Source organism: Vulpes lagopus, chromosome 8 (genome assembly GCF_018345385.1).
Source record: "Vulpes lagopus strain Blue_001 chromosome 8, ASM1834538v1, whole genome shotgun sequence".
NCBI lineage: Eukaryota > Metazoa > Chordata > Mammalia > Carnivora > Canidae > Vulpes > Vulpes lagopus.
In genome coordinates, this window is record NC_054831.1 from 129,997,002 (window position 1) to 130,109,237 (window position 112,236).

The 112,236-nt window shown below is 55.7% G+C and overlaps 4 protein-coding genes across 6 annotated transcripts; 1 reads left to right on the plus strand and 3 right to left on the minus strand.

Annotated features, from left to right (window-relative positions):
* Window positions 1-17,650: 17,650 nt before the first annotated feature.
* Window positions 17,651-42,127, plus strand: RCC2 (regulator of chromosome condensation 2). 3 transcript variants are annotated; one of them, XM_041766925.1, is made up of 13 exons: window positions 17,651-17,750; window positions 19,007-19,298; window positions 24,443-24,536; window positions 27,504-27,647; window positions 30,442-30,573; window positions 30,973-31,061; window positions 32,264-32,378; window positions 34,278-34,444; window positions 36,077-36,257; window positions 36,498-36,603; window positions 37,339-37,411; window positions 39,049-39,126; window positions 39,772-42,127. In XM_041766925.1, the coding sequence occupies exons 2-13, from the start codon at window positions 19,014-19,016 to the stop codon at window positions 39,874-39,876; spliced, it is 1,569 nt and encodes a 522-aa protein (XP_041622859.1). In that variant the 5' UTR covers window positions 17,651-17,750; window positions 19,007-19,013; the 3' UTR covers window positions 39,877-42,127. The 3 variants fall into 3 exon arrangements, with proteins under 3 accessions (XP_041622859.1, XP_041622858.1, XP_041622860.1); XM_041766924.1 differs by lacking the exon at window positions 17,651-17,750 and adding an exon at window positions 17,758-17,880; XM_041766926.1 differs by lacking the exon at window positions 17,651-17,750 and adding an exon at window positions 18,341-18,357.
* Window positions 42,128-43,455: 1,328 nt separating this feature from the next.
* On the minus strand, window positions 43,456-64,230 carry PADI6 (peptidyl arginine deiminase 6). Its single transcript, XM_041765194.1, has 16 exons — window positions 64,121-64,230; window positions 63,171-63,354; window positions 61,412-61,484; window positions 58,687-58,754; window positions 58,108-58,222; window positions 57,213-57,338; window positions 52,904-53,082; window positions 52,684-52,787; window positions 49,549-49,660; window positions 48,177-48,284; window positions 47,817-47,971; window positions 47,119-47,275; window positions 46,878-47,001; window positions 45,705-45,775; window positions 44,569-44,730; window positions 43,456-43,701 (listed from the first exon to the last, which is right to left on the minus strand). Exons 1-16 carry the CDS (start codon window positions 64,210-64,212, stop codon window positions 43,456-43,458), a joined length of 2,076 nt encoding a protein of 691 aa, XP_041621128.1. The 5' UTR covers window positions 64,213-64,230.
* Window positions 64,231-69,571: 5,341 nt separating this feature from the next.
* PADI4 (peptidyl arginine deiminase 4) lies at window positions 69,572-100,137 on the minus strand. Its single transcript, XM_041767051.1, has 16 exons — window positions 100,007-100,137; window positions 91,624-91,804; window positions 89,846-89,912; window positions 88,265-88,332; window positions 86,771-86,888; window positions 84,829-84,954; window positions 83,257-83,435; window positions 83,027-83,130; window positions 81,952-82,063; window positions 80,523-80,630; window positions 75,023-75,177; window positions 73,951-74,092; window positions 73,635-73,737; window positions 72,416-72,483; window positions 71,696-71,836; window positions 69,572-70,029 (listed from the first exon to the last, which is right to left on the minus strand). The coding sequence occupies exons 1-16, from the start codon at window positions 100,096-100,098 to the stop codon at window positions 69,796-69,798; spliced, it is 1,998 nt and encodes a 665-aa protein (XP_041622985.1). The 5' UTR covers window positions 100,099-100,137; the 3' UTR covers window positions 69,572-69,795.
* An 11,122-nt stretch (window positions 100,138-111,259) lies between these two features.
* LOC121497867 (histone H2A.Z-like) lies at window positions 111,260-111,741 on the minus strand. Its single transcript, XM_041767601.1, has one exon. It carries the CDS (start codon window positions 111,644-111,646, stop codon window positions 111,260-111,262), a length of 387 nt encoding a protein of 128 aa, XP_041623535.1. The 5' UTR covers window positions 111,647-111,741.
* Window positions 111,742-112,236: the final 495 nt, after the last annotated feature.

Genomic DNA, 112,236 nt, shown 5'->3' on the forward strand with positions numbered 1-112,236 from the left:
CGCCCCCCGCCCCCCAGATGAGATGGCATCATTTCAAACCCCAGCCCCCAAGTCTGCACATAATGAAATCGCTAGCGTCATTCGCGTACAAGGCAGCTATGAGTCCGCAAGCCAGTCGGCAGATTGGGGCAGGGGGCAGGTGAGCTGAGGGTTAACGACAGGTGGTGTGAAAGACCTGGGTTCAAGTCCTGATTCCCCCACGGACTGGCTAGGCTGCTGGGAGAGAGAATGTTACTCAGTTTCCTCATCTGTAAAATGGGGGTGATCTTGAAAGTAGCCCCTACCTCCTAACGCTATGAGAAGTATATAAAATTATACATACTCAGAACGCATAAATCTTCGCCAGCACCCACTAAGTGCTCAATACATGCCAGCTATAATTCTTGTTAATAATAATAATAATAATAGTAATAAACTGGCATTATCAAGGCTTTACCAGTTACCAGCTGTGGGAGGTCAGGCTAATCCATTCACTTCTGTGAGCTTCCCTAGCCGGTGAGAGGTAACAATGCCCACTCCCAAGAAGGAATAAAATAATGCATGTTAAGTACCCAATTGTCCCTAGAAAAAGCATAAGAAATGGTAGCTCTAATTATGATGATTTCTCCAAACTGGTCTTTGTATGCCAGCTTTCTTTCTGGCTAAAAAAAATGGCCTGCATTTAGTTTTTAGATTCCTTGGGGGCAGGGACTAAATTGTTTGCCAAGGGCCCAGCCCCAGAGCCACGGTAATACCAGAAGATCCCCACCAAAGCTGAATCCTCCAAAATGGTAACTGGTTGTGTTCAAAAATAAATGAATAAAGGCCACTGGGGGGAGAAAACATTGCCTGGCTGAGTGTCTAACCGGGAGGCCAGGGCAGCAGAGAAACACTCCGAGGGGGCCCTGGGGGCAGACTGGGGGCGGGTGTCAGCACCGGGAAGGGATGCTCGGGGTTGTGCGGATGGCACCCTTAAACCGGCGCCCTGGAGAGGCACATGAGGCCCTAGGTCTGTACTTGGACACGAGCCCCAAAGTTCACGGGCCAGGAAACTGGCTTCAGTAGGTCTAGTTAGGGCCCGGGCCCTCGTTAGCAGCCAGGTTCCTGGTGATCGTTTATCAGCTTCATCTCGCTAGAGGCCCTGGCCGAGAAACAAACCCAGCCTTTGGCTTCGATGGCTCCCAGAAAGTTCTGCTATAAATGGGGGACAGGAGTGTTTTTAACAAAGTGCTACGTTGTCGGACAGTCTTTCCCCTCCTTTCCTGTATTTCTTCTCTACTTTTCTTTCGGTGACCCTCTGTAGTGTTTTCAGGTTCTAAAAAGACATCGGGGAAACATCCCCATGCCCACTTCCCTAGCTGCTTAAAGTCCTCAAACTCATGGGAGGGAGCAGGGTGGCCACGGGGGGTTGGGGGAAGCAGGAGGCGATGTTGGTGGGTTTTGAGTGTCCCTTCGGGAGCGGGACAGAGCTCTGGAGGCGGACGGTGGCCACGGCCGCACAGCAAGGCCCATGTCTTTAATGCCACTGCATGATACGCCTAAAAATGGTTTAAGTGCTGGGGCGCCTGGATGGCTCAGGTGGATAAGCATCCGACTCTTGATTTCGGCTCAGATCATGATCTCAGGGTGGTGAGATCGAGCCCTGCATCGGGCTCCATGCTCAGCAGGGAGTCTGCTTATGATTCTCTCTCTCCCTCTGCCCCTGCCTCTCCCCACACTTGCACTCTCTGACTCTAAATAAATTAATTTAATGAAACTGCGTTAAAATGGCTTAAGTGGTATAGTTTATGTTCTGTATATTTCACTGCAATTTAAAACTTTTAGTGAAAAAATAAATAAATAAAAATAAAACTTTTAGTGAAAAAAAAATCAGCCAACAAGGTGACATGGCTGTGGGGGAGTAATTGGTACCACCGTACGAGCCCCCACCGTAAGCAACCATAATATCGAACAAAATACCCTAAAGCCATGGTTTTCGGGCATCGAACCACCAGCAGCACATGCCTGTGGTCCCCAGATCCAGGGGAGGGACCCGCACGGGCAAGCCCTGCCCTTTGCCACCTGCCACCTTCTCCCTGGGGCAGCTCCCCAAACACCAGCCAGCAGCTGGAACCCACTGCCAAGCACAGAGGTCCTGCGGAGCAGAGATCAGCCTCTGGGGGGCAGCAGAAATGGTTGGACGTGGTGGGGCAGGGTGCCCCGGATGCGCGCCCCTGACCAAGACTCTCAGCCCCTGTGCCTCAGTTTCCTGATCTGTAAGCGAGGACAACAGTACCCACCTCGTAGGATCATTGCGGGGCTTAAGTAAGTTAAAATACGCAAAGTGTCAAAACCTTGATAGGGCACGTGCTGAGGCCACATAGCTCCCCTCCCCGTGTTCCATAAAGATGTGCCGAGTGTAGTCACATGTGGGAATAGGAATCGAAAATGCATCCGCCCAAGCCAGGTGAGCGGGGCCGTGGTGCGCATGGTCCCGACAGGGTCCCCGACACCCGCGTTCTTGTCCTGTGCAGTGTGCGCGTCCCCAGCCTCCGCGACTCTGCTACGGGAAAGCAGCCTGAATAAAACCCTCCTCGCTTACAAACGGTGCCTCGATGTGTTCAGACCTTGACTCAGAAACTGCGTTTGATACGCGCATGAAATGGTTTGGAAAGGGGCCATTCTCCCAGGCAAGGTGTAGGATGGACCCGTGGCCAGGTGGCAGGACGTCAGCGTTTCAGGTTGAGGCTCATGTTTCAAGATGAACACTGGGACAGAGAGATTTTTCAGCCTCCTCCGAGCAGAGCAGCTGGCGGAAGAAGAGCCCTCAGGTCCCCACCCTCCAGTGGGTGCCTTTCCCAAGCCACCTGAGCGAGCCTCTCTCGTGCGAGGGTTTTGCCTGAAGCATCCTCCTTTGGCCCTGGCAAGGCCAGGCTGAAGCCGGAAAGCCGGGGCCGCCCATCGGAGGTCACGCCAGGCAAAGCAGGTGTGAACTTGGTGCCTCTCCAAAGGCCCCTCCCTTCCACTCTCAAAGCCACACGGCCCACGCATCTCTCAGGGGCCAGCACCCAGGGTGTCCTGGGCTGAGCTGGGCAGGAGGAAGGCGGAGCTCCAGGGGAGCCAATAGGCTGCAGAGCATGTGGTCACCCCAGAAGCCACCGTGTGGGTGGTGGGGGACTCCAGGGGGCCACATTACACTAGAGGACTCTCCCAGTGAGGTTTCACGGGGTCCCCAGAAGAAGCTGTGACACGGGGCAGAAAGAACTCTGGGATCGGAGTTGCCTGAGTGACTTCTGAGAATCTCACTCCTTGCTTTATCCAGATGCCCTCCCATCACCCTCAACGCTTGCAGTGAGCTCCCACTTCTCTCCTTCCAGAGCGGGGGGTCGGCAACTGTTCTCTGCAAAGGCCCAGACAGTCACTATTTCGGGCTCTGTGAGCCAAGAGGCACGCTTGCAGGTACCATGTGGCTACTTACATAACAAGGTGTAAAATGAATTTTCACAAACGCTTCCTGATTTGTTGTCAAACCCTACATTTATAATCAAGGAGAATTTTCTTGTGCCGCAGAACGAAGCTCCTCCAGGGAGAGGATGACACTTCTGCTTAACTCGCAGGCTGGATCTGGCCTCTCGGTGCCTCTCTCTTTTTCGGAAGGTCTTGGACCAGACACTCCTTCCTGTCGTTTGTTGTGATTTGCTAGATCTTGCTGCAAAAAGAGAATTGCGGGGACTGTGTGCCTAAGCTCTGCTGCCTGTTACTGTGCTCGCCTGCAGAGTGTTTACTGAGCAACTACTAGATTCTGGAAGCCGTGCTGAGAGCTGGGGAGGGAGCAGTAAACAAGCCAAACCTCAGCTGTCCCTCCAAGCTTACAGCCTAGTGGAGGGAGACAGAAAAGTGAACCTGGAAGTCACTTGACCTTTCCTAGGCCTCAAGCTCCCCAGGTATAAAATGGGCATAATAATCTGGGTCCCGTGACCTCACCGGCGCAGCGGTTGGGAGGCCCAAGACGGAAGACAACCGTGTGTGCTAACTTAAAGCACCACACTGATCAGAGAAGGGACCTTCCGCATGCTACTATTTTTAGCTGCCTTTTCTTGTCTAAAATAAGAGATTTTTGACAAGTGGCCTTCAGGTCTCATCGCAGTCGGTAGGATGGCAGAGCGAGGAGAGAGACGCCAGTGGATCAAGGAGTCTGGGGCGTTCCTGCGTGCGAGGTGTGCTGGGGGTGGGGGACAGGAGGCGCATTCCTCGTGCCCCCGCGGCCCTCTGCAGCTTCTCCTGCCACGTCTGGGGGAGTCCTCCGGCCTCAGAGCTGCAAGGAGAGGCAAGGATTGAAAACTGCCGTGCGAAGTCACCCTTCCAAGGCCTCAAGGCGGGTCTCCCCTTGCGCCTTCTTCGCCTTCCGTGCCAGCTCCAGGCCGCCTGCCTCTCTGCAGGCTCATGCCCCCCTGCAAGCTCATGCCCCCTGGCCAGGGATGTCACCGGTCCAGCTAATGAGCCTGCAGGCCCCTGACCACTCCTTCTGTGGTGAGAGGCCCCATCTGGGGAGGAGAGCCCAGATGGTGACAGAGGGCCCGGGAGGGGCCTGGCGCTGAGGCTGGAACCCAGGAGTCCCTTCTGGGTGGAGGGGGGGCTTTCAAGCCGGCTGCTGGGCTCCATCATCACCCCAGGGTTTAGAAGATATTAGATAAGATACTAGAACCAGGAGAATGTCTGCATCTTCTCATTCAGCAGTTTTCAAACTATTTCAGCTGCAACATTTTTTCTTCAAACAAAATCCTGCAGGAATCTCGAATACATAGAGCATCGGGGTGGCCAAGTGTCCTGGTCACAGGTCCGCGTTTGAAAGAGGAAGGATGGCTTTTTGAACAATGGTGTCAGAGTGATTGGATATCCAGAGGCCAAAGCAGGAAATCGACTTCACCTCCTATCTCCTACAAAAATCAACTCCAAATGGATCACAGGCTTAAAAAGTAAAACATAGGAATGCCCCGAGTTCGAGCCCCGTGTTGGGTGTAGAGATTACTTGAATAAGTAAATATTAAAAAAGAAAAGAAAAGAAATGTATTTGGTTTTCCTCTGGTTCAAGCAAAGAGACCCTAAAACCCTTGCACTTTCTTATATAAGAGCCATGGTGGTGGGGGCACCTGGGTGGCTCAGCGGTTCAGCGTCTGCCATTGGCTCAGGGCGTGATCCAGGGTCCTGGGATCGAGTCTTGCATTGGGCTCCCTGCAGGGAGCCTGCTTCTCCCTCTGACTGCGTCTCTCATGAATAAATAAATAAATAATCTTAAAAAAAAAAAAGTAAAACAGAAAACTATCAAACATTTAGAAGAAAATGTAGAAGACTGTCTTGGGGCCCTAGGGCTAGGATTGTCTTCTTCCCTCCCTCTCCCCCTCCTCCTTCTTCTCCTTCTGCTCCTCCCCTTCAAAAAAAAAAAAGAAAAAAGGAAAAAAAAAGGATATAACTCAGAAACAGCCAGATGGAAGGAGAGATGCACGTGGTTTCTCTGCCCTCTCTCAGACCTCCCATTCTCTCCAAATTTCCACTTTTTCATTCACCCCGAAGCTCCAAGCTAGGAACACGATTCCAAAGCACGATCCACAAAAGAGAAAAATCGATAAACTGGACTTCCTCAAAATTAGGAAATTTTGCTCTATGGAAAAAAAAGCCTGTCAAGAGGATGGAAAGATGAGCTACAAATGGGAGAAAATATTTTTAACCCACACGCTTGACACAGGACTCGTATCTAAAATATATAAAGCACTCGCAAACCCCAACAGTTAAAAAAAAAAAATGCAATTAGAAAATGGGCCAAAGGCATGAGATATTTCAGGGAGGAGGATCTACAGATGCCAAATAGGTCCATGAAAAGAGAGTCACCATCACCAGTCACTAGGGAAATGAGAATCAAGACCCCAGCGAGCCACCCTGGCGTAACTATTAGGACAGTTAATACTAAAAAGACAGTGGCCATGCCAGGTGCTGGCGAGAAGCTGGATGCCTCGGACACGGCCGCTGGGAATGCTACGGCCACTATTGGACAGAGTTTGGCAGTTTCTTTAACAAAACTAAGTATACACTTCCCCTTTGACCCAGCGATTACACACTTGGGCATTTATCCCAGAGAAACAAAAACTTAGGTCCACACACAAAGCGATCCACGAATATTCACAGCAAGTTTGCTTGTAATAGCCCAAACCTAGAAATCACCGAAAGGTCCTCTAACTGGACGAATGGGGAAGGAGGCTGTGACGCGTCACAGCATGGAACACGACACAATACGGAGAAGGAGCAAACCACTGATAACCCACAGCAGGGCGCACAGATCACGGGGGATTAGGTGAGCGTGAAAGTCGACCTGAGAAGTGTCCGATTCCATCTGCAAAACAATTCTCGAGGTGACAAAATTACAGAGATGGAGAACAGGCTAGTGGTGGCCGAGAGTCAGGGATGGGGGGGGCGCTACGAGGGACAGCCCCCAGGGGAGATCTTTGCAATGAGGGAGCGGCTGGGGGTGTTCACGGTGGCGGGGGTCACGCAGCTCTGCACAAGCACGTAAAATGGAAGAGGACGACGTGCCACATGGAGACACATCGTACCCTTGGTATTGGCCTGTGGTTGTGTAACATGTAACGATTGTGGGAAACCGGGTGGAGGGTGGTACGAACCACACCGTACTACGGACGCAATCTCCTGGGCATCTGTAATGATTTCCAAAATTAAAGGATAAATAAATAAGTAACTGTCCAGGCTCGGGAGCCACTCAGAATCGGGTACAAGTCCCAGCTCCATGGCGAGCTTGCTGTGTGGCCTTAGGCAGACTGCGTCACCGCTCCGGGCTTCATGTCCCCTTCTGCAGCATGTGCCCACCTGAGGGGTTTGCAAGGGTTAACTGAGATAATGCACGCGTGCGTATAAAGTACCTGGTAGGTGGCAAGGGTGCAACAGATGTGTTATTATTTTAAAAATCTGATGGAAGTGGGTTGGGGGAGCTTAGGCAGTGGCACCTCCAAGGAAGCCTCACTGGAAGACCACTAATGAGGTTCCGCTCCTCTCTGTAGGCTTGCTGCAGCCGTGGCCCTGGAAGTGGGCAGGGGGTGGGGGTGGGGGGGTCTCTGCCCGGCGTCATCCGGTGCCCACGGCACTGGGAGACTCAGACCCAGTGTTCTCGGCTCCTCGCCCTGGGCCCTTTTCACTCTGCTCCTCTGCTGCCCCCTCCCCACCCAAGCGGTCACAGGCATCCACTCCTGTGGGTCCATCCGAGTACTCCCCGTGTGAGGTGACAAGGCCCCAATGATAGGTGGACAGGAGTCTCAGCTAATGCAAGTTCCTCTTTCTCCAGGGCTCCCTCTGCGCCAGGCTGTGGGATTGTGTCCTGGCCTGCTCCTACCTCCCACCAGGTAATCTCCGTCATCACCCTGATTTCACACGAGGTAACACGAGGTCCAGAGGAGTGCAGGAGCGGCCCAAAGTCCCGGCGTGAGCACAGTTGCAGCTGTGGCCTGACCAGGGTCTTGGATCTAAGATCTGAGATATTAGCAACACATCTCACTACAAGCTGGGCGTCATTCTAAGACCAGCTCGCTTGGGCCACAGAATGAGGCCCTAAGGTAGATTTTTACTGTTAAAAGGTTTCATTTGTTTATTCATGAGACACACAGAGAGAGGCAGGGACATAGGTAGAGGGAGAAGCAGGCTTCGTGCAGGGAGCCCGATGCAGGACTTGATCCCGGAACCTGGGATCACGACCTGAGCCGAAGGCAGACGCTCAACCGCTGAGCCACCCAGGCACCCCTTTAAGGTAGATTTTTATTGTTAAAATTCTGACTTTCAAAAAAAGAAAGAAAATTCTGACTTTCAGAGGAGGGAAGTGAAGCCCAGAGAGGCTCTTTAACTTGTCTGTGATCACACAGCAAGCGACAGAGCTGGGATGCAAACCTGGGCAGGCCAGTTCCAGAGTCTGTGCTTCCCATCTCCCCCTTTCTCTCACTGGGGTCCACCCTTTTCTGCCTCCCCAGAAGGGCCCTGCCTACATTCCTGGGGTCACCTGTGCTCGCAGCTGCCCCGTGAGTCATCTGGAAACCCCCTCCCTGTCAGACTGGTTGCCCAGAGATTCCCTAGCACCCTGTTTGGGACACAGAGCATTAGGTAATCGTGTAGGAAGGGAATGCTTCTGTGTCCAGCCAAATTCCTTCCTTCCTTCCCTCCGAGGCTGGGATGGGGAACCAGCTCGAGACACAGGCAATTTAATGAGGTTTGGTAATAAACACACTCTTTTGAAAAAAACGTGTGCATAATAATAGTTATTTAAACCATCCAGAAGATAAAATATAATGAGTGGTTTAGCTGTCAAGGTGGCTCCTGGCCGAGTGGTGGGGAGACAACACATGGCCCTGCTTCTTTCGGCTCAGGCTGGGTGACAGCTCGCCTTGTCTGGCTTTCCGTTTTCTCATCTCTTAAAGGAGGGGACTGGCTTCCAGCTAGAAAATAATACTTTCCAGCGCAACCTAATAGGCATAGAAATGACTATATATCACACATACACACTAGATACGACACGCCAAGATCAGGTCCCCACCTGCAAGGCTCATCCTCCTTGGGTGCCAGCTTCCTGCTTCCTAAGCCCCATAATCAGGCCGGTGTTTGATGATGGGTTGCACACCTGGTCACACATGCAAAGCCAAGAAGTCTTCCGTGGATCAGGTCCAGACCTGCGTGATTCAGTATGTACATTTAAATAGGCTTGCTTTCTCAGCCACTACCCAATTTTTCTAGATCGTCCGAGTCCACGGTTCATCACAGACCGAAGAACCCCAGATGTGGGAGAGGGGTCGGAGAGCAGGGAATCCTGATGTCTCAAGACAAAGCTGTTGGGGAACCACTTGCCTCAAGATCTACATAATACCTGATTCAGTATCTTGCTTTATTATTTTTTTAAGATTTTATTTATTTACTCATGAGAGACACACAGAGAGAGGCAGAGATACAGGCAGAGGGAGAAGCAGGCCCCCTGCAGGGAGCACGATGCTGGACTCAGTTCCAAGACCCCGGGATCATGCCCTGAGCCGAAGGTAGACGCTCAACCGCTAAGCTACCCAGGTGTCCCAGAGTATCTTGCTTTAAATAAACACCCATTTTCGGATCTCTGGGTGGCTGAGCAGTTTAAAAGAGAACTCCATAATATTCATTATTGAAAGCATGGATTTGATTGCTCATTATACACACACACACACACACACACACGTATTTCTAACATGCACTGAAATAAATTTGTAGCAATAGGAATTTTTAAAATGTTCATCTGTGTACTTGCCAAAACCACCACCAGGTGCATAGCCACGGTGCATACCCAACGATGCATGCCCACGAAGCGTGTCGAAGCATGCCAATGGTGCATGTCCACAGTGCACATCCATGGCTCCCGACTATGATGCGCGTCCGTGGAGCACATCCATGGGGCATGTCTATGATGTGTGTCTACAGAGCACATCTGTGGAGCTTGTCTCTCCATGGAGTGTGTCCATGGAGCATAGCCATGGAGCGTGCCAATGGTGTGCATCTACAGTGCACACCTGCAGTGCCTGTCTGTGGTGTTCATCCACAGAGCATATTCAAGGGCGTGTCCACGGTGCATGTCCAAGGGGCACATCCTTGGAGCTCAGGCCCATCCTCTTCATTTTTCAGGGAGGATCCCTGGCGGTCCAGGCTTACAGCCTAAACCCAATCTCGTTGAGGGGGGCCCCGGGTCTCAGAGTTGAGGAGCAGTGTCGTGTGGCATAAAGAGTGTGGGTTTCTAAATCACAGAGTCCCAATTATCACCTTGGAAGGTACCAGTTGAGCATCCTTGACCCTCAGTACCTCTCTGAGCCTCCGTTCCCCCCTGTCCATTACGAATTAACTGCTATCTCCACACACCACACAGCTCATAGGGCTGGCACCTACTTGGTCTACAATCGTCCTCTTCCTCCTTCTCCACTTTGCCCAAGAGAACAGAATGTGTTCTCACCTCAGGGTCTTTGCTCATGCTGTTCCTACTGCCTGATCTGCTGCACGAAGAAAGGAAGCTGAGGCTTGCGGGTATCACACGTCGGTGCTGTCGAGGGGCCTAATCTAAGGCCGTGATGGGTGGGTGACAGGCCTGGCTGCAGGAGGGTTCTGCACACAGCGGGGCTCAGCCCATAGTGCAGACTTGCCAGCTCACACGGTCTGCTCCCAGAGTCGCGGGACCTGGATAGAAGTCGGGCCCTGGCCCTACCCGGGTCCATGCCCAGCACCACCGTTGCCCAGCGTGGACATTGTCTTTTAAGACGGTGCCTCTTCCTGAGACTCAAAGCCTGAAGAAACACACACACGATTGCTGCCTTCCACCTGCTGTTTCCAGCTTTGGAACTGAACCAAGACTCCTATAGGGAAAGCAAGAGAAGGCATAAAAAGAAGGGGTCCGGGATCCCTGGGTGGTGCAGCGGTTTGGCGCCTGCCTTTGGCCCAGGGCGCGATCCTGGAGACCCGGGATCGAATCCCACATCAGGCTCCCGGTGCATGGAGCCTGCTTCTCCCTCTGCCTATGTCTCTGCCTCTCTCTCTCTCTCTCTGTGACTATCATAAATAAATAAAAATTAAAAAAAAAAAAAAAGAATCCTTTAAAAAAAAAAAAAAAAGAAGGGGTCCTAGGGCAGCCCAGGTGGCTCAGCGGTTTAGCACCGCCTTCAGCCCAGGGTGTGATCCTGGAGACCCAGGATCGAGTCCCACGTCAGGTTCCCTGCATGGAGCCTGCTTCTCCCTCTGCCTGTGTCTCTGCCTCTCTCTCTTTCTCTGTGTATCTCATGAATAAATAAATAAAATCTTAAAAAAAAAAAAGAAGGGGTCCTAGGAAGAGGGGGATTTAAGAAAATGAAGGAGGGCACAGGGCAGGGGGCAGAGCAAGGAAAGAGAGCTAGTGGGTGACAACGGAGTAAGTCCACGAATGGCTTGGGTGGGGCCCCTGAGGTCAGCAACAATTCATTTTGGTCTCTGAAAATAGGCAAAACTTATTTAAATATTATATCGTCACGTTATTATATTTTACCTTCACGTTGTTACATCTCATGTTGAGCTCTAGTGAACAATAGGACATCGAGTCATTGTACGAGTTAAGGTGTATTAAATATTGCGTGACAGGAAACTGAGACACAAACAGGTGCGCTCCGCCAGGCTTGGACCTTGTGGAGTCCCCCCAGAGAGGGTCAAGGAGGAGGAGACGCAGACCGTGCGGCATGGACCTAAAGCCACACCGACCCTGTTTCCAAGGCTCTCTGTCTTGGGACAGCACTTGACAGTTTAGGGAATGCTTCAATGCACTGGCCCTGGGAGCAGGCCCGGCAGGAAGCGCTGCCCCCCGCCCCCCTCCTCACCTAGAGGTGAGGAGCCTACACCCTGGAGAGGATGAAATGAGCCCCACTGCCCGCCCTCTCTGTGCGCCAGCGAGCATGCTGCCTGCTGGGCCACAGTCCTTCGTGGAACTCTGGCTCCTTCCACCAGGTGGCTGTGCCTGCCCCGCCACTGGGGCCCGGGATTCACAGACCTGAGGCCCCATGCTGGATCTGTCTGACACACAAGAAGGAATGGATTGGGAGTCAGCACTTCGGGGAAGTCGTGGCCTCACCATGTTCCCCTGTGAGACCTTGACCGACAGTCCAGGTGTTTGGCACTGCGGGGGCTCACACCGGTTGGGTTTGTTCACGTTGCCGAGGGTTGTTATCGTTCTGCATGACATGACATGGCCTGAAATGCAGTGGTGCCCGGCCGCCAGGGCCACCTGACACATGAAACAGGCTGCCCTCCTTGCCTTATCACTAGCCACCCAGGCACATGATCAATTCTGTGCCGGAGCCCAAAGCCTTGGTTTTTCTTGTCTATTCAGACCTTGTGTCTTGACCTCACCAGAAAACTCCCTGGCTTCTTGGCTCCATTACACAGTGGGTGCTGGGCAAGCGTCTCGTTGGCCTGCGACTCATGTGTCCTCTCTCTCTCTCTCTCTGCCCTAAACCTTCCATCCATACTGCCCACTGCCAGGGGGAATGGTATCTCTGCAGAGTGTGGCTTTTATTGGCGAGCGTGGATGAGGGATAGTCTGAAAAAAGTGACTGGAGAGCTATGGATTAGAGAGTCCAATTCTATATACTGTGGTTCTATCCCAGGTGGGAAACACAATGTGAGTGCAAGCACCTGGCACAGGACGGAGGGTCTGGTGGTTACAAACTCACATGCAGACATCCATGAAACCCATTTCGATCCCATTGGTCCGGGGTCCGAAAAGTCAAACTCCCAAGGCGTGTCTGTTTTCATTTCACATTTCTTCTGGACTCTTGTATAAAAGTAGGAACACTGGGACCGGTAGGAGGAAAATCATGAAGGGGCCGCTTGTTCCCCAAGGTGTAGGTGACGGGGGCTACAAAGCGTAAGCCCTGCAAACCCTCAGGAAGAGAAGCAGGGGCACCGGCTCCAGGTGCCAGGCAAGACAGACATTCAGTAAATATTTGTTGAATTTCCTTAAATCTTGTTCTTCATCAGCCAGCATGTGAGGCTTGGTGTCCGGCATCCTATGTCTTCTCTCCCTGGAACTAGGCTCAGAATAACTCCCACGGGGACGGTGAGGCTTCCCTTGAGAAAAGGTGTATGACTTTTCATACTTTAGGACACATAAATATTACCTATGGGATTTAAGATTTTATTTATTTATTTGAGATAGAGCGAGCGTGAATAGGGGTGAGGGGCAGAGGTGGAGGGACAAGCAGACTCACCTCTGAGCAGGGAGCCATACACAGGGCTCCATCCCAGGACCCAGAGACTATGACCTGAAGGCAGATGCTTCACCAACTGAACCATCCAGGTGCCCCAACCTGTGGGATCCTGATAAAAACACAGATTCAGATTCAATAGATCTGGGGCTCAGCCTGAGATTCTGTATTTTTAATGAACATCCAAATGATGCAGCTGCTGCTGCTCCAGGGACCACACCAAGGGTTCCTAGAATGAGCTCACCAGGCAGCCACTGTGTGGCCTTATTGGTCGCAGAGCCTCTCTGGGCTTCAATTCTTCATCTGGATATTACATAGGCCAACAAACGTGAATTGACAGCATACTCATGTCAGGTTGCCCTGGGTGCTTGCTGGGAAAACAAAGATGAATAAACCACAAGCCTGGGAGGGCTTTGCAGCCTGGGTTGCTTAAAAGTCCAATGATAATATTTAAGGATCCTTTGGATTCTCTAAAACTTCATGGCTGACTGGCAGAAATGGAATTATAAGAGTTTCCTCTCCTAGAAAACATGTTTCCCGACACTATGGTAAGGATCCTTCCCCCACCAACTATGGTTCTCCGAATCAGGGAATATTCTTCTAGATGCAACCCCAAAAGAAATCTAGTACAAACTCTATTTTGCCATTTAACCGGCGAGAACCCTCAAGAACAGAGGCAGAGAGTGTTGGGTCCAGAGCCGATTACTGGTTTTCCAGCTATGCTTTCGAAGGCAGGTCGTCCAATAGAAATAAAATGTGAACCACAAAATTTTAAGTAAGTAATTTTAAATTTTGTGGTAGCCACGTTGGATAGAGTAGAAAGAAACAGGTGATGTTAATTTTAATACTCCTTTAACCTAATGCCAGAAATATGACCATTTCAACATGCAATCAGGATGATAAAATTATTGGGATATTTCAGATTCTTTTGTTGTCGTACTACGATTTTGAAATTTGGTGTCCTTCTGCCTCCAGCACGTCATAATTTGTATTAGCCACATTTCCAGTGCTCACTAGTCCGTGGCTAGCATGCTGGACGGTGAAGGTGGAGATCCAAGTTAGAGCATCCTACCCTAACCCGGCCGTACAAACACTGACCATCGGGATCGGTTGTCCATGCGTCATTAACATCTTTCTCATGACCAGTGATTTTTTTTTTAAAGATTTAATTTATTTATTCGTGAGAGACACACACAGAGAGAGAAAAAGAGAGGCAGAGGGAGAAGCAGGCTCCCTGCATGGAGCCCAATGCGGGACTCGATCCCAGGACCCCAGGGTCACGCCCTGAGCCAAAGGCAGCCGCTCAACCACTGAACCACCCAGGCTCCCCGATCGTTCTTTAATAGACTCTGGAGTTACAGCTTTCTGCGGCCAAGGTGAAAGGCATTCCACTTCTGGGGCGGGGGGGCCTTCAATACCTCTGATCTAACCTGACATAGGACTTCACCGAACACCAGGAGAGGCCAAGCAGCCTGTCGTGGGGTTCAGTGGCAGCGGGCTGGCGGCTGGAACCCACATTTCCAGAGTCCCTTGTGTGAAGTGCTTGTAACCCAGTGCCGGCCGCCTAGGAAGTGCCCGAGAAACCTCAGCCACCGTCTTCAATTCTCCTCTCCCAGTTTTGCACAGAACCAGTCTGTCCCCAGAGACGCTGCTCGATTAAAGTGAGATACAATTCAGGGCGCGCTCTGGAGGAGGAAGTGTCACTTCCAGCCGGCCCGGTGGGTGCACCTCCCTAGGTAGCGCATCCATTACATAAGCGGCAGCGCGACACGCCTACCTGATGACTGTCCCCAGCACGCCCGGTTCAGCCCGGAAAGCCACACCGCCTTTCCTTAGGAGAACAGTGGTGTGGAACCGAGGCATGTACATGCAAAAATTACTCCTGCCATCTGACGAGTAGGGCCAGTTCTTGGGTGTTATCTCCAGAGTGCTTTTCTAGGCAGCACAACCTCCAGAAAAACCAGTTTCAGGAGCACCACACCTAGGATCACATGACGCAATCCGATATTAGCGTCTCGTTGCATCAGTGTTCCTGACGCATGTGTCTTCTGCGCTGGCAAAAAGCCTTATCATGGGGAAGGAGAGAGGGAAAAAAAAAAAAAGGAAAAATACTCACGGGCTGAAATCTAAAAGTACTATCAGTACTTCTCCTAATTGGCCACACAGGGTGTTTGAGGAGGATAAACACCCAACCAACCACGGAGGCCTGGCAAGCGCCAGCATGCCGTTTCCTGAAGGGGACTTGATGGCATACTTAGGCAAAATTCTTTTCTGGTTGGTTCTACTTATGTTTTATATGCAAGCATCAAGGTTGAATCTCCTAAATCTCTTTCTTAAATGCAGACCTATTAAGAAGAGGCTTTCAAAGGGTGTCTCTATTCCCTGTCTTGACCTATCTGAAAAATCTCTGGAAAGTACCAGTTGATTTCTCGTTTCTAAAGTTCTCTTACATAAGCGCTCTTGGCTCCCTGGACACACAGACTTTGGACTGATCAAATACCTTAGATTTGGGTCCCTTGGTGTCTCTGTCTTCCTCTAGACATTTGTTGCCTCCTGAATCTTGCTTCTTGCTATAATGATTAAAGAATGAATGAATTGCAAAAAAAAGCCTAGAACTCTATCCTAATCTTTGGGAATTTGTCTAAAGAAGGAGCTTCCTTGGGGCAGTAAGTCTAAGACAAAGGGAAGCGGGTAAAAATCTTCGGTAGGAGCACAGGCTGGGCAGCCCAGATGGCTCAGCGGTTTAGGGCCGCCTTCGGCCCAGGGTGTGATCCCGGAGACCCGGGATCGAGTCCCACGTCAGGCTCCCTGCGTGGAGCCTGCTTCTCCCTCTGCCTGTGTCTCTGCCTCTGTGTGTGTGTGTGTGTGTGTCTCTCATGAATAAAATCTTTAAAAAAAAAAAAAAGTAGAGACCACAGGCTATTCAGGCCGTAAAGTGGGAGGGAAGACCCGCCCCCCACCCCCCACGTGGGTGGTAAGTCATCCACCTCCCAGGATGAGCAAACAGACCTTCTAAGAAAAATCAATCCTTTATATGGTTCACTAGGCGCTAGGTGATCTAGCTCTTGCTACATCCGGGCTCCAGCCACACTGCTCTTCTCCACCGGCCCCATGGGATGCTTCTCCTCCACATGGCATGTCTCTCTCAAAGTTCCCGGGCTTTTGTGTTTACTCTTCCTCCACGTGCCCTGGAAGAGTCTTATACGCTGTTCATCTCGTGGGTCTTATCCATCCTGAAAGTCACTCGGTTTAACTTTCCAAAGGAGGGGAGGCTTTCCCTGAACCCAGAACAGGATGAGCTCCCTTGCCTCAAAGGTCCGACACGGGGATGACTTTGCTACACCTGTGTAGGAGAGGTGAAAGCTTTCCTCGACCCTTTTTAGGGTTCCTGGCTGGGTCTGCAAAATCATGCTGACAAAGATTAACAGGAGAAAAGCATATGAGTTTATTAGAAGTTTTATGTGGCATGGGAGCCCTCATAAGGCGATGAAGACCAAAATAAACAGACCCAGGCATTTTTCTGTCACTTTTGATGGAGAGTGGATGGTGCTGGAGGACAAGTGAAGGTCAAAGAGTAAGAGGTAGGTGTAGGAGACTGGGGACACTTAGGGAAGGTCCTGTATTAGGATTCTTCTGGGTATTCCTTTGTTTTTGGAGAGGATGTGCCCTTCCTCCTGGGATGAGGAGGGCATCTCTTACCTGAGGGTTTGGTTTTTTTTTAAAGATTTTATTTATTTACTCATGAGAGACACAGAGAGAGAGAGAAAGAGAGAGGCAGAGATATAGGCAGAGGGAGAAGCAGGCTCCCCTTGGGGAGCCTGATGTGGAACTTGATCCCAGGACCTCAGGATCATGACCTGAGCCGAAGTAGATGCTCAACCACTGAGCCCCCCAGGTGCCCCTTACCTGAGGGTTTTATGACCTGTTCATTCTAGGGGAAGAAGGGTTGGGAGCGAAGGGGTGTAGGTGGGGGCAAGGGAGTTTATCAGTGACCTTCCAGCTTCTGCAGGCTTTCTCAAAACGCCTTCAGCTTACAATATTCCTACACCAAGGTGCCCTGTTTTGAGGTGGTGCGTCCTGAACCCCATCACCTATCGCACCTGTGACTACTTGTTTAATGATCTGTCTCCCGTCAGACAGTGTGTTTCACCAAGACAGGAATCTCACCCTCTGGCTTTGAACCGCCAGCACCTAAGTAAGCGCTGTGTGTCTCGCAGGTACTGGGGGGTGGGGGTGGGGGGCCCAGGCACTATTTAGGAGAACTTTCCACCAGAACCAGCTTCTAAGTGCATCCTTGGCCTGCGTATTCATCGCTAGCCAGTTCCCGAACACAGGCACACAGGCACACAGGCAATCTCTTCCTGCAAGTCTACCAGTGGAGGAGGAGGGTTGAGGGGGGTGGGGGGGGGTGGAGGAGAGAGTAGCAGCAGCACCTTGCTGCATCCTGGGGCCGACACTACATCCTCTACATCCTCGGTCGGTGCAGATAAAGAGCAGCTTCCCTCCGCACGAGAGGGTAAAAAAAAAAAAAAAAAAAAATCATTCAAACTGTATTCATCGTTCATTCCAATCGCTCAATTAGGTCGGGCACGTCCCCGGTCGGCGGATGCGTGAGCAAAGTAACTATTTTCCAGCGAGTGTCCTCAGGTGACCTGTCTAGACATGCCCGGGGAGGGGGGGGGGTAAAAAAAAGCAATCTAATGTTCTCCGTAACCCCAAAGGACCCCGTGGCGCGCGGGACTCGGCGGGGCCCGAGGGTGGCCGCGTGGCGCCCGGGGCGGGCTCGGGTGGGCCGGCTGGCCCGGGGGCGGGGGGGGCGTGGCCTCGGGGCGGGGGCGTGGCCGGGGGCGTGGCCGCCGCGGGGTCCGCCGGCCGGCAGGGGGCGCGCGCTCCCCGGGCCCCGCGCCGCCCGCGCCGCCGCGCGCCAGCTTGCCGCCCGGCAGCACATGTGTTTCTGTTTTGTGTTGTAGCATCTGTCCTGGAAGCTCGTATTTACATCTTAAGTGTCTGGTGAGTGGGCCGGAGCCCTGGTCGCGGCCCGGGCGGGGGGGCGGGCGGGGCGGCGGGCGCGCGCCCTCCGGCTCCTCTCCGAGTTGCTCCTCTTCCGTTCTCTCTCCCGGTTTCCCATCGCTCCGGCCAGGTAGGGACCGAAACATCAGAAACCGACAATGTGCAGTTCGCGGGATCTGGGGGGGGGGGGAGGAAAAAAAAGTTGCTTTTTTTTTTGTTTTGTTTTGTTTGAACCCCTCTTTTTTTTTTTTTTTTTTTTTTTTGGTAGGAGAAAAGGTTAAAAAAAAAAAAAAGACCTTAGGAAGGAGGGAAGGAGGACACGGGGTGGGGGGGGGAGTTGGGGGATTGAATGAATTAAAGAAAAAAAAAAAGGGGGGGAAGGAAGGCGGATCCACGTGGTTTAATCGGAGACAGACAGAGATCCCATTGTTCAAAATCAATAAAAAAAAAAAAAAAAAAAAAAAAAAAAGGAGCCGACGCAGGGCGAGCGCGCAGGGGAGCCCCGGGAAAGTAGCGGCGGCGCGGGGCGCCCGGCGGCCGGGGGCGGCGGGGCCGGCGCACTGGGGCAGGATCAAAGTTTTTGTTTTTCGCGTGTGTGTGCGAGCAGGTGTCGGGGGCGGGGGGCCGGCCCGCCCCGAGGTCGGAGCCCGGCGGCCGGCGCGGACCCGGGGAGGGGGCGGGGCGCGAGGGCGGGGGCGGGGGCGGCGGGGAGGGGGCGCGCGGACAAAGCAGCAGGTGGGGCGGCCCGGGGCGGGGCGGGGGCGCGCGGGGGGTCCCCGGGGTGTCCCGGAGCCTCCTGTCTAATTAGCGCCTGGGCCCTCGGAGGCTCCTTTTTCCTTCCCTTTACTTTTTTTGGGGGGGGGGTGGGGGGGGGGGAGGCACCGGGCTGCAACGGTGATGCGACGTGGGCGAACCTAACTTGAGGATGGGCCGGGGGCGACGTGGTGCCGGTGCCGGAGGTGCTGGTGCCGGTGCTGGGGGTGGGGGGTGGGGGGGTGTCTCCTTTTCTTTCTTTTTTTCCTTTCTTTCCTTTCCCCCCTGCCCCGGCGGTCGGGGGGCCCGGGCCGCCGTGCGGGATTCCCCGGGGGGGGCGCGGCTTCCTCCCGGCTCGCCCCTCTCCGCCCACCCCGCGGCCGCCACTTCGGGGAGGGCCGGGGCCGGGGAGGAAGTGGAGGCCGGTGGCTCGGCCGCGCTCCCCTCCCCCCGCGCAGTTTATAACCCGTCCATTGTGCGCCGCGGCCCCGTGTCTCCTCCAGCGCGACCATGCCCAGGAAGAAGGCGGCGGCGGCGGCGGCCTGGGAGGAGCCGAGCTCGGGCAACGGCACGGCCCGCGCGGGGCCCAGGAAGCGCGGCGGCCCGGCCGGCAGGAAGCGCGAGCGGCCCGAGCGCTGCAGCAGCAGCAGCGGCGGCGGCAGCAGCGGCGACGAGGACGGCCTGGAGCTCGACGGGGCCCCCGGCGGGGGCAAGCGCGCGGCGCGGCCGGCGGCGGCCAAGGCGGGCGGCGCGGCCGTGGTCATCACGGAGCCCGAGCACACCAAGGAGCGCGTGGTGAGCGCGGGCCCGGGGCGCCGGGGGTCGGGGGGCGGCGGCGCGTCACGGCGCGTCCTGCCGGGGGCGGCGGGGCGGGCGCCACCAGGCCGCGGGCTGAATCATCGCCGCCGCCGCACAACAAAAGGGCGCGGGGCGCGGGGCGCTGGGCGCGGGCGGGCGCGGGGCGGGCGCGGGCGCGGGTGCGGGGCGAGGCCTACCCGCCTGCGCGGCCGCCGGCCGTTGGGGCGCGCGCCCCGGGCCCCGCCGGGGGAGGGGCGGCCGGAGCCCGCCCGCGCGAGGGGGTCAAGGCCCCGCCCCCGGCGCCGCGCGAGCCGCCTCCCTCCTCCCCCTTCCCCCCCCCCTCCCCCGCCCGCCCCGGGAGGGGAGACTTTTGCAAGTTGTCTCGGGCCGGAGGAGGGGACGCGCGCGCGGGGTGCGGGCTGCGGGCTGCGGCGGCGACCCCCCGGCGCCCCCAGCCCGCGCCCCCGCCCCCCGCCCCCGCGGCCGCCGCTCCGCCGGGACGCGGCCGCCGGGGCGCTGCGGGGAGCGGCGGTTCGCGCCGGGGCTTTGAGGTTCCCGCCGCCTCGGCTCCGGCGCTCCGGGGGGGCGGGGCCTGGCGGCCGCCGCGCATGCCCCGTGCGGCCCTGCGCCGTCTCGCGCCGCCGGGGAGGCGGGGGCGGGGGCGCCGGGCGGGGTGCGAGGGCGCATGCTCCGAGGGGGCCCTCCCCGCCGCGGCCGAGGCCGGGAAGCCCCCGGGGCCGAGACCCGGCTTGGCGCTTTGTTCGGCGCGCGCGGGCTGCACCCCCGGGAAGAGGCATCCCCCGGTGCCCCCCGGTCCCCCCGACCTCCCCCACAGCTGCTTCCACTTGGGCCTGCACAGGTTCCGTGAGGTCATGACCGAGGCAACTCCGGGGGCCTGCAGAGCCCTGCGGGGCCGGAGGTCGCAGCCCGGGGTCCGCGGTCCTCTGCACCTCTTGAGCCGAGGATCCCGGCCTGGACCGGATTGCAGCCAGCCCCGGCAGAGGAGGAACTTGCACTCAGGGTGTAGACGTTGGAGAAGCCTATTTCTGTCCGTGGTCCCCCCCGCCCACCCCCGCAAAGGGGTGTGAGAGCAGTGCCGGGGCTCTTCACCCCCAGAGGTGCTCAGCTTAAATGGTTAAAAGGAACCGTATGTCTTCGTCTGCCTTACAGATGAGGAAACCGAGGCACAGCGTTTCAGGGCCTGTCCCAACAGCCCATCGCAGTAGATTTCCCCATGGGCTGCGTGTGTTCTGCCGATGTCCCTCACCCCTGTGCAGGGTGTTCACGTGAAAATGCTTTATAACTGCCCTCCCGTCCGGAGGAGTCTGCCCATCAGAGTGGGGAGGAGAGCCCCTGTCACTGAAATGTCTCCACCCAGGGTCTGGGACCAGGACCGTGTCCGTGGCAGTCTGAGAAACTGGAGCACAGGGAACGGTTTTCCTTTGACAGACGGACGTCTCTGTGCAGGCCCCTAGCCGGTTGGCCTTCCAGTCCCGGTGTGTTAGCAGGGAAACGGACCAGAACGGCCAGCAGGGCTCTGCCTCTGGTGGGTTGTGTGTGCGGGAGCCCCCGTCAGATGCAGGGCCCTCGCCAGCCCATCAGAGCCAGGCATTTTCTTGTCCCGAAGTGAAAGGAGAGCTCCTTACCCCCACGCTGAAAGTTCACCCAGAACGTAGTCCCGGAGAGAGTGTGCAGAGGGACCCCGGCCGGCCTGTCTGCTGGAAAGGGCGTTTTCTTAGTCTCACCAAGAGATTCCTGCCCCCAGAAGCAGACACAGCCGAGCCTTGCAGTTCACGCTTGCTTTGTGTTTACGGATCACGTATCTCCTACATCCTTGCTACGTGTAGACAAACCCGTACGTACCTTCCCCCACCCCATTAAAAAACAAGGAGGCCTCTGAAGCAGTTGAGCGGTTTTCCCTTGGACGACTCAGTACATCAGGAGACGGAGCGATCAGATGCCTCATGGAAGGTGCGCATCCCAAGTTTAGGTTCTTACTAGCGTCTTTGGAGTTTGGTCCAGGGTCAAGGCCAGGCCCGTGCTGCCCCTCTGCTTCCCACAGGCCTGGACCTCGGGTAGATCTCCTGCCTGGCCCAGGTTCCTGCCTGCTTAGGGAAGCATCAGTCCTGCCCCAGGCCACCACCAGCTGTCCCCAGCTTGTTTCCGGAGAAGCTTTTTGAGGGAGAATTTTGCAAACCTCACCACGGTTGGGGACCTCCCCTGGGGTGTGTGTGTGTGTGTGTGTGTGTGTGTGTGATAGCAGCTGCCAGGGGTTGTCTGGAACTCGAAGCCGCAGGAGTCGGGCTTGTGAAAGGGGAACCCGGAGATGGTTGAGGGGCAAGGTTGCCCTGAGTTAAGGTGTGTGTTTCTGGAAAACATTCTGAGGATTTCGGTCTCAGGAAGTGCTCTCTCCCAGGCTTAACGTGTAGTGCTGTCAGGTGAGCATTTTATGATGGTCTAGGGTGGATGACGCGTGAGCTCCAGGACCCTGTAGTTCATGCAGGCCGCATTGGCCGAGTCCTGGAAAACGGGAGTGTGGCCAGCCATCCGGTCTTCATGGTTTCTTCAGTGTTGGGTCGCTCAGGTCTTGTGGACCCTGAGACAAGTGTGTCCCATCTGCAAGGGCCAAACAAATACCACTGAAAAGCGAGTTTGACGTCTGTTCCAGTTGATAGCCCCTTCGGGAGTTTGTCGTTGCTGGCAGGTCTCTGAACGGCCTCCCCTCTGCCAAGGATAGTGGTTTTCTAAGAGGATATATGTTAAAAGGTGGATTCAGCCTCATAAACATGCTCCTTGCACTTGGGCAATAATTCAAAAATCGCTTTGAACCAGAAACCCCATTTTGTTGATTGAAGAAGCTCAGTGCATTTTTCTGCAGTGGCCATTCATCTCGGCCCCGCTTCTGTGACCGGGCTGTCGGGAGGCAGCAGGTGTAATGAAATTCACGCATCCTATTGGGGAGACTATTGGACCGGCTCCGCTGCCACGTGGTCCTTACTCACAAAAAGCAATCTCTTGGCCCAATCAGGGAAGGCTGGATTATACCTCCAAGGGTCACTCAGCTTCTGGCCCTCGGCCCTGACGGCCATCCCTGGGGTTCCTCTGGGGGGAGCCCAGCAGATATCGGGGTCTTTCCCACCTGACGGGCCAGCTCAGATCTGGCCAAGAGGGACATGGGCTGTGATTTAAAGGGTATCAGGAGTTCCGTCCCTTACTTGAATTTTTTATTTCCTAGAAGGTAGAGGGAAGAATTACATTAGGGAGAAATAACGTAGGTGTCTTATGGCAAACGACGGTGCAGAGGTCAGCAATGAAGTCCAGCCAGTTACTTTCATCCGATGTGTGAGGACGTAAGGCCCAGGACATGAAAACCCGAGAAAGAGAACAGTCTCTTTGGAGGAATCTGACTGGAGTAGACTCCACTGGCGGAGGCTTTCCCCAAGCCTTGTAGCACTAAGGTTGGAGTTGTGTAGAAGCGCTCAGCCGGCTTGAGGAGCCAGTGTCCACAGGCCCTTGCTCCCTTGCGCTGTCGCTGGCACCTCTGGGTCACAGAGGAAACCTGCTCCTGCCTGGGACCATTGTGGAGGTTCTGACGGTGCACTGGAGTGGTGGGCTCGTGGTGGGCCTGCGGGGGCCACCTGCGAGCCGCGGCTCTAGCAGGTGCCCCTCGGGGTTGTGGTCCAGTGGTCACGTCGCCCCCGGAGGGCTGGCTGCTGACATGGGCAGAGACCCAGGGCCGCTCCTTCCTTGGGGAGCCTGACAGAAACCGCTGGCCGCTGGTCCTCCTCTGTTGTCGATCTGTAGAATGTTCCAGCCAGGCTCGCCAGCTGAACAAAGAAGGGGAGATAACCGAGGGAAACTAGGCTCCCATTCAAGTAATCCGAGTCTGTGGGTGCTGTGGGGTGGGACTGCCCTCCGATTAAGGTCGTTCTCTGAATAATTGAAGCATGGCAAAGTCCTCCACCCTGGCTGTTCGCTCCCTCTCTGCACGCTGCCTGCAGCCGTGCCCTGTAGGTGGACAGTCTTCCTCCAGCCACGTAAACATGGGCGAGTGTGATGGGCCTGTCCCGTGGGGTGCTCGTGGCCTCCGGCTTGAGTCACGCAGTGTCCCCGTGAAGATGTGTTCCTCTTGAAAATGCATGCCCTGTGTTGTCGAGCATCCCGCCAGGGCAGGCACCTCCTGGAGGTTAGCATGACTGGGGCCGGGTGGCTTTTTTTCACCAGGCCTTCCAAGAACAGTTCTGGAAGCAGCAGGAAGCCGTTCTCAGTGTCCTGGGGTGGTGAGGTAAAGGATGAAGGCAGAGAGGGAAGTGTGTCCGTTTCCCCCCCCCCGCCCCCCACCCCCCGCAGGAACTGGGTCCCTGGGTCAGGAGTGAGTCTCTGCCTGATGGTTGACTTTAAGAAGTGTGTTTGGGCATTTCAGAAATACAGCCAACTGCTGAGAATATTCTAATGCGTGCCACCCCGTGGGACGGTGGCTGTTCTGAGGGGTGCATGCTCCCGTTGACGAGGGCGCCTCTGCGTTGGGAGGCTGAGGGTCTGAACTCTGGGGTCCTGGGGCCCCGGGGCAGGGAACACAGCCTCTCCCTCCCAGGCCCCGGCCCCACCACAGCTGGGCTTCACCGTGTCACCGGCGCTCTGGTGACGTCCCCATGGGCAGCACACGGAGGGATGGTCCAGAATCACAGGTGACGCGGGGCTCCCGAGGCTTGGAGGCGTGTGCGGCACTGTGTTGGCCGTGGGCAAGGCAGACCCGGCCCCGAGGTCAGCCGTAGTAATGCTCTCCATGTGCCACCTCGTGTGCCGCGCCAGGCCGCTCGCACACCCCTCCGTAGGCAGCGTGCAGGGTGGAGGGCGACGCTGGCTGGCCGATATTGTCAGTGTTCTCCAAGATCTCTTCAAGAGAAATCCATGAATAAAAATGAGCCTGGGCCTAACAAACGAGCTGCTCTGGGCAGGTTTGGGATCATGCACGCTGATGAGGGGGTGATGAGGGGGTGCCCACCTCTGGCCTCGCGGTGCAAGCCGCCGGGGAGGGCGTGAATGACGATTTTTCTTTGGTTTCTGGCTGTCATGGGACAGACCACGAAAGCTGGAAGCAACATCGCAAGCTAATCCTTTCTCTCTTTCTGTCTCTGTAGAAACTTGAAGGGTCTAAGTGCAAAGGGCAGCTTTTGATTTTTGGGGCAACCAACTGGGACTTGATTGGTCGAAAAGAAGTGCCTAAACAGCAAGGTATGAGACCCAGTTTCTAAAACTGTACGAAGCTACTGTTTGTCGCGTGCTTCCTGTGTGCTAGGTGTCCGTGTGCTTCCGGCCAGCCCCACCAGGTAGGTAACCTCTGCCTCGACAGAAGTGTTCAGAGAGGCCAAGCAACTTGCCCGAGGCTGCACAGCCCCCGTAGTGACGGGCAGGACTTGAACCCTGGTTCCTGTGCCAGTTTCTCGCTTCACCAGTCTGTGTTTGAAAAATCCAGGTTCCGTTTAGGATTAAATGGGAAAAGCGTAAGCAGTCACCACAGATAACGTGGACACCTTCCTCCCACCGTCCTCCTCCCGTCAATTACTTTCACAAAAACAAAGAGGCTCCTCCTGCGTGATGTCCGAATGTCTGAGATATTTGTCACGTGTCACAGGTCCAACTTGTTAGACGTCACAGAAGAGTCCACGGCTCTTTGCAAGCGGCCAGATTGTGGCAGGAACTGGTCGGTGGGAGCAAGTAACAGTGAGTGGAGTGGGGGGTGCAGAGAGAAGTCCCGAGAAGTCGCTTTTGGTTTCCAGTGGCTTTTAGAGAATCGGTATCTTTCCTCAGGAGGGTACCAGCCCATCCAAGAGAAGAGAAGCTGGCACGTCGCCACATTTTATGGCTTCTTGATTTCATTTGGAAAGATTCCCAAAGTACTTTCCAACATTGCCCAGCGAACAAATATTTGCTCACTGACACTCCCTGGTGCCTCAGGACGGGCAGAGGATCATCTTATTCCATGAGGATCATCTTATTCCATGAATGCGGCAGGAGTTCGGCAGCTCCTGGGGTCCGGCCGAGCGCTCGGCCCCCGGGGCTGGTGTCCTGGAAGCCCCTCCCGGCGGCGTGCGATGGCCGCGGGCTCCCTGGCAGCCCTGTGCACCTGCCGCCTCAATTCCCCAGCTGCTGGTCCAGTGGGCCCGTCCCAGTTACGCACGCTCGGGCCCAGCGTGGGGGAGTCCATTCCCGAGGAGAGCAAGTGGCGGAGCTTGAGCTATCGCCTGCGGATGGAGGGTGGGTGGCACCGCCAGGCTGGGCCAGGCTCCCCCCCACCCGTGAAGGAACAGGAGGAAGGAAAACCATCTTGTGGTTTAAGATCCATTTACACGCCCTGGTTGGAGGCCTTCTGGGCGCGTTTTCAGAGGGCCTTTCTGTCTTCTCCCTCTCCGACCCTGGCTTCCCTGATTGGTCTCCCCACAAATGAAGGTTTTTTTTTTTTTTATGCAATTAAAAAAGGTTCTTTGTAAGGATTTTAAAGTGACTTTTGGCCCTCCGTGACCTTGCCAAGAGACTACAGGAAAAGGAGGGGGATTTGTCCTACTGCCACGGCTCGCATGGAATCAGCATGACGCCTGCTTGGTGGACAGGTTGACACGGTGACTCGTGCTCCGTGCCCTGACCACCGGCCTGGTGGGAGTTGGGACTGCTGCCGGCCACTGAATTTGAGGATCACTCTGACCGGCTGCCTCGGTGGTGGCGGCACCGGCGGGGACAGGTCCGCCCCTCAGGCTCCCGGTGTCCTGGGCGTTGATTGATCCTCCTGGCGCTGCCTTAGGGAAGAGGCTTTGGCGAGCCCGGGGCATCTGGCCACCCGAGTCAGGTCCACTTTGTCACAGCACCATGTGCTGTTCCCAGAGATGACCAGCGTCAGTGATGCCACCGATTGTGTCGCCTTCACAATGAAGACTTGGGACAGAAGCTGCAAAGGCCGTCAGTTTTGGTCTCCTCTTTGGCAAGGAGTTGTTGGGTCGTCTTCAACGTTGGGGTACAGTGTCGAGTGGAGCAGCTCTGGGTTGCTGGTGCCAGGGCGGCCGCGCAGCCCAGTAATGACGTGCCTGGCGCCCTCTGCTGGGGGGGCACAGGCAGGACTGGCCTCCAGCAGTTCCACCTGCTTAACCCCTGGAGCTGGGTCACCGGCAGCCTCGTAATCAGCTCTCGCATCCAGATCGACCGGACGAGGTGGACGTGGCAGTGGCTAGCATTTCACAATGATCCCCACGGGCCTAGAAACGTGGCTTGTGTCTCTGTTGAGAGCCCCAGGTTGAAAATGCAAAGCAAAAAAATTGGCCATGCTCTGTCCCTGAGTGGAGGGGAGAGGGTTTTGAAGGACGCAGCTGTGTTCTTCCGACCCACAGGCCCTTCAGTGTTTGAAGTGCTTCCTGGGTGCCAGGCATTGGCGAGGCCCTCGGGTTGGTAGGGTCTGGAAGGCACCTGAGTTCAGGAGGCTGAGTGCTGTGGTCGGCCTCGGTGTGAGGGGAGCAATGAGCTGAAGGGGGATGTGGGCATGGAGGGCTTCCCAGAGGCGGCGATGCTTGACATGAGCTTTGAAGAACAAGTAGGTGACAGGGAGGGGCCTTCTGTGGGAGGGAATACATGGCAAAGGCATGGGGCCATGACCTGACCATGACAGCAGGGCCCCTGATTAAGAAGGAAGCGGTGTGGCAGGAGAGGGGTGTCAGCTGCCTCCCCACCCGCACCCCCCCGCCCCAGGGCCTGGTGGATGTGCAAGGAGGGCAGGTTGTTCAGAGGAGGGTGGAGACACTCAGACTCCTCTCCTCAGGATCCTCTGGCTGCAGGGGCGAGGCCAAGGTGGGTGGAGGGCAGGCAGGGGAATGTGAGAAGGGGTGTAGGGAGCAAGGAGGACGGGGAGGGAGATAATGGGTCCACTGCCAGCTTTCCTGGGTTGGGCTCCCAACAAGAGGGAGAGCACCCTGCCTCTTTGGCCACTTGCATGTGGGTGTGCTCAGTAGCCAGGGGTCTGAGGTCCCCGAGGGAGGGCTGGGGCCAGAGGCAGAGGTGAAGCAACCCCAGTTGCTGGGTGGGCTCCTTTTTCCTGGGGCAGCCTCCCGATGCCAGGCTGCTGCAGCTCCCCAGGGCTCCCGTGTCCTGGGAGAGCGGGACCCCTCGCGGCCGGCCCCTCAATCACTGGGTGTTTGATTTGCACTCTTCCCTCTGCAGCTGCCTACCGCAACCTCGGTCAGAATTTGTGGGGGCCCCATAGATACGGCTGCCTGTCGGGGGTCCGGGTGCGGACAGTGGTCTCGGGATCCTGTGCTGCCCACAGCCTCCTCATCACCACGGAAGGGAAGCTGTGGAGCTGGGGTAAGTCCGGGCCTGGTGGGACCGGGTGACTCATGGAGGTGGCCCCCGTGGGGCTGACTTCCTCCTCTGGCTTCCGGGAGGGGCGGCCCTTTGCAGCCTCGATTCTTCTCCCTGATTTCCAGCTGGTCTCGCCTGTTCCCCACAAGCGCATCCTTTTCCTCCCCTCCCCTTTGCTCGTACATACACCGGACTCTTTGAATTCTCTCCACTTTTGGGAAAATTTTATTTATTTATTAGAGAACATGTATGCACATGAGCGGGGGGAGGGGCAGAGGGAGAAGCAGGCTCCTCCCCGGGAGCCCCCACCCCCCACACACACTGGGATCCATCCCAGGATCCCGGGATCATGACCTGAGCCGAAGTGACTGAGCCACCCAGGCGCCCCTGAAGGGTCTCTTTGAAGCAACCTTTCCCTGAACATTCTGACTGAATCTGGATCTTTCTGATCTTGAGGTGCCTAGAATTGAATTTCTATTTTAGACACGCAGTCCCCCGGGCAGACAGTACTCCCCCCCCCTTGCTTTGTGGCACAGCATTGACGTGAGACCTGTGTTCTTGCCACTGTAAATGCCGCCGGGCACGTCATGGCATCGGCCACTGTGTCTCCGTGCTCCTGTCCCTCTGTTTCCGGGGATCCCGCCCGCCTGCAGGTTGGGTTGCTCAGTGCCTATGATTAGACTTCCCGACAGCTGAGTTTACTTTTTTCTGAGTTGAGTTGCTTTCCTGCCACTGGAGCCCCTCGCCCGGGTCCCTGGCGGTGGTGGCCTTGGCCTGAGGCCCCTCCGCGGGGCTGCACGCACTGCTGCCCGTTCCCTCTTCCAGATTGTTGATCGAGGTGCTGACCGAGGCTCAGGTTAGCCCCGCGCCCTCTCGTAGCTCCTGGACTCTTCCTCCAGCTGGGTACGTTGGCAGTCGTCCCCGCCCTTTGTTTCTGGTCCTTTGGCTAGCTTTTAGCCCATATGACTGCTTTTTTATTTCAGTCTGTTTGAACCGTTTTTTGCAATTTCATGAGCTGCTGTACTAAAGTCCAAATATATTAACATCTGTTGTCTTTGCTGCACTCTGCTAATTTTGTAATTCTGTTGGAAAAAAAAAAAAAGAGCTAACAAGTGTGTCTGGCCCACATTTAAACTTTGTCGTCTCTTGATGACTCGCTGACATTGCCACGGCTGTCGTTTCCCCCCATCAGTGCAGGGGTCCGGGCTCCTCCCAGGGCGCCCCTCCCCGCAGTGTCCCAGCACTGAACACGGCAGCGTCACAGCTCCGAACTTGACATCTCTTCCTTCTGATCTCTTTACTGAATTTCCCTTACGTGGTGCTTCTGAAAACATGCCCTGTGCTGACACTGGGCAGAGAGGGGAGCTGGAGGCCATGCGCCCAGGCTGGCCCCAGAGTGAGGACTCGTGTCCCTGTGAGTGGACTTGGTGCTATGGCGGGGGGAGTGGGGGGGACATGCCCGTGGGGACATCACCATTCCACGGTTAGCTGCGTGAAACGGCAAGGGGTGTCGTCTGGGGTCTAGAAGCTTCGTGCACCTGTTAGAGCCACTCGGGCCTCTCGAGGGGCCGAGAGACCATGCCCGACACTCGTCCTGTGTAACCTACCTTTGCCGGTGAACCCAGACCGCTCGCTCCCGGCGGAAGCCAGTGTGTGCCGCTCCTGCCAGAGGGCTGGAATCCGTGCGGGCTGGAGGACGGTTCTTCTCTCTCGCATTTGGCAGTTCCCTTCCTTCCTCAGGTCTCAGGATGCTTGGCCCTGCTCTTTGTGGCTCTGTCCTCCGTGTTTCTCATGAAGAAAGGTCAGAAGTTCATTGTCAGGGGAGGGCGTGAACTGCTCACCCCCGACCCCTCGGTGCCCTGACTCTTTGGCCCCAAGAAATCTCCCAGATTTGTTTGGTTACCACCATGTGGTTCTTCTCTTGGCCAGGGGGACCTGTGAGGCCGCAGAGCTGTTTGGTTTGGGAACTGTGGTAGCTGGAGTTGGAAAGCAGGGGAAGTGTGGGGGCTCCTCCCGGCCCACCGGGATCCCCATGTCTGCTATGCAGCCAGAGGGCCTGTGCCTTGTGGAGGGTTCTGGCAGAGGCCGGCCTCCTCGGGCCTTTCTGCCTCCCCAGCTCACAGCCTGCGCGGCCCCGTTGGCAGGAAGGGCTTGTGGTCCACCCCTGGGGGTCCCGTGGCTGAGGGTCTTGTGGAGGGCCCCCGCCAGGAGGTGGGCTTGGCACTGCTCTGCGGGCAGCGTTTCCAGGGCAGGTGAAAGGTGAACGATGGGCAGAAATGAACCAAATGGTCCATGGAAGATGCCCAGGGCACTGAGGTAATTAAACTCCGTGAGGCAGGCGTCCAAAATAGTTCCCCTCTTAAAATCCATCTCGGAGAGAAGGGAGCGAGGGAATTGTCTGGCAGGTGGAGTGAGAACTGGGAGTTTCCATGAGCTCATCTGCTTGTGCGGGACACCCGGGGCGAACCGAGCACTCCGTCTCCCCGGTAGCAGAGCTACAGAAAGGGCTCCCAGGTGGGTCCCAGCCGCTGCCCCAGAAAAGCGGGTCAGAGGTGAGGCAAGTGGCCACAGCCCGCAGACACGTCTCTGGGGATGGCACTGTATATCCTCCCCTGGTCACCCGGCCCCGCTCAGGCCAACCTCGAGAGGTTGGCCACTGACAGGGGAGCCAGGGCTTTTTGCCTCTTGTTCTCGGCAGGAGGGCACCCTCTGGGGGGACCCAGGTGCGTTGGCCTTTCCCGGGACGCTGTCCTGGCTGCTCTCTCCCTTCCCACTGTATCTTGCTCTTGATCTGCAGGTCGAAATGAGAAGGGGCAGCTGGGACACGGTGACACCAAGAGGGTGGAAGCCCCCAAACTCATTGAGGGTCTCAGCCACGAAGTGATTGTGTCTGCGGCGTGTGGACGGAACCACACCCTGGCGTTGACAGGTAAGGAATGGCTGGCTTCTGCTGCGTTGGGCAGAAGGCCGCATGGTCCACCTTGGGCATTGGAGTGGAGTCGTCTCTGGGGCTCTGAGTCAGGATCAGAGGGGCGCCCAGAGACCCCAGTGGATGCTTCTCGGAGCCACGGCTGGCCTCCCCACCCGCTGGCATCAGAAGGTGGTCGGGAGGCAGAGGCCGGGCCCCTAGACCCTCCCTGCGTCCTCAGCCTCGGCTCTGAAGGGCCCGTGCCCCGAGCTGCCCGTCCCACCTCTGTTTGCGGTACGGTCTCACTGGCGCTCTTCCTGGCACACGAGCTGTTTTTATTATCTTGGAGCCTTTGATCCAGATCAAGTTCCACACCCTCCGTGTTCTTTTACCTTTTGTGATCCTGTCTTTTCCTTCCAGAAACGGGCTCCGTGCTTGCGTTTGGAGAGAACAAGATGGGGCAGCTCGGCCTCGGCAACCAGACAGACGCTGTCCCGAGCCCTGCTCAGGTGCCACTCCTCTCTCCTGGCTCCGAGGCCTTTGTCTCTCTCTGCTTTCGCTCTCAATTTTCTGCGGCGAGACCCAGCACTGCTCCCTGTAGTTCAGTTGATGCCTTGTGGAAACAGTCTCGATTCTTAGAGCAGAATTCATGTCCTGTCGTCTTTAAAGCACACTTACTAGGTGCCCAGCATCGAGAAATATCCTGAGAACAGTTCTCTCATTGAAAGAATTTTCCCAGGGGCCTTGTCATAAGCCTGCTCTGTTCCAAAGAAAGGGAGAAATGTTAGATGTGATTCGTGTTTCTCTGCAGAAACCTTTTGAGTTGGGACCTTATGGGACGTCACCTGCCAGGGGCTTAGTGCACAGACAGGAGTTAGGCAGGTGGGGATCGTGCTGAGAGTGACCATGAATGCAGGGCAGCCATGTGCCAGCAGGTATCTGATTAGTGGCTTAAAGATGGGGGGGGGGGGGGGACTCCGCATTTTTGGTCTGAAAAAGAGACAGTTGGCAAGTTTACCTGTAGTTTGAAAGAGTTTTGAAATGTCCCCATTGCATCTGCCATTTGCTCTAAGGAGGAAGTGACCGTTTGCAGAGGAGGCCAGGAGCGACAGGCATGGCCCAGGGCGCAGGCTAGATGGCAAGGGCTCTCCCAGACTGAGGGGCGCCGTGGCACAGTTTCTAAGTCCCGGCTGACACGTGCTTCCAGAGCCCACGCTGAGTCCCTTGGGGCCTTGGCGGTCTTATTTCCTGAATTTGAACCCTTCTGTTTCTTGCCCACGCCTTCAGTGAAGACTAGCTAGGCTGGTATCTGCAGAGGGCAAGGAGAAAGGGAGAAAGCTGCTCTTTCCAAGTTGAGGCCGACATGCTAGTGACGGGGTGAGGTTTGGGGGTTACGTGCGGGCAAGTTTCTGTCCCTGTCCCAGCTGGGGTTTGCACTGACCCGGCCACGGTGTTGGGCATCTTGAGGGATGCGGGGGTGGGCGCACCGTGGGCCCCGTCTTGGGGTTTGACTCTGCTGGGAAGGTGGGGAAGGGGGGTCACGAGGCTGTTTCTTCACGGATATTCTAGGCTTTGGCCTTCAGAATGCTGGGTCCGTTCAGTTTCTTTTGTAATCGAATAATTGTTTCACACCGATCTGCCGGGGGCGGGGGGAAGGCTTTTTATCAGTCTTTTGAAAAATGTCTGAGAGTCTACTGTCTTGTCTTTTCAGATAATGTACAACGGCCAGCCAATTACCAAAATGGCCTGTGGGGCTGAATTCAGTATGATAATGGACTGCAAAGGGAACCTCTATTCCTTTGGGTGCCCTGAATATGGTCAGCTGGGTATGGAAACATTTTTTAAAAGCCCTGTAATCTAACTGCATATCTGGGACCAGAAGTCAGTGTGGGCCTGCACACACGTGCTGGAGATGTGGGTAATTGATCGCAGATAATAGCCTTGATCCATTAAGTGGATCTCCCGTTTACCGGGACAGCGCGTCCTAACCCACGGCTGTGGAGCATTACAATGGCCTGGCCCTAATGAGTAAGTCGGCCTCCTGTCTGACAAGGGAATCTTTTTTTCTTGAGAGGGGAATTCGTTCATGCAGAAAAGGATTTCGAAGTTGTAAGGAAATAACCAAGCCCCCTTCATTCGGTTTCGTATTTAAAGATTTGCCTTTCTTGGAAGTGAGAACATCACTCGAGGTAAAGGTGGTTGTGCAAACCCTGGTCTGGGCGACTCCCCTCCAGTGCCCACCTAGGCCCCACTCCCCGTGACCGGGGCCCGTCCCGGTGCCGCCCCGAACAGGACGCGCTCCTCCAGAAACACGTTCCCGTCTGGCTCATGGAGTAGGAAGGGAAAGCTCAGAGAGCAGTGCTCCGAAAGTGGAAGATGTCTCGATCCTGATTTTACAAGGTCTCCATTTTCTTTTCCCATCTGACACCAAAGTGTTTTTTTCCCCTCCTGGCGCCTTCCCATGGCCCAGCCCCTGGCGAGTGGGAGGTGAGGAGTGGGCGCCCCCTGCTGGCGCCTCAGCCGCAAGCCACTCCGGATCCCCGCGGCCTCCGTATCTGGGTTGCCGGGTCCCCACGTCATTAAGAGCCGCAGATGGAAGAGGGTATAAATAGAACAAGGAGCATCGCGCTGGCCTTAGACTTCAGGGAACAGTGACTTTGTGAAACTAAATATACCTCAAGTCAGAAGTGAATAAGAACGAGCAGCCCCTTACGCACATGCAGTGTCGGTTGCCAGGGAGTTGCCGGAGACTGTTGGAGAAACTGTTTCCATGGCCACAGGCCCTGGTGCCATCGCCAACCCCGGGCAAAACACCGGAAGTGTGTTTCCAGTCTACTTCCGGAAACGTGTGGCTCCCCTGCTGCCTGTGGCCGTCCCGGATTTGCAGACCAGCAGGTGGATTTTCCTTCCGGGAGAACTGCGTGACCTTGGCAGTGACGAGGAGGCCGGTCCTTGAGCCCTGACTGTGCCGGGTACTCGGGGCTTCGTACAGGCCCGGGGGGGCCCCGCGTACACTTTTATTTGGAGGCAGTTTGAGATCCTGGCTTTAGGGGTGTCTGGTCAGTCATGCTCCTCTGCTCTCTTGGAAACCCTCTGCACCTCACTGTCCAAATCCAGGGAGATCCCTGTTAGAATGTAGACATGTAACCTTGGAGAAGTGTTTCCCGGCACGTGCGCTCGCCCCCACCCTCTCTCTCTCTCTCATGACGCATTTTACTGGGTCAGGCAAGGCAAAGAGGAGAATGTGCCATTAACTGTATTTTAACACCCGTAGCGATATATTTAGGTTACTAGTAAGTCCTAAAAACTCTAGTCTTGGGATTGTGTGTTGAACTTTTTCTGTCCTTTCTTGGCCCCTCCGGGGGCCGAGTGGGGCACAGACTACCCTGTAGGCCATTCCTTTGAATTTGTGGTTTCTGACTCTGACCACAGTTCACAGTGAGAAATGTGCGTGTCACGGCCGGATCCAGATGTTCGAGGCCCGTACAAAGAATTTCTACGAAACAGCAGCCTCATTACAGACAATGATGCCCTTGGGTGTTTCCTATCCTGCCCCATTCATTAATTGGTTTCAGCCCCCAAAATCGATCTCCTGGATTGGGGTGTGCCCCAGATGGGAAGGCATTGTGTTGGGACAGAAGTGTCGCTCGAGGCCCCGAGGGGCTCAGTCGGGGCAGGGGCACGTGCTCTCGACTGCTGCCGACTGCTGGCTCTGGTCCCCGCAGGACACAACTCCGACGGGAAGTTCATCGCCAGGGCACAGCGGATAGAATATGACTGTGAGCTGGTCCCCCGGCGAGTGGCCATCTTCATCGAGAAGACGAAAGATGGACAGATTTTGCCGGTCCCCAACGTGGTCGTACGAGATGTGGCCTGCGGCGCTAACCACACGGTGAGGTTTGAAGGTTTCTGGCTTGTCCCCTGCAGGGGGGCGGGGGGAGGGCTGTGTGTCTGCTCGGGTGTCCCAGCACTTGGCTCTGGCCAGGCTGGTCCTGGAGACCCAGGACCTCCCGCCGTCCTCCCACGGCCGTGCACCAGGCGGTTCACTGTTTACCTTAATAGTGTCTGTGTAACTTCTGTAGACGTAACTAAAGGACGGGCGTGTGGGGTAGGAATCCTATGGTGACTTTCTGGTTTTGGCTTTTATCCAGCAGAGCACCAGAGGCCTCGTCCTAGGTCCGTAGACAATGTCCCATACAGGCAGGGTGCTGAATGGTGAACTGTGAAGGCTGTTTCCTTAGAGATGGCTTTGGTTAGACGGCAGTAGTTTTTGTGTATGTGTGTTGTTTCGATTTTTAATAAGATTTTTTTTCTTAAACATTTTTATTTATTCATGATGGACACAGAGAGACAGAGACACAGGCAGAGGGAGAAGCAGGCTCCTTGAGGGGAACCCAATGTGGGACTCGATCCCAGGACCCTGGGATCATGACCTGAGCCAAAGGCAGACGCTCAACCACTGAGCCCCCCAGGCGCCCCGTTAAGATTTCCATTTTCAAGTAGTCTCTATACGCAGTGTGGGGCTTGGACTCCCAACCCTGAGGTCGAGTTGCGAGCTGCACCCACTGAGCCCGGCAGACACACCAGTACTGGGGCTTTATCTTTGTTGCCTTCTTGGAGTTACCTTGCCCAGGGATGCCTGTGAGTCAAGGTTGGCTCGCTTTTCTGTTGAAAGAGCACTGGGCTGGGAGTCCAGACACCACGCTGGTGTGGTGTGCAGCTGACTGGCGAGAAATGTCAGGCGTGACTTCTTCCCTGGAATATTCCCTGTTTAGTGCTCAGTGACGAGAACTAGATTTCCATCCCGTGGAGTCTAAAATCTGTGGTTCTCTTCTGTCCGGTGTAGCCCAGGGAACAGAGGTGGATCCCGCGCAGGCCTCTTAGTCACGTCGTTTAATGAGTCGTATGTTCACACAGTTCAGATGCTGAACGTTGGAAGACGTCCTGAAGGAAAAGGGTTTTTGTTGTTCTTGTTTTCCAAGCAGGCTCCACACCCACTGTGGGGCTTGAACTCCAGACCCTGAGATCCAGACCTGAGCTGAGATCAAGAGTCTGACGCTTACCTGCCTGAGCCCCTGCAGGTGCCCTGAAGATCCACTTTAGGTTATGTTCAGTCCACGTGACCAGATGGAGGTTCCCCGTGAATGGGGTGTGGTGGGGGTGGCGCCTAAGAGTCCCAGGCAGGCAGGCCTTCCCTCGGGTCTTTCTGCTGTTCCGTCTACACTGTGATGAGGGAAGCCAGTGCCTTGACCTGCCCTCTAGAGACTCCTGCTCTTGCTTGTGATGAGGAACCAGGGAGAGACTTGTGACTTAGTCGTGATTCAGGATGGAAAGTAGCGTCCCCAACAGAGGGAAGAGGAAATGCCCTGTCGCCTCCCGCACCTCGGGGTGGGGGCAGGTTCGGCCTATCTGCAGCGTTTCTGCCTTTTACCATCAGCTGCTGCAGCAGTTCTCTGGACCACAGTGTGACCCTCTCGTCCCCTCCCGTCAGGAGCCCATCCCAACACTGTTTCTCCTCCCGCAGCTGGTCCTGGACTCTCAGAAGCGCGTCTTCTCCTGGGGCTTTGGTGGCTATGGCCGCCTGGGCCACGCCGAGCAGAAGGACGAGATGGTCCCTCGCCTGGTGAAGCTGTTTGACTTCCCTGGGCGCGGGGCGTCCCAGATCTACGCTGGCTACACCTGCTCCTTTGCTGTCAGTGAAGTGGGTTAGTGATTTCCCCCCATCTGGGCCTCCGGAGGTGGGGTGTGCAGATGAGCACTCTGGTGGGCGAGGGAGCCGCAGAGTCCTCCACGTTCCCCGACCAGAGCCCCAGTGTTCTTTTGGACAGAATGTTCCTCTTGTCACCAGCGTGCAGCATCTTGCCTTTCTTGTTGATGGTGCTGGAGAGGAGAATTCAGTTCTTGGCATGTGTGGTTAGAGTGGGAACGTGTTTATCTTTCCCCAGGTGGCCTGTTCTTCTGGGGGGCCACCAACACGTCCCGCGAGTCCACCATGTACCCGAAGGCCGTGCAGGACCTCTGTGGCTGGAGAATCCGGAGCCTGGCTTGTGGGTATGTGGCAACGTCTCCTGGTGGGCAGGATGCCTGGGCCCGGCGGACACACTGGGGCGGGGGCCTCTTCCCTTGTGAGGCGCCAGCAGCCCCCATCAGGGCATCAGATGCACCGGAGTTCTAGGACCTAGAACAGGTGGCTTGTCCTCTCACCTTCGCAGGAAGAAAGTCCTCCTGAAGGTTTCTGTTCTTCAAAGGCTCGGTGGGCTCTGCCCGTCTTGCAGCTTAAAATGACTTTAGCTGGATGATAGGATTTTAGTTCCCCTGACCTGCTGGAAGCAGGTGCTCCTCAGTTTATTTTGAGGACACCTGTTGAGCTCTCTCGCACTTCTTGGTGAGGAGTTCGATTGCTGGGGAGGGTGGGGGCAACGTCTCGGGGTTGGGGTGCTTCAGCTTTAGTCGGCCAGAATGTCCAGGCCCGTCCGGGTTATTGTGTGTTGTGTTCCAGCCCCTTTGGAATGAGTCCTCCGTCATCCTGATCTGATGACGCCTTTCCCTGGTGTGTTTACCCCCAGCCCTAGAACCAGGCCGGGGCGAGGCGGGAGGGTCCGGGCCTCTGGTTCCTGGCGCTGCCTCGGGGCCTGCCCAGGACACCCTGTGCGTGTTGTGGGAAATGAGCACCTTGGAGAGTTTTTAATGGGACAGACTGGATGGATTTTAATGCAAGTAAGTCACACGCTGCCTGCAGGAAGCGCCCGTGGTGGCCGCCCTATGACGGCCTCTCCCTGTTTGCAGGAAGAGCAGTATCATCGTGGCCGCCGATGAGAGCACCATCAGCTGGGGCCCGTCGCCGACCTTCGGGGAGCTGGTAGGCGGGGGCCTGTGTGTGCGGGGTCAGGGAGCAGGTGGGGGGGCCGTGGGGGGTCAAGGAGCCAGTAGGGGGAGGTCAGGGAGCAGGTGGGGGGCCTGTGTGTGGGGGGGGTCAGGGAGCCAGTAGGTGGGGGCCTGTGTAGGGGGAGGCAAGACCCACAGAGGATTCTGTGCCCATCAGGCCGTGGTGAACGTCCTTTGATCACGTTGTAAATACGGAACCAGGGAGGGTTCAGATCCCATTTCCCTCAGTGGTGTGAGCCGAGGTGGCGGTGTGCCCCTGAGGCGGAAGGGGGTGCTTTCTCCGGATCTCTCCGGGAGGGCTTAGGTCAGCAGGGACAGCGGGTCGCTGGCACCACGTGGCCGGAGGTGCGCAGGCATCCGTCCCCCTGGTTTCCTCCTGCGGCCCCACAGAGCGGTGCCCCACAGGGCCAGCCTCTGGGTCACCTGGGGACGCTGCTCCCTCATTTTCCTCAGTAAGTCCAAGCCTGTGTTGCTGCTTCCCTAACCTCCGCCGCCTGCCTGATGAGAACCGACGGCCCTCGATTTCTCGCACATACTTGGCCTTCCCCAGCCGTCTGATTCTTCGGGGCTGGTGCCCACGGTGCCTGATGAGTCTTTAACTTTTAATTCCTTCGTCGAGAACAGCTTGGCTGCGGACGCGGCTGGCGGTGCGCCCGTTCGAGTTGCGATTTGATCCTCAGCCTCTTTGTTATTTCCTGCGGGGAAGGCGGTCTGTTTCCCTTCCCGCCTTGCTTCGTGGGTGGGAGCTGAGGGGTGATGCAGAGGAGGGAAGAAAGGGCTCCTTGGCCCCTGGAGCCATGTCTGGGCCTTGGTGGCCTCGTCCTCGGTGTTCTGCACACACTTTGGGGCCCCACGGGGCTCCTGGGCGGCGGACACCCCGGCTCCTCAGCGGCAGCCCCGGGTGCAGCCTTGAAATCAAGACACCGAACCTGGCCCGGCTTTTATGGATTATTCTTGGAGAAGGGCAGGTGTTTCTAGGGCCGGTCAGAGATTCCGAATTCCCATTTAGAAACCAGAAGGGAGTGAGGGGGCCTTTGGGGCAGCGTCTGGGGGGTGAGGCGATGGCGTGGCGCTGGGAGGAGGCACTTCTCATACGGGAACGTGCACGGTGGCCTCTGGCGACCGATGGTGCTGGGAAGGGAGACCCTGCGTTTCTGCCGAGGGTGTGCCGGCCCTGAAACCCCCCGTGCCCACCCCCTCGATGCGATGCCCTCTGGGCAGTCCTCGAGCAGACTCCGAAGTCTCTGGTGTCCCCGAGTCATTCAGGACCCAGCCCGCAGGGCAAGTGTTGGGCGGCCGGTGTTCTTAGCGATGGTGTCACGTCCCCAGTGACGACCCCAGAAGGTGCCCGTTAGTACACAAACTACCACAGGTGACTGTTCGGCATCAGGGTCCTCGAGTTGAGACTCAGGCCCATGTCAGCAGCACCTTCCGCGGGTAGGTGCTGCGTCCTCGGCCTGGCCCTCGTGTCCAGCGTGCCGGGGCTGTCACCAAGCCAGCAGGGTCGGCTCTGGCTCGCGGGCAGCGGGCTCCCTGTGCACGTCACCAGCGGTCCCTTTTCCGGACTGTGCCACTGTGACCCCGGGTCTGTGTCTCTGTTCACTTTGCCAGGGCTACGGGGACCACAAACCCAAGTCCTCCACCGCGGCTCAAGAGGTGAAGACGCTGGACGGCATTTTCACAGAGCAGGTGAGCCAGGGCCCTGGGCCAGCAGCAGAGCCAAGAGGTGCCTGCCCGCGCCTGCCTTCCCCTGCTCCTGGGCTCGTGAGCCCGCTGCAGGCTGGTCTCCCCAGGTCTCCCCTGCTGCGTCTCACTGGGGGTGTTGGTGGTGACGGCCATCAGAAGGCGCAGCACAGGGCAAGCCAGCCAGACTCGGTAGCCGTTCTCACCCCAGGTGACACTGGCCACCGTCCAGCTCCCAAGGATTTGTCATGGGGACAAAGGCTTCACTCACATCTGCTCCGAACCTTCAGCTGAGACGACACACTGTTAGGCTGTGGGGCGGGTGGGGGGGAAGTGGGGTGAGGCCCCTGCTTCTCTGTCCACTGGGTGCCCCGCCCTGCCTGCCTTTGTCTGCTGACGCACAGCTGGGCCCTGGGCCCTCACACCAGGTGGGGTGGTCTGGGGAGGCCCAGGCAGCAGGATCCCCACGGCCCTGCTGCTCTCTGCTGACAGCGTTGAATCCCTGCTTGGTGGCAGCCTGGGACACTCCAGCTCATAGGGCGCGGGGTCCAGGGTCACGGTGACCCTAGCACCGCCTCGGCGGTCCTGCCTGGGCCGACCGGTGGCTTGTTGTCCACTCCTGGCACCTCCAGCGCTGGTTCCCCCCCGCAGGTGGCCATGGGCTACGCACACTCTCTGGTGATAGCCCGGGACGAAAGCGAGACCGAGAAGGAGAAGATCAAGAAACTGCCAGAGTACAACCCCCGGACCCTCTGATGGCCCTGGAGCCCCCCGCGGCTCCACACCCCCCGCGGCAGCTGTCAGTTCCACGCGCACTGGGACGGGACGTCGGACAAGGAATTGAAGAAAACAAAAGTTGACCGAAGGTGCATTTTCGTTAGACTCCCTGAGGTTCCGTTTTATAAGTGATTCAACATCAACTACCTTTTCTGTATGCTTTCCAAAGTGGTTTTTTTTCCCTCCTAACGTTTAATTAAAGTGTTTGCTCATAGTTGACTTAACCATTCCTACAAAGAGGCAGAAACTTTGAGCAACCCAGGTGTTTTTTGTTTTTTTTTTTCCTTCAAGTCATTTTTCTTTTTTCTTCCTGCTCCTAAATACACTTCTCAGAACAGCCCTTTCCAGTCGTGACTAGCGTTGTGATCCGAGCGGGCGCTCCCTGGGAGAGGAGTCCCCGTGGACTCAGAAGGTTCTGTCCCTTCTGGGAACCGGCAGCAGCCGGACAGAGACAGTCGTGGTGGCGGATCTCCATCCAAAATCACGCCCGCCTGCTTCGGGAGCATCTGGGTCACTTTCTTTCCCGCTTCTGCAGCCCAGCTGAGGCTGGCCTTCTGTTTCTCCCCCTGGCTGCTTAGACGCCCCACCGCCTTTTGGCTGCAACATTACTAGAATCTGTCGTGTCCCCCCTGGTGGGGGCTCTGGGGTCTGTGTTTAGCCATTTTTATCTACTTTAGCTGTAAACGAAGTCCAAATGAAAATCAGGTGACTGTGGACCCGTTGGGGACTTGGGGGGCGGGCAGACGTGGGGACAATGTGTCTGGGTCAGGGGCAGCTCTGGGGCTCCTCTGAGGAGCAGGGGCCGCCCCGCCCGCACTCGCCATTAGAGATTGATCAGCCAGCAGCTTAAAAAAAAAAAAAAAAGTGCATTCTGGAGTCCTTGCAAGGAAGGCTCAGCCCTTTCCGTACCAGCCTTTATCACCTCTGTGCTTCTGTCTGTACCCCCGCCGGATCCTGCTGGAACGGGCCCTGGTTCCGAGACGCGGGGTCCGGCTCTGCTCACCCAGCTCTCTGGTCGCATCGCTTGGCTGTGGTACCAAATAGTTGGGATTGCTGAAGCAGCCCCCCTTCCCCGCGCCAGCGCACATCTGTGACTGCCACCCGATGCCCGCCACCTGCCCTCTGCCCGAGCTCGTCACCGGCGTTGCGCTGCTCTGCGTGAGTTACGAGGTGCCTTTCCCGGACCCCTCCGCTCACTAGGACCCAGGAGAGGCGACAGCTCTGGCTGGGGCTCTTGGTTTCGAGAGGGTCTGGACTGGTTTGGGTGCTTTAAAATAGATTTTTTAGTTCCGTGGTGCTTCTGGGGGAGATGGGGTTAGAACTTCGTGTGATACTTGGGTGGATGGGAAAGTTCAATATTGGTCTCTTTTTTATTCTTTGCTTTGCTGTTGTTACCACTTGTCATTGTCTCGATGTTAAAATGCCAAAAATGATCTAGTTGTTGTTGCTTTTTTCCCTGCCCGCCCCCCCTCCCCCGTCACGCCTTCCAAGGCACGTGACAGGATCTGTCCTGGCCGGTCCCAAGGCCGTGCGAGGAGGGCGGCCCACGTCTTCTAAGGTTTAGTCTGACTCCACACTCGTCTTTGCTGTCCTGTGTCTAGTCCAGGGGAGGAGCTTCTGCTAAACTAACCTGATTTGTCCAAATCACCCCCAAAGCCACCCTCTGGGGCTCTCACTTCCGTGCAGGGATCCCATCCGTTCTCCTGGACGCAAGCCTCTTTCCTGGAACGGGGCTTCGGCGCACGCACCCCTTGTCCCCTGGAGCTGCCCTTGGTTGCGTGGGGCTCTGACCCTCCAGGGGACTAGCCTGAAACCCGCCACCAGCCTAGGTCGGGGCAGGCCCCTCGCCCGGAGACTAGAGCAGCATAGGCACGGGGCTCCCACGTGAAGACGGCCCTCTTCTCTGCCACAATCACTCCTTTTGGCTTAGAATTTTAAAATGAACTTCCTAAAGGGGAAAGGTCCTCCAGGACAAGGAATTGGGGGGTGGTCCCGCACTCCAAGAGAAGACAGGGGGCCCGGGCCCAGGCTGAGCGAGTACTTGGCGCCGACCCTTCGGGCACTGGACTCCCCTTCCAGCTCTGGAAGAGGGGTTCAGGGCAAAGGGGAGAACACAGAAGAGGTTGTGATTTGGTTGAAGGTGCCTGGTTTAGTGCTGTAATTGTCTTTTTTTTATATATATATTTCTTGGAGTAAACATTTTAAATAAACGACATCATTGTTTACTCTGTTTTGGCTTTTGTGCTTCTTTTTCAGTAGAACCAGCATAAGACATAAAAACAGCAATTCCCATTTTTCCCAGCTCCCTGCAGGCGCCTCCCACCTGCTGCCCACGCCGAGGCTCCCCCGGGAAAACCGGGCTTCAGGGGAGCCCAGATCAGTGTCTGGGGTTGAAGGTGAGTGGAGCTCCAACTCCCTCTGAAACCTGTGACCCGCAGGAGGGCTCCTCCTTCCCAGGCCCAACTCAGAAAGGGGGTTGGGTTTGCGACACTGAGGCTTCAAGGGTAGACGGTCAGGCACGGAAAAGCACTGAACGGTGGTAGGTCTCGGGTGCCCAGGAAGCCCGTACCCTCATCTCCACCTTTTCCCACCAACCCTTCCAAGGGGAGCCTAAGCCCTCAGGTCACTTAAGCCCTGGTCACAGGTGCTCCGGGCCCACTGCAGAGCCAGTCCCAGGTGTTCAGAAGCCCCAGGCACCAGGCCCAGTCGGTCAGGGATGACCCACTGCCTTTGCTCCCAGGCCGCTGCTCCTCCCTAGCATCCAGCAGCCGTCATGGTGGTGCCTCTGGGGTGCTGGCTGTCCCAGGTCCTCAGACCAGCACCCTCTTCAGTGGAGCTCCCCAGCAGCAGCAGGAGGGGCACGGTGGGAGCAGCAGGGAGCAGGGCTTGTTAACCTCAGAGGCACTCCAGCAACACCCTGTCCCATCAGCTTGGGTTGGCAGGCACGTGGAAGTGGGCAGTTTCTCTCCTGGAGACTTGAGAGACCTTCACAAAAGTCTAGCCCATCCCTCCCAGCCCAGCTTGCCCCTGCTGAGTCTTGTCCCTCAGACCGCAGAGCTTCCAGAGCCTCCCCCCGACATGGTGCAAGGCTTCCCCCACCGCAGCTCCCAACAGGCCAACAGTGAGCCCTCCTTCCCCTCAAGCCTGGACACCATCACCCTCAGCTCAAGGAGGTGTAGACCCAGATCCAGCACGTTCTAGGGGCTTGAACTAGGGAAAACCTGAAATGCTCCGAGGCCAGCCACGTCCCACTACAGAGACGGATGAGGGAGGGAGGGAGGGCAGCCTGACTGCAGGAGTCAGCTGGAGTTTAGCTAGTACCCACCCCACCCCCACCCTCCAAGCAAGGCAGCTGCTGCCAAAATGCATTCAGAACAGCTCGAACTTTAATGGACACTCGGTAACCCCTTCTTGGCTGAAGGCCATTTGAGGAGGTTCCCACGGGCAGCATTTGCCACCCTCAGGACACAGGGACAGGTACACAGGGTGAGGCAGGGAACCCAAACGCTGTGGAGTGGCGATCAGTGTGCCGCTCGCGCCGGGCCAGGACTGGCGGCACTAGGCCTGGGGCTCGGGCACCATCCTCCACCATTTGAAGGCAAAGGGCACCCGGCGGATGTTGGCACACGCACAGAAATCCCCGATTTCGGTCAGGTAGCAGTCAAAGTCATCGATGAAGGTGCACTTGAAGCCCAGGGGCTCGAGCAACTGGCAGATTTTTTCTTCCAGGCAGCAGGTACCCTTGATCTGGGGCCCAAAAGGCTTGGGGATGCCCAGATTCTTGCCCATCACGATCATCTGCAGCTGGCACACAGGATGGGCAAGGCCGAGGTAGGGGTCAGAGCCATGGAAGACAGCCTCCTCACCCCACCCGTCCCCCCTCTCGGTGCCATTGGGTCCGACCCAAGGGGAAGCGCAGCTGCCTGTGTTCAGGCTTGGCCGCAAGCAGTTTCTCTAGACTGTCCCTGCAGACACCACCAGTCAACCGCAGCAAGATCCAGCTCACTTTTGCTTAACCTTCCCCTGGCTCGGACCTGTTTCAGCAACACCGAAATCCTGTTGGGCCAAGGTCTGGCTCTGCAGACCTCCGGGGTCCCTTGTTCTACTGCTCTTCTCTTGCTCTGGACAGGAAGTTTCTTTTACACTGTAACCCAGGTGCCTCTACTGGGATGCCCCCCGCGCCCCCCCCCCCCCCAAGCTGTCGGTTGATCTCCATCCATTTCTCAATTCCAGCCTCTACTTCCTCAAAGACGTTTCCCCTACTGCTACGCACGCGGGCTCCCAGGGCCTGTGTCGTGCCCAGAGGGCCCTCTGGCCTCCTAGAATTAAAAGCCACCCATATGTGACCAATGCTGCAGGGCCTGTGTCCCTGGGACTCAGAAGAGGGTAAGCAGCACCCCCATCCATGAGGTGGGCCCATAGCATTCCCTCTAGGTTGGGATGAGCCCAGGGCCTGGCTAGTCACCCAGCCTGGCACCTGCTGGCCTGTGCCCTGTAGCAGTGTTTCCCCCGCCCCCCCCCCCCCCCCCCGGGAGGGAGAGAAGCTTCCATCTCCCTTCCACCCAGGCACTCCTGCCTGCTATGCCTGAGCCTTGAGCCCAGCATCACGGAGGTCCGGAGACCAGCCAGGGTTGGCACAGCAGCCCCCCACGCCACCCCTGCGCGCCTCACCAGGTCAGGGAAGTAGGGCCTCGCGAAGAACTTGCCGGTCTGCTCGCTGGAGGGCACGTTGGTCAGCTGCTCCAGGCAGAAGAGCTGCGGGATGTCGATGATGTCCCTCTCAACCAGGCCCAGCTCCTTCTTCAGGATGTCGCGGTTCAGGTTGATGCACTTCTGCGGGGCGGGGAGACGGGAGTTGGTGGGGCAAGGCGGGGGGGGGCGACCGCCTCCATCACTCCCCGCAGACGGGCAGCCCACCCTCTGATAAAGCACAAACGGTCTGTCCAGGGGGAGCGGGGCTCAGGAGAGGCCGGGACCTCACAGCTGGTCTGTGCGGGGCAGCAGCCAGTTTGATGCCGCTGCAGCGTGGGCGTCGTTTGGCCCTTGAGCCTGGCCAGGGTGGAGGACCCGGGTGAGGGCAGGGTGGGAGGAGTCCTCAGGAGGCACCCTGCTTCCTTCCTTCGGGACAGGAGCAGTTGCCCCCCACACCTTGGGGCACGCTCCTGAGGTGCTATATTGACCCCATACCTGGCCAGCACCCACCCAGAGGCCATCCCTGTTCAGCAAAGGTCGGCACCCTGACACCAAGGCACAGCACACCCCCCCCCCCCCCCCCCCGCTCAGCTTGGAGCCCTAAGGTCCCCGTCAGCAAAGTTGTTTGTGCTGACCCCGTGACCTTGGACAAGTCCTTGCCCTTTTCCAGACTTCTGCTTCTTCCCTGGAAGTTGGAGGATCTCTTCTGGGAACAACTCTGCTCCCAGCCAGTGGTTCACGGCGTGAGGCCCAAGGTGCTGGCTGGCCCCGAACACAGCTCGTGGGCCACTTCAGGAAGCATCTGGACGATGCTCGCACTTGGAGCTTCTTGGGGGGAGTGGCGGGGAGAGGGACCCTCTGTTTTCTGGTCCAACACCAGGCAACTTGAGGGACACAGAGCACCTGTCTTTAGGGGTCAGCTTGGGATCACACCCAGTTCTCCCCACGGACAGTTAGTCTCACACCTGGGCGCTAAGCCTCACTATCCTCCTGTGCTTCGGGGGCTGAGCTCGGGGATCACGGAGCTGTCATGATGCCTGGGCTAGAGCCCTTGCCAATTAGGACCTCCTCCCCGCACTCCTTTGGGGCAGGTCCCTCACACCCTTGGCCCCTACCTCTACGTAGTCGTTCTGCTTTCTCATGTTTTCGTCAGCCAGAAGCTGATTGATGGTGTTGGCCTCTCGCCCTGTAGGGAGAAGGAGAGGGTGGGAGGGCAGTAAGGCCAGGGAGTGGGGCCGCCTGGGGCCAGGCTGACCCCCCAGGGCACAGCCCACTGGGTGTATTGTTGCTCCTCTGTCTGACGGGCAACCTGGCCAGTCTCCAGTGACCTACTCAGGTCACCTGTCACATCTGGGGACTGACATACATCAGGGCCCTTATTAGACCCCAGGGAAGACTTTCACTGCCACCCGCCTCTCTGACCCTGGTAGGAGGGGAAGCAGCCTGGAACGAGTCAGCAGGTGCCTCCCACCTGCACTCACGTCTCCCCTGGGCAGCGCTGTGCATCATTTGACCCAAACAACCCAGCCACCTTCTACGGGGGACCTTGACTAGATTATTTATTCCTCCAGTTGCTCCATCTTTGAGACAGGGGCCAGCTCAGGCCCCAGCTGACGTCACACAGTCTTTGGCATGTGGGGTGTGATACTTGGTTCGTGCTCAGTAAATGTCACCTTCTGGAAGTGCTTCTGGGACCCATGTGGTTCCTGGGCCCCGCCCCAAAGGTTGATTCACCAGGTCTGGCGTGGGGCTGAAATATTGTGTTTCCAACAAGCTTCCCAGAGACGCTGAAGCTGCACTTTGTGTAGCATGGGTCTAGAGAACTTCCCAGCAGCCCCTCTCTGGGGACCCACGGAGTTTCAAACAAAATGACTGTGCCCCAGCAGAACAGCCGTACAATCTTTGCCTGTCCACCTAGGTTTTCCACGTGGGTGACCTGGGGACCCCTGAAGTCCCAAAGCCCAGGCACCGGACTCCACATTTCCTGAGTGGACAGACGTGAGTGTTGGTAGCACCTGGTTTTGTCGCAACACCCCCCCCTGCCCACCACGGAGCCTCCTTCTCATACACTCTCTGCCACCCCAGAACTTCTGATTGCCCTGGGCGGCCCTAGCGCTGCTGGAATAGCCCCGAACCAGAACAAGCTGTGCTCATGTGCTACACGTTAGGCTTTGATGCTTCCCTGGGATTCTTTGAACCAGGAGGAACAAAGGAGAAGCGGCCCTCTAGCAAGGACACCCTGGAAAGGAGGCGCTGGCCTCTGCTCCAGCGCCGGGGGCTTTCCTCACCGTTAGAAAGGAGCTGGTCCTCCCGGACCTCTTCAAACAGAGCCATGTCCCCATAGCCCTCCTTCTGTTTCTCCTCGAACAGTCTGTAGCAGGAGCTGGGGCTGGCCAGTAGCAGCCGGAAGCCCTGGGGAACAGCTCCGGTCAGGTGCAAGCTTCTTCTCCAGAAGCTTCTAAGGAGTTTGAAAGGGTGGGAGACCCCCTCCCTCTCCCCCACCCCCCCACCCCCTCACCCCCTCCAGACCTTTTCACCCTCACTCTTGTCCTGTGTGGGGATGAAGCACATGAACTCATCCATGTGGCCCACCATCAGCCAGTCCGAGAAGAGCTCCACCGGGGCCTGGACTCGCTGGGCGTAGAGGAAGTCCCGGAGGGCCTTGCTCATGTCTCGGCCCTCCTTGCTAAGGGGAAGACGAACAAACAGCCCTCGAGCCGACATGGTGTGTGTTGGCGGCCACCTGCTCGGGGGTCAGGCTCCCTTCAGCTAACCGGCTGCTCTAACCCTTGGGCCCAGGTGCCCGGTCCATAAAGGAGGGGGTGGCTAAGAATCTCTTCCCCTGGTCCAACTCAGGGCCAAGCCAAGGGGTTCTAGCTAGATCAGTGCTGAGCCCTGGGATGCAAGGAGCTCTTGGCTTTGGATTAACGACCACCCAGAAGTCCACACGCCTCGTAGAAATAAGCTCCTGCTGGCCACTAGGCCGCTCCCCTTTAACATCCCTCCGATCTAAACCCTGGAATTGCCACTCAACAGGATGAGCCGTTGTCTGCTTTTTCTATCTATAATCTCCCACGACAAAGACTCAAAAATCCTTTCTTGGCAGTTTAGAGAATGATCCAGAGCAGATGACCTGCTGAGTCATGTGCAAGTCAGGCGGAGCCAGAGGAGTTACCAGGTCCCTTTAGTGTTAGGGCAGCTGGCCACCACCTGGCCTCTTGCCTCACCTGGGGTAAAAGCAGCTGCCAATGAGGATCCTGCCTAGGGGGTACTCTTTCCCTTCCACCTTGACAGGTGGGGACACCATCAGGTTCCCAATGGAATCCATGCTGGCCACCCTGTGGTCCTTGGTGCACTGGATCACGTAGCCAACCCCGGGGCTCTGGAAGACGACGCAGTGGGGTGGGCGGGGGGGGGGGGGGTAGGTTAGGAAGGATGGGCGTTCAGCCCCAGGCTCATCGCTAATCCAGACTCTCATAGTCCCACACCCCCTGCCCCCAGAGGCCCCTCAGGCCCTCCCCCGCTTGGCACCCCATCCCTTCTGGGCAGGTGGGATGGGGTCTGATCGGCCACACTGAGCCCCACACCAGTGAGTATTTCATGGGGAAGTCTTCCAGCGTGAGGACCCGAGGGGTGTCCAGGACCAAGGAGAGCGTCTTGTGGGGCGCCTGGGTGTAACAGAAGGCCATCTCGTCCTGGAGGAGACAGGAGGAGGAGTTGAGTCCCCTTGCTCTACCGGCTGCTTTCCTGCCCGGGTCTGGCTTGCCAGTCCCAACACTCCCTGCACACAGGCCGTCTCCAAGGGACGGGGGGCACCAGGAACCCCCATCTGCCAACTCCTGCTTGGGCCTTGAACCTCAGCTGGACATCCCCCCCCTTCTTTGGGGGCTTTTCCAGACCCTTCTCTGCATCACGTTTAAAACCTGGGTCACCTAGATCCTCCCCGCTCTTCGCGTCTGCACCCCGTCCACACACAAGCCTCAGCGTCTTCAGGTGGCAGGTGGACTCCTCCCTGAAGCCAGCCTGGGCCTTCCCCAGATGCTGCGGGGCCCCTACAAGCAGTTCACTCGGACTCTTGCCCCTTCCTAAGGCCACTTCTCTAGTTCTCAGCCAGAGGGGGCTCTTTAAAAACCGAAGTCAGAACATTTCACTCTGAATTCTCACCTTTTGACTGTCATCCCACCTTGTGAACTCGTGTCTAGTCCTTACCTTGACTTACAAAGGTCTCTAGTATAGGATCTGGCTCTTTCCTACCTCTGGCCTTTCTGCTCTGACCTGGCCACACAGCCCTTCCGTTCTCCTGATCCTCCGAGCACACTCCCACCCCCTCACCCCATCGGGGTCTTCCCATCCGCCGCACTCCTACCCGAAGAGCTCTAATATCTCATGTAGCACCTACCCCCAATCTTCGCGTGGCCAGCTGGGTTTCCTGAAGTTGAAGGTTTTCCTGACCACCCAAAACTGCCTAGTCTGGGCTAGAGACTCACTAGGCATCTTGCTTTCCCAGTGCTTAGAGCCCTGTGTCCTTGCTAGTATAGGAGCACGATCTGTCCCATGGTCCTCTACCTCCAGGACGTAGAATGGTGGCCAGTGTACAGTCCTCACTCAGCCACCGGGGGAGAGGGGAGCACCAGACCTCAGGGCTCCAAGCAGTCAGGCTGGACACTGGAGGGGTAGCCCTGCTCTGACGGCCCGGGGGTGAAGGGACCAGACTGTTAGCGCCTACGTGTTCTGTGGTCTCGAACACACACATCGTGGAATGGAAGGAAGTTGGACCCTAAGCTACCCCTTAGGGGCTAGGACTTGGGCACGTCATTCCATCTGAGTCCTTGCTAAAGTCCTAGGAACAGACCCCCTCTAGTTAGTCTGAGCTTTGCTGGGCAGGTGGAGTGGTCACATGAAGCTGGTCTGAGGTGCCACATGCAAGTCTCCCAGCCCCTCCCCAACAGGTGGGTTTACCTGGAGCCACCTGCCCAGGCGGTTGGGGTCCTCATAGACAGATGCCACCTGGCTGTTACTCTTCTCGCTCAGCTCCATCACCGTGTTCACAAAACCCTGGACCTGCAGCTCTCTGCCACAGGAGAGACGCCAACTGTGGGGAGGCCCTCGAGGCTCCCTCCACCCCGTCATGGCCTCACTCTCCCAGGGGCAGGAGGGACACCACCTTCTGGGCAAGAGAGATTATGCCCCCAGCCCCGAGGTAAGCAGAGCTGCTGTCCCCCGACTCTTGGAACACAAGCTGGTTCCTCGATTAGGTCTCACTCAGCGGCACCCAGCTCATGCAGTCAGGTCAAGGGTTACCAGTATCCATCCCCAAGAGCTTGCTTTGTCCCTGTCCTGCTGTCCCTCCCCATGTGCGCCTCCCAGCCCCGCCCCAGGCTCTTCCACACCTCAGTCTACCCAGAGGGCGGACTTCTACCGGGAAGGAGCTAGTTTTCTCCCAAGAAGTCAAGCAGCCAAGCACCCCCCGCCATGGGAGGCCAACAAGGTTGCCACGTTTGTGTGGTTGATGGGGAGGTAGGTCTTGGACGCTGGGATCTAGTGCTGTCGTGCACAGCCACGTGGGACCAGGACGCACAGCTGTTCCTTGTTGGGGATAAACAGTAATGTTTGAGGTAGACATTAAGACCACTCATTTCGGGATCCCTGGGTGGCGCAGCGGTTTGGCACCTGCCTTTGGCCCAGGGCGCGATCCTGGAGACCCAGGATCGAATCCCACATCAGGCTCCTGGTGCATGGAGCCTGCTTCTCCCTCTGTGTCCTTGCCTCTCTCTATCATAAGTAAATAAAAATTAAGAAAAAAAAAAGAGACCACTCATTTTATAAACAGATCCTTGGGACACCTGGGTGGCTCAGGGAGTGATCCTGGAGTCTCGTGATCAAGTCCCGCATCAGGCTCCTTGCAGGGAGGCTGCTTCTCCCTCTGCCTGTGTCTGCCTCTGTGGGTCTCTCATGAATAAATGAATAAAATCTTAAACAGATCCTCACAAGCTGAATGCCAGCGAGGTCACTGTTGGGAAGTGCCAAAATGGAGATTCTAGTCTGGTTCCATGTCCAAGACTTCCATCGTTATTCTGGGCCCCAAAGAACTGATCTCTCTGGTCAACAGACAAGGCTGCTGGTAGCTGACCAGGCTGACCAGGTCTGGACCAGTCTGAGGACATGTGCTGGGGGAAGGGCGTGTGGGCCCAGGCTGGCAGCCACTGCTGGGTCAAGCTGTGCCTGCAGGCCACCCTCTAGGGGAGAGTCTTAGAAGACCAGGCTTTCAGCAGATGCCTCTTATGAGCGAGCTTTGATCTTCAGATACAAAAGCCAAAGTAGAAAGATCTGGTGTCTGGGTATCTTATCAGCAAAATCCCTGGAGCACTTTCACTTTTTAGCCTGAAGCCTGGCCTTCCTCTGGGGTCCCTTCTGGAAGCCCTCTCCTGCGGAAGGGCTAAGCTTTCTTCCATCCCCACCGGGCCTGGAAAAAAGGAGCGTTGCCCCTCGCCATGAGGCACTGCTCGGGGCACTTGCACTTCCTCCAAGCTCTCAATCTGGCATCTGGTTCCACCCCCTCCCAGCTCCCCCTTCGCTGGGACCTCTGGTCCTCAGCTGCTGTCCCCCCGGCTTTCTGCTTCTTGACCTTCCTCTTTCCCTTGGCTTGGAACCTAGGATCGTCATCCTAGTTCTATGCTTGCCCGCGCGCTTGGGGTGACTCGCTTGGCAGAGCCCAAGCCTGGTTAGTCCAGTTCCACGTTCCTTCCCTAGAACTCGAGTTACGGAGACTAGCTGGAGAAGAGCCGCTGGTGACAACGGGAACTGGTCCTAGCCCCCGACAGCTGTCGTCCTAGCACATCCCTCGTCCTTTCGCTCTGCTCTCCCTCCAGAGCTGCGAGTGAGCAGTCCTTGTACCTACGGACAGGACCTGTAGACACGTCCTACCAGCCTGGTTCCTGGAGCCGCCACTCCCCTCCCCTCGGATTTTTCCTGCTCTGCTGGGTCATTCCATTAGCATCGTTCTTTGCTTTCTACCTTAAAAACCAGCCTTCCCTTGGCTTCATATCCCCTTCTCACTTCCCATTTCTTTGGAGTTTTGCGAAGTACTCCCCTCCCATTCGTCCTTCAGTGCTTCCAAACCCACCTCGTAGGATTTCTTGCTGCATGGTGCATGGCCCCTATCTTGCCAAAACCAGTGGGCATCTCGTTCTCTTGGGGTTTCACACAGCTGGCCCCTCACCTTTGCCGCTGAGTCTCCCCCTCTCCTGGTTTCTAACCAAACCTCCTCTGCCTTCTCGGTTGCCTTTGCCAGATTCTTGCCCAGACTAGCGTCAGGTCACCCCAGAGCTCACGGCCCAGCTGCCTTTCCTGGGTACAGTACTCCTCGTGAGCACGGCTAGGCCTGTGGCTGTGAACGTCCTCCACCTGCCAGGGACACCCAGACTCATCTGGGGCTTCCAAACTGTCCACGGAGCTCCAAAAGTTTAGAAACCCAGTGGATGCCCCCAGCTTTAAGTCACCAGGACCAGAGCACCGACTCTACCCATGTCAGCAGTGGTATCACCATCCACCTCACTGTGGACCCCAAGCCCAGGGGACAGTCTTGTTTCCTTATAGCCCATGTGTCAGCAAACCTGGGTCAGGGGGTGGGCAGGGTCCACCTTCAGTGCACCCCTGAATCTAACCTCTGTACTCCCACCCCCTGGCCTGAGCCACTACTGTGTCTGGCTCGCACTGCTGCAGCAGCTGAGCTGGTTCCTGCCTTCTGCTTATGCCCTGGTTTTCCAGATGGTCGGAGCGATCGTATAGACAGGGCCCTTGATGGTTTCCTGCGGGCTTTACCAGCCAGGGCCCTTTGTCCCCTTCTCCATAGGGATGTGGCCACCTCGCTAAGACGCCAGTCCTGGCTTTCCTGCCCCTGAATGTGGCCCTCTGCAGGCCGTGAGCACTTGAGAAGTAGTTCAGGAGACTTCCAGACCTCAGCAGTGACAAGTGACAGCTTTGCCCGACTTTGACACTTCTTCTTTCCCAGGGGCTGGGACTGGACCTGCTTGGGCCCAGCCTCCATCACGAAGATGAAGGTGCCACCCCAGGGGCAGCCCAAGGGTTTCTTACCTGCACAGGTAGACCTCCAGAGGCATCTGGGTGCTGGGAATAAAGACGCAGGGGGCCACCCGAAACACTACCGTGTCTTTGTACACCAGGGTCTCTGGAATGGACTGCAACGGCCCCCACGGCCCCATCAGCCAGCTGCTTCCGCCTCCCCGTCCCCCTCATCCCCACGCTCTCCCCCTCCCATGCGGGCCCCAGGCTGCTGGTCTACCCGGGGACCTACCGGGTCCTGAGGTTCTTCCACCAGGGAGACAGAGTAGGAGATCAGGCCCGAGAAGTCGGCAGACGGGAACTCGATGGCTTCCACGTAGAAGGTTTCCTTCAGGTTGTTCTCCAGGGGGGTGAACGTGTAGGTGCACTGGCCGGGCCCCAGCAGCACCTCAAAGGTGCTTGAGCTGTCTCCTGGGGACAGAGGGACGGGCCAGATGCTGGCTCAGCCCGGCGCCTGCCTGCACACTGGACGCTCGGGGTGCCAGCTCCCTGCTCCAGGGAGAAGCCAGGCTGGAAGCCCCCCCGGGGAACAGGAGCCAAGCTGGCTTTCTGTCCCTGTGTTTCCGGTGTTTAGGGCTTTAGTGGACAATCCACTGATTGTTCCCGAACGGGGGCCAAGTCTCAGCGACATGGCTCCCAGACCCATCCCACATCGAGGACAGGGGTTCAGGTGAAGATCCCCACCTTCCCGGCCCTCGGGCCAGGGCAAGACCCGAAGGAGGCGGATCTCCGCTTGGGCCAGCTTTGGGGAAGAGATCCTAAAAAGACTTAGAGGGGAGAAGCTACAAGGGGCGGCTTGGCAGCCTCATCTGAAAAGTCCGAGCCTGCCCGAGTAAGCGCTAGGGAGACGTCGTGGGAATGGCCTGTCGGACAGGGCAGGCCTCGGAGCATTTCCTGAGAAGCCAAGGAAAGTTCCCATCAGCTGTGTGGAGCCCAGCGCTTCTTGGGGTGTGAGATACAAAACCACACACAGAAGAGAGAAGTGACCCCACCCTGTGGTCGTATCTAGTTAATCCAGTCCCAGATCGGTTCGTTCTCCGTTCACAGAGGAGGTCCTGACCCGAGGCCACCGAGCTTCCCCACCGGACCTTCCTGCCACCACCTTCCGCCTTCTGACTCCTTCCCGGTGTGGCCGCTCTACCCTGATGGCAGCTGCTCCCACTCAGAGCCTCTAGACAGCCTCCAACTCTAGGAAATCCCAGGTCTACCTCGGTCCACCCAGGCCCCGGACCATCTGGGCACTGCGTCCTCTCACAGCCGGTGCCAGCAGATGGCTGCTGCAGCCACCGCCACCTCCGGGCACAGGCTCGGCTCCAGTTCACTGGCCCCTCGCTCTGGGTGAGCGCACTGTGGTGGCCCGCGTGGGGCTGTGGGTCCAGACAGCTGCTGGCTCCCAGTCACTCTGCAGGAAATCCTTACAGGCACCCAGGCCTCGAAGGAGAAAAGCTGGACAAGATAGAACCTGCCACCAGAGCCCCCGAAGCTGCTCAGCACAGGGACACAGCCCTTTCAACTGGCTGCAGAGGTTCGCAGCAGATAACTTGGAGCCCGTGGGGTTCCCAGCTACCCAGACAGGCCTGTGCTGGCCACCACTCGGCACCCCAAAAGCTGCTACCATAGGCCTAGCACCTTCCACCGCACCAGGGCCCCGGGCTCCACCCAAAGCTGACTCAGCATGGAGTGGTGGGAGGCAAGGGGGTCCCAGGTCTGCCTGCCACGGGCCCCTTCCCAGCCACTTCAGTTCTTCTGCCGCTGACTGGGGGAGGGGGTGCTTCTCTTCTAGCTGCTGGTGTTTAAGCTCGGCTGAAGTTTTGTCGTGCACATACTATGCACCGGGAACCACGGTGGAGGCCCGTGGATTCCTATGCACCTTCTCCCCACCTTGGGGGCAGAGGCTGTGACTGCCATCCCTGTTAGAGGGGTGAGGAGGGAGCAAAGTACCTTGGGCCCCAGACATGCTCTTCTGCCCTCATGCCTGTTCCCACTCAGCTCTCAGCTCCGCTACCTTCGAACTGTCCATGGCCGTCCGTCCCTAGCAGGCTTGCAGAGCAGCCAGTGAACCTACCCTTGGAGCTGGAGCCCCAGAACAGAGTAAACACGGGTCGGAGCTGCGTTTTTCTCCTACCTTCTGTGTACTGCAGGGTCTGATCCTCAATACCTCTAGCCCACTTCTTCATCCCTCGAGAATCCTAGTCCCTTGGAAGCACATGCTAGCAGATAACGCCCCCGTCCTCCATGGACTGTTCTAGCACCGGCTCGTCTCTACCACGATTGTGGTCACTGCTTGTCACACCGTAGACCACCCATGAGCTCTCTACTTTGAGCTCATTGCAATGAGCTACAGCTCTGCGCCACCTCAGCTGCAAAACTCCGTGCTCACAGCCCCGAACCCCCCTCCAAGCAGGTTGTCGGCATCTCATCTTTTCAGCTCATGTACACTCCACCTGTGATGCTTAACCCCAGCCCCCACCCCGCCGACCCATCTCAGCCCCCCCACCCCACATGCACACACATTCTAAGAGCCACAGCTACGCCTGCTCCCTGGCACACGTACCATCAGCTCCCACACCAAGGCCTCCACTCCGGTTAAGCCACATCTGCAGGGCTCTCTTGTATCCGAGCAGCCAGAGGAACCACCATGATGAACGACCCCACTTTAGGGGGGACCAAGCCTCAGAGCCACCCTCAACCCTGCTCAGGAACACCACGGTCATGCTGTCCGCTAGCACACCCACTTCCCATGTCCCCCAGGTGGGATGGTCTCCTGTAGCTCCTGCTCTAGATGTGCTTCCTCACCCCCGCCAGATCCGGGCCACCTGCAGGGGTGCTGTGCTCTTCCTGCTTCAGACATCACCCCTCCTCCACCTCCACACGGTTCCCGCTACGGCAGAGTCCTCCCACCTGCGTCTCCAACTGTCCTCTCCTCTCACTTCGTGGTGGCTTCCACCCCCACTACTCTCATCAAGTTCACAAATGACCTTCATTTCGAAAAACCAAGACTTTACCAGAGATTTGATTCTTCTAGCAACAGCATTGGCTACAGTCAGTCACAGCCCTCCTGAAAGGCTTCCTTTTCCTTTGTACCAGAACTTCTGCTCTGGCTTTCTAGTTCTCTGGAGTCTCCCCCCTTAGACATCTTTGCTGTAGCTTATAGAGCAGGGATTCTCCACCTTTAGGCTGCTTCAGAATCACCTGGAGGGCTTGTGAAAACAACGTCTGTGTATCCCTGCCCTGTTGTAGAAGTTAAACATTTTTAAGAGTTAAAACTCTAACCCCAACGTGGGACTCGAACCCACAGCCCTGCAATCAGCAGTCACATGCTCCACTGACTGCACCAGCCTGGCATCCGGTTGCCCTGTGTTCCTAAGCTGTTTTTATTTTTAAGTAATCTCTACACCCAACACGGAGCTCAAACTCATGACTCCGAGATCAAGTCACACGTTCTACCGACCTAGCCAGATGCCCTTAAGTTTTTGTTTAAAAAAACAAAAACAAAAAAAACTACACCCTGACGGCTTGGTACAGGTGATGAAGCACAACATCTTTAGCAAGCTACACGTCACGGCCTCTGTTATCTGTACACTGTGGGTCACACTGGGCCAGAGCCTCCTCGGGGCCTGAACCCGGCTTAGACCCCTCGGTTAAGGCTCGCTCCCAGCCCACATAGGACCAGCCTGGGCTGCCTCACTTCCAAGCTCAGCCGTGGTCTGCAGAAGGGACGGAGCAGAAGACAAGCTAGCAGGCTGAGCACAGGCGGGGAAGCAGCTGAGGCGTGCTCTCCAGTGCGGGAGATGGCGAGATGGGCACGCCGTAGCGGAGCGCTCCCCAGTCGCCCAGCCGAAGCTGAACTTGGCTTTTGAGAGAAGGCGCTGAATACTACACCTGGTTAGATACGTCAGAAACAAAACAAAAAGCCTTGTTCGTTCGTTCAGGGATGTTTTGCTGGACACGGCGACCTCCACTTTCTAAACCAACAGCCTTTGTGGCTTTATCTGTAGAAGGTGAACACGCCACCTGTCTCTCAGGTTGACAGAGCTACAGATGGGATGGGGCAGGGTGTGGTGCGATGCCGGAGACAGACATGCCAGCGCCAAGCTGCCACTCTGCTCTGCTCCTTGGCCTCCGAGTTCTGGAAACAATACGCGGGGTCTCGGTACAGGAGTGAGATGGCCCCTTCTGGCAGGAGCAACTGGCAGAAGAGCCTGGCTGATGCGTAGGAGGCAACAGCTTCCAGCCAGCATGGGCTTCCTCTCCCCCAGCCACGGGAATCCCGCAGGATGGGCCGCCACTAAGCCACTACTACGGTCATCGCTGTTGGGGAAAGCGGCTTAGAGGCACGGCCACTCACCCGCAGGTCTCGGCTTAGTCCGTGGAGGTGGCAGCCAGAGTGTCCCAGGGACGCAAGTGTGGCCACACCAGGCCCCGACCTGCAGCCCCAGGTGGCCTCTGATGGGGTCCCTGCCGCCAGGAGCAATGTGGCCACTGCCGGCCCCTGGTACGTTGGGAGAGGTCAAGCGGGAGCTGGCGCCAAGAACACTCACTTTGGGGCCGATAGACTCGGGCCTTCCTCGCCTCTTCCTCGGAGGTGTGGAGAACCAGCCGGTATTTCTTTAAAGTGGCGCCGGGCCCTTGAACGTTCAGGGTCATCTGGGACAGGCTCTTTATTTCTGGACAAGAGACAAGGTGAAGGTTTAGGCGCCTCCAGCGGTGGAGGGAGGAGCTGTGTGGCGAGGGCTGGGGCTTGTATGTGGGGGCACTGGGGACCCCCCCCCCCCCGTCTCCGCCCTGGCCCAGCCCCGCAACAGGTGTCTGCGGCTCGCTGCCCCACGTGGCCACAGGCAACTTGCCATCTCTGGGGTCTGCTTGGAGTCAGGTCAGCATTTGCCCCATACGGCCTGGGAGAGCACCCGGCCCCCCACCCCCAAACACAGCTCAGGGAGGGTCCCCCTCCAGCCTTGGTGTGAGCCAGGGCAGCCCCTCATGCTGTAAGGCCCAGAACCTGGGTCCCAACCACAAATGAGGACCAGATCCAACACTGCTCTTGCCCAAGACAGTCGGGGTTCCCAGCCCAGGTCACGAGGGGTTTTTTAAGAAGATGCTCACATCCTCCTCATGCTTAGTCTTCTCAACTGCTTAGTGAAGCCAGCTAGATCATCCCCATTGTACAGATGGCAAAGTGAGACCCGGTAAGTGGACACGCTCAAGTCCAGAGAGAGGAAGTAGTTTGTTGTCCGCCCTCAGGGCCCACACTGCTCCCATGGGGCCTCTTTCTTCCTGGTTACAAGCTCCAAGCCTCTGATGAGGGGTTGTGGGTGCAGAGGGTGGGCCTCCGCCTGGGATCCATGTGCACCGAGGGGGGCAGCAGCAAAGCCCCGGGAGAGGCAGACCCCAGCAAGAAAAGGTGGCAACAGTCCCAGGACAGTGGCCAGTTCTTACCCTCTGGAAAGAACACCTTGGTGGTCTTCTGGTCTATGATCTGGCCCTTGTCAGCAGGGCTGCAGTTCACAAGCAGGATGGCACCCCAACCGCTAGGACCCCAGACCCAGTTTTTCTGCAAAGACAACAGTAGAGTGGATTCAGGAAGCAGCCAGATAAATCCTGCTTTCCAGAGGCCACCTCACATCGGGAGCAGAGCCAAGGCTTTCTCCAGGGTGACAGGGACCTCCTTGCCAACTTGACACCTAATAGGAGAAGGCAATGCCAGTGGAGTGGGGCACCCAGGGAATGGGTCTAGTGAGAGGGAAGAAGCTGGGTGCAGGTTGCAGCTCCCCGCCTGGTTTTAGTGCCTTGGAAGCAGGGACAGAGGTACAAGAGAGAGACCCATCCCACCTAGGGGGCTTGTTCTGGTTGACTATGTACGACCAGGCCAAAATGGGGACCTACCATCAGATAGATGTGTTTTTAAGGAGCTAGACATGGACTTCATCCATTCTGATTGTAGTGGAGCAATTTGACATCAAAGACACTACAGGATCCAGACAGTGTGAACCCACGCCCTTCCCCAGGCTGCCTCACCTTGGCCTGCTTGTCACTCGCTATCTCCACCTGCCCACTGCGGTAGATGTCCACGTCCAGGGAGACCACTGAAACAAGAGGGAAAGTCTCCACCACCCAGACCTACTGGATGGAGCCTCGCAGCAGCAGGTAAGGCCAGTGCTGCCCCAGGCTGGATCAGGGATGCCCAGTCTTTGGGGCAGGAGGTCAGCTTAGAGGAAAGCTCCTCAGAGGGGCACCTGGGTGGCTCAGGCAGTTCGGCGTCGGCCTTCAGCTCGGGGTGGGATCCTGGGGTCCTGGGATGGAGCCCCTGTTGGGCTCCCTACTTGGTGGGGAGTCTGCTTCTCCCTCTGCCTCTTTTGCTCCCCCTGCTTATGCCCTCTCATTCTCAAATGAAGATTTTTTTTTTTTAATGTTAAAAAACAAAATAAAACAAAAAACTCCTCAGAGGCAGACTGCTTCTCATGAGCAAGCCCGGAGAGGACCAAGTATCCTAGTGTCTCCCCTAACCCCCCTGGGAATTCACAGAACAAGTCCACTCTGGTCCTGATGCCATCTCGTGCCTCTCGGACTCCACCCAGGTGATGCCTCCCTGGAGGAGCCACCTCTCTAGCCCTCTGGGAAGCTCCTGGCACTCTAAGACTTAGGAAGGGCTCAATCCATGGCAGCTCCAAGTCTCTGGTTGCTGAGGGATCCAGGCTCTGCCCAAGTATCATCAGAGGCTCCTCCTACAGTCTCTACATCCCACCTTCCACTCCTCTGCACCGCACACTGTCCACCGTGTGGCTTTATTTTTCTTCATAGAGCTTCTCCCCTGACGTGCTATATCCCAACCAGAATGCCTGGGCCGTGAGAACAGACCACAGCGGCCACATATATTTGGTGCCTGGTGTGGATGCTCAGGGACAGGATCCTGACTACAAACCAGGAACAGTTCTAGGTCCCAGGGATACAGCAGCACATGAGACAGGCCCGGTCTTCAATCTTAGGGAAGAGTGTGTGAGCACATGCAGCAGTGGCAAGGGGTAAAGAAATAAGTAAAATGCACATTATGTCCAGTGGTAAAAGTGCCATGGGGAACAAGGGGGTGGCGGTTTCAGTTTTAGATGATCAGAGAAGTCTTCTAAAGAGTTAAAATACCAACAGAGGCCAGAAGGAGGTGAAAAAATGATCAGTGTTAATATTTGGGGTAAAAGCAATTAGAACAAGCAGCTTAAGGTGGCAAAGTCAAGGGTGCAGAGGCCAGTGGGCCCAGAGCAGAATGAGCATAGAAAAGAGAAACAGGCCACGGATCAGAAGTAGAAGACTAGCTCATGTAGGTTTTGTGGGTAAAAGGGATGCCAGCTTTACAGAAGCATTGGGAGCCTTTGATCCGAAGAGACGTCATCAGATGTCCTTCTCCAGACACCCTGCTCTAGGAGCCAGGTCAGGAGTAGACCAGTAGGACAGTAAGGACAGAGCAGGGAACCCCGGGGGGAACCCATCCCCAGGGGGAACCCATGCAGTGACCCAGGCAAGGGAGGCTGGTGGCTCAGATCAGCCAAGAACATCCATCAAAGTGGCTTGCATCCGGCTAACTTTGAGGAAACCATGACAAGATGTGTGGACTGATGTGGATGGAGGAAGGAGAGGAAAAGAGGGACACCCAGGGTGTGGGCCTGACCAGCTAGAAGGGTGGGCCACAGCCCTTCAATGGGAAGATCATCAGAAGGTAGGTCTAGAGGAGAAGACGGCCAGTTTGGGGCCTCCTACTCCTCCGTCTTCCCTAGAAGTAGAGCCAGTTCCACTTGGGATATATTGAGACATTGGTTAGACACTGAGGAAGTCATGTTGGGTCAGCGGGTACGCAAGTTTGTGGGAGATGCCTGGAAGGATGGATCGTGGCTCCATCGGTCTACGGAGCCACGTGACCTGATGTCTGAGCCTAAAGTGCCTCTGCCAGGCGAGGGAGGTTGGATGGGGGCTGAAGGATCCAGCAAAGGGACCCGAGAAGGAACAGCCAGCTGGGTAGAGGAAAGCTGAGCGCAAGGTCCCAAGAGGTTTCAGGCAAAATGCGTCAAGAAAGGGGAAGCAGTTGTAGTACTGCTGACAGGTCGAGGCAGGGGAGCACGGAGGACCACCGGGTTTAGTGAAGGGGTCGTTAGGGTCCTCCACAAGGGCAGTGCTGCTGGTGGTCTGACTAGAGACAGCACAAGAGACACAGCGGGTCCCGAGTTAGGGAGTAGGGCTTGAAGACCATCCAGAATCAGGTTTAAGAGAGTAAAGATTCAAAAAAAAAAAAAAAAAAAAAAGGTAAAGATTATATCTTGTTCCTTAAGAGACTTAGGGAGCATAGCTTGCTTCTATTAAGATAGAGGTTCCAGCTTGTTCTGGAATAATCTAGAAAAGGAGCTGGGTCAGGGCTACGGGAAGCCACTTCCCACACCAGTAAGCTGTCGAAGGAGGTTTCTGAGAGGGGAAAGGACCTGATGTGAGAAGGTTAACCTTGCACCAGACTCACCCCAGTTGTAACAGAGACAGCAGAGTGCAGGTGGGGCCGAGGGTAGGTGGGTAGATGGCGGGGTCGCGGGGAAGGTCCCATGCTGCCCACAGGGACCAGGTCAGGGTGAGGAGGGCGGCCGGGAAGGGACGGCCCATCCAGGTCCATCCAGGACCCACGGGAGGCAGCCTATTGCGGGAAGAGCCCCACAGACCCTCTTGCTGCTGCAATGCCTGCCCCTTGCCCCCGGGGTGGGAGCCCACTCACCAATCCCGGTGAGGCGGAGCACGGCCGTGGCCATGGGGGCGTCCTCATTGGGCAGATAGTAGGAGACCAGAACCTGTGGAGACAGCGCCCAGAACCGGTGGGGGCGGAGGCTTCGTACCCACATCCGGCCATTTGACATCCAGCCTCAGAGCTTCTGAGGTCTGCCTGAGCGGGGCAGGGTCCTCCAGGGGCGGGCCTGGCCACAGCCCACCCGAGGCTCCACCCCAAGGGGAGACACCAAGGCACCTGCCCTACGTCATTCAACCAGAAAGGGGTGGCACGAGATGGGAGATCCAGGCTGCCTGGCCCTGGAGGTCGAGATTTAGGCCATGCTGGACATCCTCTTCGCCCTACCCCTGCCCTCCTGGGGTCGCACCTGTTGCCCAGAGATGGGCAGCGGGGAAGCAGGGGTGCTTCTGAGTGTTCAGCTGATTACTCAAAGGTAGGACACCTGGGGTGGGGCCTGGAACCAGAGTAAGTCTTTCCTGCATCCTGCACCAAACTGCTTCCAGAAGGGCCTTTGTACTTGAGACAAACACCTGCGCTTCAGCCACGGGCCTGGCCCACCAAGCCCTCATCACGGACCAGAGAGGTAACCAGTACGTGGGGCCATGTGACCCACCACCTGCTTCCAAATGGAAGCTTCTGTCCTCCAAAGTCCAGGGTCTCCCTAGACGCCTCCTGACGGTGCTGGAGGCTGAGCCCCGGGCAGAGAACACTGCTCAGGTCCTCCGGGCTCAGCCAGGACACCTCACAGCTGTGAATCCTACCTGTGAGCTACGCAGGGCTTAAGGGCGCTGCCTGCCGCCGAGGGAGGCCCTGCCCTGGGCACAGAGCACCAGCCGACCATTCCAGCAAGTTCTGCAGACCGCTGCCCTAGTCCTCGCCCCCACTTCACATTGGGGGCACCTGGTGGGGGCTATGAGCCACAGAAGCCAGGGGCCCACCCAGAGGCTGGCTTAATTGGCAGGGGCTGTGGCCTGGGTGGCGAGTGTTTCGAAGTCCCCGGTGGTTCCAATCACCCTGCAGGGGCGGTCAGCCGCCGCCACAGAGCCACCACCAAGCGGAGCCGCCTCACAAGCTCAGCCTCCCGCCACCAACGGTGCCCTTTGGGAGACGGCTTGCCCAGGAGAAAAAACACGGCCCTGGACCCCAGGCCTCGATCTGCCCCACTCTAGTCACGTCATTCAGGCTGGGGAGAGGTCATTCTGTGCCTCAGTTTCCTTGTGTGTAAACAGAGGGAAGACTGACCTCTTGACCTCCAGATAGCCAGTGCACAGCCTTCAATACATGTTAGCTCTTAAGCCTCATTAAAATCTCCACCCCCCAAAATAGAAAAATAATAAAGGGCACCTGGGGGGGCTCAGTAGCTGAGTGTCTGCCTTGGGCTCAGGGCGTGATCCCAGTGTCCTGGGATCGAGTCCTGCATCGGGCTCCCCGTGAGGAGCCTGCTTCGCCCTCTGCCTGTGTCTCTGCCTCTCTCTCATGAATAAATAAAATCTTAAAAAAATAAAATCTCCACACCCCCAAGGACCAGCCTTAGTCTAAAAGCCCATCTGCGTTTTGCCACTAAAACCTTGGAGCCAGACTTTAAAAGCGGCTTGTTGGGAAGCCAGCCCGGTGCGGTCGGGAGGAGACAGGCGTGCTTGAGCTTGCATCCGGGTCAGCAGGGGGCCGGGCACCCCCTCTCCTGGGCTCCGGGCCCAGGACACCCCAGCGTCAGGAGGCCGTCCCCAGAGGTGGCCCCGCCCCAGCGCACCTGGTCCCCGTCGTTGGCGGAGCTGGGGCAGGTCATCTTCACCAGCACGTCCGTGGGATTCGACAGAGGCCACCGGGTCATGGTCGTCCCTTCCCGGCCCGGCCCCGGGAGCGTGCTGTGGAGGTCAACCGAGACCCCCGGGGAGCTGCTGATGGTAAACGCCTCACACTTCTCCGGGGCACACCTGGTCGGTCCGACGAGACGAGGAGACTTTAGGGCACAAGAGCCTCCCCTCCTTGGCCCACAGCACAGCCGGCTCCTTATCCTCTTTCTCCTTAGGGTGCTGAGCCAAAGGCCTGCTGCTCAGGGCAGCTTCGTGGTCCTCACAGACCTGAGCCCCCCCCCCCACCTTCCCCCACTCCAAGGGCCCCGTAGCCTCCCTCCCACCAGCTCTAGCCCAGACCCCACCCTCCCACCCAGGCTCCAGAAGTCACCAAGGCTACATCTTATTTGTAAGCCCATGAAGAGAGGAGCTGTTTGAGCCAGAAGGGACCCCTATAGGGACCCGGGTCTCGGGAGTTCCATGCTGTGACCCCGGGGAAGACTGGAGCTCTCAGGAGCGAGTCATTCCCCCCCAAGGCTCCAACTTATAGAAAACCCCCCCCCCCCCTTAATCCTCATGACCTCCTGGAGAGCCAGCCTCATGCCACTTTCACCAGTAAGGGAACAGAACGGGCAAGGCACTGGTTTCTCTGAGGTCCCACAGCCCATATCGGGCAGAGGCAGGATTTAGGGGACTTGGGTCAGGATTTTGCAGTGTTGAGACTGGGAGGTCCTTAGACACCCAAGACACACTCCTCGAGGTGAGGCAGGAGCCAAAGCTGCAGAGAAAGGAGATGACCCCCGGCCCCCACATAGTTTAGGGGCAACCCCAGTATGGGAGTCAGGAAGCGGCATCCCTGTGCACACCTGTCCCCCAGGCAACCCCAGCAGAGCCCCCAGCTCCTCACCCATTGACATCCAAGCAGATTTCCATGCCCAGCACACACAGGGCACAGACAGGGCTGTCCAGGGACAGGTGGATGATGCTCTGGAAAGACATGGCACGGCTCTCCAAGCCGACTACCCTCAGACCTACAGGACAACCCGAGGTCAGCACAGCAGCCTCAAATAACCCCACTCTCCCCCGACCCCTCCTCTCTTATGGGCTCAGGGCCTCCCCAGCCCGCCCCTTGTTAAGGACACTTTGGCAGCTGCCCAGGTGTGACTGATTTTCCCCAAGGAGACTTGCTGGGGTGGGAGGTGGTGCAGAGGAGCAGGTGGGGTCGGAGCCCCGCCGGCGCTAATCCATCAGCTAGCTAGTTCCTGCAGATCCAGGGCATCTGAGGCTGGCTGCTCAGGTCTCTGGCCTTCAGCTGGGAGCAAGAGGCGGTCTGGGGAGCCCGTGCGGGGCAGGGGTGCAGGGCGACCCGGCCATGGGCTGCAGGACTGGCTCAGCTGGAAGTGTCAGGAGCACATATCTGCAGGGGTGTGTGTGGGGCGGTGGTCAGGATGGCAGCGTGTGGCAGCATCTCGGGGCCCTGGGGCCTCAGTTAGTTCTAGGGCGTGTGCTTCCTGGAAACTGAGGAGGTGAGCCGGGCGAAGGGCTGGGCCCGGGGTTCTCAACGCGGGGCGGTTGCAGAAATGATCAGGGCGCTCGTCAATGTCATGGACTCCTGGGCCCGCCAGGCCTGGGGTCCCATCCTCAGGTGATTAGGGGGCACGCCTTGTCCACAGCAGTGGCCTCCGCTCCCAGACAGAGCATGGCAAATGTTGGAAGAGCCAGTGAGCAGGGGAGCCCCTGCAGAGCCTGGTTGGCTCACCAGCTGCCTCCCATCTTCCCTGAGCACACTGGGCAGAGAAAGGAGAACTGCTCCTGCCCAAGGGACTCCCCAGCTAACTTTATTTATTTTTAAATTATTTATTTATTCGTGAGAGAGACAGAGAGAGAGAGAGAGGCAGAGGGAGAAGCAGGCTCCATGCAGGGAGCCTGACGCGGGACTCGATTCCGGGACCCTGGGACCATGGCCTGAGCTGAAGGCAGATGCTTGACAGACTGAGCCCCCACCCCCGCCCCCGCCCACCCGCCCAGGCACCCCAGCAGCGAACTTAAAAGCAGTGTTCATTTTATGGTTTAAAAGTGAAGGTTTATGGTTGTTTTTGAAATAAGCACATTCACAGGGTCCCAAGTTCAAAGGGGGCTTGCAACAGCGTCCCCCCTGCTGTCACCTGCCCAGTTCCTGATGGAGGCAGCCAGCGGCATCTGTGTGTGTCCATAGAAATGTCACGCATGACCAGCAAACGCCTGTGCATGTCCTCCCCTCCTCCTTATCTTTATGTGCGTGGCAGCGCACACTGCCCAGGGTCCGTGTCTCGCTGTCTGCACTTCATGGTGCGACCCGGAGAGAGGCCTTCCTGGCAGCATGTGAAGAGCATCCTCATCCCTCTTCAAGGCTGCAGGGTCCTCCCAGCAGAGCCGGACCGTTGCAGGTAGGCACGTTGGTCTTCAGGCTTTGGCCCTGACGCGCAGCGCTGTGATGGGTGTCTGGTGTGTAACACGGCACAGGGGCGTGAGTTGGGTCCTGAGTAAAGTCCGCTGCCATCCGCCAGGCTTGTTAAGTTCGGGACTGAAAGTAGAAATATCCCTCCTTGGAAGCGTTAAACGCGCAACATTTAACTGTCAGGGGCGGCTTTATTTAGGGGCTTGTCTTGGAGACAGTGGGTGGGCCAGGAAGACCCTAAAAGCCCTCCTGGTTGGGCTGAAAGTGGCAAAGATTCAACAGGGAGGAGGCGCTCAGCCCGAGCGTGCTCTCGCCCACGGCCGCCCACCGGCCTGCCTGGCTGCTCACACACAAGCCGGAGGAGGTGGGCTGGAGGGAGGGGATGGCCGGGCTGGGGGGGGGGGGGGTGGTTGCTGAGCCCTGGGCTCTGGCTTCTGGAGCCAGTCTGGGAGCTCTGTCCCCCTGACCTTGGACCACCTTGCCTTGTGCCAGGGTTCTGAGCGGGGCATGTGTGGGGGTGCAGAGCACTCTCAACTTGGGGGACGGAGACCCCTTTGGGCCTGGGAAGGACTTGGGGAGATCTAGAGTGGGTCTTGCTCCCCCTCCAGGGGGCTTCCTGTTCATCACTGAATCCCCAGCACCCACAAAAGGGTCCCGGACGTAGGAGATGCTCAATAAATTCTTATGCAAATGACTACATGACCCCCATTCCCCTCAAAAAGATAACCCAGTGGGCTTCCATGGGGCTCTCCAAGCAAACCAAGGGCTTTGTGACCCCGAGGCAAGTTTGCTTACACTCCCACAGCTCCCTGCATGCTTACTCAGTGTACACAGTCCCCCTTAGCTCCTCCACGAAGCTCACTCCCCAGTCACCGGGTCCCACGGTCACTTCAGGTCACTGTGGGGGATGCTATGGTGCGCCACCTGACCCCCTTCGGGACGCAGGCATCACTCATTCCCCCAGCTGCTGCAGGGCCCCCCTCCTGGAATTGTCCACCGTGCCAGTTCCCAAGGCCGCGTCCCCCCCTCTGGGGGCAGCTTCCTCCAACGTGGGGGAGGGGAGGACAAGGGCAGGCTGTTTATCTTAATTCAGGACAACTTCAAGGGTTTATCCCAGCACCAGGGCATCCCCTGGGTCACCCAGAACCATTGTAGCCACCACACAGCTCATTGTCTCCTGCTTCTCCCCCACCTCCCCGCCCCATCCCCCACCTGCGGGCACACCTCCCCCTCCCCGCATCAGTTTCTGGGAACCAGACACAAAACAGTGACCAGATAATTTCAACTCCGAGGTTCAAAAGTCAAACTGCACACAAAAGAAAACCTCCCACTTGGTTTTATAAAATTAAATCTGCCCCGCAGCCCCCCCAACAGAAGACAGGATAATTATGTGGCGTGCAGAGGTGTTAGCCACCACCATGTGGTGATCCTATTGTGTGTAAGTGGATCAGATCAACGCTGTACTTCTTAACCTCGTCCAGTGTTACGTGTCCATTATAGCTCAGTCTTGATTGATTGATTTATCGATTTACTTATTTATTTATTTTCAAGAGAGAAAGCAGAGGGAAGGGCAGAGGGAGAGGGAGAGACAATCCCAAGCTGACTCCGCACTCAGCGCAGAGCCCCAGGCAGGGCCTGATCTCATGACCCTGAGATCACAACCTGAACCAAAACCAAGAGTTGGTGCTTAACCGACTGTGACACCCAGGCACCCCTATATCTTAATTTTTAAAAAGTTGAGTTTTGTCCCTTTGCCATTAGGGTTTATTATTTTTTTAAAGATTTTATGTATTTATTCATGATGGACACAGAGAGAGAGGCAGAGACACAGGCAGAGGGAGGAGTGGGCTCCCTGCCAATGCGGGACTCGATCCCAGGACCCCGAGATCACGACCTGAGCCAAAGGCAGACGCTCAACCACTGAGCACCCCCAGGTGCCCTGATCATTAGAGCTTAATGCAGGTGCAACGCTTCAGGCTGTGGAGAAGGGATGCTCGGCTTCTCTCTGCCCCTTCCGCCTGCCGCAGCTGGACCAGGGGGCTCCTGACCTGTGGCACGTGGACTAACGGCCCCGGCCCATGAGATGTCAGGTCCTAATCCCTGGAACCTGTGCCACCTCGTACAGGCAGTCTTTGCACATGTGACCACGAGTCCTTGAAATGGGCAGATTATCCTGGCTTTTCTGGGTGGGTCCTAAAAGCAGGGACGAGCGTCTTTGTGAAGCAGCAGAGGGAGATTTGCCACATAGAGGAAGGCAAGGTGAGCACAGGAGGGTTCTGGAAGCATGCCGCGGCCACCAGGAGCTGGAAGAGATGAGGAACGGACTCCTCCAGGGGCCCCCGGGGGGCTCAGCCCTGCCCCCCCCCCTTGATCTCAGCCCGCGGACACTGATTTGGGGCTTCTGGCCTCCAGAGCTGGGCGGATCCATGTCCCTTGTGTTACGAACCCCAGTTGGCGGTAACCTGTCACATACGGCAGCCTCGGGAAAGTAGCCTGTGGCCGCTGGCGAAGGGACGGGAGGCAGCTGGAAAGTTCTAGCTTCCCAGGCGCTGTCCTCGATGGCTCGGTGCTCCGAGGGGCTGGCAGGACTCAGCCGGTGCTTTCCCTCCCCTGGGCCTGGCCCTTGGCAGATGCTCCCACGTGTGTCGTGGTGCCAAGGCTGCCTCAGTCACCAGCCCGTCCCTGGGTCCTTCTGCAGCCCCACAACCCGGCCAAACCTTTAGCTTTTGTCTGCTGAGCCCGTCGGTCAGGTCTGGGGATGACCTCCTGGGCACAGGCCCCTTGCTGGTCCGCAAAACCCACTCGTGTATCCTTTGCCTGGCAATTTGGGAGGCGAAGCAGCGGACTCTCCTCAGAGACGCACAGTTCGAGCCAGGTTTTCTGGGATCCCTTTCTGTGTGGTGCGAGGGTGGAGGGGTTGGATGTCCACCTTTTCCACCATCGTACGTTCTCCAACGACCACATGAAACCAGTATCTCCGGGTGTTTTCTGAGCATCTCAGGCTCTATGCAGCCAAGATCTGGCCTTGATTTTTTAAAATCTCCAGGCACCAGATGCATCAGATTTTGTTTTCTGCAGAGGAACCTAAGTCCCCATGTCAGGGCCATGAAAGGAAACATAAAGGTCACAGAGGGAGTGAGGGACTTCCTTCCGCAAAGCCTGGGGACAGCGTCACACCGGGCCCTTCACCGGGCTGGAAAGGCAACAAGTGTGAGGGACACAGAGAATTCGCTGCTCCCTGGATGGATTTCACGATCCTCACGCTCCCCTCGGGTTCTTGCTCCAGGCGTCTGTTGCCTTTGTCTCAAAGGACAGCGTGAACAGGAGTGCAACCCCTGGCCCCGCCCTTGTCCTGGGAACTTTATGCGCGTCCCTTTGGGGTCTCCGACCAGTCCAAGGCCCACAGGACTGTCCCTGCCGCTCTTCCTGCCCATGTGCTCAGAACCCAGTGCACTTCCTATAATTCTCCTTATCACGAAGCACACAGCACAGGTGCGTCCTTGACACGTCCACACGACAGCGAACCATCAAACGGGCATCCGTAAGCCTCAGGATGTTCACGCAGCTGCCTGCTTGGAAACGGACTTCAATGCACTTTGCAGGAGGGATGTGCTGCATCCCTGGGGCTGGAGGGGGAGCTCAGCCCTCCCCTCACCCCCCACTCCCACCCCTGCCCCATCAAGGGCTCTGTGGGAGCTTAGAATCAGCTGGGCTCTGGTCACAGAAGACATCACAGACCAAGGATAGGCTGGGGAGAGAAAGCCACGCGTGGTCACGCTGGCCTTCCACGTGCCCCACAGCACCTTCGAGCCTGTGACATTCAGTCTGATGGTGACAACGAGCGAATGCACAAAGGATGGCGACGCTGGCTTGACCTCACTTACAAAGAGATTATAAAACTTTATTGGGGTGTCACACAGCAGAAACGAGTTTGCAAGGCCAGGACTATCTTGGGGTCCTCAGAAGGGGGTGCCCCAGAGGCCAGGGCACAGCGGAAGGGGGCAAACTGCTGCAGGGAGGGTGGCTACAGCCAGGGAGCCAGCCTGTGCCCAGGCGCTCTTGCAATGCCACACTGCAGGGGACCAGAGCGTCTGGCCGGGAGCTTCGGGAGGGCAAGGACTTCGGGGTGGCGAGTAGAGGCGGGCTCAGGGCACCATGTTCCACCACTTGAAGGAGAAGGGCTGCCGGCGCACGTTGGTGCCGCAGTGGACCTCCCCGTGCCGCACGTGGTAGGCGTAGAAGTCGTCGATGAAGGTGCAGTGCAGGCCCAGCGGCTCCAGCAGGGACCGCACCTTCTCCTCCAGGCAGCACTGGCCGTTGATGATGGGCCCGAAGGGCTTGGGGATGCCCAGGTGCTTCCCCAGCACCAGCATGTTCACCTGCAAGGAGGTGGGGGGGGGGGTTCCCAGCTCAGGGCAGCAGCCTGCATCACCACCCATGTGTCCCCTTTTTCTTCTGATCTTCAGAAATAGCAGCCCCACTTCACAGATGGGGAAACGGAGGCCCAGACAGGTAAAGTGGGCGGACTCAGACCACCCAAGTCTATCGACTCCGGGGCCCGTGTTATGAACGCTACACTCTCCTTCCCCATCTGCCACCTTCTGGCAAACTCTGTGTGACTCGAGGCCCAGCTCCAGGGGCACCCCCTCTGTGAAGCCGCCCGTGAGTCCCCGAACCCCGGCAGTTAGTGCTCCCCGTGTATTACCTAACACTTATGTAAAGAGCTGTTTCCCTCCCTTATCCCAGGAGGTGAAAGGAGGAGGATTTTGGCTGCAGGCCAACCCGGCTACTCAATAGCTGCATGACCTTAGGCAAGTCACTTGGCCTCTCTGAGCCTCACCAGCAACAGGAGCCCAAATGCAGTTACGTTGCTGGGACAACGAGCTGTCACGCTCACGGAGCAGGTGCAGGGTCAGTCTCCCGGGCTCAGGAGTCGTTGTCACGGCTCAGACCAGCCCCTGCTGGCCGAGTGTCTCACTCAGGGAGACACTCTGTCTGGTTCCACGTCCACACCCGCACCTCCCGCCGGGGGTCCCTGGGGCTGAGCCAGGCTCAGGCCCCCTGCAGAGCCCGCAGTCAAGGCACCGAGTGGCACCCACGCCTTCGTTCACGATGCCCCATCCCCTGGCCGCCAGCGTCGGCCTTTCCTGCCTGGGAACCCCTGGCTGGGCTCGTGCGATGCAACCAAATGCTTGGGGCCAAGGAATTTTGTTCAAGGGCCCCCCTCCTGCCTGCTTTAACCACAGACCCTCTTCTTCTAAACAAAATCTAAACAAAATCTCCTGCAGTACCTTGATGCCTAAAACAGAAAATCCAAACCACTGGGTTTTGAGGCACCATCTTTGAACCCCAGTGAGCCGGGGGGAACCAGTCTGACATCCACTGTGCCAGGGGCTCCCCACTGCCCCTGACTTGTGACCTCCGGCCCCAGCAGTAGAGGGGAGCCGAGGGGCCCCCGGAGAACTGGGTGAGGTTGCCGCCTGGCCCTCCGGTATCCTTGGTGGAGACCGAGGAAGGGCACAGGGACAGTAAAAATACAACAGGCAGCCTTGAGATGGTGCTGGTGGGAGGGGGTCACAGTGTAAGGTCCTTGGTAAGGCGGGAGCCCCCTCAAGTCTGCCCTTCAGAGGAGAGAATCTGCCCAGCCCGGCAGCGCTGGCTTCCTGCCCTCAGAGGGGCCTCCCCGGAGCACCCAGTCTGCAGTGCTGCGCCCACCCTTATCCCTTCCAAACGCGACCCGAGAGCACCCTGGTAGCGGCTTGCTCTGCTCACCGCACCCCCACCGCAGCCCGTGCGGGGAAGAGCCCCGGTGGTGACGGCGTGGGCTCTGCAGCCAGACCCTGGCTTCGGGTTCCAGCTCTAAATCCCATTTTACCAGCTGTGGGTTCCTGTGCCGGAGACCCGACCTCTCTGGGCCTCATCTATGAGGGAGACCCATGAGAGTCTGGGCTCCCAGGGCGGCTGTGAGATGCCCAAGCCGCCTGGATCCGCACCCCGGGTCCCTGACTTAAGGCCCTGGGCCCACCCCGGAGCCCACCTCCTCACCATGTTTGGAAAATAGGCTTCGGCCTTGAGGATCCCACTGTCCTCCTCCTGAAGCTTGAAGAGCTGGGGGATGTCCACGATGTCCCGCTCGCTCAGGCCCAGCTCCCGCTTCAGCACCTCCCGGTTCCAGTCGATGCATTTCTGGGGGGGGGGGGGGGCGGGCAGGGGGAGCGTGGTGGGGCCAACTCGGGCAGGGGCCAGGCGATGAGGGGGTGGAGGGCCGGTGGGGGTGATGGGGCACAGCGGGGCGCCCCTGGGGGTTGGGGACCATGGTGGGGAGGACACAGGGACAGCGTGGGCAAGGCAGCGATGGCACCTCCTTCGCTTCCCTCCTTCCCTGGCTCTGCTCTGCTCCAGCCCCCTGCCTCTTGCTTCTGCCCACCTGTCCCCGTGCTCCTGGCCACCCCGTGTCCCTCTAGCATTCGGCCTCTCTCCTGCCTGTTCCTCCACTTCTGAGACTTGCACCCATCTTCCCGGGGCTCCGGCTTTCCAGGCCTCCCATCCCCCCTTTCCCACGCATCCTTCGCGCGTGTTCCCACGGTGGTGACTAGCGTCTGTCTGTCGGTCCCACGCACGGCTGCCCAAATCCCAAATCCGTTAACCACCCCGCCGAGACGCAGCCGGCGGAAGGGGAAGGCTCTGCGTCGGGTGCCCAGGTGAAGGCACCCGCCCCGCGCCCGTCCGCCCGGGCTGTGCGTCCCCTGCCTCCCAGGCTGGTACCTCCACGTAGGAATTCTGGTCTCTCAGTTTCTTGTCTGACAGGATGTCCTTTATTTTCTGGTTTTTTTCTGTCATGGAGAAAAAGGAAAAAGAATGCCGATGAGTTCAGAGGCCGAGGTCCCCCCTCCTGGTGGGCCCCGCGGGGCCTCGGCCTTCCCAGCTATAAAAAGGCGGCGGCTGTAATTCCTAACGCACAGGTTCGCTGGGAGCATCTAGGAGGCGAATGCCTTTAATGAAATATTTCAAGAGCGTAAGTTCTCCTTAAAAGCATTTTTCTTGGGGCCCCTGGGTGACTCAGTGGTTGAGCATCGGCCTTCGGCTCAGGTCTTGATCCCGGGGTCCTAGGATCGAGTCCCGCGTCGGGCTCCCTGCTCAGCGGGGGGCCTGCTTCTCCCTCTGCCTCTGCTGCTCCCCCTGCCTGTGCTCGCTCTTTCTCTCTCCCTCTCTCTGTCAAATAAATAAATACAATTTTTTAAAAAATAAAAAAATGTTTCAGTCCCTTAAATTACCTCCAAAGGGATCCCATCTCCGAGAGGCAGACGGGGGTCTAACGGGTCCCTGATATCACACGACGCCCTGCAGATACTTGGTAAAACCTCTCGGCGGTGGAGACTCACCAACCTCTGAGCCAGCGCACGCCTGCGGACGTCAAGATTTCCTTCTGTGCTCCGGACGGACAGAACTTTCATTCGCTGGTTCATGTACTCGCTCACTCATTCATTCATTCACTCCTTCAGCATTTGAGCCAGACTGGACTTCGTTTGGGTCCTCAGACACTTTATTTTGCTCTCTCCTGCCTCTGAGCCTTTGCATTCCCTGTTCCCTCTGCCTGAGATGTGTCTCCTCCTCCTCTTGTCCCAGCGCCCCGTTGGGCGACCTCCTCCTCACTCATGCTCCCGCTCGCCCGGTCTGTTGCCTCCTCCAGGAAGCCTCCCTTGGACTCCTCCCAGGGACCCGCCACCCCCCTTCTCACAAGGCCCCCTGAGCTGTTGTCATTTACTTGAGTCACTTCCCCGAGACCTGAGCCCCAACGGGAGTCACTTCCCCGAGACCTGAGCCCCAACGGCGAGGGTGGGGAGCTACTCGGCCCGGGGTCACGCGGAGCCTGGCGCACAGCAGGTGCTCAGGGGACAGCCACCGCCCACTCGCTGCCATCCCCTAGGGGGGACCCAGCGACGGTGGAGAACGGAGCCCGATGCGGGGGGCAGAGCCAGCTTACTCTTGATGCCTTCAAAGAGCGCAGCCTCCCCGTGGCCCCCCTTGAGCTGCTCCTCCAGCAGTGCGTAGCAGGCCCGGGGGCTGGCCAGCAGCAGCCGGAAGCCCTGGAGGCAGGAACACGGGGGCAGAGGTCAGCTGTGCCCCCGGGGGCTCCCCAAAGCATGGGCTCCGACCCAGGGGGGCCCCCTCCTGGTGTGAGGGAAGGCCAGGCGGCTGTACGCGGCCGGGCAGGCCTCCCGGGGCAGTCGGCAGAGCGAGGCTTGGGGGCCCGGGGAGGAGGCATGGGGCTTCCTTCAGGGAGCCCCCCGGGACTGCACCTTCTTGGGCGCGGGCACGAAGCTCAGGAACTCGTCCACGTGGCCCACAAACAGCCAGTCGGAGTAGAGCTTCACGGGCGCCTGCACCTGCTGGGCGCTGAGGAAGTCCTGCACGGCCTGGTGCATCTCCTGGCTCTCCTTGCTGCCCGCACAGGACAGAGGGGGTGTCACGGGGACGGGGGCAGCAGGGGCACCTCTGAGGGACATGGAGGACTGGCAGGCGCGTCAAGCCTCCCCCCTTCAGCAAGGAAAGGGATTCAGAGGCCTGGACTCCTTTACGCCATCCTCCAAACGGGAGGAATTTACCAGTTTGTTGGAGGGGGGAAACTGAGGCACCAAGTCGGCACAGTAAGACCAGAGCTTAGCCTCAGAACACCCTGCTCACTGACTCGGCCCAGATGCTGCTGTTGGGGTAAGCCTGAGGCTGGCCCATATTACCCGGGTGGATGTGGAGAGCTGGCCCCAGCCGAGTGGGTAAATCCCTCCTTGGTGGTGAAGACCAGGGACCATTCCTCCACTTCCACGGGCTTCAGTCTCCTGGCTCTGTCTCCACGGTCCTTCCCAGTCTAGCCCTCTGCTCCCCATCATGCAATCTGTTCTGGCCACTCTGCCTTCTTGAACACCCAGTCCTGCCGCAGGGCCTTTGCACGTGCTCTTTCATCCGCCAGGAACCCTCCACCCCAGATCCCACACAGCCCTGTCCTTGTTGTCATCGGGCCTTAGCTCCAGGGCTGCCCTCTCAGCGAGCCCCTCCCTAGTCACCCTAACAGTTCCCACTCTTCCTCTGCCCCTCTCTTTTTGCTTTCTTCACTATTTGAAATCATCTTATTTGTCTAACATTGTGTCTCGCCCACTAGAACAGCAGCAGCAAGGCCTTGTCCCTCTTGCTCACGGCTGCCTTCCTTCCCCGCACCGGCAGAGCCAGCCCTCCCCTCCTCACCTGGGGCCCCTGGGTCTGGCCCTCTCTGCCCCTCCCCTCCTTTCCTGGGGCCCCTGGGTCCGGCCCTCTCCGTACTTGCCCTCCTCTCCTGGGGCCCCCAGGCCCGGCCCTCTCTGCCCCTGCCCTCCTCACCTGGGGTAGCCGCCGGTCCCAATGAGGATCCTGCCCAGAGGGTACTTCTTCCTCCCGACCGTGACCGGGGGGCTCACTTCCAGGTTTCCAAAGGAGTCGAAGGTAGTAACCTCTCCAGTCTCGGGCCCTCGAGTCACGTAGCCAAAATCTGGCCCCTGCGATGGGAGAAGCGCATGCCAGGCGTGGAGAGCGGGTCCCCGCGTGAGGACGGGCCTCCCAGCCACAGGAAGGCTCGCCGTGGCCGGAGCTGGTGCAGCGCAGACCCGGGCGGACTCGCCGGCCGCGGAGGGAGCGGCGGTGGGGGCCTGGTGCGAGCCCACGGCGTCGCAAACCTTAACTGGGGAGGGACAGTGAATCTGCCAAGTAGCATTTTTGTCCTCATTCTGCAGACAGAAGGCTGGTCAGAGCGGTGGGTGGCTTCCTCAGGCCCCACAGCCAGATGATGGAGGGACTGGCCGTCTACACAGCGAGCCTCCTGGACCGCACCGTGCTCCCTCCCGACTGGGCTGGAACCGGCTTCCCCAAGTGGCTGTGGCGTCCCGCGTGGATCTTCATGGGAAGAACAGGCAGGCGACACATCTCTCACCCCCACTATGAGTTTCCTGTGGCTGCTGTGACACAGCTAGTGGCTTAAAACAACACACATTTGTTCTCTCTGGGCTCTGAAACCAGGGCTAACATCAAGGCAGGCTGGTTGCCTCTGGAGGCCCCGAGGGCAGACTGTTTCCCTGCCCTTCCAGCTTCTGGCCGTCACCGTGCCTGGTGGCCTCTTCCCTCGTGGTCAGGGTACTTGCTGTGTCTACACGGCCTTTCTCCCACTCCGTCTTCCGTCTTCCGTCTTCCGTCAAGGAGCACCAGGATGGTTAGAGCCCGCCAGATCACTCAGGGCGCCTCCCCATCCCAGGGTCCCGAACTGAGTCACACCCGCCAGCGCCTTTTGCCACAGGAAAGCCTCGGGTCCTGGGGATTAGCACGAGCCTGTTTGAGGGCCACCATTCTGCCTACTGCACTGGCCCCAGCGTTCCCCAAAAGGGCGATCGTTCCCAATCCCACTTCTCCCTTTCTCTCTGACACCCATGCCAGCCCGACTCCCGTGCCCGCTGTGCCCTGGAAACTTCCTGACCACACAGCTGACCCTGAGAGCCGTGCCCTCTGGCATCAGGGGAGTCAGCTGGTCACACTCATGTCCTCACACACTCTCTGTGCTTGGCCTTCAGGACACTGCACGCTGTCGGGTCCTGCGTCTCAGGCTCCTGTGCACGGGGCAGCCTGCCCCAGCCTCTTCTCTCATCCTTTATTCTCTATAGTTGTCTTCCTCCTGGTGCTGGCACCCAGTCTCCCGGAACATGGAACACGTGCTGACCACCCCACACATCTGTCTCCCATCTGCATTTCCCTGCCAACCCCTGCCCCCTGCCCCCTGTCTCCTCCCTGCACCTCCTGTCCCTGCCCCCCTGCCTCCTGCCTCCTCCCTACACCTCCTGTCCCTGCCCACCTGCCCCCTGCCTCCTCCCTGCACCTCCTGTCCCTGCCCCCCTGCCTTCTGCCTCCTCCCTACACCTCCTGTCCCTGCCCCCCTGCCTCCTCCCTGTACCTCCTGTCCCTGCCCCCTGCCTCCTGCCTCCTCCCTGCACCTCTTGTCCCTGCCCCCCTGCCTCCTGCCTCCTCCCTGCACCTCATGTCCCTGCCCACCTGCCCATCTGCCCCCCTGCCCCCCTGCCATCCATTCTCAACAAGAAACCAGAGCTTCCCTTTTATAACATCCGTCAGGTCAAATCCTCCGTTTAAGATTCTGCAACAATCCCCCAGTTTCTCAGGGTTTAAACAAACAGCCCCGCAAGTGGCCACAGGACCTGCCCCCGACTCCATCCCCATCACCTCTGACAGCCTCTCCTCCCGCCCTGCCTTCATTCTTCCCTCCAAGTCGATACAGCTTTTATTGCATCTTTCAAATATCACAGGTAAGTCTGAAAAACCATCCGACATCTTGCTGTTTCTGTAGCTGTGGATCTTACCCATCAGCCTGGTGGACTGTTCCTTTTTCAGAAACGTGGATACCGTCCCCAGATTTTCCGATATCCTCACTTTGAACTCCCGTGGCTTGCCGAATCCAAGCTGCTGAGTTTGATGCAAGTTCAATGCCATTTCCTTCAAGAATTAACTCGTTTTATCTCAAGATACTGAACACGCAACACCTGGCCTTATCCGAGCCCAGGGGACGTATTTTTCACCCCAGAAATGTTGGATTTCAACCCGAGAAGCATCCTCCTGCACCACGACGTTGATGGGGAAGCGAGCGCACACAGACCTCGTAACGAAGCCCGGCGCTACGCTCTTGACCTGCTCTGCCCACGACTCCAGTTCTGTTCCACCTCCCACCATGTGTCCACTTAGAGCCTCTTCTTCTTCTTTCCAACGAGACTGGCTTCCTCGTGCATGTGACTGAAGTCCCTCCGCGGGGTTCCCCTGGGGCCCTTCGCAGTAACAGTCTGCGTCCCCTCAGAGGGACGTCTGCGTTTTCTGGAATGTCGACAGTCTGATCATTGAGAACTGTCTCCCTTCCCAGCAGGTGCGGCAAAGAGATCCCACCCTTCCTCTTGCTCTCTCTGCTCCACCCCTTCTGGCCTCCCCGCTCTTTTCTCTGATTCTGCCAGGCTTGCTCCTGCCCCAGGGCCTTTGCACTGGCTTTCTTCCGCCTCAGACACTCCTCACCCAGACATCCTTGCAGCTGACTCTCTCACCTCTTTGGAGTTTTTGCTCCACTGTCCGCTTCTCAAAGAGACCTACCTTGACCTTTTCCTATTTAAAATTGCCATGTAGGGGCACCCGGGTGGCTCAGGGGTTGAACATCTCCCTTTGGCTCAGATCATGACCCTGGGATCCTGGGATCGAGCCCCGCATCGGGATCTCCGCAGGGAGCCTGCTTCTCCCTCTGCCTGTGTCTCTGCCTCTCTCTCTGTGTCTCATGAATAAATAAACAAAATCCTTAAATAAAAAAATAGGATAAAATTGCAGCATAATCCCCCCACTACTCCAGCACCTGGGATCCCCTTGATTCTGTTCCTTTTTTTCCCTGTAGCATTAGATTCCACTTTCCAATGTACGATATAATGTATTTGTTCACAGTACTTAATGTTCACTGTCTGTCGTCTTGGGCTACAATGTCACCTCCATGAGGGTGGGATCCTTGGTGCTGCTCATGATGTATCCCAAGTGCTCAGAGCGAGGCTGGGCACGGAGCACAGGCTCATAGAGTATTTGATGAACGAATGATAAATTCACAGAAGTCGCTGCCTTGGCCTTTGCCACGAGAGGGGCTCAGCTCCACAGGCCACGGGCTTGGATTTCCCAAGGCAAGTGGGGGTGTGCCCTTGGCCCGCGTGCGAAGTGGCCCCCCAGCAGCAGCGGGTGCAGGGGCTGCTCACGGCTGCTTGTGCAGCTTCCCGCACAGACTGACACGTGTCGCCCTGAGCTCTCCTCTAGTGTTTCGGGCTCATCGAGGGCCCAGAGTGTGCAAATCCATCCTCAAAACCCATGTTAACATCCAGGGAGCAAACCTCGGCTACTCAGCTCTTGCACCCCCTCGCGTGGAGTGGCTCCGGTGGCATTATTTTCACTCTGTCTACCTCCACCGTTGCCCTCTGCGCACGGTAAGTGCTGCTGGTTTTCCACTCACGGCTGGTGTAAAAATTTACTGAATTTTTTTCTTAGGGGAAGAACAGCCCCTGCGAGCATGCGGTGTGCTAAACGGCCGTCCGCGTGATGGGCACCGTGGCCTTGGCCCTGCTCCCCACCCCCCCCCCCCATGCTGCTCACAGTCTAGCGGGGAAACAACAAAAGCAAAATAACAAGTCAGAGATTTATGTGAAGCGGGAAGAGCACGGTGGGCAGAGGGAACGGCCCCTGCGGAGGCTCCGGTGCGGGGGAGTTGGGCACTTTGGAGAACAGGAAGGCGGCCTAGAAAGTGGGGTTGGCGCTGGGTGAGGAACAGGCAAAGCGGCCCATGAGGAGTTTGGAAGAGCAGATGGCGACGTTGTCTGGTGACAAATTTGACTTTTACCCCAATTCCCCTCCTGGGTGATGCGAGTCAGAAAACCACAGCTGCGCTTGCCTGAGCAAGCATCGCAGCCCCTCGCACAAGGCCAGGTGTGGGAAAGGTGGGGACACCTGTGCTGAGGTGATGCAAGGCCAGGTGTGGGAAAGGTGGGGACACCTGTGCTGAGGTGACGCTGGCGATTAGGCTTGTGATGTCAGAGACTCTGGCCTCTGTCACCCTCAGCACAGTGAAGCGGGCGACAGGCCGCTGAGTGGAGCAGGGCTGAAAGCAGCGGGAGGGAACGTAGTCCCCGCAGCAGCTGCCCCTTGATCCCCGAGGTCCTGAAACAGGAGGAACCTGATTCCAGCCAGAGAGACACCCGGACCCAACGAAATCTGTGTGGCACCGCTCAGCGCGGGAGAGCGAGCGAGACACGGACAAGGTGCGGAGTCGAGCTCAGACTTGCTTTCAAAGCCTCCCGTGTGGGCAGGGCTGCCTCCCCTTCCCCGGGGCGCAGGGTGCTCCCCGGAAAGCCATTCCTCGGTGCAAACCTTGCACCCTGCGCCCCCCACTCCTTTCCGCTGCGCTGCCCTGGCACCTGGAGTGCGCACCTGGTGGCATCCTGGGAACGGAGCTCGCTCCCGGGGCCAAGCCGCCTGGTTTGAGGGCCAGCTCCTCCCCTCTTTTGTGTGACTTTGGGAAAGCGACTGTATCTCTCTGAGCCTCAGTTTCCCAATCTATAAAATGGGCCTAGTGATAGCATCTAGATTAAAGGTTGCTGGACGAATTAAACGAGTCCGTGCTTGTAGAGAACCTGGCATCGTGACCGACAGAGTGTGTGCTCAGTCAATGTGACTATTCCTATCATGATGATTCTCTCTCTTTTTTTAAGATTGTATTTATTTATTCATGACAGACACAGAGAGAGAGAGAGGCAGAGACACAGGCAGAGAGAGAAGCAGGCTCCATGCAGGGAGCCCGACGTGGGACTCGATCCTGGGACTCTGAAGGTGGCGCTAAACCACTGAGCCACCTGGGCTGCCCCTATCATGATAATTCTGTGCTGAGTCTACACGAACCCGCCGGGCTGGTCTGGCATGACTCACCGATACATGCCCCCCACTCCACCCACACACACATGCAGACTCACATCTAGGAAATGACCACTCTGATCCCCAAACCCGCCCCATATCCCAGATGGACCCACCACAAGGGCCAGATCCCTCCTCCCCAAAAGATAGAGCTTCCACTCCTCAGTGGGACAAGGACGGCCCAGCATGACCTGACGTCCTTGGCAGGGTTATTCTGAGGACAGGCTGAGCTCATGGCTGGAAGGAACTTTGGGAAAGGGAGAGCCCGCTTTCATCTCGGCAGTGACAAAATACAGGAAGTAACCTGCCGAGCCCGGGGAGGAAGGAGGCCTGGGGCAGGGGGTCCCGGAGCCACCGGCCCCCCAGCACGTACCAGCAAGCACTTGATGGGGAAGTCCTTCAGGCCCCTGTTCCTCGGAGAGTCAAAGACCACGGGCAGGGTCTTGTGCGGGGCTTGGATGTAGCCGATCTCTATCTCGTCCTGTGCAGGGCGAGCGGAAAGAGGGCTGAGGGGCGTGGGGTGGGGGCCTGCGCGCGGTCACCCTCCCCTGTGCTCAAGGGCTAATCCCTGTGCAGTGTGTGATCCCAGAGAAGGGGCTCTGAGGAAGCAGAGCTTATTATCCTGTGTGTGCCCAAAGGGGCTCACCCCCACTCCTGGTTAATGTTGGGGCCGGGTGCTGCAGGTGCTGGGGACCCGGTGAGCGAGCGTCAGGCCCTGTCCGCAGGGAGCTGGGCACCTAGCACCCAGTGTGAGGAGGGGGAGGAGGGGTTCCTGATGTGCTTGGGACAGGCAGAGAATGGGAACTGGCACGCTGAGACCTGGGGGGCAGGGGAAGAGCAGCCCTCCCCCAAAGAGGGGGCAGGTCAGACCCAGCCTTGCCCAGGGGGCAGAAGCGGGGAGGGCTCAGAGATGCACCCGGTTTTCTGACAGATGTGATGTCGGATGTGATCTCAATTAGGCTGAACCCCCTGAAATTGCCAGTTTTGTAGGTTAAAAATAGTGCTGCCAGCAGTCTTATGCAGGTCGGCCCAACTTCACGCAGACAGGACGATGGGAAAGGCAGCGAGGGTGCTATCTGTGGGCTTAGGAGAGGGATGGGAGACTTCCGGAGGGGAAGCTTTGGAGCTGGGATTGTACAAGCAGGACTGGTTATGGGGGATGGGAATGGAGAGAGGGACCATCAGTGGGTCCAGGCACAGGGGCCGGAGCAGGGTGGAAGCGCAAAGAAGTCAAGGGAGTGGTGAGGAGGTTGGGTTCAGCCTGCCAGCGCCTGCAGCCACGCCCATGCCGGTGCTGGGTGCTGACCTGAGTGAGACTCAGTCTCCATCCTTAGGGAGCTCGTGGCATGATGGGGGAAGCAGAATAGGGATGCGGTGCGGCCAGCAGGCTGGCAAAAGGCAAGGGGCAGCCAGATTGGGGGTGGGGGGGCCCTGGAGGCAGGCTGAGAAGGAGGAGATGGGAACCACGGAAAGTGCTGGAGCAGGGGAGCGGCCTGGTGTGATGGCTGAGCTTGGAGGGAGGGCCACTGGAGGGACCGGTTTGCATCATTTCTGGAGGGTCATCTGAGAGTTTTCGGGCAGGAAGGTGGCTTTCATCTTGGTGACCATGGCAGGCATGCCGTGGCTGGCAGCCAAAGCCGGTTTGTTCACTTGCCTGAGGCCCCATTTGCCAGGACCCTCAGCGGTTCCTCACTTCCTGCCCATCTGAGGAGAGGTGGCCAGCAAGCCGCCAGGCCCAGCCCCAGGAGTGCGGGCCCCCTGGTGTGTCTCAGGCCCTCTGCCTGCTCCACAGGGCCACGTACCTGCATCCACCGATCATCGTTGCTCTGTTCCTTGGAGGGGATGGTCAGCTTGCACTTGGCTTCCTTGGCCAGAGCAGTTACTGATTTCAGGAAGTCCACATTTTCCAGCATCCTAGAAGCAGAAGACAAGCTCCTTAGTGCTCTGGATCCTGGGGCCAGTGGCCTTGGCCAGGCTCCGATGGGGCAAGCTGGACCCCTATAGGGTCCCCAGGGCTGGAGCAGGAGCTCAGGCCTGGATGGAGTGGGCAAGGTGCACGGTGGCAGCTCAGGAGATGCCTGTGCCTGGATGGAGAGGCCCGGCTCATCTCGTCTCTCTGCTCTCAGCAAACAGCTCACTGAGCTCTTGCGGCGATCCACGAGGGGACCGGCAGGTTCCCCTTCCCTCCAGAGGAGGCCACCATGAGGAGGTCAGTGTCGAGGTCATGCCATCGGGGTGGTGGGGGGCAGCACCAGCATTCGAACCCAGGCCTTGCTGGCTTCCAGGCTGCGTCCTGACCTCCAGGTAACCACCAGGTTGCCCCTCACCCCTTCTGCCCAGAAGCCACTGAAAGAGTAGATGGGAAGCTCCTCCCCGAGGCCCCAGCATACTCAACAGGTGCTCTCAGAGGGCAAGGTGGACGCCGAGGCTCCCAGAGCAGCTTGTTACAAGGCAGACAGACCCCAGCCCCAGCCCCAGCCCCAGCCCCCAGACCCCACAGCTCTGAGGTTGGCCAGGAACAGGCATTTGAAATGGTTTCTGGTGCAGAAGGTGCAGAGGCCCCGCACTGAGCCCTGAGGCTGGCTCACGGGCTGAAGGTTTTCATCCATCAGGTCTAGCAAACTCCACGGGCCTTCAGGAGAGAAAGCTGCCCTCAGCCCGCATCAGGGCGGGAAAGTGGGGACGAAACGGTAGCAACAGGAATTTTCCCGCGTTTTTATTCCAAACTGGCCAGAGAGAGCCCCTCGGCATGCTGCAGCAGGGATCCTCTCTCCCCATTTACACAGCAGATATTCGGGGTCCGGGGGGAGGCTGTAGTTGAACCCAGGGCCCCTGGGGGGGTGTCTGTGCCCCACCCCCTGGCCCCCAGGCGCTCACCTGCACACGTACACCTCCTCCGGGGGCTGAGTGTTGGGGGTCATGATCCAGGGGGCCACCCGGAAGACCACACTATCTTGGAAAAGCAGGGACTCGGGGAGCTCCTGTAAGGAGGGCAAGGGCAGGGCTGCCACGGCCGCCAGGGCCCGACACCCGCTCCTCCCCGGCTGGGCTCCGCACCCCCGGCCTCTAGCGGGGCTCGGGGTCCCCGGGGGCTGCCCTCGGCCTACCGGGTTGGCCGTGTCCAGCAGGGAGACGGTGAGGGAAATGAGCCCCGGGAAGTTGACGTCGGGGAAAGCGAGACCCTCCACGTAGAAGTCTGTGCTGTGCTGGCCTCCGGGGAGCTCCAGGGGGTGACAGGGCTGCTCTGGCCCTAGGACCGCCCTGTACCTGGAGACCTGTTTGCCTCCTGGCAGAGACAAGGGAAGCCCGAGTCTTAGTCTCCCCGGGGCCGCCAGGTCTTCCCAGGGCCACCACCGTCACGACGACACGTCGCAGCAAAATGAGCCTCCCGTAGGGGAAGGAAACCAGAGCGTCAGCTGGGACGTCGCGCTCCGGCTGGGGGTCCAGGGATGGAGTGATGCGGGTGGGGGGGCGCCCGAGCCGGTCCCGACCACATACATACAAGTCCAACATGCATCAGGGTTCATTCATTCATTCACTCATTCATTCCTGAGCACCTGCTCTCAGCTGGCAGCTGGGGAGACCAGGGACATGGTCACTGTCCTGGTCCCCAGGGAGCACACAGGCTCCTGGGTGAGCGAGGAGCAGCAGAGATGGTAGTGAGTGCTGTGATGGGGGAACCCCGGAGGGCCGGGGAAGGCTTCCGGAGGAGGTGATGCCTCAGCGGAGGCCAAGACTTGGTCTGTCACTAAATCAGTAGCAGGCTAGTCACTCGGATCTCGCATGGCCTCCCCCACGGCCCTCAGACTGGAAGCCAAAGCCGTCCAGGCCTCCCGGAGCTGGCCCGTCCCCCTTCTTCTCCCCCTCATCTGCCATCCGAACGCCCGCCCGCCTGCTCCGGTGCTGCTCTCCAGCACGCTGGCCTCCCTGCCTCCCTCCCTCAGGCCCACAGGTGCCACCCACCCCAGGGCCTTTGCACTCGCGGTTCCCTCTGCCTGGAATGCCCTTCGCTGGGTGCCTGCGCGGCTGTTCCCGCACCTCCTCCGCTCACGTAACTCCCCCCACCCTGCCTCGGACTCTCCCCCTCATCCACACTCCCCTTCCCTCTTGCTTCTGCGCAGCATTTAACGCCTTCGGACACACTAGATGTTTCATGTAATTATTTTACACTCGGTCTCCCTCAACCACCCAGAGGAAGGGGACACGAGGGCAGGGGCTTTGTTCTGCTCTTTGCTCTACGCCCCGAGCCCCGAGCCCCCCGAGCAGGGCCGGCACGCAGTAGCAGGTGCGGATGCTGGAGGACAAATTATTACGGAATGTACACAGTCGGCTTGGATTCAACAGGCCCTGGAAGCAGGCGTCCTGTGTGCGTGTGTGTGCGTGTGCGTGCGTGTGCAGAGAGGAAGACACAGACGCAATTACAGCCGTCCTTGGCAGGGACGGTATTTCCTCCTCGGTGGCCACCAGCACCAGGCATCGGCTTGCTGTGTGTTTGCATCTCGTCTGTGTTCCCTTTCTAGAAGGGAGTGGAGGGATGGCCATCTGGCTCGCTGCCGCGGCCTTGGTCCTCAGGACAAGCTACGTAACAGGGGCTTGGGAGTTATTCACTGAAGGGGGTGCAAAGGGGCTATGCCGGGGGTGGGAAGGGGACACCAAAGGGACGGCCAAGGATGACTCACGGCTGGCGTGAAACACCCTGACTTTGTCCATCTCCGATTTGGCCACGTGGAGGAGCAGCTGGTGCTTGGTGAAGAAGTCTCTGGGGGTGTTGGTGCTCAGGGTCACCAGGGACATGTCCTCCAGGTCTGGAACGAGAAGACCCTCTCCTCTCTCACTGCTCCCTTCAGATGCCCCTTGACCCCGTCACCTGGGTTTCTTTTCTTTTTTAATTAATTAATTAAATCAAATTAATTTATTTATTTGAGAGAGAGCACAAGCAGGGGGAGCAGCGGAGGCAGAGGGAGAAGCAGGCTCTCTGCTGAGCGGGGAACTGGATGTGGGGCTCGAACCCAGGACCCGGGATCATGACCTGAGCCAAAGGCAGATGCTTCACCGACAGAGCCCCCCAGGTGCCCCTGGCCTGGTTTTACTGGTTTTATTTCTTTGTGCCTCTGCTGGGATTTAAAGGACGATTTTATTTTGGCATCAAAGCTAATGACGTTTTGGGGCTTCTGGTGCTAGAATGAGCTTCCGAGGCACTCGGTGAAGGGGGGGGGGGCATGACCATCCTGTTTATTGCTCCGTCCCCAGCCCCTGGAGCTTGGAAGCACCTAGAACCATGATGAGCGCGTGGCAGGCTGCTTGATGACAAGTTGTGGAACCATCCGGGTTTCTGCCCTGGGCCCGAGTGGGAAGTGGACCAACCCGAATAACGGCCAACAAAGGCGAGGGCGGAGCAAAGCTGGACCTCGGTCACCCCCGGGCAGCAGGCACCGGGTTGGGGGACCTGGAGGCGCAGGTTGGGGCCCCGGATGTGCATGAGCCTGGGAGCTCCTTTGGCTCCCCCGGCCTCTGAGTCCTTGTCGGTCAACAGAGCTCGGAGCAGGGCCCACGCAGAGGGAGGAGGGAGGTGACACGCGGGAAGGGAGCCGGCGCCCTGGCCCCTTCCGACTGTTCCGTGCGTGGGCACCGCAGAGACGCTGCCCCTTGGCAGCGGGCAGACACGATCACACGGACCCTCAAAATGCATCTGTTCCTGGGCTGTCCTGGCAGGTCCCCGGGAAGGCCCCGCAGCAGGCCCTGCCAACCTCACGCCCTCGGCGCCCTCCTCCAGGGCAGGTGGGCAGTGTGTCTTCCACCCCGGCCACACTCAGAGGGGTGCCAGCGGAGGCCCTGCGCCCGCCACCCTCCTCGTGCCCCCAGACCTGGGTCGGGATGCCAGGGGTCCGGGTGTCCGGGCCCAGATCCAGAGCTTGTGACTTACCGGCTGTGTGACCTTAAGCAAATTGCTTCCCCTCCCTGTGCCTCAGTTTCCCCAGCTATAAAATGGGGATGAGGACAGGACACGTACCTCCAAGCCTTGTACTCAAGTGAGTGATTCTGAGGTGGTCAGAGCAGTGTCCAGCAGGGGGCAGGGCAGTAGTGAGGCTTTCATTTTGATTTATTCCAGGTCCCAGGGTTTGACTCAAGAGCAGAAATGTAGGTCGGGCAGCAGATGGGAACATGGGGCCCAGAGGCGTTGGGAGACTCAGGCCTGGTCCCAGCTCTTCTCTGGCTGCTGTGTGACCTTGGGTGGGTCACCTACCCTCTCAGGACCTTGTCTACTCTTCTTATACAATGGACAAGCTAGGGGCAACCGGGTGGCTCAGCGGGTCATGCCTTCAGCTCAGGTCACAATCCCGGGGTCCCAGGATCGAGTCCCGCATCGGGCACCCCACAGGGAGCCTGCTTCTCCCTCTGCCTGTGTCTCTGCCTCTCTCTGTGTCTCTCATGAATAAATAAATAAAATCTTAAAAAGAAAAACCCAATGAACAAGCTAATAAGAACACGCTTCTTATAAGCCCCATTTCTGAGGCCTGATACTAAGCTCAGGCTGCGTAGGCAAGAGGGTTTTACAAAAAGACAAGGCTCTATTTCCCTTACTCTCTGGGCAGGGGGGAGGCTGGGCGTGGGGGTCCTTACCTTTGCTGTCAACCACCTTATCATCCCTGCAGTCCATGGTGGAAGATTTGGGCTTGTCTCTGTCACAGTTCACCAGCAGGATGGCACCTTGCCCGTGGGGGCCCCAGGTCCAGGTCCTCTGTGGACACCCAGCAGAGATGGGGCATTTTGAGCAACCGTGTGCGTCCCTCCAACTCGTGGGGAAGCCCAGCCACCTTTCCCCAGCACCTCGATAGTCTTGTGCCATTTACACATCTCGATCCTACACCAGCTCATTCTTTGGTTCCCAAGAGAGTCTTGTTTGCCTGCTCCAAAAATCCTAAACAAGTTCACCAAAAATGCAATTCATCCACTTCAAAAAAAAAAAAAAGTTTTGCTGTCTTGCAAAACTGATTTTCGCAGCTTTAAAAAAACTGTCCGGGGATCCCTGGGTGGCGCAGCGGTTTGGCACCTGCCTTTGGCCCAGGGCGCAATCCTGGAGACCCGGGATCGAACCCCACATCAGGCTCCTGGTGCATGGAGCCTGCTTCTCCCTCCGCCTGTGTCTCTGCCTCTCTCTCTCTCTCTATGACTATCATAAAAAAAAAAAAAAAAAAAACTGTCGGATTGGCAAACCGGACCGTGCTAAATATTTATGTCAAGATCCTAATCTCAATAGTTGCTCTTGTGTGAACTCTTAATTACTCCTTCACCAAAGTGTGGGTGCTATTCTTAGCAGCCAGTTGCTGTGTGTCCAAAGATCAAAGCCAATTAAGCAGCCCCTCCCGGCAGGGATGTATTAGTGATGACGTCTTGGTTTGCAGGACAGCGCTGGCCCCGGGGAATGACCGCGTTCTGGGTGGGACGTAAGCGCGGATTCCACTCCGAGGTCGTAATTCCTCCCTCCCCTCTTGGCTGACCCCACAGAGGGATCCTCATCTCTTGATGGCCCATGTCCTCCTAAAGTGCACACCAGCATTAAACCGTGCAGGCGGCTTTGGGGTTTCAGGGACACCCTGAGGTTTTTCCGCACACCCAGTTAAGGCCACCTGCACGCCCCGCTTCTGCACACCCCACTTACTCTGCCTTTTGGCTCCAGACTCTCCTGCCCCCGTGTGGCTCCTTCCCTCCTCTGCCCCCTGCCAGGTCGCCCTTTCTCTAGTCTTCACTCCTGGTGGGCAGCTCCGCGGGACCCTCTCCCACGAGCCCAGAAACCCTGGGGTGGGGGAGTTTTATTCCCCCCTCCCACCCGAGTGAAGAACTGCCTACAAATTTTTTTCTCGGCTGTGCATTAACCGGGTGACTCTGTAGTTTCGAATTTGTGGGACAACACATTCTCGGGACTCACAACCGGTGAGAATCTAGTTTTGCAAAAGAGACGGGGAAATACATAGAGCAAAATGGCAAAGGCAATTCGGGGTTTCTCCTTTCTGCTGCTCAAGGGACAGGCGGCCATTCGTGTGGCCACCACCAGGGGGCACCAGAGAAGAACCCAGGGGAGAGGGGAGCACCTGGCGGCCAGGTGGCTCAGCGTACCTGGCCCTTCCTGGCTCCGGCAGGCTTCACTTTGCCCGTGCGGGCGATGTCCGCGCTCAGGGAGATTTCTGCAATCGCACCAAGTGAGAGGAGAGGGTTGGTGAGGGTACGAGGGCAGGCACTCCGCGTGGTCCCACCGGGTAATCCTCCCCCCCACCCCGGGGGTGACCTGCCCCATGGCTTCTCTCCCTCCCCTTCAGAGGAGACACAAATTCAAGGACACCCCCATGTCCCCAGGGAAGACGTTTGACTGCAACTGGGACAGCAGAGCTGGAGCTTCTGGCCACACCCTTCCTCCTTTGCCACAGCTGAGGCCAACACACCTGGCCACCTTCAGGGGCCCAGAAAGAATTCCCAGCCACCCCAATGGGACGCTTGGTGCAAAACCCCTGCAAGGACACCTAGCCAGGCTCTCACAGGCCTCTGGCCCCAACACCAGCCCCCAGTGACCTCGGGGTGGGGGACACAGTGGTTACTCCAACCCCACCTGGCTCTTCTTTGTGTGCATTATAGCTGCACTGGGGCCAAATCACACACACCCCACTCTATCCAGATGTCAAGACCGAGAAAGCACACATCTGTTTCTAAATCCTTCCCACCCTCATCAGAACACGTGATCAGTCTTTCCAGTGACATAGATCCATGTGCCTACATCATATGTAGCGACGTGGGGGGCTCACGGGAGGACACTGACCTGGATGACCTTTTAAACACACCCATAGCCGTGTGTTAGTGTCAGGCCAGAGCCGCAGAGAGTCTAGGGCTCTGGATTTCCCGGCCCCTTCACTAACCAGCTGCATGAACTTAGGCAAGTCTGTCTACCCCTTGTGCCTCAGTTTACTCATCTGTAAAATGGAATATAATAGTGCCGACTTCACGGCATTGTTGTAGGGTTTAAATGTAGGGTCTCAGTGCAGTGCCTGGTATAGAACGAGTGCTATGTTATTCATATGATTTAAATGTGTGCTCATGAAATAAATGTGTATTACCAAATGAAATTCATCAACGAAATGAAACCTGAAATTTTCGCATGCTGCTCTGACGTTTAGTGCCCATCTAAATGGTAATAGTCATCTTACCATATTATTGTTCAAGATGAGGTCAAGTTAGAAAATGATTTAAAGAAGAATGTGAAATAAATATGAGTCTGTGCAGATCGTTGATACAGCAAAACAGTAAAGATGGGACGGAAGTCATGGCATTTGGGGAATATCAGTATATATATTATCGTATGCGACATTGACATCATCTACGTTTCTTATAGATATTTGAAGTATCAAAGAGGTGTAGAGATTCATGTGTGGAAATCCATGCATCACTTCCTAAGTTGAGAAAACATTAAGATGTAACTGAACTCCCTGTAAATGCGCTCTCCTCTCTTCCCAGTTGAATTTATGGCTCATAAACTGGGGAGGGGATATTTATGAGCCACCACATATATGACTAGCTAGAAATTGTCCCTTTTCTCTGCTCAGTCTAAGGTAAGCTCCAGAGTGTAGTTTCTCCTGGAGAGACCCATAGCAAGGGCGTGTGTGTGGAGGGAAGGGCAGTGGCATCCCAAGATCCTGGTCAATCACTTACCAACACCGGTGACATAGAGCAGGGCTTGGACTGGGTTGGTCTTGGGTCCATAGTATGAAATCTGAACCTAAAGGACAGAGCAAACCACGAAGGTCTTCTCTTAGTCATTCAACAAATTAACTGGACCCGTGCTGTGTGCCAGTTCAGGAAGAGACAAAGATGAGCAAGAAGTGGTGCCAGCCTATAAGAAGCATCCCAACCGGTGGGCATGGAGGGGTAGCAAAGTACTCCGATGCCTATGCCACTTAGACGAGGGTGCTGTGGGAGCCAGGAATGGAAGGGCTGTTTGGGTCTGTCCCATAGATAGTGGGGATCCAGGGAGATGTCACGGCCACCATCGCCTCATGTCTAGGCCATGGCACCAGCCTCTAGTGGATTGCCTGGATCCAATCTACTCAGGACACTGCAGCCCACGGGGTCTTTCTAAGATGAGCAGACTTCTTACTCCCTGGATGACAGGTTTTCCCTGGCTTCCTGTTGCCTTCAGAAAATGACATCCCTGATGCCAAACTCTCTAATACTGCTCCCTCATTCCCCACTTCCCTCTTCACCATCTTTTCTTGCCAGATAGATCTTCCTCAGTTTCCTCAACACATGCCTGGTCATTTCTTCATCTAGAGTGTGCATACAGGCCACATGCCCCGTAGAGTTCTCACTCCACTTTCCCTCTCTGAGGTGGGTCATTCCTCGCATCCTTTAGCTTGCCATCTCTTCCAGGAACTTTCCCCTGATTGCATCCTCACCAACCTACTTTGATGCCCAAGTTCTATGCTCCTACAGCAGGCAACAACTCTGCCCCAAGGTGAAGACTGCTTGGCCTGCCCTGCTGGAAACAAGTGCTCATTGGCCCAGATCTCTGTGGGAACCCCAAAGGGCCCTGTTGAGCCCATCTGCAGTCACAGGGGGATGCAATGAGTTGAGTGGTGGTCCTGAAAAAGCTATGTCCACAGCCAAATCCCTGAAACCTATGAATGTGACCTTATTTGGAAAAAAAGGTCTTTGCAGATGTAGATAAGGGTCTTGAAATGAGATGGTCATGGATAACCTGGGGAGGCCTTAAATCCAACAACTAGTGTCCTCATAAGAGTGAGGCAGATGGAGATTTGACATCTTGAGGAGGGGGACCGAGACCACAGAGGCAGAGATCGGAGTGACACGGCCACGAGTTTAGGAAGCTGAAGCTGAAGCTGAAGGATGCAAAGAACTGGTTCTCCCCCAGAGCCTCCGGAAGGAGTGCTGCTCGCAGACACCTTGATTTTGGGCTTTTGTCCTCCAGAGAGGATACATTTCTGTTGATATAAACCAGTAATTTGTGGTCATTTGTCCAGGAGCCACAGGAAACGAATGGACATGGAGCAGAGCTTCCCAGCCTGCCAGGCTGTGGCCATATAGCCCCCACCACCACTTATAATGGCTTACCTGTAAGCCATTACATGTGTTGGTTGTAAGTCCCCTGCAGGCTGCAACCTCACCTGATCTGTTCCCTTCTGTGTCTCCAGAGCCTGGTAGTGCCCAGCATGTAGGAGGTGAATACTAAACATCCGCTGAATGGATGAATTTAGTAAAACCCCGGCCTCTATGAACCCCTGGCATCCCTGTATTGTCTGTGAGGATGCCGTAGCTGGAATAGTCACCATAGTATCCAGAGAGGAAGAAGCTCTACAAGGGCTGGGGCTGTGGGACAATGCGAGACAGACCATGGGTAGCTGACCTACTGCGACCTGCTGCAACCTGCTGACCTCCTCTCACACATCCCACCTCACAGCTGCCACACTCACCTTTTGGTCACCTGTGCTACTGCTGGCGGCTCTCATCCTCAGGCTCACCTCCAGGCTGGGGTCCAGGGACCACTTGGAGGAACCTGTGGAATTCTTTTTGGCTGGACGGCTGTGGCCAACATCCACGACCACTCCTGGGGAAGCATTAATGCTGAAGGACGTGTAGCCTGTGGGGGCAGAGCTGTGGAAGAGACAGTGGGGAGGACAGAGGGACATAGTGAGGGAGACCTGGCCCCTCATTCTTGCTTTTCAACCAACAAGTGTAAACACCACATGGCAGCCAGGTGACCCTGACTGTAGGGGTAAGTGCTGTGATGTTGTTGGGAGGTAGTAAGAAACAAACAAACAAAAAATCTCCTGACCTGAAGGACTTATATTTGAACTAGGAGAATTACAGAGCTATGTGCTTACCAAATGCACACACACAGATGTATATATACAGCAGACAGCACGCCCAGAGTTTACACCACACAAGTGTGCGCACAGAGGACCATGTATTTGTAAACAACCACAGACTTCTGCTTTTGGAATATGGTACCCCAGTACTCTGAAGGACCTTCCTCTTACAAAACAACTAGATCCTGATTAAAGTATACTTTTTAGGGCACTGTTGAGATCATGAGACATAAGGGAGGATCTCCAAGGACTCCCTTCTCTGTATGCACATGCACACACACACATACACACCATGGGGGTTAAACTGAGGAACACCAAAAACAAAGAGGAGATATTGAAGGTATCCAGAAAGGAGAGTCAGAACATCTACAATGGAATTACTAGGAGATTAAAAGCAGGCTTCCTAACAGCAACAATGAAATCCAGAAAACAGTTGAATAACATGAATCTTCAAGATATTTTTGAAAAAAATAACTGTTACTTAGAATTGTGTACCCCACTAAATTATCTATTTTTTAAAGATTTTATTATTTTTTTATTTAAGAGAGTGAGAGGGAGAAGGAGAGAGAGAGAGAATGAGTGTGGGGATGGGTAGAGGGGAAGACAGAAATAGACTCTCTGCTGAGCAGGGAGCCCAACATGAGGCTTGACCCCAGGATCCCCAGATCATGACCCGAGCCAAAGGCAGATGCTTAACTGACTGAGCCACCCAAGTGCGCCAAGAAAAAAAATGTACAGATAAAAATACCAAAGGGGGTAAAAACAAGTCCAATATATGAATAATAAAAATAAATGTCAATGTATCAATGTTACTAGTTAAAAGAGAGTTTTGACTTAAAGAAACAAAACTCATCTATATAATATTTATAAGAGGCACATCTAAAATATAAGGATCCAGAAAAGATGAAATATAAAGGAAAGGAAAAACATACATTAAGCCAATACTGATCAAAAGGGAGCTGGAGTGGGTATGTTAATATCAGACAAAATTAATTTTGTATAAAAATTTAATACATTTTTAATAAAGCCATGATCATAGTTGAAGACTTCAAGTCTTCTTTCTCAATCAACACTAGATTAAGCAGACAAAAAATTAGTAACACAATTGACAAGCTCAATTTGGTACATATATATAGAATTCCTTGCTCCACAACTAGTGAATATACATTTTCCCAAGCAAAGTGCACGTGGATCAGTAAAAAACATTGATCACATAGTTGGCTATCAAAGCAAAGTTGCAACAAATGTTAAAGAACAGGTCACATACAGTGTAGGTAGCACATTCTTTGATCAGAACGTAACTAAGCTAGGAACCACTAACATAAAGTTCATTTTTAAAAACCCCATACACTTGGCAATTTTAAAATCAGACTTCTATATAACTTAACAAGGCAAAGGACAATTAATGGAAATTAAATAATAATACTTAGAACTGAGCAATACTTAAAAAACGCTACATTTCAACACTTTTGGGGGAGCTAAAGGTGTTGCTTTGTGCCTTAAATGCCTAGATCTTCAAAAAGAAGAGAAAAGCTAAAATATGAGTATATAGGATAAAACAGAAAAATAAAATACAATGTAATCTACCCCCCCAAAAGAAAATAAAGATGGTAGAAATCTGTGAAATATAAAACAGGTAAATCAGCAGAGCCAAAATAGACTGATACAACTGGTAAACCTCTGGCAAGATTGATCAAAGGAAAAAAATAGAAAAATGAAAAAAATCCGTATAGGAAAAGCAGATTATTTTGTAGATAATTGATAAAAGTTTACAAAAATCCCAGAGCATGATTATCTGCAACCTCTCCCTCAAACTTTAAACTTTGAATTTAAAAGATACACTAAGAATTTAATAAGGTAGGTAGTAAGGTGGAGAGGCAAAAATCAGCTGCATTTCTGTACATCAGCAATAAATAGTTAGAAAAATAATTTTTATAAGCAGATATAATTTACATTAGGAAAAATCCCTGTGAGGTACTTAGGCTACATCTAACAAAAGATATGTAAGGATTTTATGGAGAAAAACAAACCTATTCAAAGCACTAGAGAAGACACAGATTAATAGAAAGTTAGAAAAGCTTAATATCATTAATGTATGAATTCCCTCCAAATGAATGGGTATATTCAATGGAATTCTAGGACATTTCATGGACTTTGACAAGTTGATTCCAAGATTGACAAAACCAAGCTGCTAAGACAGTCGACGTACTCCTGAAGGAAAAATAGCAAAAGGTGAGGGACTTGCTCTACCAGGTGTAAGTTACCAGAAAGCCATGGATGGTGCTGCGATGGCTCAGGCAGGGACAAACAATAGATATAGCTGAGAGAGACTGTCCTTGATCTGTGACAGAGGTGGTCTTGCAGATAACCGGGCAAAGGGAAAATGACATCACAAATGGTGCTGGGACAAGGGCTTGTCCAGATGGAAGACAGTTAAATAGGATAAATAATTAAACTGATCCCACCTTCACACCATATACAAAAACAAGCTCCAGGTGGATTTAAGACTTAAAAATGAAAGGCAAACATTTGAATATTAAAAAATAAATAAATCTTCTCTTTTAGAGAAGTTTTAGGTTTACAGTAAAATTGAGAGGAAGGGACAGAGATTTCCCGCGTATCCCTTGCCTGCCCCCCGCTCCCATGCACAGCCTGCCCCATTATTAGCATCATCCCCTGGAGTGGAACATTTACTAAAATTGGTAGGCCAACGCTGTTACATCATAACACCCCAAATCCACAGTTTACATTATGTTTCCCTCTCGGTGTTGTGCATTCTATGAATTCAAACAAATGTACATATAATGACTTGCAGCCACCATTATGGTATCATACAGAGTAGTGTCATCGCCCCAAATACCCTCTGTGCTCTGCCTACTTATCCCTCCTTCCCCCAACCCCTGGCAACCACTGATCTTTTACTGTTGCCATACTTCTGTCTTTTCCAGAATATCATACAGCCAGGGTCATAGTAGCCTTTTCAAATTGGCTTCCTTCTTAGTAATATGCATTTTAAGTTTCCTCCGTGTTTTTTTCATGGCTTGATAGCTCATTTCTTCTTAGCACTAAATAATATTCCGTGGCCTAGATGGGCCACAGCTTGTTCATCCATTCACCTACTGAAAGGTTTCTTGGTTGCTTCCAGGTTTTGGCAACTGTGGACAAAGCTGCTCTAAATGTCCATGTGCAAATTTTATGTGGACACAAGTTTTCTTTTTTTTAAAGATTTTTAAAATTTCTTTATTCATGAGAATAAAGAAATCTCAACCGCTGAGCCACCCAGGTGCCCTACATGGACATAAGTTTTCAACCCCTTTGGGTAAATACCGAGGAGTCTAATTACTGGACTGTACGGCAAGAGTATGTTTAATTTTATAGGAAATCACCAAACTGTCTTCCAAAGTGGCTATCCCATCTTGCATGATCGCCAGCAATGGAATCAGAGTTCTTATTCGTCTGCATCCTGTCCAGCATTTGGTGTTCTCAGTGTTCTGGATTTTGGCCATTCTAATAGGTATGAAGCAGCATCCCATGGTTGTCTTAATTTGCATTTCCCTGATGGCATATCACGTGGTGGAGCATCTTTCACATGCCTCCCTGCCATTTGCATATCTTCTTTGGTCTGTTAAGATTTAGCCCATTTTTTAACCAGGTTGTTCATTGTTGTCTTAAGAGTTATTTGTATAGGGACACCTGGGTAGCTCAGCGGTTGAGCGTCTGCCTTCAGCTCAGCTCATGATCCCAGAGACCTGGGATCGAGTCCCGCATCATGCTCCCTGCAGGGAGCCTGCTTCTCCCTCTGCCTGTGTCTCTGCCTCTCTCTCTGGGTCTCTCATGAATAAATAAATAAAATCTTAAAAAAAATGTTTTGTATGTTTTGGGCAACAATCCTTTATCAGATGTACCTTTTGTAAATATTTTCTCCCAATCTGTGCTTTGTCTTTTTTACTCACTTTACAGTCTTTTGTAGAGCAGGACCTTGAAATTTTAATAAAGTCCAACTTATTAATTCTGTCTTTTCTTTTCTAGATGGCACCTTTCGTGTCATATTTAAAAAGTCACTGCCAAATCCAAGGTCGTCTAGATTTTCTCCTGTGTTACCTCCTGAGAATTTTATAGTTTTCTGTTTTACATTTAGGTCTATGGCCTATCCTGAGTTAATTTTTGTGAAGGGTGTAAGGCCTGTGTCTAGATTCCTTTTTTTGGATGTGGATGTCCAGTTCTTCCAGTACCATTTTTTGGAAAAAACCTCCTTTTTCCATTGTATTGCCTTTGCTTTTTCTCAGAGGTAAGTTGATTATACTTATGTGGACCCATTTCTGGGCTTTCTACTCTGTTCCATTTATTTAGTTCTCTTTTATTTGCCAATACCACACTGTCTTGATTATAACTTTATAATAAGTCTTTATAATATAATGTCAGTTCTCCAACTTTCTTCTTCTTCAATACTGTGTTAGCTATTCTGAGTTTTTTACCTCTCCACTTAAACTTTAGAATCAGTTTGCCAATATCCACAAAATGGGATTGCATTGAATCTATAGATCAAGCTGGGAAGAACCGGCACCTTGACAATATGAATCTTCCTATCCATGAACATGGAATATCTCTCTATTTACTGCTCTGATTTCTTTCAGCAGTTTTGTAGTTTCCTCATATAGATATTATACTTATTTTATTAGGTTTATACCTAAGTATTTCATTTTGGGGAGAATGCAAATGTCAGTAGTATCGTGTTTTTAAATGTCAAACTCCACTTGTTTTTTGCTGGTAAGTAGGGAAATGATGGACTTTTTAACACTGTATCTTGTCGTCTTGCCATAATAGCTTGTTAGTTTTAGGATTTTTTTTTTTATTAATTCATTTGGATTTCCTACACAGATGATCACATCACCTGCAAACAAAGACAGGTTTATTTCTTTCCGATTGTCATCTCTCATATTTCTCTTCCTAGTCTCATTGCACCTGCTAGGAATTTTAGTATGATGTTGAAAAGCAGTGGTGAGAGGGGACTCTTTGCCTTGCTCCTGGTTTTGGTGGGAAAGCTGCAAGTTTCTCACCATTAGGTTGATGTTAGCTGCGGGTTTTTGTAGATACTCTTTATCAGGTTGAGGAAATTCCCCTCCAAGTTTACTGAGGTTTTATCGTAAGTAAGTGTTGACATCTTTTTTTTAAAAAAAAAAAGATGAGGGATCCCTGGGTGGCGCAGCGGTTTGGCGCCTGCCTTTGGCCCAGGGCGCGATCCTGGGGACCCCGGGATCGAGTCCCACGTCAGGCTCCCGGTGCATGGAGCCTGCTTCTCCCTCTGCCTGTGTCTCTGCCTCTCTCTCTCTCTCTCTGTGACTATCATAAATAAATAAATAAATAAATAAATAAATAAATAAATAAATAAATAAATAAATAAAATGTTAAAAAAAAAAAAAGATGACACAGGCATCTTTATGCCCTTTCTTAAACAAGATATAAAAGCAATAAACATTAAAGGAAAGGGGCACCTGGGAGGCTCAGTGGGTTAAGCATCTGCCTTCAGCTCCACAGGGAGCCTACTTCTCCCTCTCCCTCTGCCTCTATCTGCTGCTCTCCCTGCTTGTGATCTCTCTCTGTCAAATAAATAAATAAAATCTTTTAAAAATAAAATAAGATAAAGAAAGAAAAGATTTAAGTTCAACTAGATGAGAATAAATAACTTCTGTTCATCAAAAGACACTGTGAAGTGAAAAAGCCTTATCGTAATCTACAGAGAAGACTGCGCTTAGCGTCTGCCACTCTTGCATTCAGTGGCTCACACAATCCTTACGGGAAGGGGCACCTGCCAGACACTCGGCATGCCTCGTGCAGTTTAACCCCCACCACAGCCCGGCAGCATGGATGCAAATAGTCCCATTTTACAGATGGGACTACAGAGGCTCAGAGACTTGTCCATGCTCTCTGCCGTCACCCTGAGTGGCCATCTGCTGAGAAGGAGACACTGGGAGGAAGAGGAGAATCCCCCTAATTGCAGTGCCAGAACATCTACCATCTTTCGTGGTTGACGACTTCCAGACCGCACCCCACTCCACCCCATTCTAGGCCTCCCAAGCTCTCTGGAAGCTCCCTGAGCTCCACCAACCAGGCAGCAGTGCCCAGTGAGGCCAGCCCCACAGCACTCAGAGGCCACATGTGCTAGGGAAGCAGAATGAGTTTGGGGTTGTATAGTCCTGGGTTTGAATTTCCTGGCTTCCTCACCTTGAATTTGCATGACCTTGAAATGTCAGTTTACTCATCTCTAAAATGGGTGTGATGCTCATTAGAAATCAGGGACAGAAAGACCTGGCACCTAGCAGCAGGAGTCGTGATAGCTCCCTGACTCCAGCCACAAGCACCACGGAAAGCCCTCCGCAGGTTTCAGTATTCATCTCAGGTCAGTGGGATTTTGCTGGAATATAATCAATGTGTTTCCCGTTGCGGGAGAGGCACTTTCCAAGTGCAGAGTGAAAAATCACAAGCAGTGTTTGTAAGGGCAGCTCTGGATAGAAGCCCACACCCCTGGGTCTGCTCCTGCCTCTGCAGCCCTGTGCTTCTAACCCTGGGGGCTCTGAGCCCAGTGACAGAGGTCACGCTCCGGCGGGGGGTGGTGTGCAGGTGCCGGGAGCAGGTCAGGGGAGCAGCATTGGAGAGGAGGCAGTGCCAGCCCGTCTGTGCAGGGAGAGAATCCAGGCCACAGTCAGGGCGGTGGCCGCTCAGGGGACAGGCTGAAGGCGCTGGCCGGGGGCTGCTGTCATGAGCAGGTCGGAAGTGAGAGGGAAGGGTCTCAGCCAGGCTGTCTGCGTTTGAACCTATGAGCTGTGTGGACTCAGGGGAGTTACTAAACCTCTCAGATCCTCGGCTTCCCCTTCTGCCAAATGGGAGCAACAGCACTGCCTGTCTCGTTAGGCTGATGAATGTGTTCTGCGTAGGCAGCAAGGTGGCAGCCCCAGCCGTTGTCCCTGAGACATGCAGGGGGTGGGATGTGTCACTGAAGGAGGAGCCCACTCTCGGAAGGGTCATGGGGCCTCAGGCAACCTCGGCCTCTCTTTCCCTTTGCTCTCAACCTCCCATCTCCTGCCTCCCCTCCACAGCTCCAGGAAGCACCCCCAGACCTTTGCTGCTCTACCAAGGCCCAGATGCAGGCAGCCAGTGACATGTTTAAGGAAATGCCCCAGACACCCGTGTGGGCACCGTTCTAGGACCACACATGTCCTGGAGGGGGGAAGCCGGGGGAGGTCCCGACTATTACTCATTACAACGACACCAACAGGGCACACTTGCCGAGCATCCCTAGACCATTTTGTTTAACCAGAGCCTGGCCCAGGCTTGGCACATAGTAGGTGTTCAGTCGGTATAGGATGGAAGGATGGAAGGATGGATGGATGGATGAACAACCACCAGCAGTACGTCCAGCTCCGTGCTAAGTACGGACACACTCCCATGGTCTTTCACATTTAATCCCTCTAACCACCCTAGGAAGTGGGTATTATCTCCATTTCACAGAAGGGGAACGTGAGGCTCCGTTGGCCAAACGTCCCACAGCAGGGACGGCCCTCCCTAGCCTCTTCCAACCCCAGAGCCTGTCCCATCACGCGTATGATATTACACAGCCGTGGAGCGAGGCTTGGCTGCGAGGTAGGGGTAACAATCTGCATCATGAACCAGGTGTGGGTCATGAAGTCCAGAGCCCCGCCTTCCTCCCAGGGCACACCTGCTGTGTGGCCTCAGGCAAGTCACAGACCCTCTCTGAGCTCCAGTGCCTCATTGGTGAAAGGAGAGAGTCCTGTGGGCCCTGTGATAATTCACTGGTGGTGAGGCCTTGGGTCCAGGCACATCCCCGGGCCACTCAGGTCCCACCCTCCAGCTTTCCCCCGGCCGCAGCCTGAAGCCGGAGCCAACTGCACACCCCGTCACCCTGTGCCGTTGGAACCTGCTCCCCAGCCTCCGTGGCCCTGTGCCCCGCCCCCGGGACGGCCCTGCTCACCTGTAGACATCCAGCTGAGTTTCGGTGCCCAGCACGCACACGGCATAGGTGGACTGCTCCGGGGCCACGTGGATCACCGAGCCCTGGGCCATGGTCCCGCCAGCCCGTCCCTCCAGCTGCGCGAAGCCCCTCGGCTGCTTCCTTTATACGGCCCAGCAGAGCCATGAGTCAGCACCTGCGGTTTACAGGCGGCCCAGCCCCTCCCCACTCAGGTCCCGGGGCGTGTTCTCTCCACCTTTCGTGCCCCGGAGCTGCTCCTCGGACCCGGGCCTTGTGAGCGTCGGTGCCAGAACCAGGGCAGGCAGGCTGGCTCCGTCAGTCTCCCGGGAAGGCCCGGGGTCAGGACGCCGGGAGGGGAGGGGTGGGGGGCTGGCGAGTGCAGGGGTGCGTCCTCCTGGGACAGCCCCGTGGGCGCCTGGGGCCGTGAACACCTGAGTGCAGCCAACCTTGCCTCGCGGTGCCAAACACGGTCTCAGACAGGAGGAGGCGCTCGGGAGGTCGCAGCTGGAGCTCACCCCCCCCTCCCCGGGCAACACATTCGAAGACGTGCGTGGCCTGGGACAGGTCCCCGCAGGCTGGGCCCCCGCGTGACAGCTCACTGCCTCGGGTGTGTTCTGTGCACCAGGCGACTAACCCCATGAGGCACGTGGGGTGAACACTGTCATCCTCCCCCCACCGGGTCCCCACGGCAGCTCCCCGAGGTCGGAACCACCATCGTTCTCACGTGACAGAAGAAACTGAGGCACAGAGAAGCCAAGTGATACCGCCTAGTCTCCCCAACCGTAGAGAGCGCGCCAGGCCCCAGACCACCTTCTCCAGGCCCAGAGCCCCTCTACTGTGCGGGCGGATGAGGCGGCCACTGACGCTGCAGCGCGGCCCCGTGGCTCCTTGCACACAGCCGGGCCTAATAAACCCACTTTCTCCAGCTGGTCACGGGGTTAGGACTAGTTTGAGCTCCGGACGGAAGCCGGGAGAGGGGGCTGTCACCGCCAGACCCGACTCACCACCAGATCTGGTCACCCTGTGGATGGGGGCCCGAGGCACCAAGAGGGCTGACATGCCCACTGTCACCCAGCACGTCAGCGGCAGGGCCGGGCTCTACCCGAAGCCTTAGGCCTCCGGGGGTGATTTTCTATTTTTCCTCTTTGTCCTGTTTTTCTTCAGCATCTTGGGGGGTCACACTGGCTATGAATAAGCCGCAGAGAGAACAAGCCCAAAGCAGTTTTATCAACTCAACAAATATTTCTTGGTTGCCAGGCCTGTTCCGGGCGCCGAGGATGCAAAGTGAACAAAGCAGACAAATATCCGGCCTTCGTAGGAGCTTTTCTTTTTTTTAATAGAAAGAGACAGCCAATAGGCAATAAATAAATAAGTGAATTGCACAGTATGTTAGCATTGCGGAAAAATGAAATGATAGGGCACGACAAGGGGTGGATTGTGATTTCAAATTAGGGTGGTCAGAGGAGGTGACATCTGAGGGAGATGGCAATGTGGATATTTGAGGCCAGCACAACCAGTGCAAAGGCCCTGAGGCAGAGACATGCTGGGGGGGGGTTCAAGAAAGCAGGAGACCAGTGTGGCTGGAATGTAGTGGAGGAAGGGGCAGGGGGGACAGTGCTAGGAGCTGGGGGGCGGATCACAGAGGGCCCTGCTGGCACTGCGAGGACTTTGGCATCTACCCCAAGTGATGTGGAAGACATAGGGACGTTTTGAGCCAAGGAGGCCCATGGTCTGATCTGTCTGGCTGCTGTGGGATAATCAACCATGAGGAGACCAGCGAGGAGGCCACTGCCCTCCGGCAGGTGGTAGATGATGCAGCCACGCCGCGGTGCTGGCAGTGGAGGAGGTGAGAAGCGCTCAGACCTACGCTGACCCTACAGCCAGTAGGATTGACATGGACCTGATGGGGGCCATCAGGGGGTTCCATCAGGAATCAGGGGGTTCTCCAAGATCCAGGGAGGCCTGAGCCCCCGGAGGGATGGAGCAGGCACCTACTGACGGGGAGAGCTGGGGAGGGCCAGGCTTGCAGGCTGCGTGGCGATCAGGAGTTTGGTCCTGGCCACGCCGAGCGTGGGCTGTCTATTCGAGTCTGTGTGGGGACACCCTGCAGGCCGTTGGTTGGACGCGCGATTCTGGAGCTGGAGAGGACCAAGCTGAAAAGAATAAATCTGCGGGAACATCAACATCTAGAGCTTCCCTAGGAAATGAGCACGGACGGGTCACTGTGAGAAACCAGCCTTGTCTCTCTCTCTCTCTCTCTCTCTCTCTCTCTCTCTCACACACACACACACACACACACACACACACATGCTTGCACACCCGCACACCTCAGAAGCAAAGCCTTTTTGCAGACTCACATGCTCCGGCTGGCAGAGCAGGGATGAAAGTGGGCCGGGCAGGGCTGAGGGCACACAGACCGTCGGGGAGCGCGGACACCGCCCGTGCCAGCACCCCGGCTGCATCGTTGCACCGCTGCTCCCTGTCCTGGCTCGGCAGCATCGCAAAATAGCCTAGGCTGGGGCCCTAAACTACCGAAATGTATCTTCTCGCGGTTCTGGGGGCTGGGAGCCCGAGATCCCGGGGCCAGTGCGGTGGAGTTCGGCGGGGACCCTCCTCCTGGCTTGCAGGTGTCCTCTCGTCGCGCTATTGCATGGCGAGTGGGGGCGGGGAGGCGGGCAGAGGAGCCCACCCTCACGACGGATTACCTACCGGGGACCGACCCCTGTCCAAATACCACACTGGGGGTTAAGGCTTCAACTTAGGAATTTGGGGGGAGCCACGATTCAGTCTGCAGCACAGTTGGACCCAAAGCCTGTTTGCAGATTTCCAGCGTGTAAACCACGTTGTGATGCACAAACCGCCTCCATGTCTGGGCGCGTGGGTGATTCGGTCAGCTAAGCCTTCGACTCTTGGTTTCAGCTCAGATCACGTTCTCAAGGCTGTGGGATCGAGCTCTGAGTCAGGCTCCATGCTCAGCACAGGGTCTGCTTGGGATTCTTTCTCCCTCCCGCTCTGCCCCCCCCCCCTTCTGTCTCTCTCCTCTCTCTCTCAAATAAATAAATAAAATATTAAAAAACAAAACAAAACAAATTGCATCCATGTCTGTGGCTGTTTTGCAGGGACTTCATGGGTTGATCTTTGCTTCTCTTTATTCTCTTACTGGGCACTTTGGTTTTTTCCTGAAATTTGCCATAGCTTCTCATTATGTGTATGTGTTTCAATGTCTGTTCCCTAATCAACCATGAGAGCAGAGCTTCTGTAGGTCTCACCTGCACCCCGGAGCCTAGAACAGCTCCTGACTCATAGTAGGTGCTCATTAAACATCACGGCTGAAGACTGCGGTCTTCTCCAGCACCCAGCCCCATACTGGACCCCAGGGTGGGGGCTGCGAAGGACAGCTTCCTGCGAGGATCTCTCAGAGCCCGACCTGGCTGTTACCTTGTGGAAGGCATTGACTTCGGCAAGTTTGGGGAGCAAACTGGTACATGAGGGTGGCTGGCTCAGAGCCCAGGCCAGAAACGCTGCAGGAAGGGGCCCTTGTCCCTGCAGAAAGACGGAATCACCGGCGGGGCTACACAGTGGAGGAAGCAAGGTCGTGTTGGGGTTGCCCAATGCCCTCCGGCCCCTGAGCTGATGCCCCAGATATATGCCCTTCCTCCACGTGATGGTGATGTCACTGGGAAGAGGAACTGGTATTGGTCTCTCCCTGAGACCCCAGGACTGGGGGTAGAACCACTTGTGTTTGCAGTGGATGACTCAGCCATTCCTTCAGCGCTGCTCGTTCACAGTTAGAGTTCAGATCCATATACTTAGCTCTTCACTCAACAAATATTTATCAAATGCCTCCCAAGTGCCTGGCACTCTCTCAGAGGCGAGGTCAGGCTTTATTTAAAATAGATTTGCCAGGACCCGGGGTGATAACAGAGACCAGAGTCTATTATATATCCGCTAGGAACCAAATTTGTCACCAGGTCCTCAGCTATATTATTTCCAATTTCCACTCTAACCCAGCGGGCAAGACTTATGATCCAATTTCTACAGAGGAGTGAAGCCCCATGCTCAAGGTCCCCTGGCCCCTGAGCGGGTTCCAAATCCACCTTTGCCTGGCACGCTCTGCTCTCCACTGGGGTCCTCGCCCGTGCCAGGCCACTGACACCGCATCCTCTCCGATCCTCATACCGACCTTAATGTCTGAATTACGCTCTCCCCACTTTCCAGAGGAAGAAATTGAGTCTTGGAAGGGCGTAGGTAACTTGCCCAAGGTTACGCAGATCGGAAGTGGTGACACTTGGGTCTCACTTTGCCCCTTGTCCCACCCTGCCTGCCACGCAGCTGCCTCCCGATGAGCTCTGAAACCCCTTCCAGCACAAACAACCCCCAACTTCTCCATAACCTCAAGCAGAAAATTGGGAGTGTGTCTAGATCATTCAGATTGGTAGAAACTGGCAAATCTTCCCTTCCTACAAAGGTGTTTGTCTAAGTACAGTGTGACTGCCCCAGGGGGGAGGGGGTCCTTGCTCCCTCTCTCTGCTCCCCAGTTCTGTCAGGCCCAGCACCTCTCTGCTCTCCTTCACAGCACCCCTGTAGGCTCTGCAAACACTCACGGGCACGCAGGGCGACATGGTGACTGACACGAGCCAGGCCCCACGCCGCAGCATGCTTACTGTGCCCGTTGAGGTGGAGCGCACAGCAACCTGATGAAGGGAGGACACCTGCTAGTCATCGGTGGGTGAGCGTTTTGCCGGGGACAGAGATGGGACGTGGCATCAAAAGCCTGCGAACTTCCACGATGCCATCTTTGAGCAAAGGAGGGCGACCCCGCCAGATGGAAGTCACTGGGTCCGCATTCCTCTTCTGGAGCTGGCTTCCACCTTGTCTGTGGTCCCAGTGCCACCTTCCTCCTCCAGCACCCAGAATTCTCCTGGGGACCATGACCATGAGAATGCCAGCACCCCAAAACAGGGGCTTTCCTTTGTGTTCCCTGGTGCTTAAACTGTCTGGTGCAGAGGAGGTGCACAAGAAAAACCGTATCTTCTTGAATAGAAAACTGTTTATTTTAAGATGCGTCCTTTGCTTCATCAACCATTTGTTGAAAAAGACTTTCTTTCCTCCCTTGAACTGCCTTTGCAACTTTGTCAAAAAATCAGTTTGCCGTACCGTGTGGGCTGTTTCTGGGTTCTCTCTTCTGTTCTATTGACCTGTGTGTCTGATCCCCGACCAAGCACAGTCTTGATTCCTATAGCTGTACCTTGAAATTGGGTGGACTCACTGCTCCCACTTTATTCTTTTTCAAAAGCATTTTAGCTATTACAGTTTCTTTGTCCTTCCATAGGATTTTAGAATAATCTTGCCTGTATCTGCAGACAATCTTGCTGGGATTCTGACAGTGACTGCACCAAAACCTGGATATCCGTTTGCAGAGGGTTGACACCGCACTATGCTGAGTTTTCCAATCCACGAACACAGCGCCTCCCAGGTATTTAGAGCTTCCAGCACTTAAACCTTGTGCGTGTTTTGTTGGATTTCTACCTAAGGATTTCATTTTAGTGGAGTGACTATAAATGGTCTTGTATTTTTATTTCTTTTTTTTTTACACCGATTGTCATAAAGCTCTATTTACAGTCGCCAAAATGTGGACGCAACCCCAATGTCCATCAAAAACAAAAAATCACAGATGAATAAAGTATGGAACATCTTTCAGCCCGTAAGAAGAATAGAATTCTGGCACGTGGTACAACATGAATGAACCTTGCAAACCTTACGCTAACTGAAAGAAGCCAGACACAAAAGGACCAATATTACACAATCATATCTATATGATGTGCTTTGATTACTCAGTTCTTTTTTTTAATAATAAATTTATTTTTTATTGGTGTTCAATTTGCCAACATACAGAATAACACCCAGTGCTCATCCCGTCAAGTGCCCCTCTCAGTGCCCGCCAGTCACCCCCACCCCCCGCCCTCCTCCCCTTCCACCACCCCTAGTTGGTTTCCCAGAGTTAGGAGTCTTCCATGTTCTGTCTCCCTTTCTGATGTTTCCTACCCATTTCTTCTCCCTTCCCCTCTATTCCCTTTCACTATTATTTATATTCCCCAAATGAATGAGACCATATAATGTTTGTCCTTCTTGTATTTTTATTTCTTTTTATTTTTAAGTTTTATTTATTTATTTTAGAGAGAGGGGGGACACACATAGTGGGGAGGGCCGGAGCAAGAGGGAGAGAGAGAATCTTAAGCAGATTCCCCCGCTGAGTATGGAGCCCACCTCCGGGCTTGATCTCGCAACCCTGAGATCACGACCTGCGACGAAACCAACGGTTGAGTGCTTAACCAACTGAGCCACCCAGGTACCCCTGGTCTTGTATTTTTAATTTCAGCATCGACATGTTCATTGCTAGTATATTAAAATACAAGTGATTTTTATGTGTTGGTCTTGTATTCTGTGACCTTGCTGAACTCATTTATTAGCTCTAGGGTTCTTGTTGTTGGGTTTTTGTTTTGTTTTGTTTTGTTTTGTTTTTTGTAGATTCCTTGGAATTTCCTATGTAGATAATCACGGTATCCACAATTACAGGCAGTTTTATTTCCTCCCTCCTTGTTTGTATATCTTTTATTTCTTTCCCAGCTTTATCACACTGGCTAGAACTTTCAGTGCTGGGTTGGAGAATAGTGGTGAGAATGGTCATCCTTGTCTTGTTCGCAGTCTTGCGAGGAAAGCATTCACTCTTTCACTGTTACGTATGTTGTTAACTGTAGTTTTGTTTTGTTTTGCAGATGCTCTCTATCAGATTGAGGAAGTACCTTCCTATCTCTAATTTACAGAGAGTTTTAATCATGAATGACCATTGGATTTTTTCAAATGCTCTTTTGGCATCCATTGATATGAGGGTCGGATTTTTCCTCTTTAGCCTATTACGTGGTGGATTACACGGGCTTTGGTCGAGCAGAACACCGGATACCAATAAGCAATGCTGGGGGAGGATGCCCACTACATGGAAGACAGCAAGATCATTACAATGCCAGCCTCCAAGAAAGAAGTCCAAACACTTCTGCCCTTGGATCTCGGTATCGGAATTACCAAGGAAAACCCAACACAGTCAAGCAGTTTTTTCACTTTATAGGAGTCAGACAACTTTCTATCTTGTATGTATAAATCCGTTTTCTTTTCTTCTTTCATTTATACATTTAAATAGAAAAAGATGTCTGCAAAGCAAATTGTGCCTAATGTAATCCCTTTCCATGGGCAACGATTACTACAACTACCCCCATTTATTCATTTTGCCATTTCACAGATCACTTCCTTTTGCAGCCAGATTTTTTTCACTTAATACAAGAGAGGTATTTGTCACATGACCATAAAATCCTTGGAGGTTTCCTACATGGCACGAAATGGAGGTATCACATTTTCTTACCCAGCCTCAAATGCTTTTCACATTTTGACCGAGCACGATTCTCATTTTTTGCTATTATGAATCTCGAATAAGCATTTGTCTTTGAGTAGGATACCCTTCTTGTGTATTTTCCTAGAGGTATAATTCCTAATACTTGAAACTGCTTTCCCAAGAACTGTGCGATCAAATCATATCCGTATAAGCAGCTTACAAGACCGCTCAACCTCCCTCACCTTCCTGACAATCTTTTCAGGGGGTTTTGTTTCTGCTATTCTGATGGTGGTACTTTGTGTTTAGTTAGTTCGTAATGAGGTTGATAAATGTTCCAGATGTTTGCCACCCAGTTGCTGATGCTGTTGAGCCGCTCTGATCAGGAGAGACGTTAGGGAAGGAATGAGCCAGGGCCGGGAGCTGCAGGCAACGTGTGTCCTCACCATTGCTTTGCTTTTTCTCATTAGACCGTGATTGCATTTCTCCAGCAGCAGTTCGAAGGTTGAACCCGGAGCTACATTAAAATAACATTGCCGTGTAAACTTGAACCTAGCACCGGTTTAAAATAACACTGACACCTCACATTCTTCTCAGCCAGGCTTGGGTGATGATCTTCTGAGGAATTTGTTTGCTCAGTGGATTCACACCCAACCAGGAAGCCAAAAGGCGGGGCTGGGTGTCTCTGTGGTGAGGTCTTGGCAGGGCCTGACTGGTTGGTGGCTGGTCCTTCTGGGGATCTCGGCCTCAGGAGGCTGCAATATACTATTTGTGCACCATCTCTCCGTTCTATTTACTGAGCACTCACTGTGTGCCAGACCCTCTCCCCAGGTCTTAAAGGAATCCAGGCCTGAATTTTTCTGGGATGTTCTGATTTCCAGTAGGCTATCCCAACATAGAGCTTCCTTAAGCATCTCAGTGCAAAGAACGTTACAGTCCTGCTGTCTGTGGTCTCCAGCCACTAACAGAGATGACAGGGGACTGAGTTCTGGGCAGACTCCAGGCCAAGCCACTGGCCTACACCTCCTCATGTGATCCTCGGGGCAACCGCACAAGGAAGGGAATTTGTAGGCCAGGAAATTGAGCTCGAAAAACTTGAGTGACTAGAACAAGGTCACACAAACTGGCGGTAAGAGAAGTCAGCATTTGAATCCAGATCGAGGTGATTGCAAAGTCTTAACCACAAGGCTTTACTGGCCAATTGTGGAGGGCAATAAAAGCTCCCAGACTCTTTGGTCTTCTGATTTACATTTCTTCAATAGACACCTGCTGAACGCCCTCTGCGCCAGGTGTTGTGTCAGGTGTTAGGGATACAGAAGGTAGAAGGGTCCTTGCCTTCAAGGAACATGAGACAGAAGTCCAAGAAACAGAACCAAAACGAAATCTCTCTCTCTCTCTCTCTCTCTCTCAAATATGTATATTCTAGGGCAAGGATTTGAGTGCAAGTAGTCTATCCAGGAGACACAGGATACACTAGGATGGATGGGAAAGTGAGACAGGGAAGGGGAGCCAATGAAGGTGTGTTAGGAAGCTGGTTGCCATGGTCACCACTTGAGGGTGGTAGAGCTTACCCCACTGGGGGGTGCTGGAGAGTGTGGACGGGTGCCCCAAAGCTAGCCCACCCCAGCGGCAAGGGAGCGGGGGCATTTATACACCCACTCCCATCACTTACTGCTTGAGGGCCGCTCCTGCAGGCACCAGTCCCCTGGTTTCTGGTCACCCTGCTCTGATGCTGCTCTGATGGCCAGAGAAGGCTTCAGGCAGAGTGCTAGTGCTGCCTCTCTGAGGCCAGGTCTCTGTGAATTGAAGAGGGAGGGGATGGCAGGGGCGTGGGGGGCACTGACAGCATCTGCCACGGAAAGGCTGGGGCATCCCCACTCCTTCAAGGAGCAGGAGACAGCTGCGGACACATTCTCCCTGAAAAATGCACATAGAACGTTTTGCGTAGAGCCTGCTGGGTTCATGGACCCCCTGGAACCCACCCAGGGACCCTGATTTAAGACCTCTACCTCCTGTGACTTGTCCTTCCTCTTTCCCCCAAGCCCACCCACCTGCCCCCACCAGGAGATAGTCAAGGCTTTCCTGACACAGCTGCCCTCCACCCACATACACTCAGGGACTCTTCCGGAGGGGAGGCGGCTCGGCGATGGCACTGTGGTCTGGTAACCAGTGTGCCCTCTTCTCCGACCTTTGGGACTTCAGAGCAGCTGGCAGCCGCCCCCAGGGACCCTTTTCAAGGGGTGGCAAGGGTGCTATCTGCCTGCTGGAGGTGGGGATCTGCGCTTCTTCCGGCCAGCGGGAGCTGTGCTGATGAACTCGACCCACTCGTGCGTGCATTCTGTGGTTCGGTGCTTCAAATCGTAGATCATAGCATGCCCACGGGGGAGGGCCTGCACAGACAACCACTTCCAGGAATAATAACAACGTGGACACTGTGGAAACCCCACTTGGGTTAAGAAATAGAAAGCCTTCAGTAGCTCTGAAGGGGGGGCCCCTCCCTCACTGCATCCCCCTCCCAGCCCTGAACTAGCCATTAGGCAAATCTTTCAGTCATTATTCCTTCACTTTTTCTTTACATTTTTGCCATATTGATTAGTTCTATCTGGTTGGACGTGATGAAAACGGAAGCAGGCTTCATTCCTTTGTGACTTGCTTCTTCCACTCAGGGTCGTGGTTGTGAAATGCGTCCATGTGGCCATGTGAGCTATAGATGGTTTCGTCATTGCTCTCCAATATTCCGTCATGGGAACGTCCAACAATTTAGCTATCCGTCCCGCTGGCGACGGGCATTGTTTCCAGTCTGGGGATCATTTGGCTACTGCTGCTGTGAACATTCATGTGTCTCGGGGCGCAGGCATGTACCTAGGAGCCGAATTTCTCGCAGAGGGTGTGGCAGTTTTAATTCACTGGAGCCACAAACTGTTTTTCAAGTAGTTGCACCCCTGTCATCCCCACTGGCAGTTTATGATGTTTCAGTTGTTCTGCATCCTCGCTAACCATTGCCCTTCAGGTATCTACTTATTTTGGCCTACCTGGTGGGTGTGTGATAGTGTATCATCGCGGTGTGCATCTGAGTCCCCCTGATTACAAACGAGGCTGAAATCCTTCCATCTTCTGTCCTTTCCTTATTGGAAATCTGTGTTTTCTGTTTTGTGAAGGGCCTACTTATAGTTTTATCCTTTTTTTTCCCCATGGGATTATTTCTCTATTTCTCTTTTTCTTATCTTTATTGAATGGTAGGACTTTTTTTGTTTTGTGTTTTTTTGGTTTTTTTTTTTTTTTTTTTTTTTGGATATGACTTTTGCCAAAGCTTTTGAGCTTATCCACTGGAGTGGAAATAATGTCTGTACAAAACCAAATGTTTGTTACTATAACTTCTGCATCACAATTAAAATCCAAACAGTTTTTTAAAGACAGTCAACTCGGGATCCCTGGGTGGGGCAGCGGTTTGGCGCCTGCCTTTGGCCCAGGGCGCGATCCTGGAGACCCGGGATCGAATCCCACATCGGGCTCCCGGTGCATGGAGCCTGCTTCTCCTTCCGCCTGTGTCTCTGCCTCTCTCTCTCTCTCTGTGACTATCATAAATAAATAAAAAATTAAAAAAAAATTTTAAAGACAGTCAACTCAATCAAAACCCACTACTTCAGAATCAATAGCTTCTTTGAAGCCACAGTAACACTTAAATATGGTTAAGACTCAAATGCAGAAATTTGGTTGGTTGGAAAGCTAATTAAACTTACAACTTGCTCAAATAGAATTACAAAAAGGCAAAATTGTGTTTTTCACAGAGATACGGTCCACTGGAATCACCAACACTGGACAGCTGTTAAGAGTATGTAGAGTCCTGAGATAATAAGGAATCCAGGCATCCTTTAAACAGTCTTCTGTTGTCCTTTCTGCCCAATCAGAGATTTGTGGGAGTGTGGAATAACACCACCACCAGCACTTGTAGCCTTGATGAGGGAATCCAATTCTTCATCTCCAAGAATAGCAAGTTGCAAGTGACGAGAGATAATACGCTTTACCTTCAAGTCTTTCAGTGCATTTCCTGCCAATTCAAGTACCTCTGCAGTGAGGTACTCCAGGATGGCTGCGCTGTTCACAGCGGCAGTCGCACCCACACGTCCATGACTGGTCGTCCTAGATTTCAGGTGTCGATGAAAATGGGCCACCGGGAACTGCAAGCCGGCTCTCTGTGAGTGGAAAACCGCCTTTGTCTTGGCCTTTCTGGAGTCCTTCCCAGCCTTACCGCCAGCCATTTCGAATTCTGCTGAAGCTCAAACAAGCAAGGCAGAGAAAGGACTAGTCAGCCAGCCAGCGAGATCCCACCGCCTACTCCTTCGTCGCACCGCGATTCAAACTGCCAAGGACTTCTTTATATATTCTAGATAGTGGTCCGCAAAGAACAGAACGATAAAGGAAAGGAATGATTAACTATATGAAAATGAGGAACTTCCACTTACTGAGAGACAGATTAAGCAAATAAAAAAGTAAACCACAAACTGGGAGAAAATGCATCTGTAATACATGTAACATACATGCTGACAGACCAGCACATAGGATGTAAGAGCCACTCCTACCTGCCACATGATAATAAAATATCCGGCCCTCTGATCTGGGTAGTTGGACTATTTCTCTCTCTGCATGAATTCTACGTGGCCTTCATTACTAGAGCTTTCCAATGAGTCTTAAACCTGGTGGAGCACATTCTCTCATCCTCCCACCTTAACGACTCACTTAGCTCTTCTTGGCTCTTTGCACTGTATGCAAATTTTAGAATCGGTTTTTAAGTTCTGTACACACACACACACACACACACACACACACACACACAACCTGCAATGGTTCT

Excerpts from the sequence above, each read along its gene's own strand:
- RCC2 (XM_041766925.1), top strand. The coding sequence starts at position 19,014 with ATGCCCAGGAAGAAGGCGGCGGCGGCGGCGGCCTGGGAGGAGCCGAGC. Across the intron at positions 31,062-32,263 it reads CTGTCCCGAGCCCTGCTCAG|ATAATGTACAACGGCCAGCC; the intron begins GTGCCACTCCTC and ends TTGTCTTTTCAG. Across the intron at positions 36,258-36,497 it reads CTTTGCTGTCAGTGAAGTGG|GTGGCCTGTTCTTCTGGGGG; the intron begins GTTAGTGATTTC and ends ATCTTTCCCCAG.
- PADI6 (XM_041765194.1), bottom strand. The coding sequence starts at position 64,212 with ATGTCTTTCCAGAGCATCATCCACCTGTCCCTGGACAGCCCTGTCTGT. Across the intron at positions 53,083-57,212 it reads CCGAGTCTATCGGCCCCAAA|GAGACAGCTCAAGCACCTTT; the intron begins GTGAGTGTTCTT and ends CTCTGTCCCCAG. Across the intron at positions 47,276-47,816 it reads GGCAGCTGCTTTTACCCCAG|CAAGGAGGGCCGAGACATGA; the intron begins GTGAGGCAAGAG and ends TCTTCCCCTTAG.
- PADI4 (XM_041767051.1), bottom strand. The coding sequence starts at position 100,098 with ATGGCCCAGGGCTCGGTGATCCACGTGGCCCCGGAGCAGTCCACCTAT. Across the intron at positions 84,955-86,770 it reads TAAGGTGGTTGACAGCAAAG|ACCTGGAGGACATGTCCCTG; the intron begins GTAAGGACCCCC and ends TTCTCGTTCCAG. Across the intron at positions 82,064-83,026 it reads GAGGAGGTGTACGTGTGCAG|GATGCTGGAAAATGTGGACT; the intron begins GTGAGCGCCTGG and ends TTCTGCTTCTAG.
- LOC121497867 (XM_041767601.1), bottom strand. The coding sequence starts at position 111,646 with ATGGCTGGCGGTAAGGCTGGGAAGGACTCCAGAAAGGCCAAGACAAAG.